This window comes from Aotus nancymaae, unplaced genomic scaffold, assembly GCF_030222135.1.
Source record: "Aotus nancymaae isolate 86718 unplaced genomic scaffold, 86718_ANA_hifiasm-v0.15.2.pri h1tg000067l, whole genome shotgun sequence".
Classification (NCBI taxonomy): Eukaryota; Metazoa; Chordata; class Mammalia; order Primates; family Aotidae; genus Aotus; species Aotus nancymaae.
Genome location: NW_026988482.1, coordinates 17,336,690 through 17,449,547, shown reverse-complemented (window position 1 = coordinate 17,449,547; position 112,858 = coordinate 17,336,690). Strand labels below are relative to the sequence as shown.

At 40.4% G+C, this 112,858-nt stretch overlaps 1 protein-coding gene and 1 pseudogene across 2 annotated transcripts; one reads left to right on the top strand and one right to left on the bottom strand.

Moving 5' to 3' along the window:
* Window positions 1–4,311: 4,311 nt before the first annotated feature.
* Window positions 4,312–90,206, top strand: PAK2 (p21 (RAC1) activated kinase 2). Of its 2 annotated transcripts, XM_064366962.1 has the most exons (15): window positions 4,312–4,366; window positions 41,573–41,780; window positions 60,810–60,910; window positions 61,946–62,093; window positions 64,008–64,039; window positions 65,184–65,291; window positions 66,543–66,675; window positions 69,332–69,395; window positions 71,080–71,128; window positions 71,605–71,717; window positions 73,009–73,126; window positions 77,042–77,141; window positions 80,664–80,860; window positions 85,436–85,573; window positions 86,013–90,206. In XM_064366962.1, exons 2-15 carry the CDS (start codon window positions 41,594–41,596, stop codon window positions 86,097–86,099), a joined length of 1,575 nt encoding a protein of 524 aa, XP_064223032.1. In that variant the 5' UTR covers window positions 4,312–4,366; window positions 41,573–41,593; the 3' UTR covers window positions 86,100–90,206. The 2 variants fall into 2 exon arrangements, with proteins under 2 accessions (XP_064223032.1, XP_064223033.1); XM_064366963.1 differs by lacking the exons at window positions 4,312–4,366; window positions 60,810–60,910; window positions 61,946–62,093; window positions 64,008–64,039 and adding exons at window positions 53,675–53,736; window positions 60,275–60,279 and having other exon boundaries at window positions 41,573–41,736.
* On the bottom strand, window positions 31,845–32,922 carry LOC110569353 (farnesyl pyrophosphate synthase-like; annotated as a pseudogene).
* Window positions 90,207–112,858: the final 22,652 nt, after the last annotated feature.

Genomic DNA, 112,858 nt, shown 5'->3' with positions numbered 1-112,858 from the left:
CACTTGAACCCGAGAGGCGGAGGTTGTGGTGAGCCAAGATCTTGCTATTGCACTCTAGCCTGGGCAACAAGAGTGAAACTCTGTCTCAAAAAAAAAAAAAAAAAAATTACCTAGATCTTTTGGAGGATATTACATGGTTTGAGAATTGGAAAGATATATTGCAGCTTAATAATTTCAGAATATATTGAGCTTAAGAATTGTTGTAGCCAGATAGTCTATTCATTTAAAGCTACTTATAATTTATACATTTGATAATTAATACTGACTGATAATGATCTGGAGATAAATTGGGGTGAAGTGACCAACACCTACATGCGTTGTCCCCAAACCTACAAACTATGCTACTAGCAGGTAGTTGAATGTAAAGTTTGGTAGGCTGTGAGACATTGAAATAATACAAATTAAGTATGCTCTTCAGGATTGTCCTAATCAGTGATATAATGGTAGGTATTAGCTATCAGTGTGACTTCTTGCATCTTAGACCTTCCTTCTGAGATTACTTTCCTCCTGAAATATACCTTTTAAGGAGTTCCTTTAGTATGTCTCTGTTGACAACTTATGTTTCATGATATATTTATTTCACTCTCACTCATCTGATGGATAATTTAGGTAGTTGTACACTTCTTTTTTTTTTAATTTGAGACAGAGTCTCACTCTGTCGCCCAGGCTGGAGTGCAGTAGCACGATCCCTGCTCACTGCGACCTCCACTTCCCAGGTTCACGTGAGTCTCCTGCCTCAGCCTCCCAAGTAGCTGGGACTAAAGGTGCGCACTACTACACCTGCTGATTTTTATATTTTTAGCAGAGACAGGGTTTCACCATTGTTGACCAGGCTGGTCTTGAACTCCTGACCTCAAGTGATAACACCCGCCTCAGCCTCCCAAAGTGCTGGTATTACAGGCATGAGCCACCACACCCAGCTGGTAGTTGTACACTTCTAAGCTTGGTTATTTTCTCTTGGTACTTTGAAAATATACCATTATTGACTGGCACCCATTTTGCTGTTAAGAAATCTGCTATGAATATAATAGTTGTTTCTTTGTGCAGAATATCTTTCCTCTCTGGTTGCTTTATCTCTGGTATTCTGCAGTTTCATTTTGATGTGTTTGAGATTTCTTTTACTTATCCTGCTTAGTATTCAGTTTGCTTTCTGAATCTGAAAATTCTTGTCTTTAATCAATTCTGGAAATTTTTCAGCCATTATTTCATCATTTTCTGTCTCTTTCAGTTTTTCTCTTTTCTCTCCTGGTATTCTCATTAGAAGTATGGTAGACCTTAGCAGTCTATCCCCATGTCTCTTAAGCTTGCTTTCTTTTTTCCTGTCTTTAGGCTTTTCTCAGTAATTTCTTTTCGTTTTTTTTCTCCCAGATCCCTGTTTTCAATGTTCTCAGTAATTTCTTTCGATCTGTCTTCCGGTTACTAATTTTCTCTTCAATTGTGTATAATCTGCTATTTAATCAAACATTGGCGTTGGTTTCAATTACTCTTTATTTCTAGAAATTCTACTTAATTCATTTTCTCTTTTTGTTTGTTTGTTTTGAGATGAAGTTTTGCTCTTGTTGCCCAGGCTAGAGTGCAGTGGCACGATCTCGGCTCACTGCAATTTCTACCTCCCAGGTTCAAGCAATTCTCCTGCCTCAGCCTCCCAAGTAGCTGGGACTACAGGTGCCCGCTACCACGCCAGGCTAATTTTTGCATTTTTAGTAGATAGGGTTTCACCATGTTGGCCAGGCTGGTCTTGAACTCCTGACCTCAGGTGATCTGTCCGCCTTGGCATCCCAAAGCGCTGAGATGACAGACGTGAGCCACCGTGCACAGCCTACTTAATTCATTTTCAAAGCTATTTGGTTGTTTAAAAAAAAAAAAGCTTCTTATTTCCTGCTTATGTTTCCTAGCTCCTGTCTTATTTTCTTTAATCATTTAAATAGGCGTATTTTATATTCTGTAGCCATCAATTCCAGTAGCTAAAGTCTGTATGGGTTTCATTATGTTACTTGTAATTTCTGTTGACCCACTCACTGCTGCTTATTTCCTCAGGTGTATTATATTTTGGGTGCTCATGTTTGTCTCTGGAAATCCTGTTTATCTGTGGAATCCTTTGAGACCTAGGTTGAGGGTACACCTGTGCAGTCAGGATTTGTATTTGCTTCTTCCAGGCCCCCTAACACTCTAGCCTGGGACCACTTTCTTGACAAATTTGAACTTTAAAACCTTAGTAAGGGAAAAATTGTGGTTTTTATTTCTAAAGGGAAAATTTTCTTTTTCTCTCCACGCCCACTGCAGACCAAAGTAAATAAATGTTTTGTATGTCTCCTTGGGCTAGTATAGGGTTTTTTTCACCCCAGTCTGTTCTTGGAGGGTATAGCACTTTGAATTTCCAGTCCTATGCAGGATCACACTCCTGATTTCTTGTATAGGCCCGAGTCCTTGTCTTTAGTTTCCTGTGCAGCTGTTAAAACCCTAGAGATTTCTGAGATAAGTAGGTACCCTCAACCATGGCTTCACTGCTCTGCTTACCACTCTGGTTTCCTGCTCCTTCTTCAGGTTGAGTGTGAAGTTTGGAAGACTATCAGAAGTATTCTCTTTTCATTCTTGCAAGTTATGCCTTTGAAATGATGTCTTACTTATCCAATGTTTCTGTGTGTTTAATAATCAGAGCATTTTTCAGGTTATCTTGTACTGTGCCATGTTGTACCTTGATTCCTTTCTCTCCTGTACCCTCTTTATCCATTGAGTTTTTTGCTCTACATTGATAGAGAAGCACAATCTCTATTACCACTGCCTTCCTAGTTTATTTCCCTTCTATGCTTGCATCTCTATACTCCATTCTCCACATTGCAGTCTAGTGATCTTAAAGTGTAAACCAGGTAACATCACTTCCCTGCTTAAAAGCCTTTTAATAGCTTTTTGTAATAAAGCGTAGACTTTTTACCATGGCATTCAGGATCTTTCATGACCTGAATCTTGTCTGCTCTAGTGTTTTCTTAATAGTACTGCCGCCTTGTACTAGGCCCCAGCTACACAGGCCTTCTTAACCAACCGTAGCAAGCTCTTTTCTTCTCCTGCTTGTACTGCTTTTCTTTGGGTGCTTCTTATTGCCCTCTCTTTCTGTTCTTACCTTAAGTGTCACTTCCTTCACAAGGCCTTCTCTGACCACCTATCCAAAGTAATCTCCCCAAGTTTTTTTTTTTACCAGGTGTGACTAATTGCTGTGTCTTCATATAAGCTCCACAAAGGCTTGGTGAATCAATTTGCATTTCTTTTGTTTTTTTTTTTTTGTTTCGTTATGTTTTGGAGATGGAGTCTGGCTCTGTCACCCACACTGGAGTGCAGTGGTCCAATCTTGGCTCACTGCAACCTCCTCTTCCCAGGTTGAAGCGATTCTCCTGCCTCAGCCTCCCAGAAGCTAGCACTACAAGCACTCCCCATGACGCCCGGCTAATTTTTGTATTTTTAGTAGAGATGGGGTTTCACCATCTTGGCCAGATTGGTCTCGAACTCCTGACCTCAGGTGATCTGCCTGCCTCCGCTTCCCACAGTGCTGGGATTACAGGTGTGAACCACCACGCCTGGCCCACCCTTGCATTTCTGATGCTTAACAGTATCTAGTCCATATTGGACATTCAAATATTTGTAGAATAAGTGAAACATTGATGAACTCAGTGGATAAAATAGGGAAGTATTAATTTGCAAGGAGGTGGGACTTAATTTAGCAGCAGAATTATAGATAAGAGTTTGTAAGCAAAAAAGCAAAACGGATAACGTATGAATTCCCAGAAACAAATGTCGCGGAGGAAATGTGTATAACAGCAATCGTCTGTCAGCGTCTTCCGTCGGCAAAAACCTGCTTGGAGACAATGCTAAATTAAATGAGGGATGGGCTGCTCCTCTCAATACAAAGACTACCAAAGGAATAAAAGCAACGTCGATTACCGAACTACGACTCCCAGCGGCCCCCGCGTGGGCCTGCCCGTGGGAGGCGGCGCTCGTCACCAGTCTGGGGAGCTCCGGCTTCAGGGCGGGAGTGGTTCTGGGTTCTGGCCCCGCCTCGCCCTGCTCCCTGCTGTCGCCCTCCCCCAGGGTTGTGGCCACGCGCAGCGGCGGCGGTTGTTCCGCTTCCCCTCCGGCCCAGGCCGTCGCCATTGCCGAAGGCTCCCTCCCCTCCCCTCCCTGGTGGCAGCAGGGCTCCGCCGCCGCTGGGCCTAGCGGTAGCAGCGGCTGCTGCAACGCGGCGTCTCTTCCCGCCCCGCTTCCCCTTCCCTCCCCTCCCCTCCCCGCGCCGCGCGGTGGCCCGGGGCGGCTCCGCAGTCCGCCGGGAGCTCCGACCGAGGCGCCTCGCTGGGGCGGGGACCTTGGCTCGGCTGGGGTAAGTGCATACAGGCCCGCCAGCGCGGGACGCGGGCCGGCTCTCTTCCTCCTTCCTTCTCCGCGGCCTGGCGGGCGGGAGCGGCCCGGGACGGGGAGCCGCCACCTGCGTGCTGGGAGCCGCGGCTCCCGGGGCGGTGGCTCATTGTCTGCTCCCCAGGGCTGTTTTCTTTTCTGGTTTTAGCCCGAAATGGGAAGCTTGCTGGGCTGCTGAGGTCTGACTCTTCCTGGACCTAGCCCTGCCCTGAACCGTGCGGCACCACGGGCTTTGCCGACTCTCGGTCTTCCCTTCCCTTGCGTTTCACCCTCTTCCTTTTCTCCGTTTTCTTAATGCTCGGGTTTTGTTCCTTGATTTTTTTCCTCTCTCACTGATTCTCAGCCCCTCCTTGCTAGCTCTCTGTTCACCCCAGTTTCACTGCTCAGGAATATTTTCGCGAGTACCTTAACCGTTTTCTCAGCTCCAATCTGTAACCTCTTTTCCACATTTCCACATTTGTAAAAACGTAGAGCGTCCTGGGCGCTCGAGGGCCACACTGCCTACGAACGCAACTTTCAGAGCTTCTCTCTCTTATTTGATCTTCAGCCCGGGGGTGAAAATTCACTTCTTTAGGTAACTTAGGTGAAGTTAAGATTGGTTTTTCACCATGTTTGGCTTTCTTTGAAGCACACGCACGCACAAACATAAAACGTTGCCACAGATTTCTCTGTGGACTCAACCTTTTGACAAATTCTTTAAAGACAACCCATCCAAGAACAGAAGTGTGTCATTGTCAGTTGGTGTGAGGTTGAACCCATCCTTGTATCTTTATTTTAATAGTAATGCTCTTGTGAGCGTGATTTGTTTTCCCTTGATAAATAACGAACTCCCATTGATATCATTATCTCAGTTCTGCTTTACAGGTGATGTATCATTTCTTTGTTTTCTTTTTAATCTTTATGAAAAGACAGAATGGTTAGTCCTAAAATTAGACTACGAAGAGCTGTGTTTTGGATCAAGGTTGTGCACGTCACGTTTTTTCCCCTGCTGTGTTCGACTCTTCCGCTCTTATAAGTAAGCAGGATATTGAAATGTACAAGAATTTGCTCTGGGGGTTTTGTTTTTGTAAGGTTGTCCAAAAGAATAACACTCAATAAAGTTAGATTGGGATGAAGGCAGTGAATAGTAATTTTTAAAGCAGGTTAAAACCTGTCAATTTTGCCAGAAGCTCTGTGGCTTTTGTAAAACACACTCAATGCTCGTGTATATATGAAGAGTCTTTTTCATGTTCTGTTAGTGTGATTTCAGGCAACTTTTTCAGTCTGTCATCCTCACCTTTTAAATCTTTTGAGCTACTAATTAGCCAAGCACACTGATTTACACTTACATTATGGAAAGTGAACCTATAATAGATATAGGTCTTAAACCAGCTTTCTGATTTGGTAACAGAGGTTGACCTAAATTCAGTGTATTTTGTGTTTTCACTAGCCCATTGTTACCTTTCCCTCCTGCAAGCCTCTGAAAAAAGTGGCTTCAATACTCAGCTTCAATAGTGCCATCGTTTATTAAATAGTAGTATCAATTGTTTTTAACTTAATGGATGTTTTATGGCCTGAGGGATTAAGATGTAGAAATGTTGGAGTTTGAAACTTGGTCTGTAGATGTTAGCTTCTCTGCCAGTTTTTTCTAAAAGATATTTTTATGAAGGAAGAGTTCCTGGGTATTTCACGTACTTTAGGGCCTCGATTTATGGTTTACTATGATTCAGAGACAGTTACTCTTCTGGACTTCGTGCTATTTAATACCAACCTTGCAAACCCAAATTCAAAATGTAAGTTCGTAGTTCCAGTATACAAGTGATAGGGCTCTGTGATCTTTATGATAGACAGGTTCCCAAGTAGATGCGGTTAAGTTTCTATTTCTTTTTCTTTCTTTCTTTCTCTTTTTTTTTTTTGAGACGGAGTTTCGCTCTTGTTGCCCATGCTGGAGTGCAGTGGCGTGATCTCAGCTTACCGCAACCTACACCTCCCAGGTTCACAAGATTCTCCTGCCTCAGCCTCTGCAGACATGCACCACCATTCCTGGCTAATTTTGTATTTTTAGTAGAGATGGGGTTTCTCCATGTTGGCCAGGCTGGTCTCCAGCTCCAGTCTCGAGCTCCCGACCCGATCTCAGGTGATCCGCCCGCATCAGCCTCCCAAAGTGCTGGGTTTACAGGTGTGAGCCCCCGCGCCCGGCCAACAGTTTCTATTTCTTTTCAATTATATTTTTTAAGAGAGACAACTTAGAACTTGTTCAGGTAGCTAAGGATAGACTTTTTTTTTAGTAGTACCTGAGGTACAAAGGATAGACTTTGAATTATACTTTTCTAAGATGTAAGAACTTAAAGTAGCCAAGGATAAAACAAGTAGGTATTGTTAGATTGTTCCTATCTTTTTTTTTTTTTGAGACAGAGTCTCGCACTGTCGCCTGGGCTGGAGTGCAGTGGTGCGATCTCGGCTCACTGCAACCTCCGCCTCCCAGATTCAAGTGATTCTCCTGCCCCAGCCTCCCGAGTGGCTGGGATTACAGGCATACACCACCACACCCGGCTAATTTTTGTAATTTTTACTAGAGACTGGGTTTCACTATGTTGGCCAAGCTGGTCTTGAACTCCTGACCTCGTGATCCATCCTCCTTGGCCTCCCAGAGTGCTGGGATTACAGGCGTGAGCCACCGCACCCGGCTGGATTCTTCCTTTTATCTATCAAAGTTGATTATTATTATATTTGAGTATAACATTTCTTTTGGCTTTCTGACTTGTGCACTTCTGATTAAATTTTGAAACTGGGTCATCTTGAAGACTTTAAGTCGTAAGGGTTTTGATCAGTTTATCAAAAGCCTTTTCCAGTTTTAAGAGTTAAGTTTCCAGACTAATCAGAGGGAGGGTGTCAGTTGCAAATTGGGTGTCTGAACTCTTCCTAGTATCCTTTTTGTGCCTTAACAGAGCAGAAGAGGGAAGGAAAAAATAATCCTCATTGCCCCCAAGAAATAAAATACTGATTGTCTTCTTCTGTGATCAGAGTTGAGTTTTTCATCACTTCTTCACTTCTAGGATCACCTACCTGGCTAAGGGTAGTCAGTCTGAACATTGATTCAGGATTTCAGTGTTCTGGCCTACTATCTCTGAGTTACTTTAGTACTTACTCCATGTATCACAGGTGGTTAGGAGCTAGAGTCCTGGGTTTGAATTCTGGCTGTTCTACTTTACCCTGGGCAAGATACACATTTTTTCTTTCTTTCTTTCTTTTTTTTTTTTTTTTTTTTTGAGATGGAGTCTCATTCTGTCACCCAGGCTGGAGTGCAGTAGCACAATCTCAGCTCATTGCAACCTCCGCCTCCTGGGTTCAAGGGATTCTGCTGCCTCAGCCTCCCAAGTAGCTGGGACTAGCTTTTTGTATTTTTAGTAGAGACGAGGTTTTGCCGTGTTAGCTAGGGATGGTCTCCATCTCCTGACTCACCTCTGCCTCCCAAAGTGCTGGAATTACAGGTGTGAGCCACTGCACCCAGCCAAAATACGCATTTTTTCAAGACTTACTTTTCTCATCTGCAAGATGGGGATAATAATAAACATAGTATCAATTTCATAGGGATATTTAGATCAAATGAGAGAATGCAGGTAAAGTATTCTGTAAGTATAGTTCTTAATAAATGTTAGTTAATAGTCTGTTCTTGTATGCCGTAGAGTTGATACTCCTAAACTTAGATTTATAACTGCCTCCTCAGGCGGGGCTGTTGGCTCATGTCTGTAATACCAACACTTTGGGAGACTGAGGCTGGTGGATCACTTGAGGACAGTAGGGCGAGACCAGCCTGGGCAACATGGTGAAACCTTGTCTCTACTAAAAATACAAATATTAGCTAGCCGTGGTGGAGGGCACCTGTAATTTCAGCTACTCGGGAGCCTGAGGCAGAATTGCTTGACCCTAGGAGGCAGAGGCTGTGGGGAGCTGAGATCACACCACTGCACTTCAATCTGGGTGACAGAGTGATACTGCATCAAAAAAATAAAAGTAAAACTGCCTTCTAAAAGAATGAAGTTTCTGAGACTGTAACTTTAAAAGATATATTTTTTAGGAGAATAAAGTATAATTTTTCAGGAGAAAAAATGTAAAATAGTTTCACCACTGAAATAAAACAGGGTTTTTGAATACAAGTATATCAGATTTAAAAACATGCATATTTCTTGCAGAAAATTTGAAAAGTGGACAGTAGCTGGTGATGCCTGTAGTCCCAGCTACTTGGGAGTCAGAGGATCTTCTGAGCCCAGGAATTTGAGGTCAGCCTGGGCCACATATGGGGACCCCATCTCTTAAATGAATCAAAAATAAAAGTAGAAAAAAATATCAAATAAGAAATTTGGAAAGTAGTAAAAACTATTAAGACAAAAATCACCTTAGTCTCAGCTGGCAGAGGGAACCGTCGTAACAGACTAGAACAGTGGTTTTGTTCCTTATTTTAAATTTCTAAAAGCAGTACACATTTATTATAAAAGGTTCAAACAAGTCAATTAAATATTTAAAGAGTGAAAATTCCAGCACTTTGGGAGGCTGAGGCAGGAGGATCACCTGAGCCCAAGAGTTGGAGATACAGTGAGCTATGATTGCACCACTGCATTCCAGCCTGGGTGACAGAATAAGACCCTGTCTTACAAAATTTTTAAAAAGTGAAAATTACTCTCTCTTCACTTTGCAGTCCCATTCCTTAGAAGTACCTACCCACTGCTAATAATTTTACTTAATAAATTAGAAATAAGTACCTATCGTGTGTCAGATACTTTTGTTGTTTTTGTTGTTGTTTTGAGATGGAGTCTCACCCTGTCGCCCAGACTGGAGTCCAATGGCGTGATCTCGGCTCACTGCAACCTCCACCTCCCAGGTTCAAACAAGTCTCCTGCCTTAGCCTCCTGAGTAGCTGGGATTACAGGTGCCCACCACCATGCCCAGCTAATTTTTGTATTTTTAGTAGAGACAGGGTTTCACCATGTTGGCCAGGCTGATCTCTGACTCCTGACCTTGTGATCCGCCCGCCTCGGCCTCCCAAAGTTTTGGGATTACAGGTGTGAGCCATCTTGCCTGGCCTGAATACTTTTTATGTTGATTTTAAAATAAAAAATTGGATCATTACGTATAGTGGCACCTCATCTTTTTTTTTTTTTTTTTTTTTTTTTTTTGAGACGGGGTCTCGCTCTTGTTACCCAGGCTGGAGTGCAATGGCGCGATCTCGGCTCACCGCAACCTCCGCCTCCTGGGTTCAGGCAATTCTCCTGCCTCAGCCTCCTGAGTAGCTGGGATTACAGGCACGCGCCACCGTGCCCAGCTAATTTTTTTTTTTGTATTAATAGAGACGGGGTTTCACAATGTTGACCAGGATGGTCTCGATCTCTCGACCTCGTGATCCACCCGCCTCGGCCTCCCAAAGTGCTGGGATTACAGGTCATCTTTTTAAGTCATAAGATAGTACATTATATAGTAGTACTTTAATTATTTGTGATCATTTATGTTTCTAATTTTGAGCAACTAAAACTAGAGTTGTAATGAACTTCCTTATATGTATATGTGTGCACATGCATATGTATACAAGTATTTTCATAATGATTTGTGTGTGTTTAAATTTCTTTTTACTCTTTTTTTGAATTGCCTTCCAAAAAGACTTTACCAGTCTATATTTCCTTATTGAATTATAAAAGCTCTTCACATGTGATAGATATTAACCTGTGGCCTTCTGTTTAAGAACTTCCTCATTCCACCTTTACAAAAAGCATTCTTATGTGTTTTCTTCTGGTACTTTTAATAATTATTGTGTTTCAATTTTTTTTTTTCTGGTGGAGGGTACATAGTCTCGCTCTGTGACCCAGGCTGGAGTACAGTGATGCAATGTCAGCTCACTGCAACTTCCACTTCTCGAGTTCAAGGAATTCTCATGCCTCAGTCTCCCCAGAAGCTGGGATTACGGATAGGTACCACCATGCCCGGCTAATTTTTTGTGTTTTTAGTAGAGATGGGGTTTCACTTATTTGGCTAGGCTGGTCTTGAACTCCTGATCTCAGGTGATCCACCTTGCCTCGGCCTCCCAGAGTGCTGGGATTACAGGCGTGAGCCACTGCATGGGGCCTGGTTACTCTAAGTGCCTATTAGAACTAATGGAAATAGTCTGGGAGCAGTGGCTCACACCTGAAATCCCAGCACTTTGGGAGGCCGAGATGGTTGGGTCACCTGCTATCAGGAGTTAGAGACAGCCTAAGCAACATGTAAAAGTCTATTTAATTTGTTTTTCAGGTTCATTGTTTTATATGAGAATAATATTAACTTCAACCTGTTTTCTTTTTTTTTTTTCAACCTGTTTTCTGTAGTTACAATATTTAACCCTGTTTTAGGTCTTTATTACATTGGCCTGAAATTCCAAGACTTGATTCAACAAGAGAGGTGTCATTGTCTTGAAATGAATGACTCTAGTATTAATATTTTTGCATTTAGGGATGATGGCAGCTATTGGTTTTAAAGAAAGATTCTTTTTGTTTATTTGTTTGTTTTTAGACTGAGTCTTGCTCTGTCGCCCAGGCTAGAGTGCAGTGACACAGTCTCGGCTCACTGCAGCCTTCGTCTCCTGGGTTCAAGTGATTCTCCTGCCTCAGCCTCCTGAGTAACTGGGATTACAGGCACATGCCACCACACTTGGCTTATTTTTGTGTTTTTGGTAGAGATGGGGTTTCACCATGCTGGCCAGGCTGGTCTCCAACTCCTGACCTCATGATCTGCCTGCCTCAGCCTCCCAAAGTGTTGGGATTATAGGTGTGAGCCACCGTGTCCAGCTGAGAAAGATTTTATTATTTTATTCTGTTTCTGCTTTACAAAAAATAGGAATGGCTTCTGAATTTTATCAAATGTTATTGTAACATTTATTTAGGTGATTATATGGTTTTCCTCTTTTAACTGTTGCTGAGGGTATGTAATAGTGAATTTGTTATTAACCAAAGGTATCACAAGGCATACATCATGAATAACCAAAATCCCACTCATATTAGTCATGCATACAGAATTTATTGAAAGGTTAGAGGAGGATCTCATATAAATTTAGTTTAATAAGAATAGACAGGCCTTATGGTAACTTCTGTTGTTAACTTCTATAACCTATTCAGGAATCCTTATTCATGAGTCACTTTTGATAATTTGTATTTCCTACATGATTTCTTTTAGATTTTCAAATTTTTACTATATAGGTGTGTATAATATTTTGTCATTAAGATCTGTGGTATTTATTTCCATCTTTTATTAGTGATTTCATTATTTTTCTGAATTTGCCAAATGTTTGTCTACTTGTTTTTGTTTTGTTTTGTTTTGTTTGAGACAGGCCTGCTCAGTTGCCCAGGCTGGAGTGCAGTGGTGCAATCTCGGCTCACCGCAACCTCCCATCTCCCAGGCTTAAGCTATTCTCCTGCCTCAGCCTCACCAGTAGCTGGGATTACAGGCGCCTGCCACCACGTGCAGCTAATTTTTCTTTTTTTGTAGAGATGCAGTTTTACCATGTTGGCCAGGCTGGTCTGGAACTCCTGACCTCAACTGGTCCGCCTGCCTTGGCCTCCCAAAGTGTTGGGATTACAGGCGTGAGCCACCGCTCCTGGCCTTACTTAGTGTTTTTTTTGTTTTTGTTTTTGTTTTTTTTTTCCTGAATTCCCCATTTCTACTTTTCCCTTTATTTTGCTCTCCTGCTTTTTTTGTTAATACTTTTTCTAACTTAATGAATTCTTAGTTCTTTTTAATGTCTTTTAATAATAAAAATGTTTAATGTTCTTAATTTGCTTCTGAATGCAGCATTGGCTGCACGTTCTAATTTACCTGAATGATGTTCTTCTGTTCAGTATTTTCCAAATACTTGGTGGTTCTAGTTTTGATTTCCTCTTTGACTCAGGAAGTATTTAAGATAATTCCATTCACTCTTTGTTTTCTTTCATAGTTGTCAGCTTCGATAGTCTTTTAAACTATCTTTTAAACTTATTGGGGGTTTCTTTGTGACTTAAAACATAAACCGTTTTGGAAAATCCTCTGTGAAAACTTAAAAAGAACTTTTTCTGTTGGTAATACACAGAGTTTTATATGTACCTATTGATTAAATTTAATGACTGGGGGTTGAGTGCAGTGGCTCACACCTGTAATCCCAACACTTTGGGAGGCCAAGGCAGGTGGATCATGAGGTCAAGGGTTCGAGACCAGCCTGACCAAGCTGGTGAAACTCTGTCTCTACTAAAATACAAAAATTAGCCAGGTGTGGTGGTGGGCGCCTGTAATCCCAGCTACTCAGGAGGCTGAGGCAGGAGAATTGCTTGAACCCAGGGAGCAGAGGTTGCCGTGAGCGGAGATTGCGCCACTTCACTCCAGCCTGGGCGATCTTTCGTGATCACCTCTGCCTACCCCAACGCTGCATCTGACTTCCTGCCCCTCTCTGTGTTTATTTTCCTTTATAGCACTTCCATCTGAAGTTTCTTTCTCATTTACCTGGATTTTATTCTATTTTACAGAGCTTTGAATAGATAGGTATGAAATAAGTATGTGTTGGTTGAGTGTCACTCTCTTATTTCTAATGATTTTTTAAAATATTTATTCATTTTAATTAATAGACTTTGCAGGATTTTAGGTTCACAGCAGAATTGAGCCTAAGATACAGAGTTCCCATATACCCTATGCTCCTCACGCCCCTCTCCTCCAAGCCTCCCCATCATCAATATCCTGCATCACTGTGGTATATTTGATAGTCAGTGAACCAATATTCACACATTATTACTACCCAAAGCCCATAGTTTACATTAGGGTTCACTCCTATGGTACTGTACATTCAGTGGGTTTTGACAAATGTACGGCAACATGTATCCACCATTATAGTATCATACAGAATTGTTTCTCCACCTTAAAACTCTCTGCTCCACCTGTTCCTCTCCACTTTACTGCAACTCCTGGCCACCACTGATCCTTTTACTATCTCCATCGCAATGCCTTTTCCAGAATGTCACATAGTTGGAATTACATAGTGTGTAGCCTTTTTCTCTTGGTTTCCTTCATTTAGCAGTATGCATCTAAGGTTGTTCCATGTCTTTTCATGGCTTGATAGGTCATTTCATTTTAGCACTGAATAATATTCCATTGTTTGGATGTATGTTCACCTATTGAAGGACCAGGTTTGGTGATTATGAATAAAGCGGCTATAAACATTGATGTGTGGAGTTTCTTATTGTGGTATAAAATACACGTAACAGAATTTACCATCTTAACCAGTTTTAAGTATACAGTTCAGTGGTACTAAATACATTTATCATGTGCAGCTATTACCACCATCTATCTCTGAAACTCTTTCCATCCTGCAAAACTGAAATTCTGTACCCTTTCAGAAAGTGGAAGGAAATTCTGCTTTCTGTCTGCATGATTTTGACTACTTTTAAGTACCTCATATAACTGGAATCATAGAGTATTTGTGTTTTTTGATTTATTTCACTTATCCTCGAGGTTCATCTGTATTGTAGCATGTCAGAATTTTTTTTTAGGGTGAATAATATTCCCGTGTATGTATTTGCCTCATTTTGCTTGTCCATTTATTCATCAGTAGACACTTGGGTTGCTTCCATATTTTAGCTATGGAGGATAATGCTACTATGAACATGGGTGTACAAATGCTCTTTGAGACCTTTTTTTCAGTTCTTTTGGGTACATACCCAGAATGGAGTTCCTGGGTCATATGATAATTCTGTGTTTAATTTTTTTAATTCTGTGTTTAATTTTTTGAGGAACAAACATATTGCTTTGCACAGTGGCTGCTTCACTTTACATTTCCACTAGCAGTGCACAACAGTTCCAATTTCTCTACCTCCTTTTTGACACAACTGTTGTTTTGTTTGTTTTGTTTTGAGGTGAAGTCTTGCTCTGTAGCCCAGGATGGAGTGCAGTGGCGCAATCCTGGCTCACTGAAACCTCCACCTCTCAGGTCCCACTTCAAGCAATTCTCCTACCTCAGCTTTTCAGGTAACTGGGATTACAGGTGCACGCCACCATGCCTGGCTAATTTTTGTATTTTTAGTAGATAAGGGGTTTCACCAGGTTGGCTAGGCCGGTCTTGAACTCCTGACCTCAGGTGATCCACCTGCCTCGGCCTCCCAAAGTGCTGGGATTACAGGCGTGAGCCACCGCACCCAGCCACAAATGAATTTCAGATTTAGACTTGGGTTTCCTCCCCAAGATATCTCATTATGCAAATATTCCAGTGTTAGAAATCTGAAACAATTCTAGTTCCAAGCATTTTGCATTTGGATAAGGTGTACTCAACCTATGGTACTTAATTCCTTTTTAAGGGTGAGTAATATTCCGTTCTACGTATTATACCACCTTTTGTTTATCTGTTCACCTATCAATGTTTTCTGTTTTTTGCTTTGTAAATTGTATTTGGTTTGCTTTTATCTCAGATATTTGGAATGTATACATCCTGTTTATAAAGTGTACTAGCTTAAGTGAATTCGAGTCTAAATCTGAATTGAAAAAAATTTTTCTGATCTGTCAGCCTGAAAAAGAAAATTGTTTTGACTCTTCCTATATCTGAAAATTACAAGATTTCTTTTCTCTTAACCCTTTCTCATTTTATCCTCCTTTCACTTCTATGATGAGCCTGGAACACAGAATATTGTTAATATATTTTTTCTATATTTCATGTTTCTAATCCCATCATCTTTCAGTAATTTTGTTTTATTTATTTATTTATTTGAGACAGAGTCTCGCTTTGTTGCCCAGGCCCAAGTGCAGTTGTACGATCTTGGCGCACTGCAACCTCCTCTTCCCAGGTTCAAGCAATTTTCCTGCTTCAGCCTCTCTAGTAGCTGGGATTACAGGCATGCACCACCATGACTGGCTAATTTTTGTATTTTTAATAGAGACAGGGTTTTGTCATGTTGGCTAGACTGATCTTAAACTCCTGGCCTCAAGTGATCCACCTGCCTTGGCCTCCCAAAGTGCTGGTATTACAAGTGTGAGCTACCATGTCTAAACTATTTATTTTTGAGACAAGGTCTCGCTCTGTTGTCCCAAGCTCACCATGGAGGTGAAAAGAGGTTAAAGTGAGAATGGGTTAAGAGAAAAAAAAATCTTATACTATCTTCAGATATAGGAAGGTTGCTCAGGTTGGAGTGCAGTGGTGCAACCTCAGCTCATTGCAGCCTCAGGCAGTCCTCCCATCTTAGCCACCTGAGTAGTGAGACTACAGGCGCATGCCACCACACCCGCCTGATGTTTGAATTTTTTGTAGAGATGAGATTTCACTGTGTTGCCAAGGCTGGTCTCAAACTCCTGGGCTCAAGTGATCCTTCTGTCTCAGCCTCCCAAAATGCTGGGATTATAGGTGAGAGCCGTCACCCCTGGCCTAATTATTACTTTTATCTTGGCAATTACATTTAGTATTAACACAAGTTATTTAAACCTTATTTATGTGAATTCATTGCTCATTGCCAGTTTTCTCGGTTTCACATTTAAATCATTAATCATGTATATCATCTAGCGTATATTTTCAGCTAATATTTTCAGTAGGAGTACCTGGAAGCCACATTTAATGATTTAGATTGCTAACTTCCCTCAGAAATCCTGTTGATGTTGTTCTGTCACTTTGAGTTAATCATTTTGTTTCAGATCTTCAGTCTCCCCCACCCCATTTCTGCTGTGTCTGGATGGTGGTAGGAATTTTCCTTCTTCTTTCTTTTAAATATTTTGACAGATTCTGTCTTGTACATGCTCACTAATGTTGCCTGAAACATTAGCTGCTTATGATCTTTGTGCTTGGTACCTTTTTTAAATTTCCAGTAATACTTTTGGTTATTACTTTTGTTTCAGTTCTGTTTCCTTCCTTGGAAACATGTAATTATTAGGTTGGCTTACCATTTCTGTCCTCTTCAGAGCTGCTCAAATGTTTGCCTTTTTTTATCACTCATGTGATTTTTCTTTTTCACTTCCAATGTTGGCATTATTTCTGCTATTGCAATCTTAATTTTTTTGTATCCTTTTAAAATTTATCTCACTTTTCTTAAATTATCTTATCTCATCTTGGTCTCTTCTCTCCATATATGCCTGTTTTGTGTAGTTTGCCAAATAGGGACTGGAAGTTAGTTCTGTCCTGAAGTAATTTACCATCTAACTTAGGTTTTGCCTCTGTGAGAACGGTAATCTTCCTTGTGGTTTTCTTTTGTTGTTAGGATCAGTGCTGGATTTCTTACTGCTTACTCATCATTGAACAGTAACTGTTATGTCCTATCTGATGTGCATTTGTCAGAAATGTATGTGGGTTTTCTTTGCCTCTACAGTGGACTGGAGTTCTGATGAAACCGCTTCTCAGATGTATTGCTGAGGGATGAATACACAGCTCCTAGTGTGATTTCCAGTGATTAACAGACATTCCTCTTCATATAGTAGTTCTGGGCTAGGGTAGGAGGATCTTATCCTACCCTGTTTCTGTCTGTGTAAGTCTCTGAACTGATACAGTTTGAGAGGGGTCCTGATTTCTAGCATGTGCTGCTGTTAAGGCTTTTCTGATTGTAATTTTACACCCACAACGTAACACTCTCCTTGTGACTTCACTAAACCTCCCAGGAAGCAGTGTGTCTGTCCATTCAGGTTTTCCTGCCCTTACACAGCTCCACTGGAACTTTACCTACAGACAGACGCAGATACACACTTCCTTGTTTGTTTTCTGCAATTTGCGCCTGGTAGTCTCCCTGAATGTATGTTGAGAGATCAGAGAAGATAAGGAACTGTGGCTGCCGCAAAAACTGCCTCTGCGTAGCGAGGGGTGGCTGACCAATTCTTGATTCTGCCTTGATTCTTCAAAGCAGACTGAGTCTCCAAATAAAGGGATGGCTAGTGGAGAGACACAGGGTATCTTCATATCTTCTTTTAGGCAGATGGTTGAGCTTTGTTTTATGAGGCAGAGCAGGGCTGGGTCTTGAGTCTTTTTTCAGTTACGGTTGACCTTAAAGCTGGTAGAAATTCTTCAGAGATCTCATATAATTTGTATTGGTGGAGAGATTTGGGACAGACTACATTGGTGATTTCTGATTTGATACCATTATTTACTAGAGTAAGCCTGTTCCAATTTTTTGAAATTTAGGTAACCACTTAAGTAGTAATATCAGTCTTGACTTTCATCTTTCAATAAAAGATTTTACCTCAGATTGATAGATTTTCACTTTGATAGTAGGAGAATGGTATCTTGTTCCATTTTGCATCTGTTTGGTAAATCTACTGAGGCTGAAAATTTTTCATGTCTATTGCTCCTCCCTCCCCATTTTTCCATTTTGAATTGCCGTTAGGGTTCGTGGCCAAAATTAGGGAAAACTAGGCTTCAGAATGTTTACGTATTTCTTCTGACTTTTTTTTTTTTTTTTTGAGATGGAGTTTTGCTCTTGTTGCTCAGGCTAGAGTGTAGTGGCGTGATCTTGGCTGACCACGAGTGATTCTCCCAGGTTCGAGTGGCTCTCCTGCCTCAGGCTCCTAAGTATCTGGGATTACAGACATGTACCACCATGCCCAGCTGATTTTGTATTTTTAGTAGAGACAGGGTTTCTCCATGTTGATCAGGCTGATCTCGAACTCCCGAATATACAAGATCCACCCACCTTGGCCTCCCAAAGTGTTGGGATTATTTTTGCATTTTTAGTAGAGACGGGATTTCACCATGTTGATCAGGCTGGTCTTGAACTCCTGACCTCGTGATCTGCCCGCCTCTGCCTCCCAAAGTGCTGGGATTACAGGCGTGAGCCATCGTGCTTGGACACTTGTTCCAACTTTTTTTAGTAATCTTTCTTGTTGCTCACCTATTCTCTCCCTGTTCCTACTGTAAAGCAGTTTTGAAGCATTTTCTGAGCCTCACCACTTGACTTCCTTCATGCTTTGTCGTTGTTTCACTTTTTAGTGTGGTGATTGGGTGAAAGCCAAGGAGAAGAAAAAGAGAAAGAAGGATCACATTTGAATTACAAAATGCCTTTACACTCTCTGTGGCCTCTGTTTACAGATACCTTCCTCTCTTTCTTTGCCTGACAAATTCCTTCTCATCCTTCAAAACCCAATTCTGGGTTTTTTGCCTAATTACTCTCATCTGAATAGGAGCTCTGGGTCCTCCTTTCCAGTGCATTCTATTGGGCCCTGCCAGCTCCTTAACTCATTTCAGAGTAGTCGTTGTTATTTGTGAGCTCCAAACTGAGACTCTCTTAGGCACTTAATCAATACTTGAATGAGTGAATAAATTAGGAGAGACTTACGAAGAGTTTCTGTTATTTTTTCCAACCACGTTATTTCCCTGTCTAGTAACTTCTAGTGTGAAAATATCAAAAACAGGTATCTCTGAGCAGTGGACTTAGGGCTATTTTTTTTTCTTTTAGACTTTATTCTGGTTTGAGGTTTCTGTGATGATCATGTACTACCTTTATTATAAGAATAGGAAACACTGTTAAAACCAAACCCCTCAAATTTCCAGGTGCTCCCTATTGCCCAGCACCTGTGCCATTCTGGCCCCACTCGGTTTAGTAGTATTTCCCAGTGCTTGCTGCCTGTGCCCTCGGATCTCCTTGCTGTCTCATGCACTACATCATATATACTGTTCCTTTGACCTGGAGTCCCATCTTCTGGTTAGGAAGATGATCTGTTGTAAATACTGACAACACTTACATTAGAGATTGAATAGTGAGAGTTTAGATTAATGACCTGGAGTCTCATCTTGAACATATGGTGGTTAAGGGATGAGGTTTTGGGTCAGTTTCATCAGTTGTGATGATCAAGATAAATGGAGCATTTGTCTTAGCTTTCTAGAATAGTGGCCTTAAAGGAGACAGAAAGTGAGTATATCTTCAAACTTGCCTGGGTCTCCACTAGCCTAAAGAAGAAAAAACCCTTTAATTCTGATGCTGTCACAGATGAAATCCTTTCATTCACTGATTTATTCATTCAAGAAGTAATGACTCATCACCTACTCTGGGCTAGACACAGTATCCAGTGTGATGGTGATGTAATGGTCAACAAGATACTCACTGGATCCATGCTTGTGGATTTCATACAGTTAGAGAAGACAAACATTAACAAAGCAAATCCAGTGTGATGAATGTTAAAAGGAAATAAACCAACACTTGTGGCAATGAAAAGGTGTCAGAAATTTCCTGAGAAAATGACTTTTAAGCTAGTATTTGAAGTAGGTGTTTGCCAGGTGGAGGTGGTGATCAGAAAGTAGAGTCATCAGTTCATTCTGGTTTGTCCACGGCTTTCCTGGTTTTAGCACTTAAAGTCCTGTGTCCAGGGAGGTCATGTGTGAAGGCTTAAGATGGCAGTTAAAGAAGCCGTAAGAAGAAAAAACTTAAAGCCTGAAGAGGGAAAGAGTAAAATGAGATGAGTCTAGAAAGTTAGACAGGAGGCTGATGATGCATACCTGTTGGGCTTTGCCTTAAGAACCATGAGGTTTTAAGTAGGAGAATGAATTGATAGCATTTTTATTTTTATTTTTATTTTATTTTGAGACAGAGTCTTGCTCTATCGTCCAGGCTGGAGTGCAGTGGCACAGTCTTGGCCTCCTGGGTTTGGGTGATTCTCATGTCTCAGACTCCCAAGTAGCTGGGACAACACGTGCTTGCAACTATGCCTGGCTAAGTTTTATATTTTTTAGTAGAGACAGTTTCACCATGTTGGCTAGGCTAGTCTTGAACTCCTGACCTCAAGTGATCCGCCTGCCTCAGTGCCCCAAAATGCTGGGATTACAGGCGTGAACCACCACACCTGGCCAAGAATGTTAATTTCTTAAAAATGGAAAAACCACACGTTTTTATTCTCATATTTTTCTGTCACTGGGTAGAAATTTTACTAGCAGAGTAATAATGCCTGTCATCAACCTTTTTTTCAGACATGAAGAGTAAGCATAGAAGGTAGGAGGCATAGCAGTGAGGTCATTGAAGTGATCTTTTCCTGAACACAGCAGATACTAGAAATGATTTCTGTCACCATCGAAGTAGTCCCATTGAGAGACTGCCTGATTATTCCAGTGATGCTTCCACTCTTCAGATTATTTCTAGAACTCTTCTTTTTGCATTGCTGGAGGAGCCTCTTGGTATATTCTTCAGAGTATCTTCTTCACCGGAGGCAAACTCTTCATCCTTGCCACTGCCTCTGTTTCAGGTCAATTTTTCTTGCTCTTTGCATCTATGTTTGGCCAAATGTGGTTTCTTTCTTTTTCTTAAAAATTCCTTAAATTTTAAAAAACAGATATTCATATACATATAAAATTTATATACAGTAAAATTCACCCTTTAAGATGTACAGTTAAGTGGATTTTTTAAAAGTATACTCGCAAAGTTATACAGCCATCCCACTATCTAATTAGAGAATATTTGCATCACCTCAGAGAGATATACTGCACTCATTAACTGTGATTCCTTATTTCATTTCTCCCCAAATAACCACTAATCTATTTTTTGTCTCATGAAGGGAATGATATAATATGTAGTCTTTTGTTACTGGTTTCTTTGAGTTAACACAAAGTTTTCAAGGTCCGTCCATGTTGTGGCATCTGTTAGTACTTCATTCCTTTTTACTGTTAACAGTTTCTATTTCTTTTTTTTCTTTTTCATTTTTTGTTTGTTTGTTTGTTTTTGAGATGGAGTTTTCACTCTTGTTGCCCAGGCTGGAGTGCAATGGCGCAATCTCGGCTCACCACAACCCCCGCCTCTTGGGTTCAGGTGATTCTCCTGCCTCAGTCTCCCGAGTAGCTGGGATTACAGGCGCCCACCACCATGACCAGCTAATTTTTGTATTTTTAGTAGAGATGGGGTTTTACCATGTTGGCCAGGCTGGTCTCGAACTCCTGACCTTAGGCAATCCGCCTGCCTTGGCCTCCCAAAGTGCTGGGATTACAGGCATGAGCCACCAGGCCCGGCTTCTGAGCATAATTTTTTACCTCATTGTTCATATTTCTACAGTAATAAGTAGGCATCATTCATGTGCAGCCACATTATGGCCCTGCAGCCATGACTAGTCTGAGTTTGAGCAGTTTGAATGCATAAGGATATAAGGATGCTTTTTTTTTTTTTTTTTTTGGAAACAGAGTCTCATGCTGTCACCCAGGCTGGAGTGCAGTGGTGCGATCTTGGCTCACTGCAACCTTTGCCTCCTGGGTTCAAGGAATTCTTCTGTCTCAGCCTCCCAAGTAGCTGGGACTACAGGTGCGTGCCACCACATGCAGCTAATTTTTTTGTGTTTTTAGTAGAGACGGGTTTCACCATCTTGGCCAGGCTGGTCTCAAACTCCTGACCTCATGATCCGCCTGCCTCAGCCTCCCAAAGTGCTGGGATTACAGGTGTGAGCCACCGTGCCTGGCCAGGATGCATTCTTAAGCTATAAAAATTATTTATGCTTTGCTGGTTAAGATTCTGAAACAAAGTGTGTCATTAGAAGGTGTTTTACTTGTTTATAGTGACATTAAACTAATGAAGGTATATGGGGTATTTATGAGTCTTGATCTGAAGTGTGAATTTAAACGTTTGTTGGTGTCTGTGTTAAAAGCATTATGTTAGGTAGTGTCAGATAGATAAAGAGATGTATGGAAAGTGTTTCTTGCCAGCCAGTTTATAATCTTGTAGAAAGAGAGAAGAAAAGTTAGAAGCCAGGTAACTGAATTTCAAGGAAGTGTGCAAGTACCATATGGATGGATGGGACTGAATCATTCTGGGTCCAATAAGGAGAGAGAAGACATACAGTAATTTGAACCTGAGAAAACATAATTGACTGATTATAACTGGGTAATTGAGTAATGAGGGATTAGCCAGTGAAAAGCAAATAGAGCTCTAAAGAATGTTAGAATAGCAGAAGTTAAGAAGCAACTGCTACCCCTAGGGCTGAGATAGAGCCCCCTAGGGAAGAGCTCTTCCTTTCCCCAGAGCTGAGATCCAGACCTTGTTGGAGAGAGCATGGTTATAAATCATTGAATGGCAAAGAAGCTTCTGCCATTTAATCATCCTTTGTTGGCCCAAGTTGTTGGACATCTGCCCTTTAGGGTGCCAAGGAGAATTGTTAACTCTGATACAAAACTGACCGAAAAGGATATGTGGGGTGGCTCCTTGTTCCAGTAGACTCAGTGCTTCTGGCCACCTTCCCCTATTGGAGTCTGATGCTGGAAGAGTCACCTGCCCATCAGAAGTCTTGTGACAGCTGGAACCAGGAAGCAAAACTCCTTTTCTTCTGTAATGTCTCTCCAGCGCCCTATATTGACAAAGCTTAGCATCATGCCCTGGCAAAGGAAAAATCCTTAAAGATCCCAGATCCATTTTCAGAATGGACAAAAGGATGAATTTGGAATGGAGAGGCAGGAGTGCAGTGGTGCGATCTCAGCTCACTGTAATTTCTGCTTCCTGGGTTCAAGCGATTGTCTTGCCTCAGCCTCCTGAGTAGCTGGGATTACAGACCTGCACCACCACACCCATCTAATTTATTTGCATTTTTTGTAGAGACAGGGTTTTGCCATGTTGGCCAAGCTGGGCTGGAACTCCTGGCCTCAAGTAATCGCCCGCCTCGGCCTCCTGAGTAACTGGGATTACAGACATGAGCCACCGTGTCCAGCCTCCCAAAGTTTTTTTTTCTTTTTTTTCTTTTTGTTTGTTTTTTTTTTGAGATGGAGTCTCACTGTCACCCAGGCTGGAGTGTAATGACACACTCTCGGCTCACTGCAACCTCCTCCTCCCAAGTTCAAGCAATTCTCCTGCCTCAGCCTCTCAAGTGGCTGGGATTACAAGCATGTGGTACCACGCCTGACTAATTTTTGTATTTTTAGTAGAGGCAGCGTTTCACCAGGTTGGTCAGGCTGGTCTTGAACTCCTGACCTAATAATCCGCCTGCCTCAGCCTCCCAAAGTGCTGGGATTACAGACGTGAGCCACCACACCCAGCCCAGCCTCCTAAATTTTCTAAAGTAGTTTTGCCAATTTATACTCCTCCCAGCAGTATATAAGAATTTTCTTTGTGCCACATTCCTTCTAACACTTGATTCAAATCAGTCTTCTTATTTTTTGCCAATGTAGAAGTTGTCAAATGGTATCTGCTAAAGCCCTTAATTTACATTTCAATAATTTCTGAGTTTGGACATATTATGTAAGTGTTCATTATTTGTCATTTGTGAAATGCCATCTCCCATCCCTACCCACTGTGAGAATAGATAACACAGGTATTACTCCATTATATTGGTGACTAAATAAAGGGACTAAAAGGAAGAGTGATTTGGCTTTCAAAGTATGCAACTTGATAAGTGGCAGTAGTTTATTTGCCTATTTGAAAAACACACTTTGAGTTTCTGTGATGTATATAACACTTTGCTAGGTGCTTCTTGGGAATAAAAAGAACTAGAAAATTAGTATCTTCTTTTTTTTTGAGACTTTGTCTGCCTCTGTTGCCCAGGCTGGAGTGCAGTGTCATGATCTCAGCTCACTGCAACCTCTGCCTCCCAGCTTCAAGAGCTTCTCCTACCTCAGCCTCCTGAGTAGCTGGGATTACAGGCACAAGTCACCATGCCTGGCTAATTTTTGTATTTTTAGTAGAGATGGAGTTTTACCATGTTGGCCAGGCTGGTCTCAAACTCCTGACCTCATGATCTGCCCACCTCGACCTCCCAAATTGCTGGGATTACAGGCATGAGCCACTGCCCCCGGCCTCCTTTTTAAGTTTTTATTTTTATATTTTATTTTCTCTTCCTCTCTCAAAAATTAGTATCTTCTCACAAAGAGTAGAGTTCAGTAGAGGAAATACACATTTTGTAACTAATAATAGAGGCATAACCTATTAATAGTAGAGCTAATAGCCAGGTCATAATCTGGTTAATGAGTGTTTGCTAACTGTAATCCATATAATACAAAAAGTTACCATTGTCTATGGTACCATAGATATCATAATCTCTAAAGATGTAAGAACAGAACCACTGCCAATTTACATTCACTTCTGTTCAGTATTTTGGTCTTCACTTAATTGTAAATCTAAATAAGGTTCATATGTTGTCTACAAAGCAAAAGAATACAAGGATTTTTTTTTAGTGATCAATGGATGGGTATCTTACTACAAGCAATATTATTCATTCTTCATAAGCTGGTGATTTTATGTAATTTACAGAGTTGCTAAAGCAGATATACAAAGAATCTATATTCAGAGAAATCTAGGGTTTTTTTGTTTGTTTTTGTTTTTGTTTTTTTGAGATGGAGTTTTGCTCTTACCGTCCAGGCTGGAGTGCAATGGCAAGATCTCGGCTCACCACAACCTCTGCCTCCCGGCTTCAAGCAATTCTCTTGCCTCAGCCTTCCGAGTAGCTGGGATTACAGGCATGTGCCATCATGCCTGGCTAATTTTGTATTTTTAGTAGAGACAGAGTTTCTCCATGTTGGTCAGGCAAGTCTTGAATTCCCTACCTCAGATGATTCGTCTGCCTCGGCCTCCCAAAGTGCTGGGATTACAGGCATGAGCCACCACGCCCAGCCAAAATCTAGGTTTTAACTTAGTCCCATCTCTCCCGAAGTAACTATTTTTTTGAATTATGGTTCCTCCACCAACCCCCCACCCAACCCATGCAGTAATGTGAATGGTGATGGATGTCTTAATTTGACTGTGGTAATCATTGCGCAGTATATGTGTATATCAAATCATCATGTTGTGAATATATGCAGTTTTGTCAATTATACCTCAGTAAAGCTGGGAAAAAATTTTGGTTCTTCCATTTAACAAAAATAAAAACAAGTACAACCGTGTGTGTGTCTGTGCGCACGCGCACGCGCGTGTGTGTGTATTGATATACCTTCTTCTTCCCCCCATCTCCTTTGGTAAATTATAGCATCCCGTATATATTTTTTTCTTCCAACTGATTCACTTAATATATCCTGGAGATTACTCCATGGCAGTATATAGAGTGATTTTGTCATTTGGGGTTTATAGCTTCAAAATACTTTAGTGTACGGTGTTCTGTAGTTAGTTGAGCTGTTCCCCTATTTATGGCTATTTGAGTTGCTTCCCTTCTTTTGCTGTTACTGATAATGCTACAATAATAGCCTAGTGTATGTATCTTTTTGTGTTTTTGCCAGTATATCCTTTGGATAGATTTTTAGAAATGGGATATCAGTACTCCTAAACACTGTGTTACAGTTTTCCTATGAAATGAAAATTATAGATTATTAAACCTAGCCTCACAGAATTTTAGGAGGAAAAAAATCAATAGAATGCCCGACTATAATAGAGAGAAATAAAAAGCAAGTAATTTATAATGAAATACATGTTTTCATTTGTAAATAACTCAATTACAGCTATACTAAGTCGGTATGCAGTGATCAAAGACTTGTATCTATACGTGGGGGTGGCCACAGTATAGCCTCATAATATGGACTGCTATTGGTGACTCAACCAGCATGAGCATGGTATTGCTAGTGACGTGATTTCCTAAACTCTGAATAAACTTCTTGGTAAAGTCTGAGCAAAAGTACAAGCTTCTCTTGATTTACATAGTGGTTGTATATCTGGAAAATTGAGTGTATGCTAAAATTGCAAAAATATTTTAATATGTGAAACAGAATTGTGTCCTCAGTTAAGATCATTAGAAGTTTTAAAATTATAAAGCAACACGTGGTGGGACACTGAAGTGTTGTGAGGACATTGCAGAATATCTGATACCTGTGATCGCTGCTCACTAAATGCCAGTAGAACCTCTTTTCATTCCTAATATTGTTTATTTTTATTCTTTGTTTTGATTAATTTTGCCAGAGATATTTTACTGGTTTTGCTCGAGTCTATTTTTAGCTTTATTGATACTTCTTTTTATATATTACTCTTCAGTAATTTCTGCTTTTATCTTATTTCCTTCCTACATTCTTTGGATTTATTTTGCTGTTTTTGGACTTCTTAGGTTAGCTGCTTAACTCATTAATTTTTATTTCTCCTTTTATTTTTAGAAACAAGGTCTCACTCTGTTGCCTAGGCTGGAGTGCAGTGGCAACCCTGACCTCCTGAGCTCAAGTGATCCTCCTGCCTCACCCTCTCAAGTAGCTGAGATTACGGGTGCAAGCCACCATGCCCAGCTAATTTTTTATTTTTTTTTATTTTTTTTTTTGAGACCAAGTGTTGCTCTGTCACCCAGGCTGGAGTGCAGGGTGTGATCTTGGCTCACTGCAGCCTCCTCATGGGTTCAAGCGATTCTTCTGCCTCAGTCTCTCCAGTAGCTGGGATTACAGGCAGGCACCCCATTGCTGCCAGCCAATTTTTGTATTTTTAGTAGAGAGGGGATTTCACCATGTTGCCCAGGCTGCTCTTGAGCTCCTGATCTCAAGTGATCTAGCTGGCTTGGCCTCCCAAAGTGCTGGGATTACAGGCATGAGCCACTGTGCCCGGCCTATTTTTTTTTTTTTTTACAGGGTCTTGCTATGTTACCTAAGCTGGTAGTTCTCCTTCTTTGATTTAAACATTTAGAGCTAACTGGGCACTATAGTGTACACCTATAATCCCAGCAATTTGGGAGGCCGAGGAGGATGGATCAGTTGAGCCCAGGAGTTCAAGACCAGCCTGGGCAACATAGGGAGACCCTGTCTCTACAGAAAATACAAAAATTAACTGGGCATGGTGGTACACGCCTGTTGTGCTAGCCTTGGTGGCTAAGGTAGAAGGATCACCTGAGCCCGGGAGGTTGAGGCTGCAGTGAGCCGTGATTGCGCCACTGCACTTTTGCCTGGGTGACAGTGAGTCTCAAAAAAAATAATGTAAATAAAAAATAAAAATTCAGAGCTGTAAGGGCCTCATACCCTAGCAAGGTTTTTTGTTGTGCTGGTGGTGAAATACATATAACATAAAATGTATTATTTAACCATTTTTAGGTGTACAACTTGATGGTATTAAGTATATTCAGTGTTGCACACCGTCACCACCATCCTTTTCCAGAACATTTTCATCATCCCAAGCAGAAATTCTGTATTCATTAAACAATAACTCCCCATGTTGCACTTTCCCCAGTCTCTAGTAATCTTTATTCTACTTTCTGTATCTATGAATTTGACTACTGTAAGGTGTCTCACTTGACTGAAATTAATACAGTATTTGTTAGGCTGGACACAGTAGCTCACACCTGTCATCCCAGCACTTTGAGAGGCCAAAGTGGGAGGATAGCTTGAGCTCAGGAATTTAAGACCAGCCTGGACAACATAGTGAGAGCTTGTCTCGACTAAAAGTTTAAAAGTTAGCTGGGGATGGTGATATCTACCTTAAGTTAGAGCTACTTAGGAGACTGAGGTGGGAGGATCACTGGAGTCCAGGAGGTTTAGACTGCAGTGAGCTGTGATCATGCCATTGTAATCCAGTCTGGGCGACACTGAGACCCTATCTCAATTTAAAAATATATATACAGTGTTTGTCCTTTTGTGTTTGGCTTATGTTACTTAGCATATCATTTTCAGAGTTCATCCTTATTAATAGTTTATATCAAAATTTCATTCCTCAGCCAGGCATGGTGGCATATACCTATAGTCTCAGTATAGCTACTTGGGAGGATCAGGTGGGAGGACTGCTTGAGTTGAGGAGCTGAAGGGCTGCAGTGCTGTTCTGTGATCATGCCTGTGAGTAGCCACTGTGCAAGACCTCATCTCTTTGCTCTGTCGCCCAGGCTGGAGTGCAGTGGCGCAATCTCAGCTCACTGCAACCTCCGCCTTTTGGGCCGAAGTGATTCTCCTGCCTCAGCCTCCCAAGTAGCTGGGATTATAGGCATGCACCACTGCGCCCAGCTAATTTTTGTATTTTTAGTAGAGACAGGGTTTCACCATGTTGCCCAGGCTGGTCTTGAACTCCTGACCTCATGTGATCCAGCCACCTTGGCCTCCCAAAGTGCTGGGATTATAGGCGTGAGCCACCGTGCCTGGCCTGAGTTTTTTATATATAGTCTTTAAATTTTCCTTCAGTTCTAAGTATTTCCAATTTTAATTATGTCTTTTCTTACTATGGATTTGTTGGAGGTGTTTTAAAGTTTCTGAACATGTTTTTCTTCCCTAGTTATTTTCTTGGATTTTCAACTTAATTGACTTTAAGAGTGTATAATGATTCTGGTCTTTTTTTAAAAAAATTGTCTCAATGTGTCTATTTACCTCATTCTTAAAATATAGTTTTGTTGGCTTTGCAGTTTATGGTGGCAGCTTCTTGCCTCAACACACTGATTCCACTGTCTTCTTGCTTTCATTGTTGATATCAAGAAGTAAGCTGACCATTGAATTACCACATCTGTGAAGTTTGCCTTTTTTTCTCCTTTGGCTGATTTTAGGAACTCTTTGTCTTTGATATTCTTAATAACACTACGATGTGTCTATTTCTAGATAATTTTTTATCCTGCTTTTGATTAATTAGACTTCTACTTACAGATTTGTGTTATTAGTTCTGGAAATTTCTCAGCTATTAATCTATTCAGTGGACCAGTCCTTCATTCTGCTGTCTTCTGGAACTCCAAATAGATTTATATTAGACCACCTAACATACTCATCTCCTCTTTCATACTTTTTGCCTCATTGTCTACAATGAGTTCATTAGTTCATTGTTCATTAGTTCTCTCTAACACTGTGTGCTGCTTTTTCCTTCAGATGTTGAGTTTTAGCTTTCACATATTTTTTCTTATGAAAGTTCTGTATGGTGTTTTCATATTTGCTCTATTCTCCTTTTATTTTCAAGCTGCTTCTATGTGTTCTGTAACACATCATTCCGTATCTATGTTTTTCAGAGATCTTTTTCCTTCTCTTGCCATCACCATTCTCAGAATGCTTAAGGTTTTCTTGTTCCTTTCTGTCCAAAGGGATTTATTCCTGATTGGTCCTTCTGTGGGTTATAGCCTTTTTCAGGCCCAGCCTTATGTGGGAAGGACTCCTGTTAATTTTTCAACATTAGGCAGACTGGGTTTTACTTCCTGTCCCCTGTGGCAGCCATCAAAGTGGAAGCATGAGGTCTCCAGGGTTTAGTCAAAATCCCTCGAGAATAACTAGATTAGTAAATTGCTTACTCTTTTTGAGTTCCTGGTTTCACTTTGCTTTGGGGCTCTGTGGAATCATCCCTCTTATTTTACTAGCCCATCCATGCATTTAAAAAGATCTGATACGTTATCCAGTCCTTTATTTTAGAGTATGAAGCAGTTTTATTTTCCTTCTTTTTTACCAGTCCCCAGATAGTGTTTTCTTCATCTCTTTTCTCCGTTTCTCTCTTTTCTTTCTGGCTTTGCTACTAGTAGGACTGATGTTATGGCCATTGTCACCAAATGAGAACACTTTTTCTTCTGAGTTGTGAACCTTCTGTTTAGAGTGTGTGTTGTCATCTTCAGGTGATTTGGAAATGGTTTCTTTCATGCTTTTGCTCTCAAAGGCATTTGAGGCTTTTTTTTTTTATTGGGGGAGGGAAGGACCATTGGTGTTGGGGTTCTTGCAGCTTATTGAGAGATTGTGGGAAGTCTGATTAATTAGTGTTGCATTACTATATTCATAATGTACTGAAAATAAAAATGTAAAGCAAAATTGTGCTCTTTAAATCATTGTGTTTTTCAATAGTATATGGTTTACACCTGGAGTACTACAGTTGATCCCAGTAGATAATAATAATTTCAGTAATTTCCACTATTTGGACTGACTGGTTCCAGATACCACTACGTTGTTCGTTTCTGCTGTATATTTAGCTACCCCTAGTCTCCTTCAGTAGACAATTGAGGAATTGTTTGTGTTTGAGTCGTGTCACAGTTAAACAATGGGCCTCTTAGAAGAGTACAGTGTGTTTTGGGCACACTTTTTGTTTCGCCTACTTGTTTTTCACTGAAAAGTAGCAAAAAGTGTTTGAACAGATTTGGAGAGAGGCACTACTTACCATTTGCTCTTTTTTTTAATATAACATTTTTGACTAATGGTTGAGCAAAACATAAGGTAAATCAGTATTTTACCATGAATTATTTTGATACCTAATATTGTTTTGGCTAAAATATAAAGTGAGCATAAAGAACTTTATCACAGTCTCATCTGGTACTTTTCGGGCATCTGACACTGTCAGAAGCAGCAATTCATACACACAAATAATACTATTATATGGAAAAGAGAACTGAAGGTCATGAATCAGATGTGAGGAGAAAAGTATAAACCTTTCTAAAGATATTTTTGTTAATATGGGGTACTTTATGTTGCCTAGTGCTGTTTGATTAAGAAAACAAATTCAGGCCAGGCGCAGTGACTCATACCTGTAATCCCAGCACTTTAGGAGGCTGAGGCAGGTAGATCACCTGAAGTGAGAAGCTCGAGACCAGCCTGACCCATATGGTGAAACCCTGTCTCTACTAAAAAAATAGAAAAGGGCTGGGGGCGGTGGCTCATGCCTGTAATCCCAGCACTTTGGGAGTCCAAGGCAGGTGGATCACCTGAGGTTGGGAGCTCAAGACCAGCCTGACCAACATGGAGAAACCCTGTCTCTACTAAAAATACAAAATTAGCTGGGCATGGTGGTGCATCACTGTAATCCCAGCTCAGCTACTCAGGAGGCTGAGGCAGGAGAATCACTTCAACCCAGGAGGCGGAGGTTGCAGTGAGCCGAGATCGTGCCATTGCACTCCAGCCTGGGCAACAAGAGCAAAACTTCATCTCAAAAAAAAAAAAAAAAAAATTGTCAGGTGTGGTGGCTTCCACCTGTAATCCCAGCTACTTGGGAGGCTGAAGCAGGAGACTTACTTGAACCTGGGAGGCAGAGGTTGCAATGAGCCAAACTCACGCCACTGCACTCCAGCCTGGGCGACAGAGTAAGATTCCATCTCAAAAAAAAAAAAAAAGAAAGAAAACAAATTGAATGAGCCAGATGTGGTGGCACACTCCTGTAATCACAGCTACTTGGGAGGCTGATACAGGAGAATCACTGGAACCCAGGAGGTGGAGGTTACAGTGAGCCAGGATTGCGCCACTGCACTCCAGCCTGGGTAACAGAGTGAGACATCATCTCAAAACATAAAAAAAAAATATAACAAATTCAAGAATAGTATTTTATCTGTGGACAGAGTTTGGTACCATAAATCAGTAAACATTGCCTAATATATGCACAGTACCTGCCTTTGAATTGCTTTAGGTCTTAGGTAGGAAAAACGGGTAAAATAACTAAGGGTTTACAGTTGTAATTCATTACCGAAGAATGATCCAGTATATTAGCATAAGTAAGAAAAGAGAGCATGAGATTAAGAGTTGTTAGGAACTTGAGTTCTAGTCTTAGTGCTGTTAGTCATTAGATTTATGTGCCTTTAGGCTAACCACTTACTTTTTGGTGGTTCGGTTTCTTCCACATATGAAACAAGGCAGACGGACTAGATGACTTCTAATCCTTTACAATTTTAATACTGAATTTATTTTATTTATTTATTTTTTAACACAATAATTTATTTATTGAGAGCCTCCTGTCCGCCCCTGCAGTCTCTAGGTCACTTTTTCCGCTTGTAGATTTTGCGCGCAAGCCCCAGAAAGATAGCTGGGGGCAAGGGCGCTGCGTACTGTTCAATGAGACCCATAATGTGGCTGTAACTGTCTTCCTCATACTGCGAGAACATGGCCGGCAGATCCAGCTCCTCATATAACGCCTTCACTCGGGCCACCTTCTCAGCCTCCTTCTGCCCATAATTTTCCTTCGGGATCTGGCGCTGTTCCAGAGTGGATCGTTGCAGACACTGGACCACCAGCCAGCTGCATTTGTTGTCCTGGATGTCAGTGCCAACTTTGCCAGTCACACTGGGGTCCCCAAAGAGGTCAAGGTAATCATCCTGAATCTGAAAGAACTTTCCCATCTCCAGCAGGATCTTCTTGGCATTGGCATGCTCCTTCTAGCCATCAATTCCTGCCATGTACATGGCTGCAGCTACAGGAAGGTAGAAGGAGTAGAAAGCCATCTTGTACTTGACAATAGATTTGTACCTCTTTTCAGTGAATCTTCCGAGATCCACATTGCCCTGGGGGGCTGTGATGAGGTCCAGGGTCTGCCCAATCTCAGTCTGATAGGAACTCTGCAGGAAGAGCTCGATCAGGTTCAGGTAATAGGGCTGCTCCCGGCAGTAGAGCTTCAGCAGGCGGTAGATACATGCTTCCAGAAGGATAGCATCATTGATGACATCCAAACCCACACCTGGCTTCTGATACCAGCAGATCTGTCTCCGGCGGGTGAGGGATGAATCCATGATGTCATCTGCCACCAGGAAGAAAGCTTGCAGCAGTTCCACACACGAGCCCACAGTCAGAGCCTGCTGGAGACTATCAGGATCCTGTTTCCTTGGCTCCACGAGCTCCCAGAACGCTACTAGCACCGTGAAACCCCGGTGATACTTGCCTCCAATGGCGTTGTACTCCAGGACATCCTTGAGCCGGGCAATAGCATCTCCTGTCTCTGGGTGCCCCATCTCATCCTCAGTCAGCACCCTAACGATCTGGGAGAAGTGCTGAACAAAATCCTGCTTTTTTTGAGCATAAACATCTGATTTCTGGTCTCCATTCATTCTGAGGGAGGAGCAAAGGGCTCTGTTCCTGGATGCGGGCTCCTGCTCGGTCCTGCTAGTTGGCAGGTACTCACCATCTGAATTTATTTTCCCGTGTAACTCAAGTTTAGAGGATGTGAGGGATCATTTTGGGCTAGGAGTGACCTTAGGAAGGAAATCATTTTCACTGGGTCTTGAAAGGTTTGGGTGGGTAAATAAAAGGAAAAAGAAAAGCTAAAAATGCAGAAATATGTATGTAAAAATGATATAGGCCCTTCAAATACACCGAAGTCTTTGGTGTATTTGGGGAATATGAGGCATAGGATTTACGTGGTGCATTCACGTGCGATCAGATTGACTCAGCAGTTTGGAGTTCAATGGCCCCAATGTCAGAGGTTAGTCCTCAGTCTGTAGGTTATGGGCAGCTAGTCAAGAGAGAGTCATAGTACTTGTTACTGCATGATAATTAAAGTATATTTAACCAATTTTGACTTCTTTTTGCAAATAAAAAACTGAACATATAGAGACCCTCTAGGAAGCTAGTTATTAGGTTGGTACAATTACTTTTGCACCAAAGTACTTTTGGTGCAAAAGTAATTGCACCAATGTAACTAGCCATTATTTTTTATTTATTTATTTATTTTTTTGAGACGGAGTTTCGCTCTTGTTACCCAGGCTGGAGTGCAATGGCGTGATCTCGGCTCACCGCAACCTCCGCCTCCTGGGTTCAGGCAATTCTCCTGCCTCAGCCTCCTGAGTAGCTGGGATTACAGGCACGTGCCACCATGCCCAGCTAATTTTTTGTATTTTTAGTAGAGACGGGGTTTCACCATGTTGACCAGGATGGTCTCGATCTCTTGACCTCGTGATCCACCTGCCTCGGCCTCCCAAAGTGCTGGGATTACAGGCGTGAGCCACTGCGCCCAACCCGCCATTATTTTTATAGCAAAAATTGCAGTTACTTTTGCACCAACCTAATAGAATTTCTTGTAACTTCCACTGAACAACAGCTGAAGACAAAGACTGAGAGAAATCCAGATATGAAGTGGTAAGTCCTCAGCTAAGCAGATGGCAGAGCCATCAGTATTGTATCAAAGGTTGTGCTTAATATTTACTAAGATCTCACTCATGTGGCATATAAGAATTGTTGCAGCATATTTGTCATCTTGAGTAATTTCATTAGGGACATCTCTGACTCAAGTTTACTATTTGGGTTTTGTTTAGACAAATATCGCTTAAAGGATAAGTCATGTTAATTGGAATTTCCTTGAGACAGCTAATTCAGCATGACATAGAGTGTAGTTACTAAAAAGTTCTGAAAAACACAATGCACTGGCTCCTCTTTAGTTCTACTAGACTGAATTTGTGCAGAAAATAAAAAAGTTACTGCACAGTATATTAAAATTGAGCAGTAGAAAAAATTCTTAAGGATAACCAAGTTATAAGGAAAGGCTGTGTTCTGAAAGTTGCTGTGTAATGTCATTTGCTTCGAATTTAGCATTGCTTCTCGTATAAATGAAAGTGTCTCTCTGGCTAAGTCATGAAAGTCTACTATCTTTCTGATACTGTAATGAAAAGCAATACAGCAAATACTATTGCATGTATTTGGATTTTCAACATGTTAAGGATTCAGGAGGCATTTGTACCCTAGCTTGGAAATCTAGCTGTTGCTCATTTGTTCTGTTAAAATATGTTCTATAGAGTATAAGATGAAATAAATAAAACATCAGAAAGAATTGAGGGCATGTAGGTGAAGTATAATGATAGAGTACACTTTAAAGCAGCAGTTCTCAAAGTTTGGTCTACAATACTGTGGGGGAGTCGTGATGTCAAAACTTTTTTTCATAGTATTCTTAACACATTGTTTGCTTTCACACTGTGTCAACATATGCATTGATGGAGCAAAAGCAGAAGTGGGTCAAATTGCTTCTTACTTTAACACATATCAAGGCCATGGCCAAGTGCTTGCAGTAAAGAGCCAGTTTCACTTAATAATGTCCTTAATGGAACCATAAAGTTATTGATCAAGTATTCTATATAGCAAAATGGGAAGTACTCATAAGGTACTTTTGCATACCAAAGTCTGAATCATTGTCTTGGAGATAACCACTTTTGCAGGAGAACTAAACCAGCCCCCTGTTTCATGGAACACCATTTTTTTATTTGAAAGAACGGCTGGCTCACAAATTCTGGTTTTTCAGACTTAGATATTTTGCAGACATTTCCTCAAAAATAGTGACAGAATTTGTTGTTACTGATATAATTTAAGCTTTCAAGCCAAAATTAGTTTTAGAAAACTTGAATCTACTATCTTGATTTTAGCAGTTTCCCACCACTTGAAAGACTTTTCTTTCTTTTTTTTTTTTGAGACTGAGTCTCGCTCTATCACCCAGGTTGGAGTGCAGTGGCACGATCTCGGCTCACTGCAACCTCCACCTCCCGGGTTCAAGTGATTCTCCTGCCTCTGCCTCCTGAGTAGCTGGAATTACAGGTACCTGTCACCACGCTTAGCTAATTTTTGTATTTTTAGTAGAGACGGGGTTTTACCATCTTGGCCAGGTTGGTCTTGAACTCTGACTTCATGATCTACCCACTTTGTGATCCACCCACCTTGACTTCCCAAAGTGCTGGGATTACAGGCGTTAGCCACCGTGCTCGGCTTGAAAGACTTTTCTGATGAGTTAGGTGGTGATATTAATGAATGTGATTTTATTTTTACTGTATAATGAAATGTGTCAACATTTGGAATATCTTTTAAAACCCAGAGAACCGATATTTTCCAAAAACCAATTCATGATATTGTAAAACTACTGCGTAGCTAACGGATTCATTCAAAATTCAAGAGAATCAATTGATATAATGTAAGAGTACAAAAAGATTCATTGCTATGGTTTCAGATTCCACAACTAACCTTTTAGGAAGGTCAGGTTTAGTGTAATACCAAAGAAGAATTTCGTGTAATACCAAAGAAGAATTATCTGAAGACTGTTAAAATACTCCTGCCTTTTCAGGTGTGTATCTCTGTAAGATCAGATTTTTTTTCATAAACTTCAGCTAAAACAACAAACCATGACAGATTGAATGCAGCAGCATATCTGATAATCCAGCTGTCTCCTACCATGCCAGACACGAAAAAGACTTGCAGAAATATCAAAGAATACCAGTCTTCTCACTCAACTTATTTGTTTTGGAAAATAGTCATTTTTTATAAAAATGTTACTTATGTTAACATGTAATGGTTTATTGTTATTTTTAAATGAATTATTTAAACAACTTGGGTTTTTTTGTTTTGTTTTGTAATTTTGAGACAGATTCTCCCTCTGTAACCCAGTCTTGAGTGCAATGGCTCTATCTCAGCTCACTGCAACTTCCACTTCCTGGCAGGTTCAAGCGATTCTTCTGCCTCAGCCACCTGAGTAGCTGGGATTACAGACACACACCACCATGCCCGGCTAATTTTTGTATTTTTAGTAGAGACAGGGTTTCACCATGTTGGCCAGGCTGGTCTCAAACTCCTGACCTCAAGTAATCCACCCACCTTGACCTCCCAAAGTGTTGGGATTACAAGTGTGAGCCACCACACCTGGCCAATAACTTGTTTTAATTTTTCATCAGTAAATATAGTTAGATATAACTCTCATCAACAGAAACTCTTTGGACTCTTTATTAATTTTTAAGAATGTAAAGGGCCTTGTGACCAAAATGTTTTGAGAATGGCTACTTGAAGAAACTGAATAGCTTTAGTATGCCTGTGTTGAGAACAGACACTTATAAAGGGAATGGCTGACCTAACTCGAAAAAGTCTGTATTGGTCTTTCCCTCTAGGTTATGAACTCTTAGAGAAGACTGGTTGTCTTTTATTTCTTAGCATAGAGTCTTATAAATAATAATGATAACAATTGCAGCAGCTTTTAATCTTTGTTAGTTTATTTAATCTTTATTCTGTGAGTCAATATTAATTGATTGATATACAATTTGCATAGCCTAGAATTTACCATTTTAAAGTTGTACAATTGAGTGGTTTTAATATATTCACAAGACTATGCAACCATCACCACTGTCTTCATACCAAAACATTTGCATCCCCTGGAGAAACTTCATACCCATTAGCAGTCACATCTCATTTCCCTCACTCCTTAGCAACCACTCGCTAATCAGCCATGTTTATGAACTAAATTCCTTTCTGTATCTGTGGATGCCCCTGTTCTGGACATTTCATCTGAAATGGAATCCTACAATATGTGGACTTTTATGGCTTTTTTCCTCTTAATTTTCAAGGGTCATCCAGTTGCAGCATATATCAATACTTCTTTTTGTGGGCAAACAATATTCCGTCTTATGAATATGTCACATTTTGTATATCCGTTCATCAGGTGATAGATATTTGGGTTGTTCCTATCTTTTGGCTATTATGAACACTTCTGTGAACATTCATATAAAGTTTTTGCATGGACATGGGTTTTTCAGTTCTCTCGGTTATATACCTGGGAGTGGAATTGCTGGGTCACATGGTAGGTAGCTCTATATTTAACTCTATTTAAAAAGAGGTGCAATTTGCATAGCCTATCAGAGGAGACATAACCATAAATGCAACATGATGCCCTGGATTGGATCAGCCATTCCCTTATCAGTATCTAAGGCAGCCATTCCCTTTATCAGTGTCTGTTCTCAATTCAGGCCTACTAAAGCTACTCAGTTTCTTCTAAGTAACCATTCTCAAAACATTTTGGCCACAAGACCCTTTATATTCTTAAAAATTAATGAAGAGTCCAGAGTTTTTGTTGGTGAGGGAAATTTTTTAATAGAGTTTTTATTAGGGGATAATTTTAGATTTACAGACAAATTGCAAAGATAGTAGATTTCCTATATACCTTTCACCCAGCTTCCTCTAATGTTAACATCTTACATAAGCGTGGTATGTATGTCAAAACAAAGAAGCCAACATTAGTATCTTACTGTTAACTAAATTCTAGGATTTATTTGGATTCTGCTAGTGTTTTCACCAGTGCCCCTTTTCTGTTCCAGGATCCAATCCAGGGTGTCATGTTGCATTTATGGTTATGTCTCCTCCGATCTGTTATAGTTTCTCAGTCTGTCCTTGTTTTTTGTGTCCTTGACAGTTTTGAGAAATGTAGTGGTCAGGAATTTTATAGCATATACCTCAATTTGGGTTTGTCTGGTGTTTTTCCTCATGATTAGACTGGGGTTATGGGTTTGGGGGAAGAATACCACAGAGGTGAAGTATGCGTCCCATCACATTAGATTCGGGGATAAGTAATACTACCATGACTTGTCACTGGTGATGTTAACAGTGGTCACTTGGTTAAGGCATGTTTGCCAGGTTTTTTCAATGCAGTTATTTTTCCCTTGCCATACACTGTTCTTTGGAAATGAGTCACCAAGTCCAGCCTTCACTCAAGAGGAGACACTGATTAAGACACTGATTAAGCTGGAACTCCTAAAGGGAGATGTATTTTCCTATTTTATTTGCAATTCTCCTGTAAGAAAGATTTGTTCCTTTTCTCCCATTTATTGTTCATTTATTTGTGTCAGTATGGTATAAAATTTATTTTATACTTTGGGTAATAATGTAATAGTACTCTAATTTGCTCAGATCATCCCACATTGGCCTGTGGAAAATCTTTCCTGTGTCCCTTTGGCATTTCCTCATCTTTTTAAAGTACTCCCTTGCCTTCTGACACTACAGCATGCTCTAGTCTCATCTTCCATTTTTCCCTGTCCCATGCCTAGAGCCAGCCATTTCTTCAAGAGTCATGAGACATGGTTAAGTAATTTGCCCAAGGACACACACTAAGTCAATGGTGGAAACAGGATTCCATCCAAAGCAGTCTGATTCTGGAACATATGCTGGTAACCATAAAACTGGATAACATGCAGCTGATTTATTACTATTATTGAAGGTGCATTGGCAGTTTCTACTCATGTTCCGTCTATGTGGGAGCCTTGAGGATAGAATTTATAGTCACTTTACACTAAGTAATTATTGTGCCCTTTTTTGTGTGTTTTTTGTTTTTTGTTGTTGTTGTTTTGCGATGGTGTCTCACTCTGTTGCCCAGGCTGGAGTGCAGTGGCATGATCTCAGCTCACTGCAACCTCGGCCTCCCCGGCTCAAGTGATTCCTCTGCCTCAGCCTCCCAAGTAGCTGAAACTACAGGTGTATGCCACTACACCTGGCTAATTTTTGTATTTTTCATAGAGACAGGGTTTTACCATGTTGCCCAGACTGATCTCAAACTCCTGACCTCAAGTGATCCATCCATCTTGGCTTCCCAAAGTGTTGGGATTATAGGTGTGAGCCACCACACCTGGTTGCAATGTTGTTACTAAACCTTGTCTTTCTTCTATCTGTAGCAAGATAGGTCCCCTCTTGTAATGCACACTGGTAGTAGCCCATACTTAGGAATAGCCAGTTACATCCTGCTTGCATCCCACCCCAAAACAAAACAAACCCCACATGCTTTGATGAGCTGGTTAGGAAGAATCATCTGAAGGCATGTTGTCTGCCCCGCCTTAGATCCAGCTCTCGTTTCTTTCTTAGACCAGACAGTCTTTCTCACACAGAGATAGAGATCCTTTTCACTCCTTTTCCCAGCCCTTCTCTAGCTAGTTACCCCCTCTATTAGTCTGTTTTCGTGCCGCTGACAAAAGACATACCTGAGTCTGGGCAATTTACAAAAGAAAGCGGTTTAATTGGACCTAACAGTTCCACGTGGCTGGGGAAGTCTCACAATCATGGCGGAAGGCAAGGAGGAGCAAGTCACATCTTACATGTATGGCAGCAGGCAAAGAGAGAGAGCTTGTGCAGGGAAACTCTTTTTAAAACCATCAGATCTTGTGAGTCTTATTCAATATCAGGAGAACAGTACAGGAAAGACTTGCTCCCATAATTAAATTACTCCCACCTGGACCCTCCCACAACACATGGGAATTCAGAATGAGATTTGGGTGGGAACACAGCCAAACCATATCACTCCCAGAAATGTGTTTGCTTCTTTACCTTTTTTTATTCTTCCTCTTTTGTAGAATGAAAAAATAATCATGATTTTGAGAGTTAAAATATACCATAGTGCTAGTGACACACTCCTATCAAGGAAATAAAAGCTGCAAGATTTGGTATAATCTTCTTAAATTATACCTACTTTTCATCAGGTATAAGCATTCAAACTAATAAATTTATTTTTAAGTTCTCTGAACAGTTGGCATTCTTTTCATTGTATATATGCAAGGTTTTGTTCACTTAAATGCATTAAGTAATCTTACAATCAAGATTCAGTTACGAATCAAAACCATGTTTAGTGGGGAAATATGTTGTTTCCTAATATATACTTTAATCAGAACTCATATGTAAGTTAGGGATCCTCTCCCTTTTACTGCTAATTTCAAATATGTGTAATCTGCTTTTTTAAATATATAAAGAAGTATGGGTAAGCAAGATTGAAGTTTTCACTGAATTAGCCAGAGAGATTACCTGACTGCCTGGACAGGGCACTTACAGGGGTCACAGAACATCAGGGATGTGCCCACACTCAGCCTTTCAGCCATGCTCTGTATTTAATTTTGTCACTGTATCCAGATTGATCAAGCTCTGTGCGATTATCTGAAAAACTCAAAAGGCTAATCTGTGTAAATTAGGATGTCAAATTTTCAGAGACCAAATACTGCATCAGCAGTGCATTGTTTTAAGAATCCTTGGCCTGGTGTTGGGGTGCATGCCTATAATCCCAGCACTTTGGGAGGAGAAGGCAGGCGGATCACTTGAGGTCAGGAGTTCGATACCAGCCTGGGCAACTTAGGGAAACCCTGTCTCTACTAAAAATACAAAAATTAGCCAGGCGTGGTGGCACACGCCTATTATCCTAGCTACTCAGGAGGCTGAGGCAGGAGAATCGCTTGAACTCAGGAGGTGGAAATTGCAGTGAGCTGAGATGGTACCATTGCACTCCAGACTAGGTGATAAGAGCGAGACTTCATCTAAAAAAAAAAAAAAAAAAATTGGCATCGTGGTTCATGCCTGTAATCCCAGCTACTCAGGAGGCTGAGGCAGGAGAATTACTTGAACTTGGGAGGTAGAGGTTGCAGTGAGCCAAGATCATGCCACTGCACTTCAATCTGGGCGACAGAGTGAGACTCTCAAAATAAATAAACAAATAAGAATGCCTTAGGAAAGTTTTTGTGAAGGCTAAATTGTAACTACAAGGTTGGTGTGCATAAAATCAGATTAGAGGTGGGCTGTTTGGTAGGTTTAATAGCAAAGCATCTGTCTCTGCTCTAGAGGTGCACCTACCCAAGATATCCTGTAATTTGCTGGTTGGAACATATTTCTTCTCTTTGGAATTAAAAAGATTCCATGTTGTCTGTCTTTCCATTGAGAACAGTCTCTTAAAATCAGTTGATTAGATCAATAGCTTTTGGTAGTATCATCATGGTTTCATTTAACTTTTCAAACATTTTTTCAGCTAACCATTACTGACTTTGTTAAGGGAAATTACCTTCGTTATATCTTAAAAGAGTTATATCTCTTACACATTGCTTCTCCAGATTTTGCAAATGTCACTCTAAATGGATAATATTTTCCAACTTGGGAGTTGTGGCAGGAATAGTTATTACTGTTTTTTGCTTGTTCGTTTTTTACCTTGTTACTAATTGTAACTTTTGCCAATTTCAGGCCATTTCATAATTCTGAATCATGTCTGATAACGGAGAACTGGAAGACAAGCCTCCAGCACCTCCTGTGCGAATGAGCAGTACCATTTTTAGCACTGGAGGCAAAGACCCTTTGTCAGCCAATCACAGTTTGAAACCTTTGCCCTCTGTTCCAGAGGAGAAAAAGCCCAGGAATAAAATCATCTCCATATTCTCAGGCACAGAGAAAGGTAAATAGCTCTTGTGGTTTTAAGAGTCTTGGTATTGATTCATTATTGTATGTTACCCATGTTGATAACTTTTATGGTGAGAACATTAAAACAGATCATGAAAACAATCGATGCTAATATACAGGCACTATTTAAAAGGCTAGTTTATTTTAAATTGTGATTTTAAAAAATTATAAAATGTAAATTTCTTTCTCACCCTACTTGTTATGGCCAAAAGAGATATTCATCTCTTTTGTTTTCTGAAACCTTGGTCATATTTTAATGAGATTTGTGACATTTGAGGAAGGCATGCTATTACAAGAATGGTGATACAGGGCCCACAGTCTCCTGTCTGAAATCCCTGGAACCAACTGTGTTTTGGAATTAAGAGTTTTTCTGATTCTTAAGTAGTAAATACTGTCTTTTACCATCTATTCTGTAATGCCCTCAGAAGTGTCTGAGGCAGCCTCGGTACTCACAGACTGATGTGTCCTCAGCAAAATATATGTCCAGTCCAGGGTTTCTCAACCTTGACCCTGTTGATATCTTGGAGCCAAATAATTTGTTGTTGCAGGGACCTATCCACTGGAGGCAAAATCACCCCAGTTAAGAATCAGTGGGCTGGACACAGTGGCTCATGCCTGTAATTCCAGCTCTTTGGGAGGCCAAGCCAGGTGGATCGCTTGAACTCAGGAGTTCAAGACCAGCCTGAGCAACATGTCAAAACTCATCTCTACAAAAATTAGCTGGGCATGGTGACACATACCTATAATCCCAGCTACTTGGGAGGCTGAGCAGGGAAGTTGGAGTGAGCTGAGATTGTACCACTGCACTCCATCCAGGCAGTCTCATATAAATTGAGATTGCTAATTAGTTTTGGTGTCAAATTTGACACCAATGTATATAGTATATATACTATAGAGTATATATATATAGTATATATAGTATAGTGTATATATATAGAGAGAGAGTATATATAGGACAGTGTATGTATATATTATAGTGTGTGTGTATATATGTGTATATATATAGAGGGAGAGGGGGAGAGAGAGAGAGAGAGAGAGAGAGAGAGAGTGTGTGTGTGTGTGTATGCCGAGTGCGGTGGCTCACATCTGTTAATCCCAGCACTTTGGGAGGCTCAGGTGGGCAGATCATCTGAAGTCAGGAGTTCGAAACCAGCCTGGCCAACATGGTGAGACTCTCTCTCTTCTAAAAGTACAAAAAAATTAACTGGGTGTGGTGGCACACCTGGAATCCCAGCTACCCAGGAAGCTGAGGCAGGAGAATTGCTTGAATCCGGGAGGTGGAGGTTGCAGCGAGCCAAGATTGTGATACTGCACTCCAGCCTGGGTGACAAAGTGAGACTCGACTCTGTCTCACAAAAGAAAAAAAAAATAAAAATAAAAAAATATATATATATAATATATATATAATGTATATATATACACGTGTGTATATATGTTTATGTATATATGTGTGTATACACACACACAACATCCTTGTACCTACCACTCAGCCTAGAATTTTATCAGTACCTCTAAAGTCCCCATCTGCTATGCTCCATCTTATCCTCCTCTTTCCCAATATCCACCATACTGAATGCTGCGTTTTTATTGTAATTTTATAACATATCTATTCATCCTCAAATATATATGGTTTAGCATGCCTGTTTGGGAATCTTTTGTGAATGGAATTATGCTGTCTGCATTTTTTCCATATATTTTTCACTCAGCTTTCTCCTTTTGAGATTTGTTGATGTATATGCTGTAGTTTGTTCACTTTGACTGCTGTATATTGCTACACTGTAAATATCCTGCAGTTTATTTAACCAGTCTCCTATCTATAGACATTTGGATTGTTTTCATGAATAATGCTGCTGTGGATAATCTTGAACATACGTATTACTGGACGTGTTCAAGTAATTCTCTAGGGCAAAACTTCTCAAACTTTAGGTGATTCATTAGTTCTTGAATTACTAATTAGAATCATCTGGGAAGCTTAATAAATCTGTGTTCAAACTCCATCTCATTCCAGTTGAATCAGCAATCATCATCTTTAAGGGCTTACCCTGGGTGTCAGTTTTGATTTTGTTTTTAATTTTTTAAATGATCCAGATGATTCTAATATGCAGCTTATATTAAAAACCGCTGCATTGGTGGGTTATGAAATCTGTATAGTGGATGACACTAAATGAAATAGAATAATCAGTATTGTGCACACAGTAAAAAAGTTGTCTTATGAAACAATTTGTTTTAGTTATGCATATACTGAGTCAGGATATAAAATGTATTTCTTGGTTTGGGTCCTAGTCAAAGATTTAAAGGTCATTCAGAGGTATATATTTAGGAGTAGAATTGCTGGGTTACAGGCTGTTCCCGTGTGTGACTTGACTAGGTTTGTCAGATTGTTTTCTACAAGTTTTTAGTGTATATTCTCACCTACAGAAAATGAGAGTTCCCATTGCTGAACACCCTCAGCAACTCTGGGAGGGGTGAAAGAATGGCTCATTGTGGTTTTAATTTGCCTTTCCCTGATTACTCAAAAAACTGAGCATCTTTTCAGGTTAATTAACCATTCATATGTGCTTTCTATGAAATATCTGTTCAAAAGAAATTACTGTTCAATATCTGTATTAGTCCATTTTCACACCACTGATAAAGACATACCTGAGACTGGGTAATTTATACAAGAAAAAGGGTTCATTGGACTTAAAGTTCCACATGGCTGGGGAGGTCTCACAATCATGACAGAAGGCAAGGAGTAGCAAGTCACATCCTACATGGATGACGGCAGGCAAAGAGAGAGAGCTTGTGCAGGAAACCCCCTTTTAAAACCAGGAGATCTTGTTAGACTTATTCACTGTCATGAGAACAGCACAGGCCCCCATGATTCAGATACCTCCTACTGGCTCCTTTCCACTACATGTGAGAATTCAAGATGAGATTTAGGTGGGGACACAGCCAAACCATATTAAGGTCTTTAATCCATTTTCCTACTGGGTTGTTACCTTTTTTGTTTTCTATTAATAAACATTCCTTATAGTCTACATACTAATCCTTTGTCAGTTATGTGATGTTAAAGATAGTCTTCCAGGATGTGATTTGCCTTTTCACCCTTTCAGTAGTATCTTTTAAGAAATAGAAGTTATTTTGATATAGTGGAATTAATCGATTTATCTTTTTTATGGTTTGAGCTTCTTTTTTTTTTTTTCTTTGAGGTGGAGTTTCACTTTTGTTGCCCAGGCTCAAGTGCAATGGCATGATCTTGGCTTACTGCAACGTCTGCTGCAGGTCTAAGCGATTCTCCTGCCTCAGCCTCCCGAGTAGCTGGGATTACAGGCATGCGCCACCCATGCCCAGCTAATTTTGTATTTTTTAGTAGAGACGGGGTTTCTCCATCTTGGTCAGGCTGGTCTCAAACTCCTGACCTCAAGTGATCCGCCTGCCTCGGCCTCCCAAGGTGCTGGAATTATAGGCATGAGCCACTGTGCCTCACTGAGCTTTTTGTTTTTTAAGAAATTTTTGCTTAACTTGGGGTCATAAAAGACATTTTTCTATAGTTCTTCTATAGTTTGCCTTTTACATTTTAAATCTTTGAACTATCTGGATTTTATTTTTGTATATCTGTGAAAAGATTCACTTTTTTCTTTAAACTTGGATAGTATTCCAGACCATTTATTGAGTCTTGTTTTTCCCCACTGACCTTTAATACCATTATTTATCAAGTTTCCGTGTGAGAGTCTGTTTCTGTGTTCTCTATTTTATTACGTTAGGTTATTTATCTGTACATGAGCTAATTATAGCTCTGTCTTGATTACTATATCATATATATATATATATATTTTTTTTTTTTTTTTTTTTTTTTTTTTGAGGCAGGGTCTCACTCTGTGGCCCAGGCTGGAGTGCAGTGGTATGTCTTGGTTCACTGCAACCTCCACCTTCCAAATTCAAGTGATCCTCCTGCCTCAGCCTCCCAAGTAGTTGGGACTATAGGCTCATGCCACCATGCCCAACTAAATTTTGTATTTTTTGTAGAGACAGGATCTCATATGTTGCCCAGGATGGTGTCAAACTTCTGGGCTCAAATGATCTACCAGCCTTGGCCTCACAAAATGCTGGGATACAGGTGTGAGCCACTGCACCTGGCCTCTTATAATGATTGTTAATGATTGACAAGTGTCTTACCAGATTCTTCTTCAGAATCCTATTAATTATTTTGGCTTTTCACATTTTTCTATGAATTTTAGAATCTGTTTATAGTATACTTTAACAGCAACAAAAAAACCCTGTGGATACTTTTGCATTCACCTTTGTAGTTGAGAGTGAGGAATCTGCAGAGCCTCTTTGTGTAGCCTGTTTCCAGGGAGGAGGTTTAGGAACTTGTTGTTTTTAGTCAGAGAGGCAAAGAGATGTATGGAATGTTTGGAGGGTAGGATGTTCCTTGATTCCTCCTGTTTCTTGGAGCCCTACCTCCCTTTCCTGTTATACTGCTCCTACCTAGAAGCTGAAACACAGCCCTGTCACTGGGGCCCAGCTTTAGGAGTTAGGAATGAGGGAGAACCTTGTGTATGTTTGCACATTTGTGCTTTTGTGAACATAGAAGTAACCTGCTATGCTGCTCTCACTAGATTATCCTGTTCATCACCCGACTGGCTGCCTCTGGGTCCCCCCGTTTCCACCCGCTTTTCTTCTAGTTTCAGCCACCTGCAGCAGTTTGCAGAAGCATTCTCCCACCGACATCCTGCACTGCTACGTCTCTCCTTAGACTTATCCTAATTGCTTTTCATTCTGGAGCATTCCTCGTGGATTTTATTCTGTGAAATACTGGATTTGGTATATAAGAAGGGAGAGGACTACAGTATGTGCTCAGTACGTCCTCTTGAAACAGAAGTCTTAAAGGGAAACAATTGTATTTCTATTTTTAAAAAATCATAATGATGTTAAGACTTTTGCCATCTCTAATGTAAAGCCTGATCTAGAGATAATTCATTTTATTCCACTCCAAAATTTACATCCCTTACTCTTTTCCTTACTAAAAAAAAAACAAAAAAACCAGCTAATATTTTTATAAAAATAAAAGACTCTAGGATGTTTTTACTTTTTAATTACTGGTTTTAATTGACATCACTGAAAAACTTGAGAAAATTAGAAATCCTTTCAGATCACGCCTTTTTAGGTTAACTTGACGGAACAAGTCTTTTTTCCATGCTTGCTAAGGTGCATACTATGTGAATAATCACAGATAAGTGATAAACAAAGCAGACAGTGTCCCTGCTCTCATGACAGTAATCTAAAACCATGGTATAGAATTACAAGCTATGAAAAGTGGTACAGAGGTAGTGTAAGACATCTGTCTAATCTGGAGTGTCTGGAAGGCTTCCTAAAGAAGTGATAATAGAGCTGAAGATTGCAGGATGGCTGAGATGACAGTTACAAAGTGTGTTCCATGCATGGGGAAGAGCTTGTTTCAGTGGCCCACTTAGAGGAGGGACCATAGCCCATCCATGAAGCTGAATGCAGTCCAGTGTTATTGGACAGCAGAGAGGGAAGGATAGAGAATTATAGCAGGGTGTATGTAGGCGCTATAGACAGCAGAAGAGGCTGAAGAGGTAGGCAATGACCAGGTCATAAAGGGCCTTGTATTCTGTGCTACAGAGCTCAGATTTTATCCTGTTTCCTGGGGAACCATTACAGATTTTTAAACGGGAAAGAGCTGGCCATCTCTCTGTTTTAGATAGGAGAGAATGGTAGGCGTATAGAAAATAGGTTTTGTTCGAAGTCGGAGAGTAAAGTTTGAAACTAGTTAGGAGGCTTTTGCAGTAGCCCAGGTGAGAAGTGGCCTAACCATTCTAGTACTTTTAATTATGAAAATGTCAGTGAACCACTGACTTTTAAAATAAGCTTTATTCATATAGCTAGTGTTGAATGGTATTGTCTTTATTAACTAAAGCAATTTTCACATCTAGTTGTTTAACCTATAAGCACCTTCACTTCTGATTGGTTATGACTTAGATCTGTAAACCACCTTCCTGATTTAAAAAACTGAATTGTGAGATTAATAATAGTAGCCCATACTTCTCTGTCTATTTCCTAGAGGAGTGATCCCCAACCTTTTTGGCACCAGGGACTGGTTTCATGGCAAACCGTTTTTCTATGGGGTTGGCAGCGGGGTAGTTTCGGTGTGAAACTCTTCCACCTCAGATCATCACACATTAGTTAGTTTCTCACAAGGAGTGTGCAACCTAGATCCCTCACGTGCACAGTTCACAATAGGGTTTGTGCTCCAATGAGAATCTAGTGCTGCCGCTGATCTGACAGGAGGTGGAGCTCAGGCAGTGATGCTTACTCCCTGCTGCTCACCTCCTGCTGTGCCGCCCGGTTCCTAACAGGCCATGGACCTGTGCTGGTCCATAGTCCAGGGGTTGGGATCCCTTTTCTTAGAGAATTCTATTATGCGTGATGGAATTTGAAGCTATTGTACATCAAAAGAACAAAGGAGGAATTACTTAGGGTTAGACAAGAAACAGAGGAGTCTTCCTTTTAAACAGAAAAGGGGTTTCTTTTGTTTGTTTGCTTGCTTATTTGTTTGTTCGGCCTTAGACTGCAGCTCGAAAGTAGCCTAAAAGGTAGTGGTCCTAGAATGTGACAGTAGCCTACTTCTTTTCAGTACCTTTTGTCAACCTGTGACTCAGGGTCTCTCTGCCTCTTGGCTGAAGGTTGCTGCCTGCCTGCTGCTGTTTTGTTGTCTGATGAAGTTGGAAAATGATTCTAAGAATCTTTTTTTTCCCCTAGGACATTAGTTAAATTGTTCATTTTATTAAAATACGTTTTTTGCCTCTGGTCTATCACTTCCCATCAAGTGATCCGGTTGCCCGGTGAACATCTTGCAGGTGGTTATTGATAAGCAGAAGTGGGAAGTTGAATTACTTTTATTTGATGAAACCTGAACAGATTTTAGATTTCTCCAAAGCTAAGGTGTCTACATAAATTTATTTTGATTGGTCCTCTATTTCTGGGCTTCTAGAGTTATTATATAACAGTATTAAAGACACTCTGTTTGTATAGCAATATCCAGCAATGTGAACAGCACATTGTTAAATTTGAGAAATGCTTTAGTATCTTTTTGTTTTAGACACTGTTTCTAATATACCTTCCTTTTCTTATTAAGACTACTAAAATATGTGTGTTATGTAAAAACAAATGGCATTAAACAGATTTTTAGGATATTAGTTTGTTTTATTTTGAATGAACTAATGTGACTGTATCTCAAGTTCTGCTTAATCATTTGTCTTTCCTTTAACTTTTTACTTTATACCCCCTATCATATATGAAATGTTAATGTATTTCTCTAAACTCTTAACATTTCTAAGTTGAAGAATATGACTAGGCCTTAGACGAAGCAGCAACCAGGAATTCTCTTGCTAGATACCGCTCCCCCTTCTTTTTATATTTCTTATTTTATATTTCTTATTTCAGAATGGTTTTTCTCTGTGTGTTAAGAAATATAATTCCTGGGCTCAGTTTCCTATAACTTTAGTCAAAATAGACTGATTCTCAGGGAGCTGAATCTGGCTTAGCCGAGGTAGCTGCCCTTGAACCAGTTGCTCGAGGGTGTGTGGGAAGCTGTGCTGACCTGGCTTGAGTTAGATGCCCACCATGCACCAGTCATCTCTGACCATAGTCATGTAAGAAAAAGGCATCTTTCCCAAATATCTGCATAGAGGAAGGGTGAGGGAAGTTTCCAGAAGTAGGATACTGAGCAGATTTATTTTTTTAAAGAAAGTACACATATAATCATAGTACATTAAATTGTAAACTACTTGTTTATAGTTAGCTAATAAATATTTTCTCCATATGTAGGATATTCAGTTAGAAGCCAAGAGACAAAGAAATGTTGAGGGCGCCACCTCAGATTACTGAAAGTCTAGTGGAAATTGAGAGAGAGGCCATTTATGATAGATATATTAATAATTATTTGTTTCAGTAAAGGTACAGAATTTAATCCAGGCTTAACAATTTAATTTCCCTCTGTTCCTTTCCATAACCAGTATGCTCTTCCCTCTCACTGTGACCAGATCTCTTTTAAGTTATGTGCCTAGAGAGGAGATGGACATTTGAGCATAAATCTGTTATTACCAGTTAAATAAGTATTATTGTGTTTCCTACTAAGTTAGTAGTATCTTTGTAAACAAAGAATAGCATGCGATAACATTTCCAACTTTATGTTTACAGACTTATCAAACAGCATGATTTTTAACTCTTGGATATTACAAGAATCTTCTGGTTAAACACAGCAAGTTGATCACATACAGAAGCATTCTCTTTACTCTCCCTCCCAAGACCCAACTAAAATGACAGGGAAAAAATATATATATATAATTTATATATATATATATAATTTGTATGAATAAATTACAAATACAATTTGTATTTATATTACATAATATATATATATTATGTAATATATATTATATATATAATTTATATATATAATATATATTATATATATAAATATTTTATATTTTTCAAATATATAATATATATAACATATATTTATTTAATATTATATATTAATATATAATATAACATTTAAAATTACCATTATATATATTTATATTATATATAAATATATTTTATATTATATATAAATATATTAATATATAATATAAATATTATATAATATATATAATATATAAATATATATTATATATAAATATATATAATTATATAATATAGATATGATTATATATAATTATATAAATATAATAAAAAATATATAAATATATATTATATATTATATATATTTAATATATTTACATAATATATTTAATATATATACATAATATATATACATACATATACATAATATATACACATACATAATATATATAATATATATGTATTATGTGTATATATATGTATTTATATTATGTATATACATATATAATATATATGTATTATGTATATATACATATGTATTATGTATTATGTATATATACATATGTATTATGTATTATGTATATATACATATGTATTATGTATTATGTATATATACATATGTATTATGTATTATGTATATATACATATGTATTATGTATATATGTATATTATGTATATATATGTATTTATATATTATGTATGTACATGATATATATATATATACATAATATATATTACATAATAAATATGTATACGTATTATATATATTATGCAATATATATGTATATATATTATAAGGTCAAAGAGAAAAAGAGAGGAAATAGTAGTGTGAAAGAGGCTTCAAATGTAACACATTTGGAAGTGGTAGAGAAATGGCACCTGACTAGGCAGGACAGAGAAACACATAACCTAAGCATTTGCAGTGGGGAATCTACAAGAAGGGAACCAGTTTCCCTTGCAAAAACTCCGGAAGCTCAAGATTTAGAGGCACACAATACTATGTCGGAGTGGGGGTGGGATGTAATACATAGGCTGAAAAGAGTGGGGATTAGTTGAATATCAACATAGAAAGTGTCAAAGGCCCCCCAGGACTCCTCCTTTACACCCAACACATCCATCTAAATGTAACCCCCATCCTCTGGAAGGAAAAAAGAACAAACTGACATTTACATTTATTTCCAGAAAAATTAAACCAAAGAATCCTCTGTTCTTATCAAGGCAGTCAGGAAAAGTTGAAGCACCAGAATAAAAAAGTTGACTTCCATGAAAGTCACATTTTAGACTCTTTTCCCCATCCTGCTTTCAGAATACTTGTAGCCTCCTGACTCATAGCCCTCATACAGGAGATTGAAAGATTTTTTTCTCTGGATAAACAATTGCGTGGGGAAAAAATATTTTAGGTACCTTGCATGCTGTCATTATCTTTAGTGTTAAGGCTGGCTTATCTCCCAGTTAGCTTTTTAATACTTTTCTGTATGAGTAGACAGTAAAGGATCACTAGACATTTATGAAAAACCCTTTTAAATGAGAGGGAGAGTCCAAAACAATAGGGATAAAAATAGGAACTTAAAAGAAATAAGACAATGTAAGGAGAAAACCCCAGCCTGTGCATACACATATACTGGATAGTCTCCAAAGAGAGGAGATAAATGAATCCATGAAACAAGAAAAGGGTTATCAGAGAAAGAATGATCGGAGAACAATGAAAAACAATTCTTGGAATATCAACATTTAAAATTACCAAAACAAACAAAAGGTAGCAATAGAAGGAAGAGTGAAAGATAATCAAGAAAATTCTCCCAGCTAAAGCCTGTAATCTCAGCACTTTGGGAGGCCCAGGCGGATGGATCACTTGAAGTCAGAAGTTCGAAACCATACTGGACAACGTGGTCAAACTGCATCTCTACTAAGAATACAAAAATTAGCTGGGCATGGTGGCATATGCCTGTAATCCCAGCTACTGGGGAGGCTGAGGCAGGAGAATCCTTTGAACCTGGGAGGCGGAGGTTGCAGTGAGTTGAGATTGTGCTACTACACTCCAGCCTGGGTGACAGAGCAAGACTCTGTCTCAAATTAAAAAGAAAAGAAAAGAAAATTCTCCCAAAAAATTAAACAGAAATACAAAGATGGAAAATATGAGAGAAAAGATAACAGTTGAAAGATCTAACTAATAACAATTAAGTGTAGGAAACGGCAACTTCTAGTTCTAAAATGATGGTGTAGAAGCATGCTCGCTTCACTCACTCTGCCCATGCCACCACAGAAAACCAAGAACATGCAGCACTAAGATTGTCACCAGTGATATCCAAGAACTCAAATATGAGAAGGAGACAGTTACCGGGGCCACAGAAAAATGAAAGAATGCCAAGCATGCTATAATAATGGGACTTCCATATCTGCAACACCCCCTCCTCTAGTCTGACTGGCACCAAATCTGGGGAAATCTCCCCCAGTTCACAGTTTCTGCACGGGAAAAAGTGAGATTGAGGAGTACAACCACCTTCCCCACCATCTTGGGTTCCCTGGCAGGAGACCCGTCCCTGCCTTCGTCCACAGGAGGCATAGGGAGAAATACTTGAGGACAGCCAGAGGCAAAGGAGGGAGGTGGGATTACTATTCCCAGCCTTGGAAACCTTGCTTTATAACACAGCCAAAGGAGATGCCAAATCAGAGCAGCTGTTCAGCAACACGTGGTAGGAGGTTTATTCCACAACATCCTTGGACAAGAACCCTAAGCTACCCTCCCTGTACTGCCACCAGAATATCCCCTTGGGGACTCCTTTCTCCCATTTAGGATGGGCTGCATTCTGCTAGAACCAAGGCAAACCTGGGTTTACGGTGCCTTTTAGTGCTGAGAAGGAGGCAGCAACCTAGCACGGGAATAGGGAAAAGAAAGAAAATCAACGGGTAAATTATAGAGAATCTCTAAGCAAACATATCCAATAAAAACCAGAATAAATATTCTCATACTTTTTTGAAAAATGGCTTAAAATTTTCCAAATTTAATGAAAACTGTAAACCCACAGATTCAAGAAATTTAACAAAATTTGAGCATAGAAAACAGGAAAACTACACCAAGGCTTACAGTAATCAGATTGTTTAAAACCAGTGATGGGGCTGGGTGCAGTGGCTCACGCCTCTCATCCTAGAATTTGGGGAGGCCAATGTGGGAAAATCACTTGAGCCCAGGAGTTGGAGTTTGAGACCAACCTGGGCAACATGACCAAACCCCATCTCTACAAAAAAAAAAAAAAAAAAAAGAAAAATTATCTGGGCATGGTGGTATGTACCTGTACTTCCAGGACATGGTAGGCTGAGTCGGGAGGATTGCTTGAGACCAGAGGTTGAGACTTTAGTGAGCTGAGGTCGTACTACTGCAGTCCAGCCTGGGTGTCAGAGTGAGACCCTGTTTCAAACCAAAAAAAAAAAAAAAGAGAGAGAGAACACAGTGATAGAGAAAATTTTAAAAGCTACCAGAAAAAAAGACTCATTATACGTAGAGGACAAAGATAGAGCAATCACAGACTATGTAAGTAACAGTGCAAGCCAGAAGACAAAGAACAACATCTTTAAAGTATTTAAAGAGAAAAAAACCTGTCAGCCTAGAATTCTATACTAGTGAAAGTGTCTTTCACAAAACAAAGGAGGAGGCCAGGCGAGGTGGTTCACGCGTGTAATCCCAGCACTTTGGGAGGCCGAGGCAGGCGGATCACGAGCTCAGGAGATCAAGACCATCTGGCCAACATGGTGAAACCCCGTCTCTACTAAAAATACAAAAAAAATTAGCTGGGCATGGTGGCACACGCCTATAGTCCCATCTACTCGGGAGGCTGAGGCAGGAAAATTGCTTAAACCCAGGAGGCGGAGATTGCAGTGAGCCAAGATCGCTCCACTGCACTGCAGTCTGGGTGACAGTGCCAGACTCGTCTCAAAAAAAAAAAAAAAAGGAGGAAACAGACTTTTAAATGTGTAAAAGCTGAAAGAGTGTATCACCAGCAGACATACTACAGAAAACGTTAAACTAAGCCCTTGAGGCAGAAGTAAAGTGATGTCAGATGGAAATGTGGACTTACAGAAAGGACTGAAAAGCACTGGAAATGGTACATCCCCTGACCTTTATGGCACCAGGGATTGGTTTCATGGAAGACAGTTTTCCCACAGACCCAGCGGTGTGGGGGAATGGCTTCCAGATGAAACTGTTCCACCTGAAGTCATCAGACATTAGATTCTCATAAGGAGCACACAACCTAGATCCCTCGCATGCGCAGTTCACAATAGGGTTCACACTATGAGAAACTAATGCCACTGCTGATCTGACAGGAGGCGGAGCTCAAGCAGTGATGCTCGCTCACCTGCCACTCACTTCCTGCTGTGCACCCTGGTTCCTAACAAGCCTTAGAGTGGTACCAGTCTATGGTCTGAGGGGTTGGAACCCCTGTGGTATGGGTTCTTTCTTATCTAAATTTCTTTGAAAGACACTGATTTGAGTTTTTTTTTTTTTTTTTTTTGAGATGGAGTTTCGCTCTTGTTACCCAGGCTGGAGTGCAATGTCGCGATCTCGGCTCACCGCAACCTTCGCCTACCGGGTTCAGGCAATTCTCCTACCTCAGCCTCCTGAGTAGCTGGGATTACAGGCATGCGCCACCGTGCCCAGCTAATTTTTTGTATTTTTAGTAGAGACAGGGTTTCACCATGTTGACCAGGATGGTCTCGATCTCTTGACCTCGTGATCCACCTGCCTCGGCCTCCCAAAGTGCTGGGATGACAGGCGTGAGCCACCACGCCTGGCCCATGATTTGAGTTTTTAAGAAACAAAGCACTGATACACCTTGTAACATGGATGAATCCCAAAAACATGAAGTAAAAAAAAAGTCATTCACAAAAGACTGCATATTTTATGGTCCCATTTATATTAATGACCAGAACAGGCAAACCTGTGGAGAAAAAAGTAGATTAGTGGTTGCCTGAGGTTTGGAGTGGGTCAGGGGCTGAAATGGGGAGTAATTGCCATTAGGTACATATTTTGGGTATGATAAAAATGTTCTAAAGTTAGATTGTGATTATGATTGCACACCTCTAAATATACTAAAACCCATTAAAATGTACAATTTAAAGAGGTGAACATTATGGTATGTAAAGAGATACAGCTTAGCAAACAACTGAGTAGATAAAAGGGAATCTCAAAAAATACTTAGTCCAGAAGAAGGCAGAAAAGATTGATAAAAACAGATCTACCTACAGGAAATCTACTTTAAAACATAAAGCCACAAAATAGGTCAAAAGAAAGGGATAGGAAAAGGTGTGCCAACAATTCAGAGAAACGTGAACTGTCTGTATAAACAGCAGACAAACTAGATTTCAGAGCTAAAAAATACTATCAGTGATAATAAGGAAGGTTGTTATTTCATAATAGGACCCGTTCATTAAGATGATATAATAGAACTATTTATGTACCTAATAACAGAGCTTCAAAATTCATGAAGCAAAAACAGAGGATTTCAAGAGGAAACAAATTCCTTTATAATTGGAGATTCCAATACACTTCTCTCAGTAATTGGTAGAACACATAGACAAAAAATCAGTAAGGATATATAAAATTTGAACATAACTGTCAACCAACTTGACCTAATAGGCATTTATAGAACACTCTACCCAGTAACAGCAGAATATACATTCTCTTTAAAGACACATGATGTCTACTTTTTAAAATTCTCAAAAATGTTGGCCAGGTGTGGTGGCTCACACCTGTAATCCTAGCACTTTGGGAGACTGAGGCAGGCAGATCACTTGAGGTCAGAAGTTCAAGACCAGCCTGGCCAACAAGGTGTAACCCCGTCTCCACTAAAAATATAAAAATCAGCAGGGTGTGGTGGCAGGCACCTGTAATCCCAGCTCCTTGGGAGCCTGAGGCAGGAGAATCGATTGAACCTGTAAGGCGGAGGCTTCAGCAAGCCGAGATCACACCACTGCACTCCAGCCTGGGTGACAGAGTGAGATTCCCTCAATTAATTAATTAATTAATTAATTAATTAAATCATATAAAGTGTGTTCTTGTGACCACAGTATAATTCAATTAGAAATCAGTCACTAGAAGGTCTCTGGAAATACTTGGAAAGTAAAGAAAGCACTTCACAAATAAATCAAAAAGATGTTTAGAAAATATATTAAGCTGAATGAAAATTCAAAACATCAATATTTTTAGGATACTGCTAAAGCAGTACTTAGTGGAAGATTTATAGTATTGAACACCATATTCGAAGAAAAGAGATTTTAAATAATTGACTTTAAGCCATCTTAATAAACTAGAAGGGAAGAGCAGATGAAATCCAAAGTAAGTAGAAGAAAGGAAATAATAAAAAGCAAAATGGGAATAAATGAAATGGGGGGAGGGGGGAAGGAGCAGAGAAAATCACTGCAACCAAAAGTAGATTCATTTAGAATATCAGCAAAATGGATAAACGTGTAGCCAGATGGGCAGTGATGAGGAGAGACAAATTACCTGTACTGAGAATGAGAGAGGTGGTGGCACCCCTACAGATTTTATAGATATTAAAAACATAAACTAATGGTATGAACAAATATGTACCAATAATTTTTTCTCTCTCTCTTTTTTTTTTTTTTTTTTTTTTTGGAGGAGTCTTGCTCTGTTGGCTATGCTGGAGTGCAGTGGTGCGATCTTGACTCACTGCATCTGCCATCTCCTGGGTTCAAGCAATTCTCCTGCCTCAACCTCCCGAGTAGCTGGAATTATAGGCATGCACCACCACACCCAGCTAATTATTGTATTTTTAGTAGAGACGGGGCTTCACCATGTTGGCCAGGCTGATCTTGAACTCCTGAGCTCAAGTGGTACCCCCATCTCAGCCTCCCAAAGTGCTAGGGTTACAGGTGTGAGCCACTGTGCCTGGCCAGTGTTAAAATCTTAGCAAGATTTTAGCAATTGGAATCCAACAGTGTATAAAAAGGATAATACATCATGACCAAGTGGATTTCGTTGGTTTGATGTTTGAAAATCGATTGATGTTACTTACTGTGTTAATAGAGTAGAAAGGTTAAGCCATATGTTTGTCTCAATATATGTAGAAATAGCATTTGACAAAATCTAATATCCATTTCTGATAAAAGTGTTCAACAAAGTTGGAATAGAAGAGAATGCCTTTAGTCTCATAAAGGACAACTTTTAAAAACCTACCACTAGCACTGAACTTAAGGGTAAAAATGAGAATTTTCCTCTTAGATCAGGAAAAACAAAATTCCTCTTTATCCACTTTTATTCAACAATGTACTAAAGGGTCTAGCTAGTGCAGTAAGGCAAAATAAAAATTTTTTTAAAGAAAACGAATAAAAGAAATCCAGATTGGAAAGAAGTAAAGTTGACTTTATTTACCAACAACATGATTGAATTTTTATAGGAAAATTCTATATTTACAAAAATACTAGTGTAAGTAAGTATGATAAGGTTTCAGGATATAAGATTAATATTCAACAATCAATCGTGTTTCAGTATGGCAGCAATGAATGATTAAAACGGAAATTTTTAAACTGCCGTTTTCAGTAGTATAAAAAGTCAGGAAATACCAAGGCAGAAATCTGATGAAACAGTGACAGATCTGTACACTCTACACTGGTAACTACTTCTCTGGTTTGAATGTGTCCACCAAAGTTCATGTGTTAGAGATTTAATCCCCAGCACAATAGTGTTTAGAAATGGGACCTTAAAGAGGCGGTGAGAGTGCTCACAGGTGGATTCATGTCTTTATTGTGGATGTGAATTGGGTATAAAAGCCGGTTTGGCCCTTTCCTGCTCTCTTTCTTGCAAGGTGATCCCTTCTGCTACGTTATGACACAGCTAGAAGGCCCTCATCAGATGTAACTCCTTAACTCTTGATCTGGAGGGCTTTCCAGCCTCCAGAAGAACTGTGAGCCAAATAAACATTTTTTTTTTTTTTTGAGACAGAGTCTCGCTCTGTCACCCAGGCTGGAGTGCAGTGGCACGATCTCTGCTTACTGCAGCCTCCACCTCCTGGGTTCAAGTGATGCTTGTGCAACCATACCTAGCTAAAGTTTGTATTTTAGATACAGTATTTTGCCATGTTGACTAGGCAGGTCTTGAACTCCTGGCCTCATGTGATCTGCCCACCTTGGCCTCCCAAAGTGCTGGGATTACAGGCATGAGCTAATGCTCCCAGCCAGCTTCTATTGTTTATATTAATAAATTGCCTAGACAGTGGTATTCTGATAAAGTGTACCAAACAGATAAAGACAGCTGCAAACACTGCTGAGAGAAATTTTAAAAGACCTAAAGGCAAAGATTTACTTTTTTTTTTTTTTTTTTTTTTTTGTGAGACAGAGTCTTGCTCTGTCACGCAGGCTAGAGTGCAGTGATACGATCTCTGCTTACTGCAGCCTCTGCCCCCTGGGTTCAAGTGATTCTTGTGCCACCATACCTGACTAAAGTTTGTATTTTAGATCTTGAAATTTGGTGTTTTTAAGAAATTAAGAAATAGATTCTCAGCCAGGTGCAGTGGCTCATGTCTGTAATCCCAGCATTTTGGGAGACCAAAGCAGGTGGATTACTTGAGGCCAGGAGTTTGAGACCAGCCTGGCCAACATGGTGAAACCCCATCTCTACCAGAAATTACAAATATCAGCGATCAGCAGGGTGTGATGGCACATGCCTGTAATCCCAGGTTCTCCGGAGGCGGAGGCAGGAGAATTTCTTGAACCTGAGAGGCAGAGGTAGCAGTGAGCTGAGATCATGCCACTGCACTCCAGCCTGGGCAACAGAGTGAGTCTCCCTCTGAAAAAGAAAAAGAAGAAATAAATTCTCCCTAACATTCATCTGTACATTCATTCCAATTCTAGTCAGAATTTCAACAGGCTTTCTGTAGAAATTAATGAGCTCATTTTAAAATTCATACGGAAATGCAGAGGACCTGGAATACCCAAACAACTTTGACAAAAGAAAAAGAAGACTTACGTAACATAGTTTTGATGCTTATTATAAAATGGCAATAAAATAATCAAAGCAGAGCCTCCATAGATAGACTCATACACATCCAAACAATTGACTTTTTGTTTTTTAAGACGGAGTCTCACTCTTATTGCTCAGGCTAGAGTGCAGTGGCACGATCTCGGCTCACTGCAACCTCCGCCTCCTGGGTTCAAGCAATTCTCCTGCCTCAGCCTCCCAGGTAGCTGGAATTACATGCTTGTGCCACCACGCCAGCTAATTTTTTGTATTTTTAGTAGAGACAGGGTTTTTCCATATTGGTCAAGCTGGTCTCGAACTCCTGACCTCAGATGATCCACCCGCCTCAGCCTCCCAAAGTGCTGAGATTACAGGCGTGAGCCACCCCACTCAGCCTAACAATTGACTTTCAACAGAGGCTCTAAACAAGAACCAAAATGGCGTTGGCCTTCTAAATAGCAACTGAAAATGCTGAGGGTGAAAAAAACACATTTCCACCTAAATATATTTTTATATATATGTATATATAATTAGTCAGGATCTATCAACTAAAGGGATAAATCAAGAGGAGGGAAAACATAAGATCTGGAAAACAGATTCCAGTACAGGTAAGAGTAAGGAATGTCATAGGACAGTAACTGTGCAGGAAGCCTAGGCATGAGATTAAAGCAGGAACAGCTGAGAGGGAGGAGGCAGGGGTCGGGGGGAAGGAACTGATGTGTTGGAATTTACAGAGAATATTACTGATAGGTGGGTGGCAGAAATGTTCCAGAAATAATTTACACTCAGGCCATAGAAAAACTGAGTAGTTTTTAAATGTGGCGATTAGTAACTCCACTAAAAAGGAAGGATTAGAGTGGCACAAAAAGGAGAGGTGACCTTCTAAACTACTTGTCTTTACAGTGTGTATTATCTGCGGAGTCATCGTAATGCAAATCTTACTTCCCAGTGAATGTAGCTGAGTAGAAATTGGGTTTGCTATGTTTGCTGTCCACATTTTTCAGGATCTGAGATGTAGCCATATGTGAAAGAACTAGTGTCCTAAGCAGGTGTCTTTTCTGCATGTGCCCTGTTATTCAGGTTGCTCCATGTGCCTCCTCATCAAGATAGTGTTTGGTTGTCTCCAGCCCTGCTCTATGGCAGGACAGTCTGCTTTACTTCATTTACCAGTTTCCTATTAGCCAGTGTTTTTAGGGGATATCTTTTCTAGAATAACTTTGATCCTAATATGTTTTAGGAAAAATACAAACATACTAGGCCAGGCGTGGTGGTTCACGCCTATAATCCCAGCATTTTGGGAGGCCGAGGCAGGTGGATCGCCTGAGGTCAGGAGTTCAAGATCAGCCTGACCAACATGGTGAAACCCCATCTCTACTAAAAACACAAAAATTATCCAGGTGTAATGGTACGTATCTGTAATCCCAGCTACTCGGGAGGCTGAGGCAGGAGAATTGCTTGAACCTGGGAAGCAGAGGTTGCAGTGAGCTGAGATCGAGCCATTGCACTCTAGCCTAGGTAACAAGAGCAAAACTCCATCTCAAAAAAAAAAAAGACAAATAAAAAACCAACAATAATTAAAGTGCCTTTACTAGTCTTGTTTAAATAGGCTGATTGTTTTTCTTTTTTTCTGATGCCCTCTAGGAAGTAAAAAGAAAGAAAAGGAACGGCCAGAAATTTCTCCTCCATCTGATTTTGAACACACTATCCATGTTGGCTTTGATGCTGTTACTGGAGAATTCACTGTAAGTTTACCTAGTTCGGGCCTATTTATAACATTTAAAATAGCACTCAAACATTTTCCTTCATTACTAAATTTGAAATTAACACTTCAGGCCGGTCTCACATCTGTAATCCCAGTACTTTGGGAGACCAAGGTGGGCGGATCACTTGAGGTCAGGAGTTCGAGACAAGCCTGGCCAACATGGTGAAACCCTATCTCTACTAAAAATACAAAAAAAATTAGCCAGGAGTGCTGGTGTGCACCTGTAATCTCAGCTACTTAGGAGGCCAAGGCAAGAGAATTGCTTGAACCCAGGAGGCGAAGATTGCAGTGAGCTGAGACCACGCCATTGCACGCCAGCCTACGCAAGAAGAGCGAAACTCTGTCTCAAAAAAACAGACAAGGCCGGGCTCAGTGGCTCACACCTGTAACCCCAGCACTTTGGGATGCCGAGGCAGGCGGCATCCTGATCACAAGGTCAGGAGTTCGAGACCAGCCTGATCTCGATGCATGATCACAAGGTCAGGAGTTCGAGACCAACCTGGCCAACATAGTGAAACCCAGTCTCTGTTAAAAATACAAAAATTAGCCGGTCATGGTGGCACGTGCCTGTAATCCCAGCTACTCAGGAGGCTGAGGCAGAAGAATAGCTTGAACACAGGAGATGGAGGTTGCAGTGAGCGCTGAGATCCTGAGATCGTGCCCTGCCATGGCGCTCCAGCCTAGGCGACAGAGTGAGACTCCATCTCAAACAAAACAAAAAAAAACAAAGAAATTAACATTTCTATCCATATGTTAACTATGAATTCTTAAAGCTTTTTGCTTTTTAAAAAAGTGTTAGTAGTGGATATATTGTTTTCCTAGAGAGCAGAGCCCATTATAGTTATGCAAAACAGACTTAGAAAAATAGAACTTTAGAAAATGAGATCTTTTAGAATTTAGTCAAAGTTATACTCAGAGAATTGGTTTGTTTTGTCTATTTTGTCATTTATCTCTGGAAATTAATTTTATTGGATCAATTTAAACCATAACTAATTTCTGAATATCTTTTTGTTAGGGCATGCCAGAACAGTGGGCTCGATTACTACAGACCTCCAATATCACCAAACTAGAGCAAAAGAAGAATCCTCAGGCTGTGCTGGATGTCTTAAAGTTCTACGACTCCAACACAGTGAAGCAGAAATATCTGAGCTTTACTCCTCCTGGTAAGACAATGGCATAAGGCTGAATCAGATGGAGATTTGTGAAGCACTTTTAGATAAAAAGATTACTTCTGGAAAAATAAAAAGCTAAACTGTGGTTCTTGTCCATACTTTTTTCCCCTGGATAGATTCTACCTTCTGTAGACTGATCCAAGGTAGTTCTGAAGCATAATTTGGATCTGTGAATTATAGTAATATCTAGGTTCACAGAAATGGGAGTTGATGACTATTTTGGCTTTTTGTTTATTTGGTTTTCTATCTTCTTTGTTTTTTATTTTTTTCACTCCTCACTGCTTTTAAATGACTTCCAGCAATCAGAAGAGAAGGTGCTGATTGATAGACATGTTTATACTAGAAATATACTTATTGTTAGTGGGACAAGAGGAAGGTTGTTTTGCACAGATTTGAAGTAAAAAATGTTTAGGTCCACTCAAAAAATTGAAACTCATAAGTATGCAGATAATAGAATATATGTATTTTAATATATAAAATAGATAAATCATATATAAAATAAGCACTAGAACTAAAAAGATTTATACCTCAGAATTGGAATATCTGGAATATTATCTATGCAGTCCTAGTACTGTAAATTTTACTTTCTGGATAAATGTAGCGGGATGGAAATTGGGTTTGATTTACTTTGTTTCCCAGTTGCTCAGTATCTGAGATATACCCTTATCTATGAAAGAACCAGTGCTCTAAGAATCGGTGTAGTGGATTTTTAAAAATAGTTTGTTCAAATAAAAATCAGAATAACGTTCACACATTGCAGTTGGTTGATAGATCTCTTGAATATCTTTTGATCTTTAGGCTTCCCCTCCCACACACTGGTTCATGCTGTCTTTTCTTGCAGTTTGTTAAAGAAACAAGATCATTTGTCCTGTTTTCCTCAGTTTAGATTTTGCTCACTGCATTCTCAGGATGTCATCTTTAAGTGTGTTTCTCTGTCTCTGAAGTCATACATGTGGTTTTCAAACACAGTATGATTGAAAAAAATGATGCGTGTGATTTTAATTGGTGATGCTTAATGTTTGCATCCTCACAGAAATAAAGGCCATGCTCAAGGAAGAAATGGAAATCTTTTTGCAAGTGATCTTGAACTTTTTTGTTTAGTCTAGTACACCCTTAGGAAAAGGTCAGACATGTTCCTAGAGCTTTTGTATCAATCAGTAAGTCTGCAGATTAGTAATTCTTTTTTGAAAAATCAATGATTGGCCACAAAATAGTAGCTTATTTTCATCTAATACACATACGTGTGTGTGTTTGTGTGTGTGTGCACAGGCAAGTGTGTGTGTGTTTATGTGTATGTGTGTGTATATATATATATATGTCTCTGGGCATTTTTAAAATAAACTTTGTCAAAATTTTACTTTGCACAATTGTAATTGTCTTAATGGTTTCATTAAGTTCCTCAGTCAGCAGTTTTCCGGAAAAAGTATCTTTATGAATAAATTTGTTTCATTTTAATAAATACAGATTGATAGGTATAGTTTCAAATAAATTTTGATAGCTTTGTTGAGGTATAACTTACATGAATACAGTTCATCCATCAGTTCATCACTGATTTTTAGTAAATTTGTAGTTTCATTTAGATTTCATATTCATTACCTTGCTTTTATATAAATTTTTTTTTTAATGGGGTTTCACCACATTGGCCAGTATGGTCTCAAGCTCCTGACCTCGTGATCCACCCACCTCAGCCTCCCAAAGTGCTGGGATTACAGGCATGAGCCGCCGCGCCCAGCCAGTCTTATATAAATTCTTATTTGACTAATTGTGTTGTCATTTTTCTCAAGAGTTAATTCAACTTGAAATCAGTATAAGAACATTTTGCTTTCTCTATTTTATTTTTTTCCTTTTGTTGTATAAAAGTGCTGTTTCTTGAATTGCTAACATTATGTTTTGTTTCATATTCAGAGAAAGATGGCTTCCCTTCTGGAACACCAGCAGTAAGTTAATGATATTTTTTCTTGTAGCTCTTGTTCTAATTTAGGTTACCCAAGACAAATCTCAGTTTTTATTTTGCTTTCTAAAATAAATTACAGTCATCAGAGGTGAATAACTACTCAATAGGTGTTGTTAGCTAGCCACTGATTAGTCGAAGAAGCTATATTAAATAGAAATTCCTTGATATGATACTTAATGTAACTAAAATTTGTAATGACCTACAGAACTGTTTAGCAACTTTTGGTAATGTTAACATATACAAGCGTGAATACAAAAAACTTGCTTGCATATATTTTCCTCTCTACCTTGCAGTTCTCCTACTATTTTGCTGAATATAGACTATGGAAACGTACTGAACGGTTGAAACTTGTCAGTCTTCAGAGTCATCTAAAACTAAGTTATCACATAAACACAGTCACTTCTTGGAAGTAGTTACTGTTTTATTTGCAGTTCCTCAGTTGGGAAGAAACAGTCTCCTGGAGTTTTATATTATATTTTATTTGTTTATTTTGAGACAGAGCTTGCTCTGTCGCCCAGGCTGGAGTGCAGTAATGTGATCTTGGCTTACTGCAACCTCTGCCTCTTGGGTTCAAGCGATTCTCCTGCCCTAGCCTCCCGAGTAGCTGGGATTACAGGTGCACACCACCACACCCAGCTAATTTTTTTGTATTTTTAGTAAAGATGGGGTTTCACCATGTTGGCCAAGCTGGTCTCAACCTCTTGACCTCAGGTGATCCACCTACCTTGGCCTCCCAAAGTGCTGGGACTACAGGCTTGAGCCACTGCGCCTGGCCAAATCTGACTATTTTAAATGTCACCAAATGACTCTGACATGCAAAACCTAGAGGATCTTTGATTTTGGTCTTAACAAATAGTATTGTTTACTTTCAGAGCATTGTATATGTATGCTTAGGGTAAATAGTACTTTATTTAAAATATCTGATATTCACCATATATGTTTCATAAACTTTTTCATAATGTTAGATTATAATTCTATTCAGTTATATATATATGAGCTAATGAGGGTTAATGGTTTTGAAATGAGCTATCAAAGAAGTAAACTTTTTGAAGTATGTTCAAAAAGGGAGACAGTCACATATAAGCCTATTTGACTTGCTTTCCTTACTTTGCTCATAATAAATGCAGTTGAATGCCAAGGGATCAGAAACATCAGCAGTAGTGACAGAGGAAGATGATGATGATGAAGAAACTGCTCCTCCTGTTATTGCCCCACGACCAGATCATACAAAATCAGTGAGTGTTTGATCAGTGAACTAGGCTGTGTGTTTGTGCATGTGTGTTTTAAAAAACAACAGTCTGTAATTGACTTACAGTGATTGGTTTTAAAAAGCCCACAAGTTTAAAATAGTTTAGTATGGGGAAGTTGAACTAAGAGATCTGTACCCAAAGAACACTCACCAAAAACTAGTTTTCTGAAGATTAAAAGGCGATGTGTCTTTAAAAGTTAACATACTGGCCAGGCTCAGTGGCTCACACCTGTAATCCCAGCACTTTGGGAGGCCAAGGCGGGCAGATCACCTGAGGTCAGGAGTTCGAGACCAGCCTGGCCAACATGGTGAAACCCCATCTCTACTAAAAATACTAAAAAAAAAAAAAAAAAGTTAACATACTTACCTCACTGGGCTTTTTTCTTTCTATAGTACACCTTTTCCAAAGGGTTCATCTGTTTCCCAAGCTTTCTCTGTTTATCTCAATGTAGGTAACTACTAAATCTAATACTTAGATCTTTCCTCTTACCCAGATTATGCATTTTAATCTCCCATTTTACACTTCTCTCAAAGCCTTGATGTCATTCAAAAGGCAATTGAGAATGGAATTCCTAACCAGGTAAGGGAGAATTTTTTAAATGATGACCTTAAATGAAGCCAAGAAAAGAGGAATGACTGCAATTGCCATTCTGCTCCCTGCACTAATATAAGTAGAGTGTGGGGAAGGTGCTTTGCCAGGGAGTGGGATGTGCTCATGGCACCGTAGGCAGGCAGAGCCCTGAGGACTGCCTCTGGATGCCGAGCTGATGGCAGAGGACTCCATTTTTTTTAGCTGTTAGACCTGGCTGTTTGAAATGAAATGGGTAGTAGGCATTATAATTGTGTAAAAATTTGGGGGGAAATTAATAATAGTTCTTTCAACATCAAGATTTCTGTTATTTTGCATTTTAATTACATTTGTAGTAAAAACATTTTAAACTGTGCTTTTTGATACATTGTTACATCATTTTAGATCTCGACATACTTAAATTTCATTCATGGACCTGCTGTTTTGCTAGACAACTTTTCAAATGTATACATGCTATGACAAAGAAAAATGTTTCACATTTATTCTTAGTTACACATCTCTTATATCTGAAAATAGTGTTCTTATTATTTAGAACAGTGGAAAAGAGAACTCAGTTCAGGTTAAACATCAAAGAACTGAATAGTGTGCCAGCAAGAATATCTGAAAACATTATTCCTCAAACCTTAGTAATGAACTGTGTCTCCACAGATTTACACACGGTCTGTAATTGACCCTGTTCCTGCACCAGTTGGTGATTCAAATGTTGATGGTGGTGCCAAGTCTTCAGACAAACAGAAAAAGAAGACTAAGATGACAGATGAAGAGATTATGGAGAAATTAAGTATGTTATCTACATTTTACATCGTTGTTAAATTGTTAATAGCTCTTAAACCATTTGGCCCAGGTGGATTTGAACTTACACCTTACATTGTGACTTAAAGTATAAACAGATTGTTTTCTTACAGCAACAATAGCTTCAGTTACAATCTAATGATGCCACTGGGTGCTGTGGCTCACACCTGCAATCCCAGAACTTTGGGAGGCTGGGGCGGGCGGATCACCTGAGGTCAGGCATTCGAGACCAGCCTAGCCAACATGGTGAAACCCTATCTCTACTAAAAATAAAAAATTAGCCAAGTGTGGTGGCACGTGCCTGTAATCTCAGGTACTTGGAAGCTGAGCCAGGAGACTCACTTGATCCTGGGAGGTGGAGGTTGCAGTGAGCCAAGGTTGTGCCACTGGCCAGGTGTGGTGGCTAACGCCTGTAGTCCTAGCACTTGCAGGGGCCGAGGTGGGTGGATCATGAGGTCAAGAGATCAAGACCATCCTGGCCAACATGGTGAAACCCCATCTCTACTAAAACCACAAAAATTAGCTGGCCATGGTGGCACGTGCCTGTAGTCCCAGCTACTCGGGAGGCTAAGGCAGGAGAGTCACTTGAACCTGGGAGTCGGAGCTTGCAGTGAGCCAAGATCATCCCACTGTACTCCAGCCTGGCAACAGAGCGAGACTCTGTCTCAAAAGCAAACAAATGAAAAATACAAAGAATGCTTACTGGCCGAGTGCTATGGCTCACACCTGTAACCCCAGCACTTTGGGAGGCCAAGGTGGGTGGATCACTTGAGGGACCTGAAGTCAGGAGCAAGACCAGCCTGGCCAATATGGCAAAACCCCGTCCCTACTAAAAACACAAAAATTAGCCAGGCGTCATGGCAGGCGCCTATAATCCCAGCTACTGGTGGGGCTGAGGCAGGAGAATTGCTTGAACCTGGGAGGCAGAGACTGCAGTAAGCCGAGATCATGCCACTGCACTTTAGCCTGAGTGACAGAGTGAGACTCAGTCTCAAAAAATAATAATAAATCAAAAATAATAATTAAAAGAATATTAATCGAGAAGGATCAAGGAAAAATGCTTTATGGAAGGATTGTTTTAAACATTTAGGCTGGGCATAGTGGCTCAAACCTGTAATCTCAGTACACTGGCTGGCCAAGATAGCATAGCTCGAGTCCAGGAGTTCAAGGCCAAACTATACAACTTAGTGAGACCCTGTCTCTACCTTAAAAAAAAAAAAAATTGACGAGGCATGGTATGTGTAGTCCCAGCTAACTGGGAGCCTGAGGCAGGAGGATTGCTTGAGTTCAAGGAGGTGGTGAGCTATGATTGAGCCACCGTACTCCAGCCTGGGTGACAGAGTGAGACCCTGTCTCTAAAAAAATAAACAATCATTTATATGCCCTAGGTTTATTTGCTTTTGATTTATCAGTGCTTTCAAGTATAAACCTGGCTTTTACTCTTACTCTTTTTTTTTTTTTTTGAGACAGTTTCACTCTGTCTCCAGGCGTTGAAATCTCAGCTCACTGCAACCTCCGCCTCCCGGGTTAAAGCGATTCTCCTGCCTCAGCCTCCTGAGTATCTGGGACTACAGGTGCCCACCACCACGCCCAGCTAATTTTTGTATTTTTAGTAGAGATGGGGTTCCACCATGTTGACCAGGCTGGTCTCAAACTCCTGACCTCAAGTGTGAGCCACCACACCGAGCCTACTCTGTTACTCTATGGGCATATAAAAATTCTTGTAGGAGAGCTGCCACTTAAAAAAAAAAAAAAAAAAAAAGATTAACTAGAATCCTAATTGTCATCATTCACTTGTCACCTTTAGCTATCACATCCCCAGGCTTTTTGGTATCTTTTTGCTCTTAGTATCTTATTGTTGATCCTGTTCCTTTGCTTATTGACTTGAGGTTGGATACCTACATAAAATTATTTATGTGAGTTTCCTTGCCTTTTTTATCTTGAGCAACTGAAAGTTTAGTGTGGTTTTTCTTACATTTTGACCACTAGTAATAAGAATATAAGTTATGATTTTATGTCCAGCTTTCTAATTTTAAAACTTGTTTCTTGTGACTTTGAACTTTCCTAAAACAAACATATGATTAGTTTATGTTAGAGCATAATAATCTTTATGGTAGTAAGTGGTTTTCTAAATATATTGAAAGATAGATGATATATATACTGGAAGAGTCAGAAAGACCATATAGGGTTTAGATAGCCCTTATTATTTCTAATGCTAAGTAGCTTCAAACTTATCTATTAATAGATATGTTCAAATATATCTATTAATATATTTCAGTCTTATAGGAAAGTAGAGTGACCAGCTTGTCAATTTTCTTGAGATTACCTGATTCTAAAGCTGAACATCTGAGAACCTAATTACTTGGTACAGTCTTTCCGAACTGTGACCATTATTGAGTAAATGATTAGTTAGGAGGTCTAACCTAATGGAAATAATGTGTCTTCTTGTTTCTGATACTTTAAACATTTATTATGTATTCATGTTTCTTTAGTGTTTTGTATTTGAAACATGTTATTTTTGAAACTTAGTGTTATGTTTGAAAACCACATATAAAAAAGTGGAGTTTATCAAAAGGAATAATATTATCACAATTAATTTACACTTAAAATGCTTGACTGAGCTTCCAGCTTTTTGTTTATTCTAGGAACTATTGTGAGCATAGGTGACCCTAAGAAAAAATATACAAGATATGAAAAAATTGGACAAGGGTAAGTATTTGTGACTGTATTACCATAATATTTAATATTCGGTATTTCTTGGCTTTATAGCATATTTCTTTTTCCTGCTGACACTGAGCACTTATAGTATTCTGTGAGTGGTACCCTTGGGGATTTGTGTAAATAAATAATGCAGTTATTTCTAGATGCTATTAAAAAACTGTACTAGTTGTTAGCAGTGACTGTATATCATTTTTTTTTTCTTAAATGTCATTTCTCATTCATGGTAAAGGATTAGTTAGAGGGAAGAATTGTCCATAAAATATATTTAAAAGACAGTAAGAATATTTACTGCAGGATTATATGCAATTAAAAAGGTACATTTAAATCATGTCCTTGAGTATTGACTTTTGAGTCTACTGGTCTGATTTTGTTCTGTAGTTTGTATTTTTTTTTTTTTTTTTTGAGACAGAGTCTCGCTCAGTCGCCAGGTGCCAGGCTGGAGTGCAGTGGCACGATCTTGGCTCACTGCAACCTCCGCCTCCCAGGTTCAAGCAATTCTCCTGCCTCAGCCTCCCAAGTAGCTAGGACTACAGGCGCGTGCCACCACGCCTGGCTAATTTTTGTATTTTTAGTAGAGACGGGGTTTCACCATGTTGACCAGGATGGTCTCGATCTCTTGACCTCATGATCTGCCTGCCTCGGCCTCCCAAAGTGCTGGGATCACAGGCGTGAGCCACCGCGCCCAGCCTATAGTTTGTATTTTTTAAGTATACTGACTAAACTTTTTTCTGTTGCTTGGAAGCAAATAAATACTTTAAATTTTTAATGTTACTAAACTCTGGAAAGCATTCTGTGAATTTAGAGTGAGGGCCGAAGCTGTTTTTGAAAACTTCGATTTGAGTTTCTTTTTTATTTTTCTTTTTTGTGTTGGAGTCTCACTCTATCACCCAGGCCGGAGTACAGTGGCACCATCTCGGCTCACTGCAACCTCGGCCTCCCAAAGTGTTAGGATTACAGGTGTGAGCCACAGCACCAGATCTGAATTTCTTTCTTAACAGCTAAATTCAATTTCAGCACTAGTTTTTTGTTTTGTTTTGTTTTGTTTTAAGGAGAATTGAAGGTTATCTTAATATTTTTGAGCATTAATGAACAAGCAATGCCTATCCATATGGATGACCATCACAAATCCAGTGTTGAGTAACAAAAGCAAATTGCAGAATAATATGTGAAATGAAACTAGATGACATTTAAAAATTAGGCAAAGTATATTTTATAGGGATACATACCTGTATCCTTTGTAGTTAAAATTATGGAGAAATGCATGGAAATGATGAATGTCAAATACAGGATAAACACCAAATACAGATCACCTTTGGGTGGAAAGAGGCTGCTATTGGAAAAGGCACATGAGAATCTTCAAATTATTTGTAGTTTTTGGTATCTTAAACAGGGAAGTGTTTAAGTATATGTTATATAATTTTTTTTTTCTTGCTGTTTTTTCTCTACATTTTTGTAGGTCTTAAATATTTCAGACATAAATTTTGGCCATAAGGAGTCCTGCTTTCTTTCCCCCCACCCCTTTCCTTATGTTTTTGCTTTTACTCCTTTTAAGCATGTTAGGTCTCAACTGTTCTTTAATTCTTTTTTAATTGCATGAAGTGTAAAGTCTTTGGATATTGTAAATGCTAGTGATTTATAAACCTTAAATCTGATTGTGTGTTTTCTCCCATAGGGCTTCTGGTACAGTTTTCACTGCTACTGACGTTGCATTGGGACAGGAGGTAGCTACTTTGTCATACTTCTGGATGTTACCATTATTTTGTCATATAGGTGGAAACTAGATAAAGCTGAGAAGAATCAATAGGAATCTCTTTTAAGTTGAACATGTTGTAAGAATTGCTCTATGTATTTTTATAGCACTTCTGTCATTAAGGAGAACAAAGAATTGTGAGTTTAATGTCATAAGCAAATATTTAATTTTTGTTTTATCAGCTTGAAGTGAAAAGAGGATTAATTATTAGTGCTGGACTGACTGTGGGTGGATTAATCAACTTCAAGAGAAATCTAAAAATGTTTAGGCTCTATACATTGCAAAGCATTGTGCATAGGCAGTTTCGAAGTAAAAGTACTACCCATGCATAATAGTATTGTGTAATACAATGTATGTACCATAAATTAAATTATTAACTGGCTGGTGTTTGTAATTTTCTAAGAGAATTCATAGGCCTGATTTTTTTCAATCCTATTTGTATTATAGGTTGCTATCAAACAGATTAATTTACAGAAACAGCCAAAGAAGGAATTGATCATTAATGAGATTCTGGTGATGAAAGAATTAAAAAATCCCAACATAGTTAATTTCTTGGACAGGTAAATATGAATATGTCTTAAACATTGGGATAAAAGTATAGACATTTTATATCCCATGGTTTGGAGGGTTAGCCACTTTAGAAGAAACTGTCAGTGCTGAGAAATAAGATTGAAGAAGGAAGAAGAGAAGTGAAAATAGCACATTGTAGTTTTAGAAGGTCTTTTCTCTACAAAGATATCACTTGGCAAGTGAGAGAAGGCAGTTAAATGAGGGCCATAGCTGGTGGTGTTTATATTAATTGCAAATGATCTGAAGCGAAAACAGGAATAGTTGGCTGTGATTCATGTTTTGACTGTCAGAGAGGACTGGTCAAAACTTGTAGATCAATTTTTATTTCAAATGCTATCCTTCATGGACAAATTGTCTATCACAACCTCATTTAGCTTAGGAATTCATGTTAAACAACAGACCAAAAAGAATAGAAAATTGATGTATATTGGCCAGATGCAGTGGCTCACACATGTAATCCCAGCTACTCAGGAGGCTGAGGAAGGAGAATCACTTGAATCCAGGAGGCGAAGTTGCAGTGAGCTGAGATCACACCACTGTACTCCAGCCTAAGCAACAGAATGGGACTCCATCACACACACAAAAAAAAGAAAAGAAAATGATGTATATTATTACAGCTGCTTTTTAAAAACCAGTCACATATACAAGTGAGAGAAGATTACTTGAAAATGATAACCGTGGTTTTATTGACAATAGAGGTGATTACAGGTGATTTTCTTCCATATTTAAATTTGTTTAGAATGAGGAAAAATAATATGTTTCAAGACTTTAGTCCTAGTTATGGGGAACATATTCATAGAAATAAATTTTTCAAGTATAATTCCCTGCTTTTTAAAATAATATTTCAAGTCAACATGGTATGGTGGTTAAGATAAGCCATGGGCTTTGGAATCACTGATGCTTGGCTTCAGATTCTGGTTCTGTCACTTACTATTAATAGCTATGTGACCTTGGATGAGTCACTTAACCTCTTCAAGATGAGTCTCTACCTCTAAAACAGGACTTGTAATTTCTATATTGTAGGGTTATTTTACTCGAATGATCTATGTGCATACTCAAACTACAGTTGTGGGCAAACTATAACTTTAAAGTGATTCAGGATCATAACCTCAGTTATTTTTCTGTGCTGTTACATAGCAGCTTTCAAGTTTTCTTCTAACTCTCAAGCTACCAGCTCTCTGGTTTTATTATTAGGGTGTTTAATATCTGAATTCTTCAACATAGAATACCATGTGTTTAGAAAAAATAAAAGTGTGACTGTTTGGTATGTTCTATTTTTAGTTACCTGGTAGGAGATGAATTGTTTGTGGTAATGGAGTACCTTGCTGGTGGGTCACTTACTGATGTTGTAACAGAAACCTGCATGGATGAAGCACAGATTGCTGCTGTATGCAGAGAGGTAGGTTTGCTTCCTTCTTGATATGTTAGAGCGATATGTGGTTAGCAAGAAGTGAGCAAATGGAAATTTTCCTGCACAGGTGATTGTTATTGTGGGAAGTGCTTTCTCTGTACACATTCTCTGCAAGTTATTCCATCTTCATACCATTTCATTTTGCACAGGCATTTCAGCCCTTTCCTTCAGGTATAAGATAATTTGGGGGCCAGGCATGGTGGCTCACGCCTGTAATCCCAACACTTTGGGAGGCCAAGGCAGGTGGATCACAAGGCAGGAGATTGAGACCATCCTGGCTAACATGCTGAAACTCTGTCTCTAGTAAAAATACAAAAAAATTAGCCGGGCATGGTGCCATGCGCTTATAGTCCCAGCTCCTCAGAAGGCTGAGGCAGGAGAATCTCTTGAACGTGGGAGATGGAGGTTGCAGTGAGCTGAGATTGCACCACTGCACTCCAGCCTGAGTGACAGAGCAAGACTCCATCTCAAAAAAAAAAAAAAAAGAGAATTTGGTAATGAATTGTGGACCTTTGAAGATTTAAATTCACAGGGAAATTCTGGTAGAGTGATGATGATCATTTACTATCCAAACGGGACACTTTTGAGATTAAAAAGGCATACCATTATAAATACACCTCTCGGCTGAAAGCAGTGGCTCACACCTGTAATCCCAGCACTTTGGGAGGGTGGATTGCCTGAGATTAGGAGTTCAAGACCAGCCTGGCCAACATAGTGAAACCCCATCTCTACTAAAAATACAAAAATTAGCTGGGCATGGTGGCACGTGCCTGTAATCCCAGCTACTTGGGAGGCTGAGGCAGGAGAATTGCTTGAGCCAGGGATGTGGAGGTTGCAGTGAGCCAAGATTGCACCATTGCACTTTAGCCCGGTGACAGAGCGAGACTCCATCTCAAAAAAAAACAAGGCTGGGCACGGTGGCTTATGTCTGTAATCCCAGCACAGCACTTTGGGAGGCCAAGGCAGGCAGATCACGAGGTCAAGAGATTGAGACCATCCAGGCCAACATGGTGAAACCCCATCTCTACTGAAAATAGAAAAATTAGTTGGGCATGGTGGTGGGCACCTGTAGTCCCAGCTACTCAGAAGGCTGAGGCAGGAGAATCGCTTGAACCTGGGAGGTGGAGATTGCAGTGAGCCGAGAACTCACCACTGCTCTCCAGCCTGGCGACAGAGTGAGACTCTGTCTCCAAAAAAAAAAGGAAAGAAATACACCACTCAGTAGTGGAAACTAGAACTATCTTGGGTGTGACACATATTCACCTTAAGTATCAATAAGTCTGTGTCTGCCTTCATTGATTTCACTAATGGTGATAAAACTGGTCATTTCTTTATATTAATGAATATCTAGACATACTATTAGCTTAAGCCAGTAGGATTCTGCCAAGTTGCCAATTTAAGCCAAAATAAGCCTTTGTTTTTCCACCTATATCTAAGCTTTTTCTACAGATGAGATTTGAGCTAATGATTTGCTTATTGTCATTGAAATCTCTAATAACATAGGAATCACTGTCACAAAGAGCAAAATTTTAATTTATAAGACTATATTGTGTTTTCTGTGATTTGGCTTTCAGTAGTTCTTCAGTGACACATAAGTGATTTACAAACTTTGTTCGTGTAAGGACAATACATATATATTTCCCTTTTCCATCTTTCATTAAGGTGTTAAAAATATTCTTTGAAAATTTTAATTCTGAATTGTATTCTAACTGAGGAATAGTAACTCTTTGGTTTAAGGGAGGAAATAACTCTTGAATGGAATATTAGTAAAATATGATATTCCTTAACAATGGATGCTTGGTCACTGAAAAGCTGATAAAAAACAAGAATTTACCTATTTATACTTAATTTTGTTTTTTCTAATACGTTTCTTTGTAATTGATACAAAAATTAATTTTGGGAGTTCCTCTAATTCCATTCACTTGGGTTTTCTTTTGCATGCCAGAACTTTTTAATTGTGACAAGTTTGTTTCTATTTATTTGTACAAGTATTTTTCTGGAGCTTTGAATCTGATTATTGCCTGATAAATGTAATGTGGTAATACCCAATTTGTCTGTTTTCCCTCGAATGACTAGTAGCAGATTTTGGATGAGATTTTTAGTTGTACAGACTTTGTTCTACTCTGTTGGGAGTAAGAAATAAAAGCACAGCTAACTTACACCCTTAGTTTATATTCAGAAACACCAGAGTAAGCAGATTAGTACTGTTACTATTTTTGAGACGGAGTTTCAATCTCGTTGCCCAGGCTGGAGTGCAATGGCATGATCTTGGCTCACTGCAACCTCTGCCTCCCGGGCTCAAGTGATTCTCCTACCTCACCCTCCCTGGTAGCTGGGATTACAGGCATGTGCCACCATTGCCTAGCTAATTTTTTTGTATTTTTAGTAGAGACAGGGTTTCTCCATGTTGGTCAGGCTGGTCTCGAACTGCCAACCTCAGGTGATCCGCCCACTTCGGCCTCCCAAAGTGCTGGGATTACAAGCATGAGCCACTGTGCCCAGCCATAAGCAGATTTTTAAAATGTCATCTCATTCTCAATTTTAAGGACGGGAGGAGTTTATCCTCACTTTGTGATTCAGTGCTTTCTGAAATACGGCGTAAGAGGAAAGTTATTCTTTAATCATTCATGTCCAAGTTGTAGATACAGCTTAATATAAAATCCAGCATAGAAGAACATCTTATCTCTGGTGAACAGCTAAATGGAACCAGGCCACCCAGAATTTTACCCAGTTCTCAGTGGCTCATGTTGATTAGCCTTCTGAGTATCTCATATTCAAATGGGAGTGATCACAAGTTTTTTTTCATTACTATTGAAATGATACATATATATTTTTTTCTTTTTTCTTTCTTTCTTTTTTTTTTTTTGAGACAGGGTCTCACTCTGTTGCCCAGGCTGGAGTCCAGTGGCGCAATCTTGGCTCACTGCAACCTCTGTCTCCCAGGCTCAAGCAATTCTCCTGCCTCAGCCCCCCAGGTAGCTGGAATTACAGGCAGTCACCACCATGCCCGGCTAAATTTTTTTGTATTTTTAGTAAGACATGGAGTTTCACCATGTTGCTCAGGCTGTTCTTGAACTCCTAACCTTGTGATCTGCCCACCTCAGTCTCCCAAAGTGCTGGGGTTACAGGTGTGAGCCACCACACTCAGCCTGTTGAAATGATTTCTGAAGAGCCTATGTGTGTTTACCAAGTGTTGTATATCTTTAGGCATTTAAACCTGAAAGAGGCAACAATTTTTTTTTTTTTTTTGAGACCAAGTCTTGCTATGTCACCCAGGCTGGAGTGCAGGGGCACAGTCTTGGGTCACTGCAAACTCTGCCTCCCGGGTTCAAGCAATTCTGCTACTTCAGCCTCCTGAGTAGCTGGGCTTACAGGCGTGTGCCACCATACCCAGCTAATTTTTTTGTATTTGTAGCAGACACAGGATTTTGCCACGTTGGCCAGGCCGATCTCGAACTACTGAACTCAGGTGATCTACCCGCCTTGGCCTCCCAAAGTGCCCCCGGCCACACCTAGCTAATTTTTGTATTTTTTAGTAGAGACAGGGTTTCACCATGTTGGCCAGGTTGGTCCCAAACTTTTGACCTCAAGTGATCTGCCTACCTCACCTGGCCAAGAGGCAAGAAATTATACAGACTCAGCCAAACAATGTCTCTGAATAAGATCAGAGGGTAGGAGGGGATCTACTGACTTTTTAAAAAATTTTGTTTTCTTATATAAAACTCTAAGGAGGGGATCTAATTGCTTTTCATAACTTTGTATATAAGAGAGGATTTTTTTTTCTTTGTAAATGAAAGTATGGGAGGGTCTTCTGCTGGGTACTAGAAGCAGTACTCAGGCCATAACTACTGCATGTGTCTTTTCAGGGACTATTTCATTAATAGGTGTTTTTCTTCTGTTCAGTGTTTACAGGCATTGGAGTTTTTACATGCTAATCAAGTGATCCACAGAGATATCAAAAGTGACAATGTACTTTTGGGAATGGAAGGATCAGTTAAACTTAGTGAGTAACAATTGGACAATTAATAAGTATTTGTTATTTATTATAATGTTCTGACTTTAATTAAAAACTTTTCTTGAGCAGTGCAAGGATTAATAATGATTTAATATAGGAAGAGATGAGACCTTTGAAAACTGAGTGATACTCTGAGGATTTTAACTAATCAGTGCCAGAGAAAGGACTAGTAAGGACATTATCAAGTAGTGTCTTATCTAGTGATAAAGAAAGAATATGGACTCTGAACTGGATAGCCTAGGTTTAATTAGCATGTCTGCTACTACTTTCTGAATAATTTTGGCCAAGTTACTTAATCTGTTTGTGTGGAAATATGCCTATTTCAGAGAATTCTTTGGAGGATTAAAATGTAAAGTGCTAAGGAGTAGTGTCTGGGACTGTCGTAATGTTGATGCTGTCTTACAGAGATAAACTTGGGTTTGTTTCTGCCATCTGTTACAGTAGTTTTTCTCACGTTGTTCAGCCTTTAAGTTTTGTACTGCATGGCCTGTTCAGAGGAGAGGGGTATGTGACCCTGATCCCAGTGATGACAAGGGAAATTAATCCCATTTAAATCACTTTCTCTAATTATCTTCTGTATCAGACATGGTAGAGTTATGAAAAAAAAGTCCCAAGCCTCTCTCCTCTGCTGGCTATAATCTCTACTTGGCTCTGAGAACTAGTCTGCTGAAGGATTCAGGAACCCTTACTGAGGTCTCTCAAAGTCTATAAAATTGAAGGCATTTCTTGCATCAAGAGATCAAAAACTTTTCTTCTGTTCTTCTATAGGGTTTGGTTCCTTTTTTAACATCTCTTTTTTTTAACTACATACTCCAAAAGTTATTCAATCACGGCTGGGCACGGCGGCTCATGCCTGGAATCCCAGTACTTTCGGATGCCGAGGCAGGTGGATCACCTGAGGTTAGGAGCTTGAGACCAGCCTGGCCAACATGACGAAACCCCCTATCTCTACTAAAAATACAAAAATTAGCCAGGCATGGTGGTACACGCCTGTAATCACAGCTACTCAAGGAGGCTGAGGCAGGAGAATTGCTTGAACGTGGAAGGTGGAGGTTGCAGTGAGCCTGAGATCATGCCACTGCACTCTAGCCTGGGCAACAGAGCAAAACTCTGTCTCAAAAAAAAAAAGTTATTCAATAAGATGGTCAGAATATAAGATTGCATATGTGTATGTGTGTGATGGAGTTTTGCTCTTGTTGTCCAGGCTGGAGTGCAATGGCACAATCTCACCTTACTGCAACCTCTGCCTCCTGGGTTTAAGCTATTCTCCTGTCGAAGCCTCCCAAGTAGCTGGGATTATAGGCACCTGCCACCATGCCTGGCTAATTTTTTATTTTTAGTAGATCCATGTTGATCAGGCTGGTTGCGAACTCCCAACCTCAGGTGATCCTCCCACCTTAGCCTCCCAAGGTGCTGGGATTACAGGCATGAGCCACCATGCCCAGCTATGATTGGTTTTTTGTTGTTGTTGTTGTTGTTGTTATTTTGAGACAGAGTCTCTCTCTGTCACCCAAGCTGCAGTGCAGTGGTGCGATCTTGGCTCCCTGCAACCTCTACCTCCCGTGTTCAAGCAGTTCTCCTGCCTCGGCCTCCTGAGTAGCTGGCATTACAGGTGCATGCCACCACGCTTCGCTAATTTTTTTGTACTTTTAGTGAAGACGGGGTTTCACCATGTTGGCCAGATTAATCTTGAACATCTGACCTTGTAAACCACCCATCTCAGCCTCCCAAAATGCTGGGATTACAGGCGTGAGCCACCGCGCCCAGCCATGATTGCATATTTTTAAGTAAACTTAATGGGGAAGCTCTCATACATTTTTGGTGAATACACATAAAATTGAATCAAAGTTTTGGATGACTTTTTTTTTTGGCTCTGCCATTTACTAGGTGAATAACCTTGGATAAGTTATCTTTATATGTATGCTTCAGTTTCCCTATTTGTAAAATGGGAATAATTGTAATAATAAATGTACCTGTCTCATAGGGTTACCATGAAGATTAAATATTTTAATTCTTATAAGGTACTTAAACAGTACCTGGCTTGTTTTAAGTACTGATTTTAGTTAGAAATATTATTTGACCTAACAGTTACTCTTTTAGAATTCTGTCCTATGGAATTATTGATCTTAATACCACAGTAAGTACAAGGATTCTGTCTGCAACATTGTAAAGAAAAACCAAAACTGTCTTAAAGTGTTGAGCAGTAAGGGAATAATTAAATAAATATAACGTATTTTTATATTCTGTATAGTTTTTAAGATGAGGCAGGCCTGGTGCAGTGACTCACACCTGTAATCCAAGCACTTTGGGAGGCCGAGGCAGGTGGATTGCTTGAGCCCAGGAGTTCCAGACCTGATTGAATGACATGGCGAGACTCCATCTCTGCTAAAAATACAACAGTTAGCTGGGCATGGTGACAGGCACCTCTAGTCCCAGCTGCTCGGGAGGCTGAGGCAGGAGGATGGCTTGAGCACAGAGGCAGAGGTTGTAGTGAGCCAAAATTGCACCACTGCTCTCAGCATGGGTGACTGAGTGAAACCCTGTGGCAAAAATTATAAAAATAAAAAAAATTTTAAATAGGCAAATAAATGTACTAATATGGAAAGATCTCTTTAAAAATTATTTTACAAAACAGTTTACAGAATATCCTAATTGGGTCATATAAACCAAAGAGTTCATAGATATTCATTCATATATACATACATAACAAACAGTCTAAAGCTTACAAACCTAAATGTTAGCATATGGAGTAAAATGGGTTTAACAGTATAAGAAAGAATTCTAAATACTAATCCTGACTTTTCCACTAAATTAACATTGGGTACTACACTTGGCATCTGTACCTCCATTACAAATGAGATGGTTGAGAAGATAATGCTGGTGACGACCTTACCACTTGTTGCAGTTCAGTGTGTTCTTTTTCTAGGCCCTCTGCTGAGATGGATGTTTAGTGATTCTAGCTTCTGTTTGTTTTATTCCAGACTAGTTTACAGCTGGGTGTGGTGGCTGACACTTGCAGTCCCAACACTTTGGGAGGCCAAGGTGGGAAGATCACTCCCTGTGTTGCCCAGGAGTTAAGACCAGCCTAGGCAACATAGGGAAACTCTATCTCTACAAAAAAAATTTTAAATTAAAATTAAAAAGACAAAGTAGTTTCCACATCCTGACCTTTGTCTGATTCACTGCATTTAGTTTTGGTGTCTACCTTTCCTTTAATTTTTCTTAGGCCTCTTTCAATTTTATTGAATTTTTTAGGATAGAATGAATTACTCAGAATAAAAGGCCTCCTGATAATTTGGGCTCTGCTTGTGGCAAGTAAAAGTAAAATATGAGAGAATGTTGCATCACGAAAATATTTTGAACTCATTCTGATTTACTTTATTAATAAGATCTTTAAAAGCAAGAGGCTGAATAGTCAAAATGTAATTAATTACATCATCTGAAGTGAACTCTTTTGCTAAAAGCATCCATGGAAACCATTAACTCTAGCTGTTTTGTTTTGTTTTGTAGCTGACTTTGGTTTCTGTGCCCAGATCACCCCTGAGCAGAGCAAACGCAGTACCATGGTCGGAACACCATACTGGATGGCACCAGAGGTGGTTACACGGAAAGCTTACGGCCCTAAAGTTGACATATGGTCTCTGGGTATCATGGCTATTGAGATGGTAGAAGGAGAGCCTCCATACCTCAATGAAAATCCCTTGAGGGTAAGATCAATTAAACACCAGCCTTGTTAAGTATATTTCTTTAGAACACTTATTTAGAATTTGCATGTGCCAGGCACTGTCCAAGAATTTAAGGTAGAAAATTGATAAAAGCTAGTTTCTGCCCCTAACTCCGCGTCTAAAAATCATTTGCTCTCTGATTTACGTAGTTAATGTGTTAGATAAGAATTTGTAGGTTTTTAGTAGTTAGTAGTAAGCTGTGTTGTTTCGTATTTTACATATGAAGTTTGGAGCACCTCTCTGTCTCTAAATCTTCTCCTTTTATTTTATTTTATTATTATTTTTTTTTGAGACAGGGTCCTACTCTGTCGCCCAGGCTAGAGTGCAGTGGCGCAATCTCGGCTCACTGCAACCTCCACCTCCCGGGTTCAAGCGATCCTCCCACCTCAGCCTACTGAGTAGCTGGGACTACGGGCATGCGCCACCACACCTAACTAATTTTTGTATTTTTCATAGAGACGGGGTTTTGCCATGTTGGCCAGGATGGTCTCAAACTCTTGACCTCATTTGATCCACCCGCTTTGACCTCCCAGGGTGCTGGCATTATAGGTGTGAGCCACCATGCCCAGCCACTTCTCCTTCTTTTAAATTACCATATGTGGCTCAACATTATCAGTTATTAAGGAAATATAAATAAAAACCTCAACAATCGGAGGCTGAGGCAAGAGAATTGCTTGAACCTGGGAGGTGTCAGTTGCAGTGAGCCAAGATGGCACCACTGCACTCCAGCCTGGGTGACAGAGTGAGACTCCATCTCAAAAAAAAAAAAACAAAAACAAACCAGAAAAACCCACCTCAACAAGATAACACTTCAGAATGGCTATACTAAAAAAGACAGTAATAAATGTTGGAGAGAATATAAAGAAACTGGAACCCTCGTTCATTGCAAAATATAAAATGGTACATCTGCTTTGGAAACCAATTTGACAATTCTGTGTGAAGTTAATACTGAATTACCAAATGACCTAGCAGTTCCTCTGCTGGGTACAGAGCCAAAAGAATTAAAAGCATATATTCATACAAAAACCTGCATGCATCTTAATTATTTCCACTAAAATAATTCAAACCTGGTGAACAGTGGAATATGATTTGGTCATAGAAAGGAAGGAAGTGCCAATATGTGTTACAGCATTGAACCCTGAAAGTATTATGCCAAGTGAAAGAAGCCAAACAACAGATGGCATTAGATTCGGCCCTCTGTTTCCTGAATGCTTCCATCCCATTGCCAAATATTCCGGTTTATGTGGGCACTTAAAGTACTTCTACAGAGATGATTAACTTAGACCACTTTTCAGAACAATGTTTAAAGCCCTCTAATTTCTTTCATTCATTTAGCCAGTATTGATTTGAATACCTGCCATGTGCTAAGCACTATTCAAAGTGCTGTCTAAAAGAACCCATAAAAATTCCTTATATTCTAGTGGAAGAAGAGAGAGAAAGAAAATAAATCAGAATAATTTATAATATATTAAATAATGGGCTCTCAAGTGCTGAGACTGGCAGGAAAGAGGTTAGGGTGTTTACTTTCAAAAGGTGCTTGGAGAGGTGGGCACAGTGGCTCACGCCTGTAATCCTAGCATTTTGGGAGGCCAAGGCAGGAGGATTGCTTGAGCCTAGGAGTTCAAGGCCAGCCTAGGCAACATAGTGAGACCTTTGTCTCTACAAAAAATTTAGATATTAGCCAAGCATGGTAGTGTGTGCCTGTAGTCACAGCTAATTGGGACTGTCCTGCCTCAGCGGGTGGGTCTTTTGGGCCCAAGGAAGATAAGGTTGCACTGAGTTCCTGTCATATCACTTCACTCCATCTTGGGTGACAGCTAGGCCCTGTCAAAAAAATACAATAAAAATAAATTATAAAATTAAATCAAAAGAGTGCATAGGGAGGGCTTTACTGAGGTGACATATGGACACACTTAACCTAAGGGAAAAGCATTCTAAGCAGAAGACACAGCAAGTGCAGAAGCCCTAAAGCAGGAGTGTTCCTGGTGTTTTCAGAGATCATGCAGGACTGCAGCATAGCTGGAGCACACTGAGCAGACAGCAAGAGATGTGGTCCATCTGTGAAGAAACCAGGCCAGACTGTCGTGCCTTCTAAGACCTTTGAAAGGATTCTGGCTCTTACTTGAGGCCTAATGGAGAAACTGTTTGAGAGTTTTGAGCAGAGGAGTAAATTGTTCTTCTTAGGTTTTAGTAGGATTGCTCTGGCTACTTTGTTGAGAGATTCTTGAGGAAGGCGGAGGCAGAGCAGAAGACCAGTTAGGAGGCTGATGTAATAATTCAGGCAAACAGTGATGATAGCCTAGACCAGGACGGGATCAGTGGAGGTGGTAAAAAGTGATGTGATTCTGGATGTATTATGAGAGAAAAGACCAACAGAATCTGTTCTCAAGTAACTTAACTGCTTTCTTGTATAAAGCTGAAGAATATTTTCAAGGCTGCACCCACAGCCAGGAGTGTGCTCAGGCTTCAGAACACCTTGGGCTGAGTGAGGTGGCTCACTCCTGTAATCCCAGGACTTTGGGAGGCCAAGGTGGGGGGATCACTTGAGGTCAGGAATTCGTGACCAGCCTAACATGGTGAAACCTCATCTCTACTAAAAATACAAAAATTAGCCAAGGGTGGTGGCACATGCCTGTATTCCCAGCTACTCAGGAGGCTGAGGTGGGAAAATCGCTTGAAGGGTGACAGAGAGAGGTTCCGTCTCAAAAAAAAAAAAAAAATCCACCTTGTCCCACAAGCATATGGGCATAACTGCTAATGCACAAATGCCAGAAAGAACCTGGATGAGGAAGATGAGAATTCTGCCCTGGCTGCTAAGAAGACACTGTGAATCTATGAAGATTGACCTTCACATGTATCAGAGCCGGTATATGAAGTGAAGGGGAACGTGTTTAAAAACAAGCAGATTCTTCAGAACTCGTTCCAAGCTGAAGATAGACAAGGCCTCATGAAGCTTCTGGTTGACCAGGCCAGGGCACATGGGTCTAAGACCAGAAAAGCCCTATAGTTCCATGAAGGTACTCTGGGCCTAGAAGGAGAAAACCATTAAGACTGTCCCAGGAGGAAAAAAACTATGAAATAAAAGTATCCCTCTCATCTGTACACAGTGGTTCTAGGTAATTACATAGATCAGTCATTAAAATAAAACGAGACTTTATCTGCCTGATGGGGCGGGGGAAGAATATTTGTAGGAATATAGGAATAGCCAGGACCCAGCAAGCACCCAGACATCCAGTCAAAGTTTACCAGATAGGCAAAGGAGCAGGAAAATGCAACCCATAATGAGAAATCCAGTTCGAGACCAGCCTGAACAACATGGTGAAATCCTGCCTCTACTAAAAATATAACACTTAGCCAGGTGTGGTGGCACGCACCTGTAATCCCAGCTACTCAGGAGGCTGAGGCAGGAGAATTGCCTGAACCCAGGAGGCGGAGGTTGCGGTGAGCCGAGATCGCGCCATTGCACTCCAGCCTGGGTAAAAAGAGCGAAACTCCGTCTCAAAGTAAATAAATAAATAAATAAAAATAATAATTCAATTTCTAGAAATGTAATTTAAATAATCCAAGCTATGTAAGGATTTTCTAAAGGGAGTTGATTAAATTAGAAAACATTCATATAAGGCAATATTTACTTGTCATTACAGTAATTTTCTAGATCTAGGTAGTTACTAATAATGATGACCTGGGATAATTTGGTTTTTGGTTTTTGTTTTGAGACAGAATCTCACTCTGTCACCCAGGCTGGAGTGCAGTGGCATAATCTCAGCTCACTGCAACCTCAGCCTCCCAGGTTCAAGGGATTCTCCTGCTTCACTCTCCCAAGTAGGAGATTACAGATGCACTCCATGGGATTACAGATGCGCGCCACCATGCCTAACTAATTTTTTTGTATTTTTAGTAGAAACAGGGTTTCACTATGTTGGCCAGGCTGGTCTCAAACTTCTGACCTCAGGTAATCTGCCCTCCTCGGCCTCCCAAAGTGCTGGGATTACAGGCATGAGCCACTGTGCCTGGCCTGAATCTCATTATTTTAAATGATATGTATGACTTGAAAAAAAAATTGAGAAAACTGAACGGGATGGTCAATGGTGAGATTGCGGTTATTTTTAATTATTAACATTGCTTTTTTTTTTTTTAAAGCAATATGGGCCAGGCACAGTGGCTCACCCCTGTAATCCTAGCACTTTGGGAGGCTGAGGCAGGAGAATCACTTGAACCCGGGAGGCGGAGGTTGCAGTGAGTCAAGATTGCACCACTGCACTCCAGCCTGGGTGACAGCGTGAGATTCTGTCTCAACAAAACAAAAGCAATGTATATTGCATTTATAACCAAAAAAAAAACGTGAATCTTTTTTTGGAAAAATAACTTAGGGACGTGTAACATCTAAAAATAAGAGGAAAGTATCAAATCTAAATTTAAATGAAATAATGATAACCCCAGTTTAGTATTTATGGCGATTTTCTTTAAAGAAGATTAAGAGGTCCATAAACTTTATAGAGTGCTCTATGACTTTGTTGAGCTGTCTTAAGTATGTCAAAGATGTTCTTTTTTATTTAGGCCTTGTACCTAATAGCAACTAATGGAACCCCAGAACTTCAGAATCCAGAGAAACTTTCCCCAATATTTCGGGATTTCTTAAATCGATGTTTGGAAATGGATGTGGAAAAAAGGGGTTCAGCCAAAGAATTATTACAGGTAAATTTTAAAAGGATTTCATTTTGTGGAATAGTTGACTTTTTTGATAACCAACAGAAAATTTTCTTAGGGCTAATAATTAGATTTCACTATTCACTGATCACCAGCAGTATGGCAGCTGCCACAATTTAGGGTTTCTTCTGCTGGGAATAAAATTCTGACAATAACATAATGTGCAGTTTGTGCATATTATCAGTCCTCAGACCTGTTTATTGCTGGCATGTGTATATTTGTCAGACTAAAATGATTCTGCTTTTATTCAACTCTAAAAGTAATGCATTGATTGTGTTAGTCTTATGAAGGTATTGAAATATGTGTTTAGTTTATTTAAAAAATTATGATAGACAAGTAGTGTTTGGGGCTTAATTGAACAGAATTATTTTGTTTCTGACCTGATGAATGGCACTTATACATTTATTTTTCCCCTTCTTTCTGGCAGCATCCTTTCCTGAAACTGGCCAAACCGTTATCTAGCTTGACACCACTGATCATGGCAGCTAAAGAAGCAATGAAGAGTAACCGTTAACATCACTGCTGTGGCCGCATATTCTTTTTTCCATTTTCTAAAAGAAGCCTTTTAGTGTATGAAAATTATTACTCTTTCTTGGGTTTAAAGAAATGGTCTGCATAACCTGGATGAAAGAAGCAAATAACTATTCTCTGAAGACAACCAAGAGAAAATTGCAAAAAGAAAATTATGACTTTCATATGAACCCCTTCTTGAGGGTCCAAAAGGAATTGTGGACTGAATCACTAGCCTTAGGTCTTTCAGCAAACAGCCTATCAGAGCCATTTATCATGAGTGAGATTTGCATTTTACTTTGCTGATTTTGTTGTAATAGATCCCATTCATTGTCCCATTTGGGGTATTTCTAATACTTGAATGGCAGATTTGAGTTTTTCAGAGTATTTGTTTCATCTGCCAGTCTTTCTCTCATTCATAGCTTTCCTTTTCCTTAACTTCCTCCTTTTGAGTTGCTTTTGAGTTTCTCATGCCTAGGCAAGTGTAATAGAAATTATGTAGCTCCTTATGTTGGCAAAGGAGCTCTATATAGTTTCACTTTGTGTAAAAGTTAGGACCAGCTGTTGTTACATGTAATATTTTAGTTCAGAACTTGACCTGAAGGAAGGGAAGAAAAGCATGTGATTTTTACCTTTTTTAACAAATGTGAAAAAGTCAGTTTTAGAAATTTTGTGGTAGTAAGTTTGGCATTTGTTACATGTATAGAGAGAAGACTAATAATCTATATTTATAACTAAATCATTGAGATAGAAAAGGGTTCCCATTGACTATACAATTCTTCCAATTTTATCTTCCCTTCTGCCTGTTTTCTCTTCAGGTTTGGCTCTAGGAGCCAAAGTGATGTGTTCTTGTTCCAACCTGGGCTTTACGACTGGTTAGTGCCACTGCCTTCCTCTTCTCTCCTTTTTCCCCTTCATTTTGGAAATAAATTTCTGTATATGTTGCAATTTTAGGTTTAGGTTTGTTCTTTTTGTTTTTCATTAATCCTCTCTCGCCTCACACATACCCCCCTCCCAGGGCAAATAATATAATAACCAGTGAATTTTCAGAATTTAAAATTAGCTTTTTTCACCCCCATTTAAAGGAGAAAAATATTTGGGACTAGCAGAAGCAGAGTGAGAGATGTGAACCTTGGTGAGCTCTGATATAGTGAGACAAGATTATATTCATGAAAGAGAAATGTTAGTGTTACGGAGGAGCAGCTGATAACCAATCAACCACAGACATTTGTGGAAGTCTCATTGTCCGGGATCATTATCAGTGTTTTATTATCTTTGAGAGCTTAAGTGACAGAGTATATTTCTTGGTGAATTTATAGATCATTTGAGATGTTGAGTTACTTTAGTTTTTTGGTTTTTTTTTTCAAATAAGTAGAGAATATTAATGTAAAAAACTGGAGAAAGAAAAATGATATGTGCGTGTTAATAGCAATAATTTCTTTCTTTTAAAGATTCTAAAAGGTCTGAGACCTGTAGCATTAATTATTTGAGTGCCCTCTCTTCTCTCCTCCCCTCCCTCTCTCCTCTCCTCTCCTTTATTTGTTGTTTTGCTTTTGGAGCAGGTATTGTTCAAATATCTGTGGTTTGGTTCTGGCATTTTGTTCCCACCATGCCCTTCCACCCATTAACTTCACCCTTGCTTGCCACCCTGCAGTCGTACAAATCATGAATAAAAATAATTTTGCTGTTGTAGTGTACATTGGGGAAACCAGCAGGGTTTTATTTCCATTATTTTATTCCCACTATATCTATGTTAAGATACAATTATAAGGAGAGAAGTGACTGTCTTGTATTGATAAAGCAGGAAAGTTTTCAGAAAAATGAGTAAAATAATTAATGAAACATATTTAGAGCACTTAATGGTCTCTGTTTTCAATATAATTCTTGATTTCGTTTCTCTCTGGACTATATTGGCCTTCTACAGCTATTACTGAATTACAGAAACTGGTTTATTCCTGGTAGAAAGCTGCAATGCCACTGGAGTTTCAAATTTTAACATTCTTCATAAACAGTTAGATGGATTATGATAAAGAAGATGCTACCAATGAAATAGAAAACCAACTAGATAAGACCGTGACCGTCATGCACTCAAAGGCACTTCCATCCTAAGTCAAAGACCATATTCATTGACTGTGCCAATGCCTTGTTTTAGGCTTGTGACTCTGCAAAGGGCTTTTCAATTGGTAGAAGCAGTTTGGGATTTATAGTTACAACTTCTTTGATAGTTACCTGCACATGCATTGCTGGTAACTGACTTTTGTCATTACAACCTGGCTCTTAGATTAAGAGAGCTACACTGTGGTTTATTCTTAAGTTACCTGGATAAACTAACCTCCAATAGAAATATACTTCAGTTAATTTTGAAATGTGTCATTTTTAAACAAAATAATTGTAAAACCAAAACAGAATTGTGATTTATTATATGGGCTGCCGAAGCAAGCACAGAATTGTGATTTCTTAATTTTAACTTAAAACATTCAGAACTTGTTGGAAGAACAATTTAAATCAAGATTCTTTTTTTTTCTTTCTTTTTTTTTTTTTTTTTTTGAGACAGAGTCTCACTCTATCACCCAGGCTGCAGTGCAGTGGCATCGTGATCTCAGCACACTGCAACCTCTACTTCCTGGGTTCAAGTGATTCTTGTGCCTCAGCCTCCTGAGTAGCTGAGACCACAGGTGTGCACCACCATACTCAGCTGATTTTTTATGTTTTTCAATAGAGATGGGGTCTCACCACGTTGCCCAGGCTGGTCTCCAACTCCTGAGCTCAGGCAATCTGCCCACCTCAGCCTCCCAAAGTGCTACAATTACAGGTGTGAGCCACTGCGCCTGGCCTCATGTTTTTTAAATAATTGCCTTTTATATTCACCCCTTTTATTGTCACTCTGGAATGAAAGTTCCCATTTAAATCTAAAAGTTATTTTAATAGTCCTCTTGTGTTATTAGGACAGTATTACTATAGTACTTATTTATTATATTTTAGACTCTCTGGTAGTCTTAAAGTTATCTTCTCTTTTTCTTCTTTCTTCTACTTTTAGGGACAGTTTAAAACTGGGAAACTATGAAACATTGAACATTTTATCCTACCTAGAATAGTAAACGAGTAATTGTGTAGCATAAGACACCAAGGCTGATACGACTCTATCTTTGAGTGCCTGGCACATAGTATTAATTCTCTTCCCTTTAACACATAAATGTTGAGCTGCTTACAATTTATTTAGTAACCACCAGTTTTAAACGAGCCTGTGCCTTTAACAAGCAGTTTTAAACTACCTATGAGTATTTCTTTATAGGGCTCACTTAAATACATGTTTGTATATACTGTATTCTAGCCAGAATAATTTTAGATCTGATCAAGTAGTAGCTAAAATTAGAAAAAAAAAGTTGCTTAAAGAATTTGCATCCATTTTTGAGTCTAAATCTTTTTAAATATACTGAGATCCATATTTAGTGAAATGTCAGTGTCAAAGTAACATTGTAGATTATAGCTAAAATCCAGATTGATACTCTTTTGGGGTTTTTTATAGTGGAACTTGATAGTAATATAAAAAGCAGATTGTCTTCCTGTCTCCGCTGCTCCCACAGTAGGCATTTAAACAGGTAAAATCAGTTTTTTGATAGTGTATGTGTGTGTGTATATAAGAAAAAATATATATACACATTCTTTTTTCTCAACACATTTATTGAACGCTCTGGCAAAGATGCTGTGGTAGACGAGGCTGGAGTTAAAAAGAAGCAGCAAGCACTGGCCTGGCCTTGAATAAACTGAAGTCTTTCTCACTCTTCTAGAATGTTGCCGAGACAGAGCAGAAAGAAATGTATGATAATTCTGTCAAGCATACTTTAATTCTTTATTAAGAGAAACAGTTATGTTTGGAATAACATCTTCAGTTGGAATGCATTGGCTTTTTTTTTTTCTTGTTTTGATAGAAATTGAATTAAATGAAAGTAGTTTGTCTTTTCTGTTGTCTTCAAATTTTATAATGCCTTTTATTTTTAATTTAATCCCGTTCAATTATTTAATTGTTATACATTGACATTAACTGCTGTATTTTATGACTGTTCAATAATTTTGTTCTTTCAGGGCTAGAAATAAACTTTTTAAAAAAATATGCATCTTTCCCTTCTTTCGATCAGAATAGCATAGAAGAATATTTAAATGTCTTAATAGGTTTTCAAAGAGCATTCTAGTATTTATAGTGATAAATTTTTTTGTTTGTGTGTTTTGTTTTGTTTTGTTTTGAGACAAAGTCTTGCTCTGTCACCCAGGCTGGGGTGCAGCGGTGCGATCTCCACTCACTGCTACCTCTGCCTCCCAGGTTCAAGCGGTTCTCCTGCCTCAGCCTCCTGAGTAGCTACGATTACAGGTGGGCCACCATGCCCAGCTAATTTTTGTATTTTTTTTTAGTAGAGATGGGGTTTCACTATGTTGATCAGGCTGGTCTCCTGACCTTGTGATCCTCCCACCTTGGCCTCCCAACGTATTAAACTCCAGCCTGCGTGAGCCACCATGTCCCACAGATATTTTAAATCTTTTAATGGTGTTGTGCCACTATTATGAATGTATTACAAAGTTCCAAAATAGGAAGATTTCTAGAAATGTGTGGGGAGTAAAGTGAAGTTTTCCTTTTTTTTTCTTTTGTTTTGAGACACAGTCTCACTCTGTCTCCCAGGCTGGAGTGCAGTGGCATGATCTTGGCTCACTGCAACCTCCTCCTCATGTTCAAGTTATTGTCCTACCTCGGCCTCCCAAGTAGTTGGGAAAGTTTTCCCCTTCTAAATCAAGATCAGAGTAATTTTCTCATCAATGTTTCTTTATCAGACACAGGGAAATACTTCTGATTTGAACACACACCTGGCTGAAGTAATAACCTGATCAGAATTTCTGTGCTAAATGAACCAAGAAACCTTTAAGAGTGCAATGCATTGCAATATAGCATAAGGCATTACTTCATTACATGAATTTAATTTGGAACGTTAGCTATCCTAACATAGGGAACAGCCACAATAATGGTTTACTATCAAAAAGGATAAAATAAGGCCAGGCATGGTGGCTCACGCCTGTAATCCTAACACTTTGAGAGGCTGAGGTTGGCAGATTCCCTGAGGTCAGGAGTTGGAGACCAGCCTGGGCAACATGATGAAACCCCATCTCTATTAAAATACAAAAACTCAGGCAAGCATAGTGGTGCATGCCTGTAGTCCCAGCTACTTGGAAGGCTGAGGCACGAGAATTGTTTGAACCCAGGAAGTGGATGTTGCAGTGAGCCAAGATTATGCCATTGCACTTTAGCCTGGACAGCAGAGCAGAACTCTTGTCTCAAAATAATAAAAAAAAAAAAGTACACTTTTTTTTTTTAACTGAAATGGAGTTTTGCTCTTGTTGCTTGAACCTATTGAGTTCAAGTGATTCTCCTGCCTCAGCCTCCCAAGTAGCTGATATTACAGTTATGTGCCACCACGCCCAGCTAATTTTGTATTTTTTAGTAGAGATGGGGTTTCTCCATTTTGGTCAGACTGGTCTCAAACTCCTGACCTCTCTGCCTGCCTCAGCCTTCCAAAGTGCTGGGACTACAGGCATGAGACACTTGGCCAAAATATACATATTTTTATCCTGGGTGAGAGGTGGAGACAATGACTTTATTTTTTATTTATTTATTTTTGAGATAGAGTTTCATTCTTGTTATCCAGGCTGAAATGCAGTGTTGCTGGTATCTGAGCTCACTACAACCTTCACCTCCCAGGTTCAAGCAATTCTGCCTCAGCCTGCTGAGTAGCTTAGATTGCAGGCATGTGCCACCAGGCCCAGCTAATTTTTGTATTTTTAGCAGAGGCGGGGTTTCACCATGTTGGTCAAGCTGGTCTCGAACTCCTGACCTCAGGTGATCCACCGTCCTCGGCTTCCCAAAGTGCAGGGATTACAGGCTGACAGTGACTTTAAAGTGTATTTGTTACACTATATGGCTGTTTTGTCTTATTCTAACATTTATATTTCTTTAATAGCCAATGCTCAAAGCATTGCCTAAGAAAATTTTTTAAAGCCTGTAATTAATGTCAGCTCTATTTCTAGTGCTTGGTGGGAGAATGGCTTAAGCCTGGGAGGCAGAGGTTGCAGTGAGCCAAGATCGTGGCACTGTACCACAGCCTGGGCGACAGAGCAAGGATCTGTCTCATAAAAACAAAAAATAAGAGTTGATAATTACCTATATCTCTATAGAGAGAATCCTGTAGTCTCAATAATCCTGATTATAGCTGTTTTACCCTTACATCTTAGTTTTAGTTAGGAAAAAAAAGACTAAAAATGCTGCATTTCTTGGAAACAATTTGTTCAGAAAATGACAGCATTTATCTAAACTTGTAACTAAAGAGACTGATTGCCTTGAAAGAAATGACACCCGTGGATATATAATCTCTGGTATATTTAAGAGACATTTCATCCATCCCAGTTTGTGCTCTGTAGCAGATGAAAACATCCCGCCCTAGTAGTGCTTTTCTTTTTTTGGAGACGGAGTTTTGCTCTTGTTACCCAAGCTGGAGTTCAATGGCGCGATCTCAGCTCACCACAACCTCCACCTCCTGGGTTCAGGCAATTCTCCTGCCTCAGCCTCCTGAGTAGCTGGGATTACAGGCACGCACCACCATGCCCAGCTAATTTTTTGTATTTTTAGTAGAGACAGGGTTTCACCATGTTGACCAGGATGGTCTCGATCTCTTGACCTCGTGATCCACCCGCCTCGGCCTCCCAAAGTGCCGGGATTACAGGCGTGAGCCACCGCGCCCGGCCTAGTGCTGCTTTTTTTTAACAATCCAGATAGAGTAACAGTGCCATACATTTCTTTCATTCTTGGACCCGTATTGTATATACAGCATCATCAATGCATTGCCAAAAAAAAAAAAAAAAAAAGATTTTTCTTTATTTCTTAATAAACTACTTCACTGTGACTTCTATATTAAAATAAGTGTAGGGCTGGGTGCGGTGGCTCACGTCTTTAATCCCAGCTCTTTGGGAGGGCGAGGCAGGTGGATCGCAAGACCTGGCCAACACAGTGAAACCCCATCTCTACTAAAACTACAAAAAATTAGCTGGGCGTGGTGACACATGCCTGTAATCTCAGCTACTCGGGAGGCTGAGGTTGCAGTAAGCCAAGATGACGCCACTGCACTCCAGCCTGGGTGACAGAGCAAGGCTGTCCCAAAAATAAAAAAGAAGTGTACCATTTTCAAAACCTATTTGATCTGGGCCATAAAATTAAGGAATACCTAACAGTACAATCCAACTGATTGCTTTAATATATTGTCATTAAAATCTTTGAGGAGTTTAGGATTTAAACTAGAAAACGTCTTAGTCACATTCAATATTCCTTACATTTTAGTACACTTTACGATTTGCTGCTAGTAACTTCGTTGAAGAGCTGTTTTTCAGTAAACTAAAAACCTTAACCATTTGAGTTTTTACTATAGATGTTGTCACTGTTTTGTTCACACTTCTTTTCAGTGCTGTGAGAAGTGTTTAAATGTTTGACCATCTCATTTGTTCATCTGTAGATCTATTGGAGCATGCGGTAAGACTGTGGTGTCATTGAAAATGACCTTAGGCCATGGACTGTTGGATATGTGGATCAGCTGCTTTCATAAAACCTGCATTGTCAGCAAATAATTTTCCACGTCCCTTCAGCCCTGCATATTTTACTACTGATGAGCCGTATTCTGTTATGCGCCTGCCCTGTCCCGTTTCCATGTTGTCTTTTTTTGTTTTATAGCAAGGCACAGGTGGCTAAAGTGTTAGCACAGGTCTGAGTACACGAGTGCTGCTTGCTGCACATTCCTCATCTGGTCACGAAGCACTGCACGACACAGAACTTTATTAAAGCTTATTTTTACCTAGTTTTGTCTTGTAGTCATGTTTGAGCTTGTGAGTTTCCTTTAAATGAAAATGTGTATAATTTTAAGATTTGCTGCTAGAGGGAGGACTAGTTACGCTTTTTAAAGTTAGTAACAGCACTATTGTAGTAGCTTGTGCACTAAAAACAGTTACTGTGAATTGGTGGGGTTGTTTGTTTTGAGTGATAATACAAGTGCCTACACACGGGGTTTTCAGGGCTAAATTCATTAATTTCACATAAAATATTTAGAATGATGTCTAGCATGAAGTAAACATTTGATAAATGTAATATCCTATCATTACTTCCCACCCCGGCATGGTATTGCGGGAGCAGATGCAGAAGAAACAGAATGCTGCACAAAGCTGTTTGCCCTTTTCCCCCACCTCTCATCTTTTAAAAATGTGTGCATTAGGGAAATTATGCTGCAACTATTACACAACCTTTTTGTTTTTCTAAGAGTCTCGCTCTGTTGCCCAGGCTGGAATGCAGTGGCACAATCTCAGCTCACTGCAACCTCTGCCTCCTGGGTTCAAGTGATTCTCCTGCCTCAGCCTCCAAGTAGCTGGGATTACAGGCACCTGCCACCACACCCGGCTAATTTTTTGTATTTAGTAGAAATGGGGTTTCACCATGTTGGCCAGGCTGGTCTTGATCTCCTGACCTCAAGTGATCCACCTGCCTCAACCTTCCAAAGTGCTGGGATTACAAGAGTAAGCCACCACACCCAGCTGTTCCACAGCTTTATACTAAGAAGGCCCCCGGTACATCCCTATTTGGCCACACAGTATGAAATTGTATATTTTACAGTATCGCACAGCTGGCAAGGCGAGAGTGTGCATTATAGTTTGGATAATCACCTTCCTGAAGGGGTATTGCAAAGAAAAAACTTTGAAGTTTTTGTTTTTTGAGACAGAGTCTTACTCTGTCACCCAGGCTAGAGTGCAGTGGCATGATAGCTAACTGCAGCCTCTGCCTCCCAGGTTCAAGCAATTCTACCTCAGCCTCCCGAGCAGCTGGGACTACAGGTGTGCACCACCACACCCAGCTAATTTTTGTGTGTTTTTAGTAGAGATGAGGTTTTACCATATTGGCCAGACTGATCTTGAACTCCTGACCTTGTGATCCACCTGCCTTGGCCTCCCAAAGTGCTGGGATTACAGGCATGAACCATGGTGCCCAGCCATACCTGGCTAATTTTTGTATTTTTAATAGAAGCGGAGTTTCACCATGTTGGCCAGGCTGGTCTCAAACTCCTGACCTCAAGTGATCTGCCCGCTTCCGCCTCCAAAGTGCTGGGATTACAGGTGTGAGCCACCATGCCCAGCCGGGGGTAAACTTCTTTAACCCAATAAAGTGCACCTCCAAAATCCTGCAAAAAGAAATCCTACTCAGAAGTGAAGCGTTGAAACCATTCTTTTGAGGACCAGAACAAGACAAAGATGCCCATTATCACGACTCTTTTTTTTTTCTTTGAGACACAGTCTCACTCTGTCACCCAGGCTAGACGGCAGAGTCATGGTCTCTGCTCACTGCAACCTTCACCTCCCAGGGTCAAGCCATTCTCCCGCCTCAGCCTCCCGAGTAGCTGAGATTACAGGCAGGCACCACCATGCCAAGCTGATTTTTTGGTTTGTTTGTTTTTGAAATGGAGTCTTGCTCTGTCGCCCAGTCTGCAGTGCAGTGGCGCTAACTCGACTCACTGCAGCCTCTGCCTCCTGGGTTCAAGCTATTCTCCTGCCTCAGCCTCTTGAGTAGCTGGGATTATAGACATGGGCCTCCACGCCAGGTTAATTTTTAAATTTTTAGTAGAGATGGGGTTTCACCATGTTAGCCAGGCTGATACCAAACTCCTGACCGCAAATTGATCCACTCGCCTCGGCCTCCCAAAGTACTGGGATTACAGGCGTGAGCCACCGTGCCCGGCCGATTATCACCACTTTGATTTAAATTTGCAATTGAAGATCCTAGTTTGTGCAGTAAGTAAAAGATACAAGAACTGGAAAGCAAGGACTGGGCGAAGTACAGACAAGAGCAAGACTCTGACTCAAAAAAAAAAAAAAAAAGAAAAGAAAATGTGAAGATTTTACTGAAAGACTTTAAATGCTGGATTGGGAACTATTTCATGGATAGTTGAAATTGTGCTTGTTGAAAAGAAAAAGTAGGCCGGGCGCGGTGGCTCACGCCTGTAATCCCAGCACTTTGGGAGGCCGAGGCGGGTGGATCACGAGGTCAAGAGATCGAGACCATCCTGGTCAACATGGTGAAACCCCGTCTCTACTAAAAATACAAAAAATTAGCTGGGCATGGTGGCGTGTGCCTGTAGTCCCAGCTACTCAAGAGGTCGAGGCAGGAGAATTGCCTGAACCCAGGAGGCGGAGGTTGTGGTGAGCCGAGATCGCGCCATTGCACTCCAGCCTGGGTAACAAGAGCGAAATTCTGTCTCAAAAAAAAAAAAGAAAGAAAGAAAAAGTAAAACAATTTTATTCAGTTTAACCCAGAAAAATGAAACATTGGTTCAAAGTCAGAAATATTTAGTTTTCTGAATTCTAGTATAAAGAGACACTTCCTAGAAGCCATAAAGTAGCCTGTATAATATCTAGTGCCTTTTGATAGTAGTTTTTCTTCGTTTGTGTGCCATTATCAGTCAACATGGAACGTACCAGTTGGTGGCAGGGACCTGGTTTCTACTGATCCACCTCTTGTTCTAACTATCCTGCCAGTCAAGAAACTTGATTAAATTCTGGAAGCCTCTTATTTGTAAGTGAGGGCCCTGTTTTGCTAGAGACAGAATGGTTGAAGATAGAAAAACAATTCCAGGTATTTTCCTCTGATACATGGTTGTTGAAATTAGGTCCCAGACCATTCTATGAGAAAAATATTTGTTTGGACTAAAAGATTTTCTTTGTTGCAGATATCCCCTGAGGGATTTAGGCACCATCAGCAACACCTCCCTTTTGGTGTAAATTTCACTAATCTGTTAATCAAAACTCTAGTTGAGCCTTCATTAATCTCTCAGAGAATGAATATTTTGTTTGAGGCTGGAGGGAGAATTCTGGAGTACAAAGGGCTGCCCGTAAAGAGGACCTTCATAGCACTGGGTGAGCACCTGCACAAAGAAATGCCACCTGCTTCTAAAGTTTGCTTACGTAGGACCTTGGTGTTAATAATATTCAAAAAGAAAAGAGGCTGGGTGCTGTGGCTCACAAATGTAATCCCAGCACTTTGGGAGGCCAAGGTGAGCAGATCACCTGAGGTCAGGAGTTCGAGACGAGCCTGGCCAATACAGTGAAACTCTGTCTCTACTAAAAATAAAAAATTAGCTGGGTGTGGTGGCACGCACCTGTAATCCCAGCTACTCAGGAGGCTGAAGCAGGAGAATCACTTAAATCTGGGAGGCAGAAGTTGCAGTGAGCTGAGATCGTGCCATTGCACTCCAGCCTGGGCAAAAAGAGCAAAACTCCATCTCAAAATAATAATAATAATAATAATAATAATAATAATAATAATATATTCAAAAAGGAGAATACTTGGGAAGGCTATAAATTTCAGCCTATCCTAATTCAGGGATCCTGCTTCTTGGAGGAAGAGAAGAAGGTGTCAAATAAAGATGAATGAATATTGTATACCTCCTTTGCCTCCTTTACAGGATAATTTGGTGCAAACTTTAATACTCTCCATTCAGATGCAGTTCAGTCATAACTCCTAAACATGTTGAGGGCCTGTTGTGTGTCTGGATTAGTGGATAGGAAAAGAAGGCCCAAAAGGCAATTTTGAAGCCTGGCTCTTTTCAGAATTGCAGAGTTTGGTGGACTTTATATTGAGGAGCTTTTGTGGTTGAGTAAACTCTGGACTTTTGGAGGGAGAAGAGGTAGAAAGCTGTTAATGGAAAGGGATCCCGATCCCTCAGGAGAGGGTTCTTGGACCTCATGCAAGAAATAATTCCTGGGAAGTCCACAGAGTAAAGGGAAAGCAAGCTTATTAAGAAAATAAAGGAATAAAGAATGGCTACTCCATAGACAGAGCAGCAGCTTGGGCTGCTTGACTGAATATACTTACAGTTATTTCTTGATCATATGCTAAACAAGGGGTGGATTGTTCACGAGTTTTCCAAGAAAGGGGTGGGCAATTCCTGGAACTGAGGATTCCTCCCCTTTTTAGACTATATAGTATAATTTCCTGACATTGCCATGTCATTTGTAAACTGTCATGGTGCTGATGGGAATGTCCTTTAGCAGCTAATACATTATAATTAGCCTATAATGAGCAGTGAGGACCACCAGAAGTCATTTCATCGCCACCTTGATTACGGTAGGTTTTGGCTGGCTTCCTAATGCAATCTGTTTAATCAGTAGGGTCTTTGTGACCTGTATCTTGTGCTGACCTCCAGCCTTATTTTACCCAGTCCTTATTCAAGATAGAGTCACGCTGGTTCAAACACCTCTGACAAATGGGTGAAGAAAAACTTGGTTTGCAGATTGTTGCAAATCAACCTAAGCCAGGTTTGATCATGGCTAGTTTTTGTTTGGTTGTTTTTTGGCTTTTTTTTTTTTTAGACAGGGTTTCACTCTGTCGCTCAGACTGGAGTGCAGTGGTGCGATCTCGGCTCACTGCAACCTCCACCTTCCAGGCTCAAGCAGTCCTACCACCTTAGCCTCTCAAGTAGGGACTACCCACCACCTCACCCAGCTAATTTTTGTATTTTTTTGTAGAGACAGGTTTCACCATGTGGCCCAGGCTGGTCTTGAACTTCTGGTCTCAAGTGATCCACTCATCTCAGCCTTCCAAAATGCTAGAGTCACAGGCATGAACCACCTTGCCTAGTCATCCTTAGGTTCCTTCCATAAAGTTAGCTACCTATGGAGTTTGAGGTGGTGAGGGTTAACTAACTCTGACAACCCCACTGCCAAATTATAATGAAAGCAAGTCTCAAACCAAATCTTGCCACACACCTAGAAGCTAATTTAAGCAAATATTTATCAGCAAAAGTGTTTGTTCAGCCTGTCCTGTAGCTCACTATAATCCATGCTCTCTGTCCTAAATGCTCTGGCTACAACCTTGCATGAAAAGTTCACTTAAGGCAGAGAGGGAAACATGCCAGGGGCCAGGATTCTGTTACCCTTAAAGATGGCATCATGTAACCAGACATCCTCTTAACTAGTGGCTGGTCACAGGATTATTTAAGGATAGAGACTTGAGGGCCATTCCTAAGGAGTCAAGTTGCTGGCCTCACTAGATTCTTGCACCTTGATTATGCAAGGCAGCAGGTGTCTCTCAAATAACTTTACCCAATGGAAATAGCCTGGACACCTTTCATTTCACTGATAAGAGCCCATTTATGACCTCATTACTAATTAACAAGCAACTAAGTTCATAAAGAAACAACCATTTCTTTCTTCATTGATTGATTGATTGATTGAGACAGGGTCTAGCTCTGTTGCCCAGGCTGGAGGGTAGTGGTGTGATCATGGCTCACCATATCTTTGACCTTCTGGGCTCAAGCAATCCTTCCAGCTCAGCTTCTTCATTCATTCATTCATTCATTCATTCAGACAGGGTCTAGCTCTGTTGCCCAGGCTGGAGGGAATGGTGCAATCATGGCTCACTATAGCTTTGACCTCCTGGGCTCAAGCAATCCTTCCAGCTTCCTGAGAAACATGGACCAGAGATGCTTGCCACTTCACCGGGCTAATTTTTAAAATTTTTTGTATAGATGAGGTCTCACTTTGTTGCCCAGGCTTGTAACTGTTCAATGGGTTCACCTTGCCCTCTGCCTGGACACACCCAATTCATCAAGACAGAGAATTCCTCTGCAATAGAGAAAGAGTAATTCATGCAGAGCCGGCTGTGCGGGAGACCAGAGTTTTATTATTACTCAAATAAGACTCCCCAAGCATTCAGGGATCAGAGTTTTTGAGGATAATTTGGTGGGTGGAAGAAGGCCAGTGAGTCGAGAGTGCTGATTGATTGGGCCAGAGATGAAATCATGGGACGCTGAAGCTGTCCTCTGGTGCTGAGTCAGTTCCTGGGTTGAGGGCCACAGGATCAGATGAGCCAGTTTATCAGTCTGGGTGGTGCAGCTGATCCACCAAGTTCAGGATCCTCAAAAAGTCTCAAGCACTGATCTTAGGAGCATTTTAGGGAAGCTCAGAATCTTGTAGCCTCCAGCTGCATGACTCCTGAACCATAATTTCTAATCCTGTGGCTAATTTGTTTGTCTTACAAAGGCAGTCTAGTACCCAGGCAAGAAGGAGGTTTGTTTTAGGAAGGGGCTGTTACCATCTTTGTTGTAAACTATAAACTAAGTTCCTCCCAAAGTTAGTTCAGCCTATGCCCAGGAATGAACAAGGACAACTTGGAGGTTAGAAGCAAGATGTAGTTAGGTCAAATATCTTTCACTGTCTCAGTTACAATTTTGCAACGGCAGTTTCAGGCTGATCTCGAACCTAGGCTCAAGTGATCCTCCCACTTTGGCCTCCCAAAGTGTTGAGATTACAAGCCTGACCCACCCCCACCCTGCACCCCCTAGCCCCCTCCCCCCGCACCCAGTCAAAACATCTATTTCTGATAATCACTCTGCTTGTTAGCAGAGCCTCAGGTGTTGGTTGAGATATAGATAAAGAAGTGCTTGTATTACTGCACTCCAGTCTGGAACAACAGAGCAAGACCCTAGCTCTTTTTTTAAAAAAGTGCCGGTAGTAGCTGCCTCTAGTGTATAACCTTTCTGACTAGACAAGACACTGACTATCCTAATGTGTGAATTTTCTCTTTCTCTTTTGAAACAGAGTTTTGCTCTTTTTGCCCAGGCTGGAGTGCAAGGTCACAATCTCGGCTCACTGCAACCTCTGCCTCCCAGATTCAAGTGATTCTCCTGCCTCAGTCTCTCAAGTAGCTGAGATTACAGGTGCGTGCCACCAAGCCCAGCTAATTTTGTATTTTTAGTAAAGACGGGGTTTCTCCATGCTGGTCAGGTTGGTTTCAAACTCCCTACCTCAGGTGATCTGCCTGCCTTGGCCTCCCAAAGTGCCGGGATTGCAGGTGTGAGCCACCATGCCCGGCCTTCCTTTTTTTTTTTTTTTTTGAGACAAAGTCTCACTCTGTTGCTCAGGCTGGAGTGCAGTGGCACAATCTCAACTCACTGCAACCTCTGCCTCCTGGGTTCAAGCAATTTCCAGCTAATTTTTGTATTTATGGTAGAGACAGGGTTTCACCATGTTGGCTAGGCTGGTCTTGAACTCCTGACCTCAAGTGATCTGCCCACTCTGGCCTCCCAAAGTGCTAGGATTACAGGCCTGAGCCACCATACCTGGCCTGAATATTCTAATAGTACAATGCACACCATCTTTGCTAAAACCTTTTAAAGTAAATTGCAGACATCATAAAAGAAATTAGTCCTTAATATTTGTAATTTAACTGCTTATTAGCAGCAATTTGTAGTTGCTTGTCATTTTACTAAGGTAGGAATTTAATTTTGTGACCTAGAAGATGGATGGGTAGGAAAGAAGGTCACTTGGCTTAGTAAATGAAGTTAGTCGGTCACTCTTCATTCAAACTTCCTTCTTGGTATTTAAGCACTAACTCCTGTTAATGTTTATAAAAGGAGATACTTCCATTTTCAGTTGAACTTCAGTGATTTTTTTGCAGGGGAACATTATGTTATTTAGGGTTATTTGGGAATTTATGATGATATCAGGATGTCAGAGATTTGTGCCATAAAATTTTACCTACGGCAGACTATGCCTTCAGTCTTTGTCCCAGAAGTTAAGTCAGGTGTCTTTACCTCTGTCTAAGATTCCAGTTTTTTAAAAACATAAATAAATAAGATACAATAACATTTCAGTTTAGAGCTAGGCATTCTGGTTCACACCTGTAATCCCAGCTACTTGGGAGACCGAGGCAGGAGGATTGCTTATACCCAAGAGTTGGAGAGCAACGTAAGCAAGAAATTGAGATGCCTGTTGTCCTGGTGCATAAGGAGGTGAGGCCAGGTGTTTGAGACCAGTCTGGGCAACATAGGAAGCCCTCATCTACATAACAAAACAAAAAAAGTCAATTCATGGAATGAGATTTTTGGTAATGGTGACATTAAGAGGTTAAGCAGTTTTTCCTACAGAAAACAATTACAAAAGTTGGACAAAATTATTAAAAATACTAATTGAAGCCACTGAAATGACTAAAAGCAGGCAAAAATTCTTTTTTTCTTTTGAGACAGAGTCTCGTTCTATCACTCAGGCTGGAGTGGAGTGGCATGATCTCAGCTCACTGCAACATTTGCCTCCTGGATTCCAGTGATTCTCCTGCCTCAGCCTCCCAAGTAGCTGGGATTACAGGTGTGAGCCACCCCGCCTGGCTAATTTTTGTATTTTCAGTAGAGAGAGCGTTTTACCATGTTGGCCAGCCTGGCCAACACAGTGAACTGACGTCTCTACTAAAAATACAAAATTAGCTGGGCATGGTGGCAAAATTGACAAGGCCGGGCACGGTGGCTCACCCCTGTAATCCCAGCACATTGGGAGGCCGAGGTGGGCGGATCACAAGGTCAAGAGACTGAGACCATCATGACCTAATTAAAGCAAATAACTTCTGCACAGTGAAAGAACCTATCAACAGAGTAAACAGACAACTTACAATGGGATAAAATATTCATAATTTATGCATCCAACAAAGGTCCAATATCAGACTCTATAAGGAACTTAAACAATTGAACAAGTAAAAAACAACCCCATTAAAAATGAGCAAAACGGCCAGGGGACAGAGATGACACCTGTAATCCCAGCACTTTGGGAGGCTGATGGGGGCAGATCACAAGGTCACGAGTTCAAAACCAGCCTGTCCAACATGGTGAAACCCTGACTACCAAAAATACAAAAAATAGCTGGGCGTGGTGGCAAGTGCCTGTAATCCCAACTAATTGGAAGGCTTAGGAAGGAGAATCGCTTGAAACCTCCAGGAGATGGAGGTTTCAGTGAGCCGAGATTGCGCCATTGCACTCCAGCCTAGGCAATAGAGTGAGACTCCATCTCAAAAAATACAAAATAAAAATAAAATAAAAATGGGCAAAACACATAAATAGGAACTTCTTAAAAGAAGACATACAATTGGTCCACAAACATGTTTTAAAAATGCTCAACATCACTAATCATCAGAGAAAAGCAAATCAAAATCACAATGAGATACTATTTCACACCAGTCAGAATAGCTATTATTATTATTATTATTTGAGACAGAGTCTCTGTCTGTCACCAGGCTGGAGTGCAGTGGCGTGATCTCAGCTCACTGCAACCTCCACCTCCCACGTTCAAGCGATTCTTCTGCCTCAGCCTCCTGAGTAGCTGGGACTACAGGTGCACACCACCATGCCCAACTAATTTTTTCTTTTTAGTAGAGATGGTGTTTTACCATGTTAGCCAGGATGGTCTCAATCTTTTGACCTCCTTATCTGCCTGCCTCAGGCTGCCAAAATGCAGGGATTACAGGCATGAGCCACTATGCCTGGCCAGAATCAGAATAGCTATTATTTAAAAAAAATTTTTTTTTGAGACAGAGTCTCGCTCTGTCACCCAAGCTGGAGTGCAGTGGCACCATCTTGGTTCACCACAACATCCGCCTCCAGGTTCAAATGATTCTCCTGCCTCAGCCTCCTGAGTAGCTGGGATTACAGAGGTGTGCCACCACGCTGAGCTAATTTTTGTATTTTTTTTTTTAGTAGAGACGGGGTTTCACTCTGTTGGCCAGGCTGGTCTTGAACTCCTGACCTCATGATTCCCCCCACCTTTGCCTTCCAAAGTGCTGAGATTACAGACATGAGCCACCCAGAATAGCTATTATTAAAAAGTCAAAAAATAGCATGCTGTGACGCTGCAGAGAAAAGGGAATACTTATACTCTGTTGGTGACAATATAAATTTGTTCAGCCACTGTGGAAAGCAGTTTGGAGATTTCTTTTTTTTATTTTTAATTTTTTTATTATACTTTAAGTTCTGGGGTACATGTGCAGTCGTGCAGGATTGTTACATAGGTATACACATGCCATGGTGGTTTGCTGCATCCATCCCCCCATCATCTACATTAGGTATTTCTCCTAATGTTCTCCCTTCCCAATCCCCCTACCCCTTGCTATCCCTCCCGTAGCCCCTTCACCCCTCAACAGGCCCCGGTGTGTAATGCTCCCCTCCCTGTGTCCATGTGTTCTCATTGTTCAACACCCACTTATGAGTGAGAACATGGGGTGTTTGTTTTTCTGTTCCTGTGTCAGTTTGCTAAGAATGATGGTTTCCAGCTTCATCCATGTGCCTGCAAAAAATACGAACTCATCCTTTTTTATGGCTGCATAGTATTCCACGCTGTATATGTGCCACATTTTCTTTATCCAATCTGTCATTAATGGGCATTTGGGTTGGTTCCAAGTCTTTGCTAGTGTAAACAGTGCCACAATGAACATACATGTGCATGTGTCTTTATAATAGAACAATTTATAATCCTTTGGGTATATACCCAGTAATGGGATTGCTGGGTCAAATGGCATTTCTATTTCTAGATCCTTGAAGAATTGCCACATTGTATTCCATAAGGAGTCAAAAAAGAGCCCACATAGCCAAGACACTCCTAAGCCAAAAAAAAAAAAAAAAAGCTGGAGGCATCACCCTACCTGACTTCAAACTGTACTACAAGGCTACAGTAATCAAAACAGCATGGTACTGGTACCAAAAGAGAGATATAGACCAATGGAACAGAACAGAGGCCTCGGAAGTAATGCCACACATCTACAACTATCTGATCTTTGACAAACCTGACAAAAACAAACAATGGGGAAAGCATTCCCTATTTAACAAATGGTGTTGGGAAAACTGGCTAGTCATATCCAGAAAGCTGAAACTGGACCCCTTCCTTACACCTTATACCAAAATTAACTCCAGATGGATTAAAGATTTAAACATAATACCTAACGCCATAAAAACCCTAGAAGAAAACCTAGGCAATACCTTTCAGGACATAGGCATAGGCAAGGACTTCATGACTAAAACACCAAAAGCAATGGCAACAAAAGCCAAAATAGACAAATGGGATCTAATTAAACTTAAGCGCGTCTGCACAGTGAAAGAAACTATCATTGGAGTGAACTGGCAACCAACAGAATGAGAAAAAAGTTTTGCCATCTGTCCATATGACAAAGGAGTAATATCCAGAATCTACAAATAACTTAAACAAATTTACAAGAAAAAAAAACCCCATCATAAAGTGTGCAAAGGATATGAACAGACACTTTTCAAAAGAAGATATTTATGCAGCCAACAAACATATGAAAAAAAGCTCATCATCACTGGTAATTAGAGAAAAGCAAATCAAAACCACATTGAGATACCACCTCACACCACTTAGAATGGCGATCATTGAAAACTCTGGAGACAACAGATGCTAGAGAGGATGTGGAGAAACAGGAATGTTTTACACTCTTGATGGGAGTGGAGATTTCTAAAATAACTTAAAACAGAGCCAGCATTTGACTCAGCAATCCCACTGCTGGGCATACACCCAAAAAAACATAAATTATCCCACCAAAAAACACATGGATTTGTGTGTTCCTCACAGCGCAATTTACAATAGCATTGTCGTAAAATCAACCTATGTGCCCATCAATGGTGGAATGGATAAAGAAAATGCACATACATGCTATGGAATACTACACAGCCATAAAAAGAATGAAGTTATGTCTTTTGCTGCAATATGAATGCAACTGAAGGCTGTTATCCTAAGTGAAATAACGCAGGAATGAAAAACCCAATGCTGCAGGCTCTCGCTTATAAGTAGAAGCTAAACAATGAGTACTCATGGATATAAAGATGGCAACGACAGGCCAGTCACGGTTGCTCCCACCTGAAAACCCAGCACCACTTTGGGAGGCCGAGGCGCGCAGATCACGAGGTCAGGTGTTCAAGACCAGCCTGGCCAACATGGTGAAACAGCGTCTCTACTAAAAATACAGAAATTAGCCAGGCGTATTGGCGGGTGCCCGTAATCCCAGCTACTCAGGAGGCTGAGATAGGAGAATGGCTTGGAACCAGAAGGTGGAGGTTGCAGTGAGTCGAGATTGCGCCACTGCACTCCAGCCTGGACGACAGAGCGAGACTTTGTCCAAAAAAAAAAAACAAAAAAAAAAAACTAACCCTTGGATACAATGCCAAGTACATGAGTGTTGGAATCAATTGTACCCCAAACCTCAGTAGTATGCCATATACCCAGATAATGAACGTGCACATATACCCTCTGAATCTAAAAATTGAAATTATGAAAAATTAGACAAGGCATGGTGGCTCATGGCTATAATCCTAGCACTTTGGGAGGACAAGTAAGTGGATTGCTTGAGGTCAGAAGTTTGAGACCATCCTGTCCAACATGAGGAAACTCCCATCTCTACTAAAAATACAAAAATTAGCCAGGTGTGGGGCGCACACCTGTAATCCCAGCTACTCAGGAGGCTGAGGCATGAGAAACACTTGAACTCGGGAGACAGAGGTTGCAGTGAGCTGAGATTGTGCCACTGCACTCCAGCCTGGGTGACAGAGCAAGACTCTAACTCAAAAATTAAATAAGACTGGCTCAGGGCTCACACCTGTAATCCCAACACTTTGAGAGGCCGAGGAAGGCAGATCACTTGAGGTCAGGAGTTTGAGACCAGCTTGGCCAATATGGTGAAATCTTGTCTCTACTAAAAATAGAAAAATTAGCCTGGCATGGTGGCTTGTACCTGTAATCCTAGCTACTTGGGAGGCTGAGGCAAGAGAATTGCTTGAACCCAGGAGGGGGAGGTTGCAGTGAGCTGAGATTGCGCCACTGCACTCCAGCCTGGGAGACAGAACAAGACTCCGTCTCAAAAAATAAATAGGCTGGGCATGGTGGCATGCCAGTAATCCCAGCACTTTCAGGAGCTGAGATGGGCAGATTACGAGGTCAGGAGTTCAAAACCAGACTGGCCAACATAGTGAAACCCCATCTTTGCTAAAAACACAAAAATTAGCTGGCCATGGTGGTGCATGCCTGTGGTCCCAGCTACTCGGGAGGCTGAGGCAGGAGAATCACTTGAATCTGGGAGGTGGAGGTTGCAATGAGCTGAGATCATGCCACTGCACTCCAGCTTGAGCAACAGAGTGAGACGTCGTCTCCAAAATAAATAAATAAATAAATAAATAGGGCCGAGTGTGGTAGCTCACACCTGTAATCTCAAGTCTTTGGAAGGCCAAGGTGGATGGATAACCTAAGGTCAGTAGTTCAAGATCAGCCTGGCCAACATGGTGAAACTCCATCTGTACTAAAAATACAAAAATTACCTGGGCTTGGTGGCAGGCGCCTTTAGTTCCAGCTACTTGGGAGGCTGAAACATGAGAATCCCTTGAACCCAGAAAGTGGTGGTTGCAGTGGACCGAGATTGTGCCACTGCACTCCAGCCTGGGTGACAGAGCAAGACTCCATCTTTAAAAAAAAGTAAATAAATAAATTGTTTTAAAACAATAAAGACAGGGTTTCCCTATATTGCTGAGACTGGTTTCAAGCAATCCTCCTGAGACAGGGAAATAAAAGAATGAAGAGGCTGGGCGCAGTGGCTCACACCTGTAATCCCAGCACTTTGGGAGGCCAAGACGGGCAGATCACAAAGTCAAGAGATCGAGACCATCCTGGCCAACATGGTGAAACCCCGTCTCTACTAAAATACAAAAATTAGCTGGGTGTGGTGGCATGCACCTGTAGTTCCAGCTACTTTGGGAGGCTGAGGCAGGAGAATAGCTTGAACCTGGGAGGCAGAGGTTGCAGTGAGCCAAGATCACACCACTGTACTCCAGCCTGGTGACTGGTGACAGAGAAAGAATCTATCTCAAAAAAAAAAAAAACAACAAAATAAAAGAATGAAGAAATAAAGTCACATAAAAGTAAGTTCTTTGTGTTAAACTGAAGACAGTCTATAAGCCCAGGCTCTGCAGGAGCTTTGATAGCGTTATCTCAGAAGCCAGAGCTCAAGGAAATGTACTCTGAAGACTTTCCCAATACTCCTTCACCATCTGGAGGAAAGCATCCTGAATCCCTACCTTCATAATATGAGCAAGCCTAAGAATTTATAGATATCTGTGTATTGCAAGCCTGTTTTATATCTAAATAACACAGTGAAGGCCATGAGAAATGTCCAAACAGGATTGACTCTGTAGACATCAAAAAGGAGGCCGGACTGAACCACCTTAGGTTTGAGATAAGGCCACCTGGCCCACATACCAAGAGTCATGTGTAAGCCTGTCACTGTATTGATTAACTGCTTTTGTTCTCGCTTCTGTAAGCCTGCTTCTTTTCACACCCTTAGATGCATAAAAGGCACGTGCCCTCTTTGTCCAATGCTCAGTCCTTTGGATGTGAATCCACTGATCCAGTGTACACCTTAAATAAATCCTCCTGTAACCTCTTAGGTCTCTCCGTTACCCTGATTTCCTACAACATTTTCTGGGGGCTCGTCCAGGATTGGAAATGGCAGATTTACTGTCTCCTTTGCCTGTGGGACTAGAGCCCCAGGCCGGGGGAAACCTGAGACCATAGGTGCCGATGGGAGAACTTCAGCCCAGAGAGTGGATTGGCTCTCCTGTGTCCCGGTGCCCTTTCTCCTAACAATGCAATGGAACTACAAAAGGGCTACAGGACAATTACAGGAGCAGTGCACTTTCTTCAGAACCATGGTAAGGTTTTTGGGGCCCAAGACATGACCTGCCCTGTAAAGGCAGAAAGGGAGCTTGATCACCTCCTGGGATGTAATTACTAATCCGACCCAGAGGGGCTGGGGGCAGTGAGAGTGGCTCACCAATTCAGATGAAACCTACATCCCAATTAAGGAGCAGGAACTGGGAGTGAGGAGGTGTGTGAAAATGTGTGAAAGAGACGGTTCTGGGAGGAACCAAGGTGGGGAGTGATGTGAGGAGACACAGATCCCTTAAGGTGAACTGTGTGCTCAAAAGCTGGTGTGAGACTGACCAGAGCTATGACCATTCCTCATAAGACCAATACGAGCTGCCCTACAACTGCAACAGTTGTAGTGGGAATAAGGTACTCTCCTGGCTAAGTGGTTCCTGAAACTCCTATAGTGGGAACCAGTCTGGTCAGTCCAGAACGAGAGGCTGAGTGATTGTGCATTGTAAAGGAAGGAAATGGGAGGGAATGCGTTGAAACCAACTCCACTGGAGGGTATGTTAAAGAACTTTAAGAAAGGTTTTGGAGGAGATTATGGAGTTAAAATGTCACCCTCAAGGTTTAGAGTTCTGTATGAGGTGGGATGGCCTTCTTTCAATGTAGGGTGGCCAACCGAAGGAACAATAGACATGGAAACAATTGGCCGTGTACACAGGGTAGTGACTGGGGTCAGAGGACAGCCTGGGCATCCAGACCAGTTTCCATACATCAACTCCTGGTTGAATGTAGTCCAGATGTGTATGAAGTGACTGCAGCCTTGTTTGGCAGATTACTGTTAGACCTTAGTGGCTCGATCTGAGTCTAAGATAATGAAAAAGCCTACACTACCAGAAGCCCCAGAAGAAAAGAAGCAGCAGCAGAGAAGCCAGGAAAAGCCAATCCTTCAAGCACCTCTGGAGGACAGGGAGTTCCCTCCTCCGTATGCTCCAATATGCCCATCCTTATCATAGCTAGGATGAGGTGCTGAGCAAATGGCTCTCAATAAGTCAGGTTCAGAAGGGAGTGAGTCCCAAGCATCACCCTACAAAAGGGAACCAGAACCCCGGGCTATAAAGAGCAAGGAGGGAGGCCAAGGCGAGGCAGCAGGTTGCCTCCAATTTGGCTGCACCCGAGCCATGCAGATGCCCCTCTGTGAAACTCGAGCACAGATCTATCATGATGAACAGGGCCAAGTCCAAGGAGGACAGCAAGTTTTTGCCTATCAACCTTTTTCTACTACTGACCTCCTAAACTGGAAATGTCGTACTCCCTCTTACACAGAGAAGCCCCAGGCCCTTAGAGACTTGATGCAGTCCATCTTTTTAACTCATAACTCTACCTGGCCAGATTGCCAACAGCTCCTTTATATACTGTTCAATACAGAGGAGCCTCGGAGAGTTACCCAAGCAGCTCTCCAATGGTTAGAGGACAATGCGCCTGAAGGCACAAATGATGTTAGGTGATATGCCAAGGAACAGTTCCCAGAAACCGATCCTGAGTGGGGCCCAAATGAGGCAGAGGAGCTGCAGCGCTCGCAGAGGCACAGGGAGGTGCTCCTAAATGGAATAAAGGCTGGTGGGAAAAAGGCAATAAATATAGGGAAGGTTTCAGAAGTGCTCCAGAAAGCTGATGAGAGCCCAAGTCAGTTCTATGAAAAGCTTTGTGAGGCATACTAGCTCTATATACCATTTGACCCAGAGGCTGCTGAGAACCAGCACATATTAAATACATCATTTGTGGGTGGTGGGGGCGGGCAGTAAAAAAAAAAATAAGAAAATAAATAAATAAATACATCATTTGTTGGTCAGGCACAGGGAGACATCAAGAGAACGCTATGGAAAATAGAAGGTTTCTCAGGCATGAATGCCACCCAGCTAATAGAAATAGCTACTAAGGTGTATGTCAACCGAGAGCAAGAGGAAGATAAAAAGGTTGAATGGAGGCTTAAGAGACAGGCTGAATTTCTGGTGGCTGCCCTTGTTGAGAGAGAGACTAGCGTGGTGTGAGGACGTGAATGTGGTCGTGGTCGTGGTGTGGAGGAAGTCAAGGTAGACAGGGACTTGAGAGCCGGCCGAGGCTTGAGAAGGATAAGTGTGCACAATGCAAAGAGAAAGGACATTGGAAGGATGAATGCCCAGAGAAGGATGAAGGCAATAGCCATGGCAGAGAAACTTGGCCAAAGCCTCTGAGTGCGAGTCGCTGCATTATGGAAAGACAGGATGCCAGTTTGATCGGCTGGGCAGAGGCCGAAAGCTATGAGGACTGAGACAGACTGGGTTCCATCCATTTAGGCACCCAGTAGCCCATGGTCACAGTGGAAATCAGGGGCAAACAAATGGACTTTATGGTAGACACTGGTGCCAAACACTCAGTGGTAACTCGGCTCATTGGGTCATTGTCCAAAAACTATGCAACTATTATTGGGGCAACTACAGTTTCAGAAAACAGACCTTTTTGCCAGACTAGGAGGTGTGTGGAGGATGAGAAGTCCAGGATGAGTTCTTATACTTCCCAAACTGCCCAGTCCTTTTGCTAGGAAGAGACTTACATCAGAAACTGCAGACACAAATCACTTTTAGGCCTCAAGGAAACATGACCTTACCTGAGTCAACCCAAGGCTATGGTGTTAACTCTCACCCTCCCAAAGGCCAAGAAGTGGAGCCTGTACACAGATGGACCAGCATGTAATCCAGGGATTCTTGAGAGGTTTTGGCTGCTTACCAAAATTCCCAGAGTGTGGGCAGAAGATAAGTAACCTGGGTTGGCTGTAAATCAGGCACCAGTGGTAGTACAATTAAAACCAGAGATTTCTCCAGCATGGGTTCACCAATACCCATTATTTATTGAAGTTACATGGGGTGTCCAAAAGCACATAGACTGGCTCTTCAAGCACAGCTTCATAGTAAAATGTAAATCACCTTGGAACACTCCCCTTCTGCCAGTACGGAAGCCGTCTGGTGAATATAGACTGGTGCAGGAGTTATATGCTGTAAATCAGGTCACAGAGACTATCCACCCGGTAGTGCCCAACCCATATACATTAACGGGACTCATTCCATCAAGTGCTGCCTGGTTTACCTGCTTGGACTTAAAGGATGCCTTCTTTTGTCTCCCGTTGGCACCTATGAGCCAGCCTATCTTTGCATTTCATTGCGGGGGAACCTCAGTATACCTGGACAAGACTCCCACAAGGATTTAAGAACTCCTCTTCAATTTTTAAAGAATTGCTGGCGACAGATCTCAGGGCATTCATTCTGCCAAATGACAATTTCATTCTGCTCCAGTACATAGATGACCTCTTATCTGCAGCCCCTACTTGGCAGGACTGCCCACAGGGCACTGAGGACCTCCTCTGTCTCTTGTGGAAAGCAGGATATAAAGTGTCTAGGAAAAAGACACAGATCTCTTCTCCAGCAGTCAAATATCTAGGTTTCATAGTGAGACAAGGAAAACGCGAACTTGGCAGTGAGCAAAAGCAGGCTGTATGTGCACTTCCCACGTCAACCACCGGGCATCAAATAAGGGAATTCCTAGGGGCAGCAGGTTTCTGCCGCATTTGGATTCCAAATTTCTCACTCATGTTAAAAAACCTCCATATGAAGCCACAAATCGTGGTAAAAAGGAGCTCCTCCTTTGGGGAACTGAGCAGGAGATGGCCTTCAAGGAGATTAAGAAGGCCTTCATTTGGGCTCCGGCATTAGGGCTGTCAGATCAGACTAAGCCTCTCTTCCTATATGTCCATGAGCAGAAAGAATGGCAATAGGAGTCCTGACCAAACGTTAGGATCACGGCATTGACCTGTGGCATACCTATCAAAGCAACTGGACCCCGTGGCACTAGTTTGGCCCCCCTGTTTTAAAGCGGTAGCCGCTACAGCCCTGCTAGCACAAGAAGGCAACAAACTGACCTTAGGACAGAAAGTGATCATTCCTGTGCCACACACAGTTATTTCTCTCATGGACCAGAAAGAGCACACTGGTTGTCAAACCCAAGAATGACTAGGTATCAAGAACTCTTATGTGAGAATCCTCACATTATTTAAGAAACTATCAATACCCTAAACCCAGCCACTCTGCTACCCAAAGAAGAGTCGAAATATCCCCAACCACAACATAACTGCACAGATGTTGTAGAGGCAGTATTTTCTAGTGGAAAAGACTTGATGGATCAGCCCTTTGGAAACTCAGA

Coding starts and splice junctions, on each gene's coding strand:
- PAK2 (XM_064366962.1), top strand. CDS start 41,594: ATGTCTGATAACGGAGAACTGGAAGACAAGCCTCCAGCACCTCCTGTG. Junction 41,781..60,809: donor ATTCTCAGGCACAGAGAAAG/GTAAATAGCTCT, acceptor GATGCCCTCTAG/GAAGTAAAAAGAAAGAAAAG. Junction 66,676..69,331: donor AGAGATTATGGAGAAATTAA/GTATGTTATCTA, acceptor TGTTTATTCTAG/GAACTATTGTGAGCATAGGT.